Raw genomic sequence first — 144179 nt, 5'->3', positions numbered from 1 at the left:
CCAAGGTCTGTTTCACTGGGCTTACAAGTAGATCTGGGCATCTTTGTGAGTGGTAAAAGGTTGATATTAGAAAAAAGCCAGGAGATACAGTTGGGTAACATGCTATTTGGCAAAAGCAGAGGAGCTTCTGCTTAAACCCAATCTGATTGCTAACTGGTGCTAATCTGGTAAACTGCCAATCATAATACAAAAGGTCCTCAACTGGTCACATGGCCCATGCCTGCCCAATCATGGTACCCATTCAGCCACATAATTTGCCCAGGGGTGTGGAAATGGGTCCTGGAACTTTATGTAGAGACAAGAGAGAAGCTGTCTTTCCTTGAGGTAATAAATGGAGAAAATCTCAGAATTAAAGCTTAAGAAAAATTTCAGCGTGAATAATGGTTTTCAAATAAATCTCTTGCCTCTTGTTCTCATTTGAGATGATATATGAATTAATAATTCAAATCTGTTTCAAAGTAGTTAAGCCTGGTAAGAATTCCGTGCAGTTGATCACATTATATGCCTCAGAATGTATTTAGAAATGAACACAAACTCATCTGAATGAACTCTGAGCTCCACGAATAGATGTGGGAGAAAAAGACCCCCATGACTGAGAATCAGTTATTCTTTTCTGCAGTCAGTTGGGACAATGGAGTTTTGACTTCTATGGTGATGAATCACATTGATAGAAGTATTTGGGTCAGATGTAAACTACTGCCTATGTTCCATTCTTTGGAAGCTCTCAGCTTCTGAGAAGAGGGCAGAGTGGCTGAAGGACTGGGTTGTTGTGGATAATGACAGAGATCTGACAGGGAGATGCTTCTGAGTGAGTTCTCTGAAATCAGATTACCTGAATTTGACTGCCAGTTCTACCACATATTAGCTGTGTGACTTTGAGCAACCATACAACCTTCTCTATCACAATTCCACATCTGTAAAACACAGTGATTACCCAACAAAATAGTAACTTACTGACCTGTTTTGGAGATTAAATAAAACTTTTTTGTGCTTAAGAAAATGTCTAGTATTTAATAAATGCTCAATAAATATGAACTGCTGCCTTTTCTCCTTCCCTCTACTCATGCTTGACATCTTCTTGATCTTCATTCCCCTGTTATTGGTTTTTTTTTTTTTTAGAATTATGTAGATCTTGTATTTCAGCACTTAATACAGTTACAGCTCTGGATGTTAATTCAAAAGTGATTTTTGAAACAACCAAACATCCCTTATTACATTATGCCTTAATATCAAAGATGAAGTTTAAACAAACTTTGCTCTTATTTTCTTTTTTTTAAAGCTACAAACATTTCATTTTATTTTTTTTTAATTTTTATTTTTGGTTGTTCAAAACATTACATAGTTCTTGACATATCATATTTCACACTTTAATTCAAGTGGGTTATGAACTCCCATTTTTATCCCGTATACAGATTGCTGAATCACACCAGTTAAACATCCACTGTTTTACATATTGCCATACTAGTGTCTGTTGTATTCTGCTTCCTTTCCCTATTATTGTTTATAGTAGTTGAATATAATAGTTCCATCAGTTTACATCCCATCAGGAAAGAACTGATATATTTAACTGGGATTTTTAACAAGAACTATACCTTTTATTTGGTATTATTTTAGATTTACAGGAAAGTTGCAGAGATACTGCAGTGGATTTCCTTATACCCATTTCCTGTTTCTGTTTCCCCTAATTACTATGGTACACTTGGAAAATCTAAGAAACCAGCATTGGTGCATCACTGTGGCAAGCAGAATTCCAAGATGATGCCCAGGAGTGAAGGGCCCTGGTGTACACACACTTTCTCCTGGTTATCCAATCAAACTGTAATGTAGGTGTTGATGGGAAGGGACTTTGTGAATGTCAAGAAGATCCTTGTTCAACTGACCTTAAGATGGGGAAATTATCAGAGTGGACCTGGCCTAACCAAGGGAGACCTTTTAGTCTTGGTCTTTATATCAGAGGCAGGGGAGTCAGAGAGATGCAGTACCTGAGAGGGATTTGGCAAGAGTGAAATTCCCTTATCTAACTTTAAGGTGGAAGGTGCCCTGAAGCAAGACTCTGAGGGCAGTCTCCAGTTCTGGGAGATCTGCTGTTGGCAGCCAACAAGGAAACCAAAACCTCTTTCCTGCAACTGCAGAAAAATGGACTCCAAGGAGCTTGGAGTGTGTTCTTCCCCAGGCCTCTGGAGGGAGCACAGTTGCCTAATATCCGGATTTTAGCTGAGCAAGGCAAAGGGCAGAGAACTTGGTTGCAATGTGCCTGGACTTCAGACCTGTAGAACTGTGGGCTAGAAAAAGCCTGGTAACTTCTTATGTAGTGATAGAGAACTAAAGCAATCACGTTTCATTGCACTGCAGACTTCATTCAGATTTTACCTTTGTTTTCCTCATGAATGTGCCTTTCTGTTGTAAGTTACAGTTCAAGATATAACAACATATTAAGGTATCATGTGTTAGGTTCCTGAGTCTATGACAGTTTCTCAAACACCTTTTTTATGACCTTGGAATTTTGAAAGGTACTGTCTTGAATATGTCTGATTAATTTTCTCAAGATTAGTGGAAAATTTCTAAGAAATTTGTTAGAAACTGCCCAGGTATCCTCCAGAGGGGACATCGTATCATTTTCCATTCCTAGCAGCAATGTCCATCTTCACAAGGTTGAATCTGGTCAACCTTTGCCGTCATGCTGGAATCCTCAGCAAAATTCTAACTTTTACATTTCCTGTAAGACTAATTATTTTGAACATATGTTCACATACTTACTAACATATGTGTATCTTTTGTGAAGTGTCTATTCAAATATTCACCCATTCAAAAATTATATCATCTTCTTATTAACTCTTCATTGTTTTAAAAAAATGTATTCTGAAGGAGTACAAGTGGCCAACAATGATAAAATGTCCAACATTTTTAGCCCTCAGGGAAATGCAAATCAAAACTATGAGATTCCATCTCACTCTGGTCATGTTTATCATGTTGTCTGTGTGTCTACCCATCTAACTGTATGGATCTGCGTTAGTGGAGTTCCTACCCTGTGGACTTATAGTGTCCCTGAAGTTTCTAGTACCTCACTGTTGGGGGAGAGAGTTAATAACAACAACCAATGCAAATTATAACCAGAAATGATGTAATCTGCTATTGCCTGCAATAAAAAGAGTAAGGCTTTACAATTTTGAAGGGTGACCTGGGAGAGAACTGAAGTGAGGTAGGAGGTGATAATTATGAGAGAGGAGGAGAGAAAATAGAAGGAACACATTAAAGGAAGAGTGAAAGTGAGAACAATAGAAATTGGCTATTAGCAGAAGAAAAGAAAGAGAATCAAGAGAAACATAAAGGTGAGAGAAAAAGATATAAACTAAAAACTTTAAAAAAATAAAATTTAAAGAATACAAAACAAAATGAAATGGACTCATTAAGCCTCCTAGTTCTCAAAATACTGATCCATGAAAAATAACTGCCTTCAAAAAATGCTGGAAATGAGAATGAAGAGACAAATATGAATTTCTGTAAGTGTCCATGAACTATCAGGTCACAATTGAACAGAGAAAATAAAAAGAAAAAATAATCTTCATGAAAAGCTAAAGAATTGTTTTCATTGGATTCAAGGGATTCTTGGGTTCCCTTCTCAGCAATGTTAGTTGGAGTAGGTGCAGTGTGCAAGGAAATCCTGCAGGTGGAGCTCCTGGAGGCAGGGCTTAGGCTTAGGTAGGCTCCAGGCTCTTTGCTGAATGCTAATTGGCCTAGAGATTTTCAATCAGTCTACCTCCAGCACCCAGTACTTGCTAGTCCACACTGGAAGACAGCACCCCAGGGTACTCCCTGGGGTTCCACTAGTGTGGTGGAGGAGCCAATCCTAAGTCCCTCTGTCACCTGAAGACCCCACATTTTCTGGACTCTTGGGTTCAGTCTCCAAACTCAATCTCTCCCACTTCTAAATTTTCGAATTCAGGCCAGGTGCATCTCTCCCAGCCAGCGGGTCCTGCAAGCAACGGGATTAGAGGGATGGGGAGAGCCTGGTGAGTCCCCCCCCCCCCCCCAGTATTCCCCTGTGGAAACCTCTCTCCCTGTTTGATTTTCTCTGGTCACTTAGCACACTCTATGTCATGCAGTGTGGGTGTACCAGGTCTGTATTTAGGACTAAGCCTGGGCTTGTTTCCCAGCTGCTGGCTTCCGAGCTGGAGCTGCAAAATATTTTCTTTCTTGGGTCCTCTGCACACAGCTGGGACAGATGTGGCTTCTTTCCTGTACAAGGATACTGTGTTGCAAATCTTTCAGATTAGTCTGGCAATGTTTTTCATCTCTGAATTCTCTGAATCCAGGCATGCCTCAGGCCTCCTAAAAATGTGGGTTCCTTTAATTTTCTCATCCCTCTACTTTGTTCATGGGGGTACCACTCTGGCTGGTGGTGCTGGTGGAGGTGGCAGTGGTGGAGGTGCTGGAGATTTCTTCCTTATTATATGCAACCTCCCAAGTCCCTAATCTGCTTTGAATGTCCAGAATTAATTTCCCACCGTTTTTTCACCCACCTTGCTGAGAAGCTGCCTAACTGCTTTCTTGGTTTCATGCCATGCAGTGTCCCAGAAAGTGACCTCTATTCTGTCCTCTTAAAATCCTCCTGAGCAAGAATTCCTTGTGAGATACATGCAGTACATTTTTATGATGTTTTTTTGAAAGGCAGTTTTAAATTTTGATGAGATCCAATTCATTAACTTTTTATTTTATGGTTTTTATTTTGTTAAATCTAAGAAAACTTTGCCAATTTCAATTATGCCATGATCTGCATTTTTTGTAGAGTTTTTATGGTTTCAGGTTTGTATTTAGTCCTATGATTGATTTATTCTGAATTGTTTTTTGAGTGTGTGTGTGAAATAACTGTTGGAATTACCTGTTTTTCATATATTCATTTTTTTTGGCATGATCAATTGCAAAAACTCCTTACCCTATTGGGTTAATTACCTTGGACACTTTGTGGGATGTAAATACGTGGGCCTATTTCTGGATTGTCTAATTTCCTTGTAATCTTTATGATTATTTGAACTCCCCATGATCCCTGATAATGGTCCTTGTGCTGAAGTTTGTCTTAATCAATGTATCCACTCAAGTTTCCATTGATTAGGATTGGCATAGTTTTTATTTTTTTATGTTTTTATTTTTGACTTTAATGTGTCATTACTTTGAAAATCAATTTTAAAATACACAGCTTATACTTGGATGTAGTGATCTCTCCATGGAGAACAGATGGTTCAAATCTACTCAAAATCAGTCAGCTGCTGTGACTGGTGAAGCTGCACACTCCAGGACAGTAAGAAGGGCTGGTACTTGATGAATGAGACTTTCTCTGGAGCTCAGGACAGGCTCATTATCGGGCTTGAGGGAGCCAGGAAGGGTGAACTGGTTTTGGCTTTTATTGTGATTAGGATTGGTCCCAGAGTGAGGGTGTCTGAGACCCCTGGGCTTGCCTGGTTTGAACTTCCCATAGGTGCCATGGGAGGGAGCCCTAGGGCTTTCTTACCAGCCAGATGGGGCTCAAAGGAAAGGAAGGAGGGTGGAGTTTCACCCTGTTTGCAGTCAAACATCAAACACGGGGCCAGACTTTATTGCACTGGGCCCTGCTCTGTAATGCAGTCTGAGGAGATATCTTTTAAATGGTGTTTAGACCATTAACATTTGCCGTGGTCATTGTGGTTGGGATTAAAGCTACCATATTGCCATATATTTCCTGCTAGTTTCAACTCTTTATTATTTGTCTTTTCCTGACTTCTTTCTGATTATTTTTAGTATTCCATTTCATCTCCCCTTTTGACATATTTATGGTTGCTTTAGAGTTTAAAATATGCATATATACAACAAATGTCACTATTATGTATAATTATAGTACACCAATGAAATGTTTATTTAGTTTAGTACAGGTTACCTTTAAATAGTATTACTCAAATAATTTTTAATGTGACCACCTTATGGCAGTGTGCTTCCATTTTAATCCCTGGGTCCTTGGTGCTATGTTAGCTATAGATTTTATTTTTATAATTCTTATAAATTCCATAGTATGTCACTATTATTTTTCTTTAAAGAGTTGATTATGTTTTAAAATTAATAAATGTCTTTTATGTTTACCCACGTATTTACTAATTTGGTCACTCTTCATTGTTTTGTGTAGATTTAAATTTCTATTTAGCTATTACTTTTTCTACTGTGTGAAGAAGTTTTAGGGGGAATTCACATAACTCTTGATCAGCAGTATGCAGGCAGCCTGGCTGTTCAGAGTAAATGTGGTGAACTCACAGGGCTATACCACCACAGGCTTCTTCTTCTTTTTCTTTTTCTTTCTTTCTTTTCTTTTCTTTTCTTTTTTTTTTTTTTGAGAGAGAGAGAGAGAATGAATTTTAATATTTCTTTTTTAGTTTTCGGCAGACACAACATCTTTGTTTTTGTATGTGGTGCTGAGGATTGAATCCGGGCCACACGCATGCCAGGCGAGTGTGCTACCGCTTGGGCCACATCCTCAACCCAACTACAGGCTTCTTATGTTGTTTGAGGCTCCAAATTCCTGAATGGAAACATAAAACAGAAATTCCATCATGAAGTTTAAACCTGTGCTCTTCAGTAGTGTAGCCACCAGCCCAATGTGCTATACTGTTTAAAACAAATTAAAATGAAGCATTCGGTTCCTGTGTTAGGTATCTATTGGTACCTAAATGTTGCTGTGAATGTAGCAGCTGAAAGTGATAGAGAGTTGTGACTTCATGTCTCCTGTGGGTCAGGATCTGAGTAACCTGGCTGCAAGCTTCTGGCTTAGGTGCCACAGTCTGGCTGGGCACAATTCAGGAGCCACTTGTCAAAAGAAACGAACTTTATTTTTAGAACCACACACGCCAAACAAAACAGTTGGGGGTCTGCTTGTGTGTTTCCACAGGGAGAACAGCAGCCGATTTGGATTCCAGAGAGATTAACTAAAGCGATTTCTACAGACCAAAAAGAAGATGATTTGGCTCAAATCCATAACAGCTGATATCCAGAACTCCAGTTTGGCTATTCTTACATCTGCGACAGAACCAGGATGCTTTTTTCAATATCTATTTTATTATTGCCCTTTCCCATATCATGAAGTTCTATTTTGTTTTTTGAGCTCATACAGACCTAGGTTAATGTTTTGCTGATCAGTTCTATTTTTTGACTATAGAGTTTTTAAATATTGCAATGGAGATTTCACCTGTAAAAAGTTATAAGGCCTTTACTATTATGTTATGTGTTGTATGTATTATATTATGTGTGCACACTTGTGTTTTGTGTTATATGTTTGAATGTACGTATGTCCATATATCATAAATGATGAGTGCTCACGAAAAAATGGATCCAAATATTTTTTTTTATTCATGTGATTTAAATGGTTTAATTCAAATTGGGTAAACAACTGTTGAAGATTGTTTTAATATGTGAACAAAAAAGGAGGTTAACAGATCTGTTTGTTTACTTTCACCTTTCCTTTTCATTATATTGAATAATTCTCTTCAAGATAATGTAAATTGTTAAGAAAATTGTTTTCTTTTAATGCCTTCTGGAATGTTACATAATTTTTTCTTTAGCCATTATTGCCAGAATTCCTATCTTCATCCAAGTGCCGGTGAAGACAAAGATAAAACCAATCTACAGCTTCTGCAATAGCCATCACTGAACTGCTTGCAGAACTTGCCTGGACTATGTATCACTTGTATGCATTGTGAACTCACCTGTATGCATTGTGAACTATCTGTTGGTGCAGCGACTTGTGGTAGTGTTGGGGTATTTTTGCTGATGATGTCATCAGTGGTACAATTTTTCCAAAAGAGGCGTCAATTGGCTTGGTGTATCTTCCTCCCTTCTGCTTGTCATGATCGTTCAGCTAAAATTTGGAGGCCAACAGAGGTGAGGCAATAAACCTCACTCCCCCCCCCCTGCTGATACCTCTCCACACGTGTGGCTGTATACTGGACCGGTAGTCAGTGACTGGTAAGATCCAATTACAATGGCACCAACCTAAGACAGGAGGCTGACACCCTGAGGTCAGCTCATCTGATGACGGGTAAGGACCATATGTACTATTGGACAACCTAAGGCAGGCACGGTCCATAAGCCACATGCTTGTTGTTTAAACAGAGAGGGGGAGATGCTGAGAGCCACAGCAGAAGGGGCCCCAGCAAACTTCCAGCTGCCGGCTGATGATTGGCTCACAGCGGCCCCAGCAATATCTAGCTGATTGGCTCCTCTGCGGTGATGCTCATTGGGCTGTTTCCCTGCCCTTTCAGACCACAGAGCTGCTCATTGGGGGACTTCTTTGGCTCCACCCACGTGACCCAGCCAATCGGCCTCAAGAGCAGGAGGACTGTGGGAGGTGGAGAGGCTTGTGTTGGGTGGGAGAGGCTTGTGGGAAGCCGGTGGTGGCAGTTGGGCTCTGAGGGTTTTTCCTGAGGAGCTGTTTTGTTTGCCATGTATGGTTCTAAAAATAAAGTTTGTTTCTTTTGACAAGTGGCTCCTTAATTGTGCCCAGCCAGACTGTGGCATTTGGTGGCCCATACAGGGATAGAACCCGTGACCTTGGCATTATCAGCACCAAACCCTGATGAATCCAAATTTAAAAAGTTTAGAGTAAAAAGGGTTATTTTAAGTTTATCTTTGGGGAATATACCCCTCCACACTTAGGGTCTCTCCCAAGGCAATGACAAACTGTCTTCAGGGCTGCTGTGACCTCAAGACTCCACCAGAGCTGGACAGTTCACTCCTGAGCCATTGTATTCCTGTCTTGAGATGTATCATCAACATTTTATTTTATTTTTTTCCTTTCATTTTTTAAAATTTTAATTTGTTATAGAGCACAATTTTTCATATCTCTGGTTGTACATATTAATTTTATTTTTTGTGGTGTTCTAGTTTATTTGCTCTAAGAAGAAATAGATACTGAAGTGTGTCAAAGGTTTCTTAAAGGAAATCATGACCAATAGAATGTTCGAAGGCACATCAGAGCTCATTGATTCAATTTCTTATCTAAACAATGAGAAACAGAAGCCAAGAAGACTAACAGTACACCAGGAAAGCTCCATAATTATGATAATACTATCCAATTTTCATCTTTGTTCGCATAACTGCCATTCTTTCTAGCCCTTAAGATTCCGGGACTTTCCTCTGTGTGTTCACTACTGAGTGAATACTCCGCTGGTTTGCTCTCCTCTGGCAGGTTAATGTAACAAGTAGTCTTGTTAGTTAAACTCATGCCAAATCTGCCCTGGACTCACTGAATTCACTCAGGACAGGATTTCTCCAGACCCATGTGGGTAATACTCAGAGGACACAGCTCAGTCTTTCAGTCCTGGAGGGCGTGGGAATGCATTCCCAGAGGGACCCTTGAGGCCAGGCTTTGTGTGCCCACCTCTGGTGACCTGGTCACACATCAGCCTCACCAAGCTGACCATCTGATATTGCTTACATTGGTCCCCTGAGCAGTAGGATTTTGGGTCAGTTGACAGGGCTTATGAGAAACCATAGAGTAAACATGTGTAAAATCAGGGAAGCCTGTGTGCGGTGGCTGTGGCAGAGCTGGATGCGGCTCAGGAATCCCATGGAGTGTGTGTGAGGATTGGGGGCAGGTGGAAGAAGAGGGAAAAGGGATCATTTTGGTCTCCCAGGGGGCCCTCTTCTTTTCCTACTCATGAATATCTGGTTCAAATGGTGAAAAACATCCAAACAGAGAATTTCATGGAGGTTATTATGGGATTTGTGGATTTAAAAAATCAGTATTATAAATACTGGTAATGTTGAGCTACATTTGCTACTCTAATGATTAGTGAAATTTAAATAATCATAAGATAATGTTAAAATAGTCAAGTCTGGGGCTGCAAAGGCCTGGGCATGCTGTTCTCTACTTCCAAAGGAAGAGCTTGGAGGACTCAACAGAGAGGTTTTGAACATTCTAAGACTCATGGATTCCTCAGGGTTGGGCTATCCCTATCAGCAGGGGGAGTAACTACCTGATAGGTTGTGTGTCAGCTGCTCATAGGGGTTTCTTCAGATGTTTAATGAGTACATGACTTGACTTCACAGCCATGATCCTTCTGCTCCGATCCCCATTAAGACTGGAGATAAGGGATGTGGCCCCTTTCCCTCCTCCTTTCTCCCCCAATACATCCATGGGAGCCCCTTGTTCCCCTTCAGACACAGCATGGCTCCTGGGCACTGAGTGTTCACCCCAACAGAGAGGTACCAGAATCCTTCCCAAGACTGGGAATTTCATGTGAGATTTTATTCTCTTTCTGAATGACCCTGCCAGTGACTCCTCTCCTGTTCCCAAGATATTTAGGAGATGAAAATTTCAGAGCTGTGTCCAGGGAGTTGGCTTCTGCTGTCCTGGGTGTCTGAGGGCACTATTTCCTAGACATGTAGTCAGTTGCTCTAAAAATGAGAATTTAGAGGGGAAGGCACTAAAGTCTGAGCTTCCCTGTGAACCCTTCCAGTCTTGATAGGCCCCACACTTGCCTCCGGGTACCTCGGAATACTGAGGCCGAGGTGTCACAGGAGGATGGTACCTAGTGGCCTCTCTGTCCCACAAGCATCGCATGCTCCTAGGTAAACAACCTTTCTCCTCACTGTTGTAATTAGCACACACATTTTCTTTAAGGGACCCATGGCAGGATTCGGGGGTGGGGTGGGTAGGTATTTATTATGTGTTGGGGAAATAGAATCAAAAACAGAATCTTCTCCCAACCCCCAAATCTTCCCCACGAAGGGAGTAGAGAAAGGAAACATTAAAGCAGAATGTAATGTGCATCACAGATAATGTGCTAAGAAATCACCAAGACAGAGGGAAGGGAAACCTCACCCTTTCATAGAGATGTGTTAGTCAGCATCACTGTGACCAAAATATCCAATACAAACAACTCAGAGGAGGAAAAGTTAATTTTGTCGCCCAGTTTCAGAGGTTTAGTCCATGGTTGATGGTTTCATTGCTTTAGGCCAAGGGAGGCAGAATGTCATGGCAGAGGCGTGGGGTGGAGGAATGTTGCTCACCTAAGCCCACCAGGAGGCAAAGAGAGAGGAAGGGGCAGGGGCCACAGGAAGATGCACCCTCCCGAGGGTCCTCCCAGTGACCCACCTCCCCCAGCCATGCCCCACCTGCCTATAGTGACTCCATTTAAAGGGTGAACTGATCAGGTCACAGCTCTCATTGTCTATTTTTTTTTCACTTCAGAATATTCCTGCAGTAACACAGGACTCAGGGGACATCTCACAGCCAAACCATAACAATAGTCATGAAGATACACAATAGATATTTGTTCTCAAGATTATTGCTTTAATAGTGAGTCCTCAAGTAAGAGCACTTTATGTCTCCATTCCTCACTCATGACTCATCCTGGATTCACCTGGCGACTGGGATGACCACCTGAGTTAGGGAATTGACTTCACCCAAAGGAAAAACAAGCTTCTATCTTTAGGATGGGGGTAGTTTGGAATCTGGAGTCAGGTACCCCTGAAGTCAGACTCAGTCTTTTCCTGGACATAGGGGCATTATCTTCTCTGATGCTTCCATTTCAAGAAAGTGGTTCCCAGGTCCTTAAGAAAGATATTCCTTGGCCATTAAACTCACAAAGGATCTGTTCAGTCTTCAAAAAGGTTTATCTACAATTTAAGAAGGAGGAGAATATTTAGAATTACAAAATTTCTAAGCAAATGCTCTTAAAAATATATGGTTATTTCAACATAGGGATTTGTCCTTACAAAGGGGACATTGACATGGGTTATCATTTGACAGCTCAGCCATTAGCCACAACCTGGTTATCTTAACTGTCATATTTCACACCAAAATTTATGTAAACAATGTGGGCATTATATATTTTCATTTTCTTATTTTTTTCAAGTCATTACATTGTTTTCTTTATCACTATTTAGTACCTTGAACTAGATTTACCAGTCTTTTGGAAATGGTAGTTGTCAAAACCACATACTGGAAATACCGTGTAATAGTGAGTCTTTGTAGTAACAATCTGGTATAATTACAAAGTATTCTGTTTTGTTTAATATGGGTCATATCTTATTCCAGTAGCAGTATTTTTATCATACTCTACATTCCTAGAGTCTTGGTATATATTAATATTTATTTCTATTTTTTCATTTTTTATGTGGTGCTGAGGATCGAACCCAGTGTCTCATGCATGCGAGGCAAGCACTCAACCACTAAGCCACTACCCCAGCCCCTTAATATTTATTTTTTAGTTGTAGTTGGACACAATACCTTTATTTTTATGTTTATTTTTATGTGATGCTGAAGATTGAACCCAGGGCCCCAGACTTGGTATATATTAATGCAAATAGGATATTACTTTCAAAGCCAGACCTTGATTTATAAGTAAAACTGAAGAATCAGAATCAGTTGACTTCTTAAAAATATAGATTTGATCAATATTTTGAATAGGAGATATATTTAAAATACAAAAGGTGAAAAGTGTTTATAGCTCAAAGTATCTCTGTCCCCAATGTCACCAAACCACTGGGGGTTTTCCCTTCCTCCCCAAAACACAAGGTCCAACTTCTTACATATTCCACCAGAGACAAACTACAGGTTTAGCTAAAATCATGTGCGCACAATTTATTATTTTTTTTCTAAAAAACCACAAATGGTACCACACTCTATACACTGACCTGCCCTTTTCCTTTTTACTGATTCATTGTCAGAGAATGTCAAAAATAGCAATAATATTGGATTTCTTTTTTACCCTTTGGATTCAATGCTTTCATTGTTTCCTATTTAAGTTGATTTTGGATTTGAAATTTAGATAGCTATATTTTATGTATCTAACATATTTTAATACGTTAAAGAATCAGTTGCATGGTGCAACATGATACCTATCAATCACACGTGGGTGTTGAGTTTGTGATATGTGGCTAGTGAGATGAAGAAACTGTACTTTTAATTTTGTTTAATGTTAATTTTAAATAGCTGCTGTGGCTAATAATTATTGTATTGTACAATGCAGGTCTTAGAAATTTCTCCCTGCAATCTGTTAATATGGCCAATTATATTAATATGTTTTTTTAAATGTGGACAGCTGGAATAAGCCCATTTTGTCATAAAGTAGAGCTCTAGCATTTTCCTGGGTTGAGAGTTTAGCTCAGAAGTAGAACACTTGGATTTGATTGATCCCCAGAACTGCAAAACAATAACAACACAACAAAAACCAAAACAACAACAAAAAACCCCCAAAAGAAAAGAAACAAACCCTTTCCAAAAGCTAACAACCAAATAATAAATAATTTTTCTTTGAGAATAAATGTATTTCTTTCAGAAATAGAAAATGAATATGTATAGAAGTTTATCTGCCTACCACTTTAGACTCAGCCTGCCTGAGCTTGTTTTGAATTTTTCTTTCTCTATGACTAATATATTTCTGACCTATTTCTTAGGTGTGGCGGATCACTTGTATTTTGTTGGAAAGAAAAAAAAGGAAAAGGAACAAATAATTTGAGCAGGTCATTCCTTTATTGCTAATTGAGTTAATAGAATCACAGAATTTAGAAATATAAGAAGGGTCCCAGATACCACCTCAATTGAAGGAAAAGTGGGTGTCTAGGTTGATGAGTTTGAAGAGAAAGTGTGATTTGCTTTGGTTCATCCAAGACAGGACAGAAGCAATCGTGTGCAGTTTAGAGGATGAGGTATGGATTGTTTTAATCTTCACATTGAATGTTTTGTTCTCCAAGGAAATTTTTATAAGGAAAAAAAAAAAGAAGAAAACTGGTTCATATGTGTGTGCAGAAAGAGAGAAAAAGAGAGGCTCCCACAACCATCGCATTCTTAGTGGGGACTCTGAGGCTGGAAAAGAAAATGAATATATAAAGGACAGGTTGTTTCCAGCCTCAGTTTACTGTTTTCTCTGTGACTTGTCTCATAAGAGAGACAGAGGCATCCTGCTTAAGGGGAAGAGACTCTGCCAAAGAAGAGGATGCTGTTGGTCTTATTTTGCTTGATGAAGAACAGGAAGGGGTGGTCACAATAGAAATTAACAGAGGGCATTGGGGCGGACGTTAGTCCAGCTACTACGCCCGTGGCGGCTGCAGCCTCGGTGCCCTCTTCATTCACTTCCACAAAGGACTTGTGCACAGCTTTGGACACTGAAAGGCCCTGTGTCCCTGTCATGCCCGAGAGGTCAGCCTTTTGTGGACAGAAGACGTCCTCCATCCCCATGGCTCTCAACATGGTCTTGAGGTCGTAGGTCTCTTCCACTTTGAATCGAGGCAGGTGCACATCTACATTAGTCATCTCCATGCTCCTTGGGCTGGTCCACTCCATTAACTTCTCAGCAGTGAGCTTGTCTTCAAGCTATAAAGATGGAAAAAAAAAAAAAAGAAAAAAAGAAACTGACTTGGTCGACTTTTGGACTCTAGCACACTTTAACAATGAATGGAATACGTGGGAAATTTTTAGTTTAGAAATAAATGCAACATACACAGTTGATCCAGTTAATTAGACATTATTCTAATAAGCAAAAACAGCAGGCCTGAACGTATATGTAGACTTATTTGATTATATGTGTTCACATGTACAAACATGTATGTAAAAATAGAATTACATTATTTTGAACCAAACGAACTTATATCACTACTTCTCATGCCATCCGTCTACTGTATGTGTCATTTTGTAGACTTTTTATTTTCTTGCACATATTATTTATTACATACTGCAGTTATAGTACATGACCTATTTTTACTCTTAGTTCTTGCTTGATATATTTTTAAACATTTCTCACATTGCTATGTATTTCTCTGGGTTTAATTGTTGCTTGTTGCCATCAAACTGATATTTAATGTGTATAGCTCTACTTAAATGATAATAAATTTAGCCTGTGTCAGGCTGTAAGCTAAACTATTTATAAAGAGGATATACTGGGGATTGAACCCAGGGGCACTTAAACATGGAGCTATATCACAGCCCTTTTTATTTTTTATTTTGACACAGGGTCTCACTAAATTGCTGAGGGTCTCACTAAGTTGTTGAGGTTGGCCTCAAACTTGTCATCCTTCTGTCTTGGCCTCCTGAGTTGCTGTTTACAGGTGTGTGCCACTGAATCATCGGATTCAGTGACTGAGTCATTGTTCCTTGTTTTGAACTTTTTATTATTCCAGGCATCTTGGCCTCAAAGTTTTTGTCTTGTTTCAACTTAAGCAGGTACCATGGGGGGAAAAATCAGGCAATAGAGGAAAAACGGTCAATGCGAGTATTACCTCCTGCAGGCCATCTGCTTCATTGGGCAGCAGCAGGACCATGCTCAGGTCATTGCCTTTGTATGGCATTTCCAGAATCTTGGCCTGCACATCCTCCAGGAAGGCAAAATTAAAATGCCCGCTTTTGGCCATCATCTGCACAGATTTGCTCAAATTCTACAATAAATTAAGACATCAAATAAATATCAAGTTAGACAAAAAGATAATATTAAGGAGATACCAAATACATCCCTCTCTTTTGGAGAAACAACTCAAGAAGTTTGAGAAATAAAGAGAGAAGTTACTATTTTTTTCAGGCATTCCTAACTAACTAAAATTATAATAAAACAAAACAATATCTGCTTGTTCAAGGCACTCTCTACTTTAGTGGTCCATCCCATCAGATAAGTCTAAATTTAACTTTCCACATGCAATACCTTATTCTGCCAGAACTTTGCTTCTGTGGTCAGTTCTTTTTTGAATTCCTCATCCCACCGCCCTTTGAAGTAGACTGCGTTCACCAGAACCAGTCTGGTGTTTTGGTCAATAGTTTTACTAGGAAATAGGTCCTTGATTTTTTCTGTAAGGGGAAAAAAGAAAAAGGTCATCATGTAAGTACAAATGGCTTTTGGATAGAATGCTATGCATAATTTCATGACTGGTCCTTATATTTATGTGCCACTGCTTTAGGGACTCTTGGACTGCCACCAGGTGGAGCCTTCTCATGGTGCCAGCCCTAGAGAGCAGGGATGGAGACACCAGCCTCTTCCTGTGACAGGAAAGGAGGTGAGACTGTCTAGGGGACATTGAGGAGCTGATTTTATCTGCTTGTCCAGCTTGACTCTTTCCTTCCTTCCTCTGCTCCTCCTCTTCTGTTTTCCCAAGGTGGGCCCCTTACGTGGAGAAACAGGGCCTGATTGTCCTCAAGGACAATGGCCTGAGCTCTGTACTCTGAGAGTCCCCTGCTGTCAGATGCTGCTCCCGGGGATTCCTTCTCCTCCTCAGTCTCCTGTACAACTGCTGCAAGGACGGCCTGTAGTAAGGGGTCCAACTAGTTGTGCACACAGTGGAGGCTTTGAGAAGCCTCTGCCCTGGGTGGAAGAGACCCTGGGGTAATCCCTGCAGGAGGGTTGGTGGAGGTGTGCTCCAGGCCGTTATAGGTCAAGGGGCAGGAAGCCTGGTGTCCAGATGGGCTGCCTGTTTCCAGATGAGTAAGAGGAAGGAAGTCTTTGGACTGTTTTCTTCTAAAGATTCATAATCAACACTTGGCTCTGACCTCAAGAAAATCTCAAAACGGGGCTGAGTGGGAATGTGGGTTCCACAAAGATAGTGTCGGCCGGGGGCCATGTGCAAGTAGCTTTGCAGCCATGTCTCCACCTAGTTGACCTCCTTCTCTTTTATCCCTGCTCCTCCTGGATCTGTCCACATTTATTGGGACCAAGTGCACTGCCTCCTCCATCCTCTCTGCAGATCCAATAACATCCCACCAGGACTCCCTACCATGTCACATCTGGGCTTCCTCACAGGGTGATCAAAAGGTTCCGCCATGAGTAGCCCTCCCATACTCTACCATTTGTTTGGCTTTCCACCCAGGAATTAATCTTCTTTCGACTTTCTTCTGCAGCATTTTTGAAATCAAGAGATTCCACAGTGGCTAGGTAAAATTTCTTAATCCCGTCCAAATATTCCTTTGAGAAGTGGAGGAAAAAAGAAGGAATTAAGAAAGATTCATGTGTCACCCCATTTAATTATTTACAATTAAAGTAAGCTGAACCCAGACCCTGACCAGAACCACTGTCTCTGCACATGCATATTTGTATACAGGCCCCATGAGGGCAAGTGGGCAAGGGGAGTGCAGGATTCCTTGAGGCTCAACACCCCCTGTCAAAACCCAGGGGAAGAAGAGGCTGTGGTTTGCAAAATTCAGTGCAAGTTAAAGGAGATGAATCACGTGGGAGACATCTCACCAGTGAGCTCTACCACTGCGTCTCTCATCTGGGTTTATATTCCCTGGTGCTTTCCTGCCCCCTCCAGGGCCCATCCCAGCCTGCCTGTTCCAGAAATACCCCCTTAGTCAGACATTTCCCACAAAAGGCGCTCTCTGTGACGCAGTCAGTGCCTGCTCATTAATGGCATCTCCTGACTTATCTTGCCCCTGACCCACACTTCATCTGGGCCTGGTCAGGGACCAGATGCTCCAGCAGTCAGAGCTGTGATAGAGCTGATCCCCTGGGGCCAGAGCTGCCCAGGAGTCAGCCAGAAGCCTGTGTCTGGCTTTCCCCCATTTGGCCATCCAGAGACCCAGGATGCAGACTCCAGGTGTGGAGAGCCAAGGGGAATTACCTGAAGAAACTGAAACTCCTTTTCTCCATAGACTCTGTTGGCGATCTTCAGGTTGTAGGCATCACTGGGTTTGTTTAATTCAGTCAGAAACTTTTGAATCTCCTGGTGCACATTTCCTGACTCTCCAGCCTTCAACATCCAAAAAAGATGCTCATTGAATTGCCCTGTTCACGTGTGTGCTCAACTCACTTGAAGTCACTTAGATCAGTACCAACACTTATGTCTATAATCTCAAAGATGACCTCTGGCTTATTCTCTGATATTTGCTGTATTTACCTCAAATACCCTGAAGAATTTACCTTACATTCAACTTCTTCCAGGAAATTCTTTGCTCCAGCCCTGATATATTCTGATGTGTTCTCTTCTGAACTACAGGGCACCATTGGGTATCCTCTCAGTCGTTTAAACAATTATGTTTATCTTTCCAGATAAACTTGGAGTTCCTTAAGGTGCAAACCTTATTTCACTTCTAACAGCCACCAAGCATATGGTCATGTTGAAGTTTGGATACTTTAAATCCTATGACATAAAGCCCTGCTGTAGCCCTTGGTGGGATCATCCTCTAAGACGTGTTGAGGGTGATCTGTCATGTGATGGTCATTGTCTGCATGTAAGCACACCTCGAGCCTGGTGCTCAGCTAAGAACAGCCCATAGGTCATCTGAATCTCAGTGTAACTGAGATGAAAATAAAAAAGCTGAGTGATTAAGTGGCCTAAGAGACAGACTGAGTAGCCAAGTTTTAAACTGAAGCCTATCTGAATTTGGAAATTTCTATTTACTAGCTAAGAGTTTTGTTCTGTCAAAGCCCTAAACAAATATATCTGCTAGCCATCATTTTCCAAAATATAGTTGAACTTGTGCTAATTCCTTTTCATTTTAATTAACTCAGTTATACTATGTTAGTAACATTATTGTGAGTGTGATCACTAGCTCACATTTATTATGACCTCTTATTTATAGTAGGCTGGGCCCTGTCGCCAACTTTTGCAGATATTGGGTCAGATTCTTTTTGGTTGACTGGGAAGAGGTCACTCTGACTCAGGGCAGTAGCGAATTGCTCATGATCACATTTGTGAAGAATGGAGCTGGTCTATGTGGTGTCCGACTTGAGTTCTTAAGTTCAATGCTGACCTTCTCTGAGTAAAACAAAAACTTGAAAGTAATAATTATGAAAATAAAATGTGGAATTTTTCCATATGTCCTAATCTCTTTCATCTAGGATTTTCCATTCCTCGGTTTATGTGAAATTCCCTGTTTAAAGTATGACCCTCTCAGATACTTCAGATACCTGGAGCTCTCCCAGGACCAGAATACTTACATGAGGGGCTGTGGGTTTCTTTGTTGCTTTTTCTGTGATTTCATTGAAATGAAGGACCTGGAAGAGACAGGACCTGGATCAAGACAACTTCATTTAAAAGATCTGTGAATTCAGAGTAGAGGAAAAGAGAACAAAACCCTCAAAAGAGAAGAGAATAAAGAAGCATAAAGACACTAAAAGCACCCAACCCCAGAACTTCAGGGTATGAATGTGTTCTTTGAGACAACACATAAAAGCTGGTTAATCTCCCGATACATTGAAGAATGTGCCTTCGTTCTTCATTGGGGAGACCTTTGGTGATGGGTCCCTTGGATTTGGTTTAGTCAGCCCTTCACTTCGTCTTCTCAGCTCTGGTTGATGGGCAGTGGTGGGGGTCATCAAGAGAGGGCAGCCTTGGGGAGGGGGTGACTCCCCAACACTCTGTGATCACACAGCCCTGGAAAGTCTGCTTGGCATCTTGTGTTACCCCCAGGTCCCCAGAGCTATGACCGTCCCTGTGTGTGAGCCAGCCCAGTGAAGAGGAAGGCTGGGCAGGTCCTGCGGGGCAGCTGAGGCCTACCTTCTCCATCTGCAGGGCAGTGTTCCCCCTGGCCCCTAGGTCGAGCATGGCCATTGCTGACAGGATGCTGACCGGGGAGTAGAAGACGTTGTCCCCATCCTTCCTCAGCTGCCGGAACAGGTCAAGGGTGAACTTGGTGTTGGCCACACTGAGTGAACTCATGGCGACTGGTTGGTCGGGAACTCCTAGGAAAGCAGTGGATCCAGCTCAGAAGGACTTTATTGTCATGAAATTTTCTTTAAAAATGACTTATCTGGGTTGTGGGATTCTGGTCATTAAGGTTTTTACCCTTTTTACCTTCCAAGCCTTCTGAATGCACGTGTTCCTCTTCTAATTAGAAGACTCAGGAAAGCACTATTGAAAAAGACTTTTGTGGACAAGTAATAGAACATCTTTATCTTTCCTGTGTCTTTCCCTTATCATTGGATGGCTAGGTTTGGGGGGAAAGGCTTTATTCCAAATGCCAGGACAAGGTTTTCTGAGGCCAACATGCAGCCAGGTTTCCAGAAGAAACTCTCTGACTTTTCTTTGAAGCTCTGAGGCTGACCACCTCCCTCCCCACACATGATTGTAAGCATGCATCAGTTTTCTGGGAAATATGTCTTTTTAAGTAAAGAGCAAATTAGGTCAAGGGGGTTTGTTAATTTTTTCCCCTGGCAGAACAAGTACAATATAATAAGACAAAGTACATGCATGATAGAAACCACGTCACTGTTTTGAGCCTCGATAGTAATTCCTGCTAAGCCGTAGTGGCTGGAAGCACTCACCTGTGTTCCTGAAGAAGCCGAGCTGGATGGGAGCTATGAGCCTTGATGTGGTGGACGGAAGATCCTGGGTATATAGTCCTCCTCCTGCAAACGCTGCCTCATCAATTCAGTTGTCTTTCAAGTAAATCAACTTCAGATTTCTCAATCAGCTTAGCCCACACTTCCTGAGCCTGACAACTTATGAGAAAAGACAGGTTAGGACAGTAACCTGTGTTTCCTTTTTCTTTTTGTGGGGACAGTTAAGAATCTGTAATCTTTGGCAATCATTGACTCATTTTGAATGCATGCAAAGGTGCTTTTCTAATACCAATGACGTTGTATTAGATATCCCAACTTCCTCATTGTCTTCAATTCCATCCTCTGTATATTTCCCCAACCTTAAAAAACAATCTTTTTTTTCTTTTGATGTTGAATTGTTTTTAAGGTACACTTTGGACACACAAACACCTACATTGTTTACTTATATTTGTGATTTTTCAATTCTGAAAGGCTCCACTCATCCTTTCTGTAGGAATCACTTTATATACCCAGGAAAATTGATCTTATTCGTGTGCAAACAGGCACTGGGGAGGTCTCTGCAGACTCGGGAACAGGGTCCTACCCTCATGCTCATTCCAGACCCTCATGCTCTGCCTTGTCCCTGGTTCTCCCTGTCTCTTCCCATGTCCCCTGCAGCCATCCTGACTTTTCTTATGCTTGAGGTCTGTGAGGACGGTTATTTGCCTTGCTACATTGACAAGCTGCCCACAGTAAGAAGGATCGAAACAAACAGAGGCTGTTTTAAACAGTAGTCTTCTAATTTCTCATATGCAGTCAAACAGAAAAATAACTTGTTTGGGGTGTCATGATGAGACTATAGCTCTGTCCCCCCTTCCCTACTTGACCCCCCCCCCCGGAAGTTAGCACACTGGCTTCACACTCATGGGCTGGATGCCAGGTGGAATACCTGTCAGAAATACCAGGTGGAGGTGTCCTTTGGATGCTGTTGTTATGTGCATTTTCCTCTGGAGCCTCGTCCTCTGCAGATGCGTGGGGTTCCTGCAAGCAGACTAACGTCGATGATGGCTGGCTTTTGTTGGGTCAGAAGGTATTTTCACTTACACCTTACAACTCAGTAAAGTAGGTCCATTTGCTATCCCCATTTCACGCCGAGAAACTGAGACAACTGTTGGACTAAGTTACGTAGCTAGTGAATTGCACAGGTGAGATTTGAAGGCAGGTAGTCTGGCTGAGGAACCGTATTCGTCCATCGTCCATTGCATATGAGCTAGGAGAGAATGGTGGGGGACATCCTGAGACCACCAGGAACATGGCATGTGGGGAAATGAGTGCTGATGGAAGAGATGATTTCCATTGAATGTGGAGCTCAGAGAGACAATAAATTCCTGCTCAATTGTGTTAATCCGTTTTTCATCCCTATAATTAAATATTTGACACAGGCTACTTATAGGCTAGGGGAGTTTCTATTGGCTTATAGTTCTAAAGATCCAAGCCCCAGGTAGGTTGGCACATTTGTTTGGGCCTCTGGAGAGGGCAGAACATCACTATAGGGACATGTGTTAGAGAAGATCACTCATCTTGTAAGTTGGGATGTAGAGAGAGGAAGAGACTGGGGTCCCACAGTCCCACTGAGAGCATGTCACCAACTGTCTAAGGAACTGCAGTAAAGGCCCACATGTTAAATCCCCGAAGCACCTCCCAATACCACCAGCTTGGGGGTCCAACATTTTATTTATGTACCTTTGAGGGCCATTCAACATCTGGATTATACACAATGATTCTTACCCAAAACTGCTCTATCAAGTTGGAATTCAGAAGAAATGAGAACTTTTGAGATAAAAAAGTTAGGGGGTAAAAGAAATAATGTTTTCACTGGACTGAACTCTGTGCCTGAGGGATGTATGAGGCTAGGGGTGAGCCATTGTCCCCCGTAGATCTGGCTAAATGACCACAGGGAAGGGGCTTCTTGTTCTGAGGAACCATTTCTCACAGACATATAATGCATAGACCATAAGACTCACCATCTTAGACTACAGTTCACTGATATTTTTAGTATGATCAAAAAGTGATGGAATCGTCATCACCATCTCATTCCACAATCCTTTCATCATCTCTTAATGAAAACCCGTTATTTCATTCTGGTTTGCAGGGTCTGAGCTCCCTCCTGCATCTACTGATTTGCCTGTTTCAAATGTTGCAAATAAATGGAAAGAGGCAATATTTGTCTTCTAGTGACTGACTTCTTCCACTTGGTATATTTTCAAGGTTCCTCCATGTTGTGGTATGGGTGAGTGCATCATTCCTTTTTATGACTGAACAATATTCCTTGGTATGAATAGACTATGTTTTCTTTATCCATTCATCATTGATGGGGATTTGGATTGTTTTTATTTTTTGGTTGTTATGAATAATGCAGCTCTGGTTGTTCATGGATACCTGTGTTTGGTGTAGCATGTCTTCATTTTTTTGGGGGGGATCTGTACACCTACAAGTGGAATCACTGGGTCATGTGGTAATTCTGCTTAAACATTTTGAGGAAATGCCAAGAGAAGCTTTTTTGGGTCTTTTTACCAATGTGTGTGAATCCCCGAGGAGGTTGTGAAATACAAATTCCCTGAGTTGAGTTGAGGCATGGTCTTATGGATTGTTGGTGAACTAAGGATTTGTCCAATGAAAGAAGCAAAAGAAATGATAAGATATGGAGATGAAGAATTCCACACATGAAGAATGTGGTCTCCTCGGCTGAGCCTTTACCATGGCTACAGCCACAAGACAGCAGTGGCCTTTCCTCTATGGAGCAGGAGGGGGTCACTCAGATTCCACAGGGAAACAGCATTATCTTCCCTGTGGGACAGAACAGGAAGCTCAGCCTGGAGGTGGAAAGGACGAGTAGAAAGACAACCTAAGACAGACCGAGGTTCCAGGTGGGCAATCTTTGGAAGATGACTTTAGACATAAGCTGAATGCTTTAGAGATGAGGGGTTTGTTATGAAGAGATTAACTTTGAAGAAATGTTACTAACTGATAATGTCTAGGAGATTGCTTAAATTGAGACAGAGCTGGGATTAGTTTAAATGAGAAATCATTCCATGCTTTTCTTCTGTTCCTGAGAAGTGCTCCTGGCATGGGACAGGATTGTCAAGAAGATGCATAAATCCTCAGGATGTTTTGAATGTAAACCCTTGCCAGTTTATGTTGTCGATATTAATAAAGCTATGCCAATTTCATTGGTTCTGGGAATCAAGTAATCAAATTAAATCTATAGGAATTTGTTCTTTCAGGAAGCATCCTGCTATTACCAATGCCTTTACAGGTTGGTGAAGAAGTATCTCCTAGATTTTCCAGTAACTTACCTCTTGGCACAGTGTGTGAAATATTCTCAGCATCGTTAAGTTGCCAATAAATCAGAGCAATCCTTTTATTACTTCCTTCTTCCCAAGGATGTGCCCAGGCCTGTCTTCAGGGAAGTAGTTAGTGGGGAAGATTCTCCAAGCATCAAGTTATAGAGTATGAGCCAGTTACTGTGTTTCCTAGGCTCTCCCTGCAGACATAGGTATAGATAGGTATGTGCTGAATAACTTCAGAGCAAGAGTGATTGGCTTTCCTTTTTAGTTTCCACAGAGGAAAAATAACCCCAGTAAGTTTAAAAAGAAGTTGGGCAAGGAGCCTCCTAGGTAAGCCCATCATGGAATGCAGACGGAACTGCACCATCTCCCCGTCCTCCTCTCTTCCTTCTCCAGCAACACCCAAGACACACTTGTCCTCTCTGTTTTCAAGCTAATCTCACCTTTTTCTTCACTGATCTCTTATGAGTCCCTCCCTGATCCTCTTGACACCCTTGATGTATTGCCGGCCATTCTAGAATGTCGCCTTCCTCTTTGTTTTCTCTGAGATGGATTTCCTCCCTGCCTGGATCTCCCTTCATCTTTTCTCATGAGTCCTGCTCACCCCACTGTCCATTCACCGTGCACACAGGAACTGCGGCCTTCTCTTGTACTCCCACGCCTGTTCTGACCACTGTCCTCTCCCTTTCAGGGTCCAGTCTTAATTTCCTGGCCATCAAGGACACACCATGGACCCCTTGCCATCCCCCATGTGCCTCCTTAACATTCACCCTGTGGTCTCTTGCCTTTCAACCCCCCTGCCTCCTGTAGTTCTATTTTTCACTTAACTGCTTTAACTACTCTGAGTGACTCCAAAGCTTTCACTTGATTGATGACCAATGGCATCTCACTCTTCTCTTCCTATGTGTACTTCTGTTTTCTACTTGAATTTCTTTTTTGGTGAATTGTCTTTCTTTTGCTCTTTTGTTCATGAGAATACTGGTATTTCCTTATGAATTTGAATATGCTTTTTATATAAATCAAATGTACCACACAGACCTATTGAGAATACTTTTTCCCAAAATAGCAGAATGTACATTTGTCTCAAATGAACATGGAATATCCTTGAGGATAGACCATATAAAATATCCTTGAGGATAGACCACAAAAAATTTTAATGAATAAAAAAACCCTTGAAATATCAATTATCTTTTCTGATCACAGAGGAATCAAATTAGAAATTAAAAGTAGAAAACAGGAAAACTCAAGAATATGTGGAAACTTAAACATATACTACAAAGCTATAATACTCAAACAGCATGGTGCTGGCATAAAACCAGACACATGGACCAGTGGAACAGAGTAGAAAACCCAGAGATAAACCCACATATTTACAGCCCACTGATCTTCAATAAAGGCAGCAAATATGTACATCAGAGAAAGGAAAGGCCCTTCAATACATAGTGCTGGGAAAACAATATCCATATGCAAAAGGAAGAGGCTAGATCCCTCTTTCTTACCATATACAAAGATCAACTCAAAACGGATGAAGGCCTTACATGTAAGACCCAGAAACTTCCAAATGTCCAGAGGGAAATATAGGGGAAGCGCTTTAGGTCATTGGTGTGAGCTATAAAACCCAAACACAGGCAAATGAAGCAAAAACTAACCAATGAGACTGTACCAAACCCCAAAGCTTCTGTATAGCCAAGGAATAAGAGATGAAGAGGAAAACCCACGGGAGAAAATATTGACAAACTATTCATCTGACAAAGAAGTAATTTTCAGGATATAAAAGGAACTCAACTTGACAGAAACAAAATAATCTCAAAATTAGATGAATGACCTGAATAGAGATGGCTTAAAAAAGGGTACATACCTGGCCAATAAATATATGAAAAAATGCCCACCCATACCCATCACTGGAGAAGTGCCAACCAAGACCCTGAGATAATGTTTTGTCACCATTAGAATGGCTATTAGCCCTGCATGGAAGTATAGAGGAAACTCATATTCTGTTGGTAGGACTGTCAATTAGTAGAGCCATTACAGAAAACGACATGGAAGTTCTTCAAAATATTAAAAATAGAGCTGCCGTATGTTCCAGCAATCCCACTACTGGGTGTATATCCACAGGAAATGAAGTCAGTAGGATAAAGTGAACCTACACTCACATATTTACTGTAGCATCATGCAGAATAGCCAGGATATGAGATCAATTGCCATCAGTAGATGAGTGAATAAGGAAAATAGGTAAATATATATACACAGGGAAGTGCTGAATGTGATCCTCTTATTTGCAATAACAAGAATAGAACTGGAGATTGTTATGCTAAGTGAAGTAAGTTACGTACTGAAAGACCAGTACTGCCAATCTCACTCATATGTAGAATCTAAAAAAGATGATCTCAAAAAAGTTGAGGGTAGAATCGTGGTTACCAGAGGCTGTGGGCGGAAGTGGGGAAAAGGGCTGGGGAAGTTGACCAATGGGTACCACGTTACAGTTAGATAGAGCAAGAAGCCCAGTGTGATACTATTGCACAGTACGGTGAGTAGAGGTAACAATAATGTATTTACATTTTGAAAAGAAGAAAGGAATTTTAAATTTTCACTATACAGAAAGAAATAAATGTTTGGGAGGATAAACATGCTTACCTGGTTCCACATCATGCGATATATACGTTTTATAAAACATTACATGATGTCACATTAACATGTACAACTTTTATGTTTTTATGAATCAATTAAAAAATATGTACTGCATAAGACAATATACCATATTGACTTAAAAAAGTCACAATGAGTACTCGTTAGGGTGGTTACTGTAAAAAGATTGAAATTTATAAGAAGAGTGATTATGTGAAGAAATTGGAAACTTGATGTAGGAATGTAAATTGATGCAACAGCTGTGGAAATCCACACAGTATTTCCTCAACATCTTAAACATAGAATTACAAAATTATCTAGCAATTCTGCTTTAAGATGTATACTCAAAGAATTTGAAAACCGAGATTTAAGTATATACGAGTACTAATATTCACAACAGCATTATTAACCAATGAGACTGTTCTCATTTCCACAATAGCCAAAAGGTGGAAATGACTCAAACATATATGTGTATTTTTTTTCAGTACTGGGAATTGAACCTGGGGTGGCTTAATGCTGAACTACATCCCTAATCCTTTTTAAAAAGTTTAATTTTGGGCAGGATCATGCTAAGTTGCCAAGGCTGGTCTTCAACTTGTGATCCTCCTGTCTTAGCCTCCTGGTTCTATGTGTGTATAATGAATGGGTATACAAGGTATTAAACACACACACACACACACACACACACACACACACACACACACACAGAGAGAGAGAGAGAGAGAGAGAGAGAGAGAGAGAGAGAGAGAGAGAGAGAGAGATTAGGTCTTAAAAAGGGATGTAATTTCTGATACAACTTAAAACAGGGATGAACCCAAAACATTGTGCTAAGTGAAATGAGCTGGAAACCAAAGGACAAATATTGATTAATTCTACTTATGTGAGGGATCTAGAATAGTAGAACTCAGAGGGACAGAAAGCAGAAGAGGGTCACCAAGGTTGGGGCCAGGAGAATGGCGAAACCTTGTGTAATGGATTTGGGGTTTCAGTATGCGATGAGGCAAAAGTTCTGCAGGTGGACATGGGTGATGGTGGCCCATGTAGTTAATGTAGCTGAATTTGTATAGCCAAAAAAACAGTTAAAAGGGGAAACTTTATGTTACGTGTATTACTATAATATAAGAAATTTTGGAAAAAAAATCCCTTTGTTGATTTATCAGAAGCCTCTGGCTAAGACCTTCTCTGTTCCTAACCGAATTTTATGAAACATTTTTCTTTGTTGAGCTCTCTTCCTGGAAATTCTGTCTTCATTCTCCTAAACACCCCTGGCTTCCTGTTCTCGGCTTGTCTCCACCACCACCCATCCCAGCCGACATGATTCCCCAGGCATTGGTCTTCCCTCCTTCATTCTCCACTGGTCCACACTGGTCTGGTCCCCTCTGGTGGCTTCAGTTGGAGGCTCCATAGTCTGTGTCTCCCAGCCTTGTCCCCTTCCCTTCCATTTCTCCCACCTGTAAGTTCTATTCCTTTCTCTGCCATCTTCTGCTCCTTTAGTAAATCTCTTCCCCTCTATTCATTTTGGATCAATCCTTAACATTTCAGATTGATACTTTACATTATGCCAACACATCCTCTGTGAAAAATTTATTCCATACCTTCTTATCTTATTAAAAAAGGTACCTTGTTTCCATCAACCGGCTCTTCCCAGTGATAGCCAGATTTCATGAGGCAGACAAATTGGTCTCTATTGGTTAAAAGTCTGTGTTCCAAAGAACAATACTGGTTCTACTAAAATGTTCACAGAGCCACACCTCAGAAGAGGTGGGGGCTAGGGTAACTTTTCTCTCTAGATTCACAGTATGATTCTATATGGTGAATTTTGCTTCTCTAAAAGTTATTTTTTTTAAAAAAATTACCGAAATACCAGATGCTTGCTATAGTAAGCTAAAACAATTTAAAATATATGTAGGACATCATCAATAGGTACAGCAAATATGTAATCAGCATATGAGAAGCGGAAGGGGAAAGAAAGTAGATGAAGTATTTAAAATTCTAATGACTGAGAAATTTGCAAAAATTATGATAGTTATCAAGCCATGTACCCATGGAGCCCAGGAAACACCAAACAATATTAAAAATAAAAATCAAAACAAGCCAGGTGCAGTGGTGCACACCTGTAATCCCAGTGGTTTGGGAGGCTGAAACAGGAGGATAATGACTTCAAAGCCAGCGTCAGCAACAGCAAGGCACTAAGCAACTCAGTGATGTCCCACAATTCTTGGATTTATTTTGTTCATTCTTCTTTTGCTTTTCATTTCCATTTCAGAAATTTCACTTAACTTCACACTCAAGGTTTTTTTTCCTCATTGTGTAGTCCACTTAACATCCACTAAGAAACATTTTAAGGTTTGTCACTAATTTTTCTTTTGCTTAGTATTTTCTTCTAATACTTTCTTGGATATGTCTTATCTTTGGTTTTAATACTTAGAGGCTTATTTTTTTAATGCTGTCTACTTTCAGTAACAACCATTAACACATTGATCATAGTAAATTTAATTTATTTATAATAATAACATCTGTGCCCTGAGTGTAGTTACAATGGTTGCTTAGCCTCTTTGGAATGTACTTCATGAATATTAGATATGTTTATCCCATAAAAGGAAAAGCAACAAATAGGATTTTGGTGTGAATATTTATCCAAATATCACTAGAATATTGGTTGTGCTTTATTTTTGCTGAAATAATAGTTACCAAAAACTGCACATTACTTTTTTTCCTCCTCTCTTTACTCTGTTTCTTAAGTACTTCCCCTAAGTACTTAAGTACTTCCTCTGACTTGCAACTCTCTGTGATTAAAAACTAGTGTTTAATTTCTATTGAGTATAAGAAAGTAGTTACTTTTCAAATGCAAAAATGTAGTTTTCTGAAGCTTTGAAACTTAGCTTTTAAGCAAAACCACTCAATATAGTAACATAGGGGGATACTCCTGCCTGATCATTTCTGCCTGAATTAGAACTCTGCCAGATGACACTCTTAGCTTTGAATCTCCCCACTGAGTCAACAAGATTTTGACACATCTACACTAAAGATTAAGGCTTTCATTGCACAATCTTTCTACATTCCCCCATTCCTTTCACAGAGATCTGATCTGAGTCATTTTTAGATGATAGTACATCCAATCCTACTTTTTTCCTTATTTAACTTTCATGGACCCTTATTCATCACTAATCTTCTCAAACTCCTAATTCCCTTTCAGTTTCTTCCTAGACTACACAGTTTAAAAACTAAATATGTTCAACTAATCATTGTCTTGAATTCTTGCTCAGTTATCACCATTTATCTTAGTTTCTCTGTATTCAAAATAGAGAATATAATAGTGTTTGTTTTATATAATTGTGATAATTAATATGATATATGTATTTAGGATATTGCATAACATATCAGTACTGTGAAATGTTGTTAATGCCATAGTATTGTTGTTGTTGTTGTTTTAATAATGTTTACTTAAATTTATGAACAAATATCACCACAGTCAAACTCAGATTTTTATTCTCATGGTTCCAAAGGTCCTCTATCTCATTTTATTTTATTTTGTTATAGTCTAATACAATATCAGCCAAAACTTAGGTATCAAAAATTCAGAGGTGTTAAAAACAAATACACAAAAAAATAAACAAAAATGATTATCTTTTCTTAAAAAAATATATATGTAGGAAAGTATGAGAGGAGAATTCTTTCCATTTCCTTGATGAATGATCATGGAAAAACACCCTTGTTCTCATTTATCACATTAAAGATGAAGCAGCAATAAAAATCCAACTTTCATGTTTAAAAATTATTAACCAAAATCTAAATATATTTACTATGTGTTTTCCATCTTACACCAACAACAAGTGTAGTTTAATTCAAGCCTGATGCACTCTCTGAACACTTGGAATAAAATTGTCAAGAGACACAAGAATATTCCATATCTTAAGTTTACCTACACAGTTTTAGTGCAGAGGAGAATAACATGGTTGTTAATACAAGCCTTTTGAATATAAAAAGTATATTAAATTAGGAGAAAATTCTTTGGGGGAAGTGGAGTGGAAATATAATTTCAAGGTAAAAAGGAATGAGGTAAAATATCCAGCTGTTTAAGAGGTTTGTCATCTGTTTTTTAATATGGTGGGTGTCACATGGTCATACTCTGCTGGATGCATGTAACTGTTTTATTTTGAAACCACAGCCTTTACAATTTGGCAGAAATAATGTTTTTTGAAATTATTTGGAGTATGGACAAAATTTTAGGTGTCATCTTAGAAATTTGCAAGGAGCATATCCTTTAACAAACAACAGCTACAGGTGTTGTTGAGCAGAGGATTGGAGATCACCTTCCAGCAGTCAGCCTCTCCTTGGTGATGCTGGGAACTTGTAACTGCCACATGTTTCAGGCCCTGGGACCAGTCACAGTGTGGCTGGGGCTGCTGCAGACACCTAACAGCACAAGACTTTCTGGCAAGAAAAGAAGTTTTGGTTTTTCCTCTTTTAGGCAAGAGTAAGGATGACAAGTTCCCTCCACACACCTGCCAGGGAAACACCCTGGGGTTCTTCAGAGAGGCAGGATCCCTGGAGAGAGCATGATGTCATGCATTGATGGGTGGGGGTGGGTGATGCCATTTCATCTGATTGTGCAAAGGGACCTGGCCTTAATTTATACCCATCAAAGTCTGATGTTTATTGTTCTCACAACTGTGTTTCTAAATCTTTAAAATTTAATTTAATTTTTTCAATTCCCTTTTATATTTACCTAAATGGTTTTACACACTTTCTTTCCTCTCAAATTCTCTACTGATTCCATAATTTCATGACTTGAGTTGATGCCTTTGCCTCCTAGTTCATTAAAAAAAAATAAATTCAGGACTTTGAATCCTTAGCTACAGACTTCACATCTAGTCACTCTTCTTTCTTCTTTCTATTCTATTGTTCCCATCTTCCATTTCTCAGCCACACTTCACCAGTTATAAACCTTTCTAAATGGGTCTCCTTGTCTCTAGTGGAGTCTTTCCCTGGCCTAAATTGGAAGATTCTTCTAATCTCAGACAAAACATTGCTTATAGCCACTCTGTCCCAACGTGGTTCTCTGTTGTTCAAGATTTGAAGGAGTCTAGACTCTTCATCTCTGCCCTCTGGCTTTTTTTCTCAAACATGTAGTGGTCCTGTTTTTCCTTACATTCACCAAGGGATTTCTGATGAAGGTTCTTCCTGTGTTAACTGCAAATATTCATGGATTCTTGAGGACAGAGTCAATACCATTTCATGATAATACCAAGACATCATTTGCCTTTCAACTCTTATGATTTGTGCTGAAGGTGTGTGAGGGGCCGACGGCTCTGCTGATTTATTACACAGGAAGTGTTGGCTCCCAACTGGACAAGCTGTTGTTGTGGACAGGACAGGAAAATGGCACTTTCTACTTCTGAGTGTCCTTGAAGGAGCAGTAAATCTGAGCTTTATTAAAGCTCCACTTTTGTGTATACATTTTTTAATACTTTGTGTGATGAAATGAAAGATGGACATACAGAACCTTTTTATAACTTTGAAATATAGATGTGCAGGAAGTTGCCGAAACCTGTAGAAGGAGGTTCTCTGTTCTCTTCCGCCAGTTTTCCCCCAAATAGTAACATTTTGCATAACTACAGCATAAGTAGAGAAGCCAGGCATTGGTGCTGGTGCAAGTCAAATGACTCTTGGGAAGAAGAGAGGATACTTCTTATTCAGAATTAAAAGATGAATAGGAATTCGGTAAGTGGTAAGTCTGGGAGGGAGGTGCCTCACAGAGAAGGAAGAAAAGATGAAAGTTGTTGTTAGAGAAAAATAGATAATTCTGTTTTGTTAAAGAAAATGATTCCAATTTGTTAGAGCAAAAACAAGCAAACAAAATACAGTAAGAGACACTCAAGTAGAAGAGGAGATTGAAAGATTGGAAAGGAAAAATTGCCCAGTGACAAAGACCTCCTGAGCCATGATGGAAAAAGCCTGAGGGTTTTTATATGTGTTTTGCTTTGTTTTTGTTTTTATGCTGAGGTCCTGGGAGGTACTGAAGCGTTTTAAGCAGCAGGCAGCATGAATGGATTTATATTTCAGAATGATAACTGTGGATTTTTTGAAGATTGAAGGATTAACAGCAAGAAGCCCATTAGGAAGGTTTGTAGTAATCTAGGCCAAGAAATTTGAAAGAAATATGATAGATGGAAAGATGGATAAGAAGAGAAATTCCAGAAATATTTAAGAAGGAAAAGTTTCAGGTCTTGGTTATTGACAGAGGTGGTAGAAGAAAGAGAGGAATTTGATGATCACAAATTTCTGACTTAGGTGTCAGGATTTAATGATGGCACCATTTTTGCACACTCAGGTGGGAATATTTGTATTTGGCTTTCCAGGACACGTCAAAGGTGCAGATGGCTGGTTTTACAGGTAGAGTCTGGTGATGTAATCTGATTTGGGTGTTGCTCATTCAGGAAGTTGTTAAAATAACGTGAATGGTGGAGGGAGGGCATGATATAATAATGGTGGGGGGGAAGGATAGAAACTTGGAGGAAGTCAGTGGTGGAAAGAGGAAAAGGAGCTGGAGTAGTTCACTGGGAAAAGTGAGAAGGGATGGGATACCAGGAGGGAGGGACCCACATGTGAAATGGAAGACGTGTCCAGCGCAGTGGTGCCAGGCACTGTGGCCCAGGATTCCTTCACACTCCTCAGAATTAAGGGTCTTGAAGAACTTTTGTTTTTGTGCGTTTCTCTAATGATATTCACTGTATTAGAAATTTAAGCCAAAAAAACCCCTCCTTAAATATATAAATAATATCTTAGCATTAAAGTAACAATGCAACCATTGCATGTTAATATAAATTTTTCATTCACGAACCTGTTTTCCAATTACCCCCACCCCAAATATTGGTAAAAGAGGCATTCAAATTTTCATTTTTACAAATCTCTTTCAAGTCTGACAGTATAACTGATGTCTACCTAGATTTATATATCTACACACATATTTACTCTATTACTGTATGTTGTTTAGATCAAAGTACGTGAAGAAACTCTGGTCTCACACAGACATGTGTAATTGGAAAATATTTATAGGCAATTAACTGTGATATTGCATTTTGATACTACACCAAACCTCAAAACTGTTGGAACTGAGAAACTGCATCAAACTGGAGCCCCTTAAAGGGCAACCACAAGTGATGAAATGTTGAATTAGGAAAATAATTTAACTACATTGAAAAGAGATTTAAAGGAAGCATAACTATGTTGAAGTTCTGAATAACAGTAATAATCAATAGCAAATTATTACTATTGACCTGCTATTCTCTATGGTTGAATTTATATTAGTGGATTAATTTGAGAATCACATTGCTTAGAAACTGATATAAAAAAAACGTGGAATGAAAATGCCTAGAGTTTGTGGGAAAAGAAAGCACAAAGCTGCCCTGGGCAGGGGGAACTGGTCTGCACAGAATTCTCCCTTGATGATGAGCTTACAAATCTAAAATAACTAAACCCTTGAGTGGCAATTTCCTTAGGCTATGAAATGTTGAATTAAGAAACAGAACAAACAAAAAAATCAGTGAACAAAACAGACATAAGAGTCCACTCTCCAACAACTTCAGATAATCATATTTTTTTAAGATAATCAATAGAATTAGAGTTAATAAAATTTTGATTATGTAAGATTTATTTATTAAATACATAAAACATTATTGATGCCATGATTAAATAGTCATGATTGAAACTACAAGGAACCCCAAATCCTGGATAGCAGGGTGCATAGAGATGGATGTTCATGAAAGAGAGGACTGAAGGAAAGAGGGAAGAGGAAGGTCAGCAGAAGGTAGCAGAACCTATTCACTGCTCTCCCTTATGAAAACCGGCAATGGTTGAGGGCAAAGGTGCTTAGTTGCATGAAACTTCATATCTTTTACCCAGTAGATGGTCCAATCCAGAGTAGAGGTAAGTCAAGATAATCTATATCCCATAGCCAGATAATTTCTGGGGCTTGTCCTTCTCATCCTCTTTTTAAAGCTATTGAATCCAGAGGAAATGCATTTTCTCGAAGAAAAATCTTTAAGCCAAAAGATTGAAAGGATGGCCTAGGATAGTATAAGTTCATAGAATCTGAGTGTCCTGAAATTGTCCTGATCCTTTGAGTGACAGGCAGGAAGAAGTTTTTCAGTTACTTCATTTGAAATTTTCTAACAGCAGAAAGGGTTTAGGTTTGGGTGCAAGAAAAGCCAAAGATCAAATGTTCTCTGTGATAAGTGGATTCTGATCCATAATGGGGGGGCAATGGGAAAAATGGAGGAATTTTGATGGGGCAAAGGGACGGAGGGGTTGGGAGAGGGTATGGGGGTAGGAAAGATGTACAATCAGGACGTTGGCATTGATACAGCCTAGCAACCTTATTTAATTTTATGTGTATTCATGCGCATGCATGTGTAGTGTGTATACGTTTCATTCTCTGCAAAAATTCATCAAGAACAGGTTTGAATATCCATCAGGATGTGAAAACAGAACAGTTTTTTTACACCACCATAAGGGTACTTTATATTTCCTTATAACGACTCTTCTCTTCTTCTGCTTCCCACTGTCCCTAACCTCTGGCATCCATTAGTCTGTTTTCTATTTCTATGATTTTCCATGTCATCAATGTTATATAAATTGATGGATGGATCATTCCATATGTGACCTTTCAGGTCAGGCATTTTCACCAAGCATTGTTCCCCCAAGGTTCATCTCAACTGTTGCAGGTACCAGTAATCTTTTCCTTTTATCACTTCATAATACTCCATGTGCAGAGGCAGAAAAACTCCATCTTCATCTAATTAGGGTCCTGGTTGGGTCTGAGAATCAAATTGACATAGATAGATGAACAGGAGAAAAGCAAATGCATTTATCTACTGCAAGCTTTACCAGGAGGGCAGCCCTCATAGAGAAGCCACGACTCAAAGAAGCAGGTGGAGGTAGTTACTAATATGTCACATTGAGCAAAAAATGGTAGGTTGCAAAGAAGTTAAAAGAAAAAAATAAAAACAAAAACAAAACCCCAAAACCTGCAGAGGCTTAACAGAGTTGTTTTAACAGGATCTGTACAGAGTTCCTTTGGTTGCGGTGTCTCACCCTTGAGGTCAAGGATGCTATTGCTTTTTCCACAGGGCATCTGTCTTTTACATGAGAATTTCATCTTCTGCTTTTAAGAAAGAGCATGAGGGTCAGAGTGATCTTTTTGTTCCTGCTCTTTTTCAAGTACCATTAATGTAAAAGTCGATATGCCAGAGTGGTATACTTTTAGCTCCTTCCCATAGTCTTCCTTGCTGGTGCTGCCTGGCTACCTAGTACCTCTCCAAGGAGGAGTTGAGTCTCAGGAGAAGCAAGCAAGCGCATCCCTGGCTGGTTATTATTTGCAGAGCTACCAATGGCTCCCATGCCAGGGGCTCACCTGTGTTGTCAGAGGGGCTCCTGCTCCATTAGCAGAGGAGGGAGGAGCGAGCCTACCTGGATTGAGTTCTTTTGTAGGGAGGGCAGGGTGTGGGTGCCTCCTTCTGGTGGGTGAGAGGATATAAGAAGCTCTGCTGCTGGGTGGTTCCTCCAGGGCAGGGGGCACAAGCCAGCTGGCTTTTTCTCAGCAGAGTGTGCCCTTGGCTGATACTTGTGTGATTTCTGGGTCTCATATTTGTACTTAGCATCAGGATTGGGGAGAAAGAAGTCCACCCCATCTTGTCTCTCTTTCACTTTCAAGTATTAAATATACAACAACATAAGAAGTTTTCTTTGCTTTTTTTGGGTGTTAAAGTTTTAAATGAGAAAAAATACCCTCAAAATTTCCTACAGGGCTTATTTGGTTGGACACAGGCAACTGTTGACAGAAAGAAGATTCAGATACCAAGGTAAGAGACCAAGTGGGTCTGGTGTGGAGACCAGGTATGAGCTGGCTCCAGGCTTAGCTCAGTCCCTAACCAACATTTAGTTAACCCTAAGTTTCCAGTTCTTCCTTCTGTAAGATGAGTAGTCTTCCCTAAATGAACTTTGGACTCCTTCAGCAAACTAGAATCCATTCTTTTTCCAATTTGCCAAGTGAGAAGGATAGGCCTGGATTCCTCCAGAAATTTCTCTTAGCAGTCAAGGCAATTAGGGTTGGGGAAGATGGGAAGGAGAGACTGGATTGGGTACATCTGTGTGCACTAGAACCGCAATTGTATCATTTACTCATTAATAACTTATTTATTTGTTCATTGTCACTAACGAATTACACACTTACTCAGTGCCAGTATTGCATCCTGCAAAAGAGTAAGAACAACCAATAAGACAGATTCACCCTTGGTGCTTCTAAGCCATTTTTTCAGCAATATCTGCCAATACATTCCCATTAAATAACGTAAATAAGTAACTTGAGAGGCCAAGGCATTGAATGTATTTAGGCTCAATAGGTAAGACATTGGCTTTGACTCTGTGAAGCTGCTCAGGAAATGTGGCACCATATTTCAACACCATGAATCCCGAGGCCTTGGCACTCCTTGGCCTCCTTGAGCAAGCTCCAGTTAATCTGAAAGCTTTTGTTCTCTAATAACTTGTGCAAACATGAGCTACAAATGCCCTTGTCTTGTCTCTGTTCATTGTGCTGTGTAAATGGAAGAAGAAATTCTAGCTTGTCTCCTCCTTGGGAAGCAATTCGGAAGGCAACAGATCAATCTTCCAACACTGTGCCTGGGACAGTTACAGAATCTTGCAGTTCAACACTTTGTAGACTTTTGCTTGGTTAAGAGCACAGTGTCTCCTTTCAGAGGCTCTGGGCCTGGTTCTGCTGTGAGAAGCAGGTAATCAGACAGCCCTTGGTTACAGAACCAAAGGACTCGAAGGCAAAATAAGCAGTAAACATGAATTCAATTAGAGCGAACACTTCAAGGAGGGAAAATATACTGTGAAGAATGATCTAGCAAAACAACAGCAGCTGAAGTTCTTCAGGGGGTCTGGCCAGCCATGGCCCTGCATGGGGTCAGCTGTAGGCCTGAGAGAAGGGGCCAAACAGGACAGAGAAGGGACATCAGAAAGGGTTGCATGCAACCTCCTTGACGTGCCACTGAGGAAAACCAGGCTGGGAGGATTCCCCAAGACTGTCCCGGGGGAGGGAGTAGTGAGGTCTGAGGTGAGCCAGACAGTGGAGGGACATGGACTCCACTCCCAGATCCCTGCTGGGGCCTGTGGTCTGCTTCTCCTTTTCTCCTTCCTTTGGCTCCGGCATCTTCCTTTCCTGCTTGTCCCTCCTCACCCTCCCCACACCCCACGCCTCTTTATCCTCCACTTGGCACCCGCCATGTTGGTTCTAGCACCTTCCCCTCTTCTTTCCTTGGCATCCTATTTTTCTGTCCTCATCTGGATTAAATCAATACTCTGTCCTAAATCTTGTTTTATAGGTTGATATATTAAATACTTTATATTTATCTCTCTAAAATAAAAGAGCCCATTAATTAAATTACAGTACGTCTCTGTGTCACTGAAACTGGGATTTGAATTCTGCCCCTCAAAAGAACCTATTTTTCCCTACTCAGGACTCTCCCTCTTCCTTCTTTCCATTTTTCTTTCTCTTCTTTCCTTCCTTCCACCGTTCCCCTCTCTCTATTTCTTTCTCTGTTCTCCGGTTAGGACTCTGTTGTATACACAAATCTCAAGTAACAGAAACTCGTCCTGCTATTTCCTGCTCTCCGCCCACTGGGTACACAGAAGAAGAGCTCAAACCACACCAGCACCTTTCTCTGGATAGGCCTTTATTTGACAGGCTGAATTCTGCCTCCCTCCCCATCCCACTAACACAGACACTGTGGAAGGCGGTCTTCAGGAGCATGGGAACAGAGAGTGGTGTGAGAATAGGAAGGAGGTAATGAATTTTTGAAAGACTGAGAAACTCAGGAAGCAAATTAGCCCTAATAAATTGAACCAGCGAGAGTGTTTTAAACTCTGGGTCAGTGGCCTTCAGAGGAGGGGCTTACTAGGGCTCACAGGAAGATCAGAGAGGCATGGTTTGGGCACTCCGGACTTTCCATTTCAGTCCAGACCCAGCCTCCCACTGTTCAAGCCAAGATGTGGACAAAAAGCAGCTGAGCAGAGACTGTACAGAAGCTTCAGGGTTTGAAGGTGGCAGGAGTGTTTCCTGGGATATTGGCAGCTGTGGGGAAAGAGCTCAGCTTCAGCACATTTGATATAGATGCTGTATCAAAAATCCAAACTGCAGATGGAGATTTAGAATTTTCTGTATTCATGAGTAATAATGTTTCTCTAGTACTCACTTTATAATTTATTCATTTTTGTAACAACAGCATCAAGCGTCTTCTGGACCCATAGGAAAGCAGGATTTGCAAAGTTGGCATAAGCTCAGTTGGTCCTTCCCAGCCCAGCTCACCAATTCCCACATGATCTCTACAGAAAAGAGCCCCTGGCAGGGACTTATTGAATTCCCCCACTGTATGCACCATGCTAGACCAGTACCCATTATGTAGGAGGTGCTCAGTAAGTGTTGGTAGAACACCCAGCTAAGGCTTTGGATGAGTTCCTAGTGAGGAAGAATTAGAAATGGTCACTATACCTATCACTCTTCCTTTGTTGTGAAGAGTTTGGTTCACCCACTAACCATGCTTGTTCCTCAGGGTGGGATCAGCTAATCCTTGACTTCCAAGTTGAAGGATTGTATAAGTACTTATCTGAACTGAGTGCACCCCTCCTGGTGCCTACAGCTGAGATCCTGATAGAACAGTGAAACGCAGTCAGCATGCCTTCACCAGCAGGACTGCCTTCTGCAGAATCACACTTTCCATTTCATAGACCTGGACATTACAGGGAGAAGAAGGAAAATAAAGTATTATCTTTTCTTGAACAGCTTTTAATTTACTTGGTGTAAATTATAGGTGTTGTGCCCTTGAAGGGGAAATGGGAACCCTGGCCCTTCTTCTACCTTTGGTTTCTGGCTGTCATGACGTGAGCAGGTTGCTCTACTGCATGCCTTCTGCCATGATATACTGCCTCACCAGAGGTCAAAAGCATCAGGGCCTACTGATTATGGACTAGAATCTCTGGGCTATGAGCCAAAGTGAACATTTCTTCTTTTAAAGTTGATTATCTCAGATATTTTGTTATAGTAACAGAAAGCTGACCAACACATTCTTTATAAAAAAAAAAAAAACATCACAAAACAAAGCGTGTTTAACACAACAACCATTTTATTCACTTCCAATTCTGTGGGTCAGGAATTCAGGCATCACAGTGGGAGGGCCTTGTTTCTGTTCCATATGATATCTAATGAGGTTGGGAAGTCCAAGAAGACTCCTTCACTCACATGTCTGGGCCATGGATCTCTCTGTTAGCACGGTTGTTTCTATTGCCAGGCCTCATCCTTTCTACTGGACACCCCCATGTGGTCTCTTCACATCTCTTCCCATATCTCTCCAGGAAGGTAGTGGAGTGGGGTGTTTACATAGTGGCTATAGGCTCCAAAGAGCATGAGTTGAAGTCATTAGGTTTACTTAAAACGTAGGGCTGAAACAAGTTCATCATCATCATTTTTTAAATTAGTAGATTATTTTTGATAGTTGTTTTAGATTTATAGAAAAATGGAGCAGAAAAAACACAGGCAGCTGCCCTATACTCTGTCTCCCACTCACCACCATATCTGCTCCTTTTAACAAGATCTTGTATTAATGTGGTACTTTTGTTACATTTGATGGACCAACATGGATATAACATTAATTAATTCCATAGTTTACATTAGGTTTCTCTCTTTGTATTGCAGTTTTATGTGCTTTAACAAATGCACAACATCATGTATTCACCATTACAGTGTCACAGAGAAAACTCCCATGGCTTCAAAAGTCCCCTGTACTCCACCTGTCCAACCCTTCCCAATCCCCTTCCATTCCCCGAGGTCCTGGAAACCACTTGTCTTTTACTGGCTCCATAGTTTTGTCCTGCATGTAGCTTTCTCAGAGTGACTTTATTTAACAGGATACATTTTAGATTCTTCTATGTCTTTTCATAGTTTGGCAGCTCACTGATTTTAGTGCTGATTAATATTCCACTGTGGGGATTTCTCACAGTTTGTTTATCTGTCTGCAAATTAAAGGACATTTTCAGTGCTTCCAATTATTGACCATGATGAAAAATCTTCCGTAAACATGTGTGTGCAGGTGTTTGTATGCACATAAGTTTTCTCTTCATTTAGGTAAATAACTTGGGAATATGATTTCTGGGTTGAATGATAAGACTGTATTTAGTTTTGTTATGAAGTTTCTAAACTGTCCTCCAAAGTGACAGAACCAGTGTGAATTCCTGGCACAGTGACTGAGAGTTCTTGTTGCTCCATATGCTCAGCAGCATTTGACATAGTCAGTGCTTTGAATTTTAGCCATTCTACTAGATGGGTATCTTATCATTATCTTAATTTGCAATTACCTCGTGATGTATGATGCTAAGTATCTTTTAATGTGCTTATTTGCCACTTATATATTTTCTTTGGTAGAGTGTGCAGACTTTTTGCCCACTTTTTAATTGAGTTGTTTGTTTTCTTATTATTGAGTTTTAAGAGTTCTTTGTATATGTTGGCTACAAATCCTTTATTACATGAGTGTTTTGCAAATATTTTTTTTCCTAGTCTGTGGGATCACCTGCTTGTTCTCTTAACAGTGTCTTTTGTAGCATAGAAGTTTCTGATTCTTATTAAGCCTACCATCATTTTTTTTCCTTTCTTAGATCATGCTTTTGATGTTGAGTCTAAAAACCTCATCATGAAACCAGAAGTTGCATGGATTTTCTCCTAGGTTTTCTCTAGAAATTTTACAACTTTGCATTTTAAGTTAAGACTACGATTAATTTTGAGTAATTTATATTTAAAATATAAGGTTAGTGTGTAGAATGATTTTTTTGGTATGTAGCATAATTTGTTAAGAAGAATATCCATTCTCCATTTGAGCTGCCTCTGTTCCTTTGTTAAAGATCTGTGGACTCTACTGGTGTAGATCTACTTCTGGGCTCCTTTTTCTACCCATTGATTCATTTGCCCTTTCTCTCATCAATAATATATTATATGGATTACTATATCTGTACGGTCAATTGTAAAGTTGAGTGTCAGTTCTCTACCAAAAAAGACTAATATTTTCCTTTAATATTGGTTATTTTGGGTCTTTTGTTTTTCCATACAAATTTTAGAATCAGATTGCATATATACACAATGTAATTTTCTGGAATTTTGTTGTGTATGTATTGAATCTGTAGATCAAACTGGAAAGAACTAACATTTGAATATCATTGACTATTTTTAACTAAGAACATGAAATATCTCTCCATTTATTTGATCATTTTTGAGTCCTCTCATCACAATTTTGCAGTATTCCTTGTCTTTGCTTGATTTACACATATTTTTGGTGCTAATATAAACAGTTCTATATTTTAAATTTTGAATTCCATGTGTTCATTTTTTTGGTATATAAGAAAGCAATGAATTTTGCATATTAATAAAACTTGATTTTTAGCATATTTTAATACTAAAACCAGTCAACAGGGGAGGAGACTACACAAAGTGTGAATATTGAGAAGTTCTTTGGGGACCACCAATATAAGAGGCCACCATGGAAAAATGGAGAAACTTGACTGGGCAAAGGGGAGGTAGGGGAGTAAAGGGGTATGGGTACAGGAAAGATGGTGGAATGAGATGAACATCATTACCCTAGGTACATGTATGACTGCACATATCCAATTGTGTACAATGAATCAAAATGCATTCTGCTGCATTACATACCTAATTAGATTAAATAAATAAATTAATTAAAACTTAAAAAGAGGCCACTATGTCAGAAAAGTAATTTATATGCATGAAACTATTATAGAACCACAGGAACCTACTTCTATTCATGGCTGTGGTGATGAGGAAGTCCTACAAGAAATATTGGAAGTCATCTTTAGTGTGGGCAGAGGGAGGTGTTGTAAAGTTCATAAAGCTCCTTGAAGGTGTCATTAAGGTGTGGTAACTTTCTCTTAGTTTATAAACTCTGCCCACCCCCAAACTATTATTATAGTATTTAAAAAACAACTGTAAGCTTAACACCACTTGAAAATGGCTTTTAAAATAATTAATTTGAAAAGGAAGACTACAGTAGAACGATTGGTCAACTTCATTTCAAGACTTATTTACAGACGTCATCAAGACCGTGGTGTTGGCAGAATGAAGCAGAATGGAAAACGCAGAATAGAGCCATAGAAAGATGCTCAGCAGATTAGTGACAGAGGTACAAAAGCAACTCATGGAGGAAGGATGGCCTTTCTAACCCATGGGGCTGGAGGAGTCGGAATCTATAGGAAAATAAGCAAATGGTGTTCCCTAAAACTCAATGCACCAACAAACACCGGCAACAGTGAAAACTTCATCCAAACTTCACACCTCATTCACGCTGAACTCAAAATGGACCACAGACTTAGGTGCAAATATACAACTATCAAACTTTCATCAACAAAAAGATAGGAAAAGATCTTTGGGAACTAAGGCTAGGCAAAGAATTCTTAGGCTTGACACTGAAAACCAGAGGGATGGAAGAAAAAATTGATAAATTGGACCACACCAAAATTAAAAGCCTTTTCTATGTAGAAGACCTTGTGCAGAAGATAAAACTACAGGGTATCTGACAAAGGACAAGTCATAAAGAATATTGAAAGTCTTCTAAAATATCAACATCATGAAATAATTCAATTAGCAAATGGCTCAAAAGTCATGAAGAGACATTTCAGCAAAGAAGTTGTGAAAAATAGCAAATAATCAGATGAAAAATTTCATTATCTATTAGGGATTCAAACGAAAACTACAGTTAGCTATCCCTACTCACCCATCAAAATGGCAAAAATTTAAGCATAGTGACAGTCCCAAAAGCTAGGCAAGGATGTGAACTGTGTCACTTGCTCATTAGTGGTGGAATACAAAATGGTACAGGTATTCTTAGAAAAGGATTTGGCAGTTTCTTAAAAAAATTCAATGACCATATGACCCATCTTCATTTGTAAGACCCACAAAGTGTAGACAACCTAGATATCATTCAGTCAGAAAATGGTTAAATATACTGTGCTCTATCCATACTATGGGATAACACTCAGACATAAAAAGGGATGCAATTATATATGAAGCAACCTGGATGCATTTCCAGAAAATCATGGTCAGGGTAAAAGAAGCCAAACCCCAGAGGTTACATACAGCACAATTCTATTTATTTGACATTATTGAAATGACAAAGTTAAAAGAATGGAAACCAGATTGATTCAGATTGATTAGTGGATGCCAGGCTCTAAGAAGTTAGGGTGGAGGAGTGGGAGTGGCTACCAGAGGGTGGAAGAGGAAATATTTTGTCTCTTGACATTGTTAATGTCAATATCCTGGTTGAGAGTTGTAAAATAACTTTATGAGATGCTACCCTTCAGAAACACACAGGATCAGTGTATTATGTCTTATAAACCTATGAGTGAATCCACAATTATCTTAAAATAAAAAGCTTGATTTAAAATAGAACACTATTGTTGATGTATGATTTATATATAGTGAAGTGCTCAAACATGTCAGGTCATTCTGGACCCAGAGAAGCCATACTACTGTCAAGAAATGAGGCATTTCTGTTGTTCCAGAAAGTTTCTTTTCATCCTTTCTTAGCCAATCCTCCCCAAAGATAACTATTCATGAATTTTGTTATTTTATGATGGTTTTGCTAAAAAGTTTGTGTCTTTTTTTGTAACTCAGTGTGATGCATTTGAGCTTCATCTGTACTGTGTGTGTTTGTGTTTTGTTCTTTTTTGAGGCTGAGTAGTGCTTCACCACATGGTGCAATGTGGTTTCTTCATGGGTTTTCCTCTTGGTGGGCACCCAGTGTGTGGCTCTTACGTTTAGAGTTCTACTGATGTTCTTCTAAAAGACTTATAGTGGGCATACTTTCAATTGTCTTAGAAAAGTACTTTGGAGGTATTTCTAGATCTTAGGGTAAATACATATCAAACCTTGTAGGAGAGTTCTGCTTGCTCCACACCCATGTCAGTTTGGGTTGGTCACTGTGTTACTGGCTTATTCTCATGGGTGTGATGTTATGTGTCCCTGTGGTTTTAGTTCAGGGTACTCTAATGACTAATGGCATTGAGCACTCTGTGTGCTTATTGGCCATCCACGTGTTCTTCAGTGAATTTCCTGTACAAGATATTTGCCTATTTCTGTATCTGTAACTTTTTGAGTCGCATTTTTTTGTGTATATTCTGCACACAAATACCATTTTAAAATCTGCATTGTGAATATCTTCTTGCAGTCTATGGCTTGTTTACTTCTTAAAATTTTTTTTTTAGATGTTGATGGACCTTTATTTTATTCATTTATTTATATGCACATGCTAGGCAAGTGCTCTACCACTGAGCCACAACCCCAGCCCCTTGTTTACTTCTTAATCGTGTTTATTGATGAACTTTGCAGCCTTTTTTTGTGCTTAGTTCTCTCTCAGTTTATCTTTTAGTAGGAGATTCCTCTTGACTTGCCTGAGAAAAATTTCCAAGTGTAAAGACAAGGTAGGGAGGTCCACGTGAGACTGGAAGCATCCACCCCTCAGGGACATAGAAAGGTTCCTTATTGTTAAAGGGCTCTCTCTCTCTCCATTCTGGAAAATATAACAATGACATTGATGATTATTTTTCTTGGATATGTGCCTTACACGTTTTCTTTCTTTTTTTTTTTCACATATAGTTCTTTGTCAAAGGCTTGTCTGACTGAATGGAAAGTGCTCTAGGTATTTAAAAAATTATTAGTTTTATATCATATGACTTACTTTAAAAGAATTGCCTTATGCATGGGAAAGTAAAAGTAGAAGTGTTTCATTGAGAAAGTCCTGTTTTTAATTTAATTTAATTTATTTCATGTCTTGCCAGTAAATGATGAAACTTTTGCAAAAAATGGAGGTGGGTTGTGGAGATCACATTCCAAGGATCTGGAGTCCTGAGAGCTGTTGACTTTGCAAGCCACAGCAAAATACCCTTGAAAGTGTCGTTCTCACTTTAAATTACTAATAAAGTGTGGCTCCAGCCCACAGACCCGTGGAGCCCTCCTGGACAGATGGGGACGAAAGCCAATAGAGAACTGCTTTCCCTGTGTTCCCCCTGGGTGGAAAGCAAGGTTCCTTGGAAGGTCTGAGGGCCCAGGTGCCAGAGCCTAACTTAAGCACAATCATGGCAGTAGCCGTCCCTCTTTCCCTGATCCACCTCTTTCTCTCCTACTTCTATTCCATATGATCTTGTTCCAAATACATGACCCGAATGTAAGACTCTGTCTATGGCTCTTCTTCCAAGGAATCCAGGTTAGGACCTTAGGGGAGGAGGAGTGAATGGGAGGGTGAACAGAGGCAAGAGTGCTGGGCCAACGTACATCCTCCCACCTGGGAAGAAGTGAGAGCCTCTCCAATAGGGACAGCAGAGACACGATCCTGACCAGGGACACAGAGTTTCTTTAATCAGCCTGATACTTACGTAGAAAGAAAGTTAAGAAATTTATTCTCTTCTTATGGGATTTCAGGAAAGATGAGAACAAAATCAGGAGGTAGAGGATCAGTTTTCAACATAGGATTCCAACCTCCCCAACCATGGATGCCCCAGTGGGATTGGGGGATTGGCTCATGTCAGAAAATACTTCCTCTCAACACAAAGAGGGACTGGAAGGTGGTGAACCACTTTCAGTTCGATATGGTTGCTCATGTACAATTATTTTTATGAGAACCTGGGGGCTCAGTGGGTCTTAGTTCCATAATTTTAGATCAAAGTTTCTGGTTCTTGTGTTTTGTAGAATGGTTGAGTTTTGACTGAGGGCAGACATATTGCATGTTGAGAAAGAAGAGAAAACTCTGTGCCATATGGACTTTCTCTCATCACAAATAGTGCAGTCGGCCCTCACAGCTTAAGGCTGGGGTGGTGTCCTTCTGGGTCAGCTGGATTGTGGACAGACTGGCCAGGGGGAATGGGGCTTTACTTCTGATGCTGCTTCTGCCTGTTGTATGCCCCAAAGAGATCTCATCTGCAACTCTCACCCCACCCCTCATCAGTAGTTTTTCTCCCCCAGTTCTGCAATCTCAGCCTGTGGATAGTAGAGGCTTGTTCTACCTGCCAAGGTTTTAAATGGAAACCACCGAACAACTCCGGGTGAACACACTCTTGTGTTCTTTTTAATGGGACAGGATTTGCCTGCTGGTGGGTTTCCGAAGTGCCACATGAAAGCATATATATGCTCCATGCAGAAAAGCCCAGGAGATCTTGGGATCAATGTGCCTCAGGCTGGGAAGCATTTGTCATAATTGGAATCTTTCCTGTTGAGTAGCTTTGTGTCATGTACAGGGACACTGGCAATCCCTGGAATTCTCAGTATGGCATTGCCAACGTGATGTGCTGATGTGGTTCTCTTTAGAAAGAGCGTATTTTTCTTGCATCAGGGCTGGGTTTGTCAACGTTTCCCTATTAGTAAAGCAGAAAGAGGGTCAGAACTTCCAGCTTCTCCAGAGCCCAGCCATCCCTCACAGTGGCTCTCAGGCCCTTTACAAGCACTTCCTGTTAGGGCTGGGCTTTGTGCCCAGCAGGTGGGGAGTTGAGTCACTAAGGACACAAATGGAAAGGGAGGAGCCAAAAAGTGAAGGCTTGCATTTCCTTGAGGGACACAGCTCCAGTCCAGCCTGCCAAGCTGTCCACTTCACCATCAGAAAGCAGCAAAGGTAAGGAGAAGTATTTCTGTCATTTATCCTGGTTGAGCTTATTCTCAAAGGGGAACCAATAAAAGCAATGTAAGGCCCTTTGACATGTGAGCCAAATGAGGGGGAAGCTTATATTTTAATAAGTGTGGCTTCTGTTGATTCCTTTATGAATCCATGAACACATTGGAATATCATTGATAATGTGCATTTTAAAAATTTTGAGGCGGGCTCACTTGATTTCAAATCTCTGATTTGTTGAGTAAAATGAAACTCCGTGGATATTTTCTACTTAATAACAATCCTTATTTGAAACAGAGCTAGTCATGCATGGCTGTGTGTCCTGTAGGATGAAGCCTCTCTTGGTTCCTTGAAGGATCTCATCTCCACTCCGTTGGCCTTATTAATCACCATGTGTTAGAAAGAATTTCTTTATTTTGCTTGTTCTGTGTTTTTTTTTCTTATGGCTATAAAATCAGTCTGTTAATATGTGTATTTTTGCACATGGGCATAAAAGTCTGAGGGTTTATGTTTGTGTGATGTGGTGTGCATTTGGAAATTTCGATTAGTTCTAAGACTGAGCAAAACTTTAGAGAGTTTGAAGGACAGAGAGTGAGAGAAAAGGATTTGCTCTGACTTCTGGACACTAAAAAAGCTGTCACAAGACAAGAGTCCTGTGAGTGGCTGCCTTCTGGGTTTTATGAGGCTGATGTCTTAGGAACATTTGGAGATGTTTCTCCCCTAGAACTAGCCTAGACCCTCTGTCCCCAGCAGTCCTTCAGTGTCAGTATCACCTGGTGAGATAGGTTCCTTCCTCACATTTCCTGGAGAGCTGGGTCTCTTTTGGAAACCTCCCTTGTAACCCAGAAAGTCTCCAGCACCTGCCTTTCCCTAACTCTCTCCCATAGCAGCTTCCTGAGGTCACGTTCCTTTTGCTTGGCAGAGGAGTTTCTTACCCCCAGAAGCAGACAAAAAGGTGCAAAGGAGTTTTCTATAATTCATTCCATGTCTGGGGATTCAGGTCGAAGCTCGTCAACGTTTAGGACACTCCCAGCTTTCTCTCCCCACCTGAGTGGGACCTTCTCAGGGGTCCATTCAACTCTGATAAAACTCCATGTGCCTTGGGACTTCTGTTAACTGTGGGCTTCCTCTTCCATGGAACTGACTAGGTAATACAGATCAGTCTAGAAGCTGTGGAATATTCAGAATGTTGATTTCTCTAACTGACGTGGATTTGGGGGTGAATGTGAGAACACTGATAATTTCTTGGGAATATTTTCCCTGCCCTCAGGGAATGGTCAGTCCTGTGAGGAAGAGCCCAATGAGCCCAAATCTGCCTGGTACATGTGAAGACAATAAGTCTAATGCATAAGCTCAGTGGAATATAAGGCTGACACTGGGACTCTGTGTGAAAGATTTCTAATGCTAAAAGGTAGAATTTTGCAAAATGAAGAGGAACCATAGACGCCCTCCATGCTACACTGATGACAGTTAAAACTCCATCTTGACAATAAGCCTGCTAAGTACCAAAGTTCATAGACTAATTCTAGTTATATATTTCCAATGATTTTTTAGAAAAACTTGAACCTAAAATCTTCCCTTTTTTGTACTGTGAGCTGAACTCTTGAAGATTCGTAAGATCTGTGAAGTAAGGAAAAATAATAATACATTCATTAACTATAAAGTTAGCCTATTAATGCTCTAAGTCTTACACAAAATTTCTTCATTTTTCTTGCAAGACACTGTCATTGATAGAAATAGTAAACAGTGCAATAAAATCATCATTTTATCTCAAAGAACCACTTTTCTTACTAGCATATGGTAGCAGGTGGGAGAAACATAGATTTGAGAACAGATGGACCCCTGTTGGGATCCTCACTCTTTGACTGACCGCACATGACCCCTGCAAGCCCTTGCTGTCTTCTCTGAACTGCAGAAACATGGCTCACCCCACAAGACTTAAGACTCCGAATGGTACACGTGTAGTACTTGGGCCATTGCAAACTGAGTGATTCAGTTGTTTCCTTTACAAAGAAATTCTTGAATAGGCGTGTCCTTGGGTGTGTATGAGGATGTTCATCACAGCACTCTTTGTGATGGTGTAAAGCAAGAGGCCATTTAGGTGTCTGTGCCTGGGAGTGGACAGACAGAAATGGGCAGGAAGCACAGGAAGGCAGCAGTCAGCAGTCACAGATTATGTTCCCAGAGTCACGCGGACGCATCTTAAAACATAGTACTAAGTGAGAAGCCATTTCACAGAAGCTCATTTATGAGAATTAAAAGGGAATAAACTAAGAAAATTGCTATTTTGTAAGAACACATATAATAAAAGGATATGATTTAAACAAAAGCAATGTCTATGGGGTGGAGGGGAAGGAGAATGAAGTAGGCCGAAGGCAATAATCTAAGGAGAGAATGGCCTTTGTAGCTCAATGATGGCTTGTGACGGGAGAGAGGAGTGAGATTACTAGAGCCTTCTGCACTTGCAGTTATAAAAAAGATAGACAGCAGACAGACAGACTAATAAAAGTGTTGGACATACCCTAGTATGTGTATGTCCAGCAGTGTAGTGGTGTATTTCAAAGTCTAGTACTATATTCCAAAGCCTTTTCTTAGGTAATAACAGGGCTTCAATAACATGTGTGGACAAGCTCTTTTACAGTAATGCTATGACATAAATTTAAGAAAAATAAGTGTACATTTACTTGTATATTTGAACTTGCCTTCAAGAACAAGATTCTACTAGCTAACTCCATTCACTGTGATGCAGAATATAGTATGAAGAATGTCCAGCTTTGACAGTCTTCATTATTGGGTGAACATTCATTGCCCAAATCACTAAACAAAGTCAAGGACACTGACATCATTATGCACATCACAGAGAACTATATTGAAATTAATTTGAACGACAGAATCCTACTAAAAGAATAGAATTGCATTTTAGTGAAATAAGACTAGCAAAGTCCTCTGTTATACCTTAAAAACAAAACAAAAACAAAACCCCAAAACATCAAGAGCAAAGAAAAGTATAATCCAGATTTGGAGTAGAATAACTGCTGGGCCCTATTATACTCTGCTTGGTAGTCTGACAACTGGAATGTGCAATATCCGCTCCTTAATGATAATTTTAGGGCAACCGGTTTTGATTACAGGGATGTGCGAGCATCATTTCTACCTTACACATGCCATGGGTCGTTATTTTGGAAGTCCAAAAGTGACACACTGTTTTTGGGGCTCACTCTGTCTGACATAAATTTAAGAGAGCCCCTGCTCTCTTCTCCCTCCCCAGGTCTGAAGGCTGGGCTCTGTTAGCTGTGTTTGACAATCAGGGCACTGCAGCACTGTTTTGGTAAGACGCATGCCACAAATACCTGAATCAGTGACAAGTTCACATTCCAGAGAACACACCTCCTGTGAGCTCAGCTCAGATTTGCACTGACCCAAGACAAGTTAGTACCTAGAATAGACATGCACAGGTGGGGACCAACACGGGTCATTTGTCATAATGTCCAAGGGAATGTAGGCCTAGACTCAGGTTCTATAAAAGAAGGCAAAGCTGTAACCTAGAAGGTCAAAGGTAAAAGAGTGAGATATTTTCAGGTTCCCCAGAGACTAAATAAGAAAATATGTAGCTGACCAGGAAAGCGTGAATGTGGGGGAGGGCTCATTGGCCTTAGTGAAAGGTGCCTAAAGAAATTCCTAAGGTGAGTTGGGATGCTTCAGCTGCCAGTGCCAAGACACCCAACTAAAATGGTTTATTTAAAAACAAGGAAAAGCTTTCATGTGACGTGACAAGAAGTCCCATGTTTGGGCAGGGCCCAGGTTGCTCATCATCCTGGATGATGTGTCATTGAGGACTCAAGGTTTTTCCATCTTTTCTCTCTGAGATGCTGGGCATCCTCTTGGCTGGCTATCTCATGGTAGCAAAACAGCTGCTACAATAGTAGTTGCATGTACATGACATGACTCTGAGAAGAGGGCAAAAGCTGGTGTCCTCCTGTGGGTCTCCTCTTATCGGAGAGAAGGCTTTCCCTGAAGCCCTCCAGCAACTGTTGCAATAGTTTTTATTGGCAAAAAATTACAGCCTTTCTGAGTCTTAAACCAGTCACTGACCTGAGAGACAGATGTCTCAGTCGGGTTAGGCCAACCAAGGCTTGCTCCTGGGGGCTGAGGAGGGTGGAACCTTCTCTGCAGGTGTGACCTTATAGAATCTGAAGGAAAGCAGGTTCTCAGCACAGAAGGAAAGTGGGAGGGGATGGCTGAAGAGTGGGCAATCCACATTTTTTTAAAGCTGTCTAGGGAAGAATTTAAGGTATTTAGAAAGAAGAAATACCCATCCAAGGAAGGGAGCATGGGAGAGAATTCCAGTGGTGGCCTGCGGAGCAATCTGAGGGTGGGAGGTGGGGAGACCACTGAGAAGAGAACCCCAGGAAGTCATTCAGAAGGTCCGAGAGGAAGGGGAGGGGAGGGAGCATCCTGGACTGAACTTCTGGTCTGAACTTCTGTCTAGCTGCATGGGGGCCCGCCACACCATGAGTTGTCTGGTCTCTCCTAAATGGGGCTTGCGGAGCGCCCAAGGACTCGTCCTGCCTGCCTCCCACCACTGTTTTGACTGCCCATTTCATGTTTTTGTAACATAGCATTCTCTTGGGTGTCTGAGTCCCTGTTCACGCCGTTCCTTCTGTGGGGAGCTCTTTTCTGACACGCACACATCTGGGTGAGTCTGATTTCGTTCTTCAAGAGGCAGCGGGCACCTCGCCCCCTCCAGGTCTGTCCTACCTCTCAGGTTGTGCCCCTGCCTCCTGCTCCCTCAGCATCACTGTGTAGCATCACATTGACCAGACTGAAATCCCCTCCTGTGCTTCTTTCACAGGTGCTTATCCTGTGGCTGCTGCCAGCGTTGGTCCAGGTGCTGGAAGAAAGCAAAAGGGCAGTGCTTGGGCTGTGGCTCAGGGGCAGGGTGCTTGCCTAGCATGTGTGAGGCACTGGGCTCCATCCTCAGCACCGCTTAAAAGTAAACAAATAAAGGCGTTCTGTCCATTTACAACTACACAAGAAAAAAAAAAAAAGCATAAGGGCAAAACCTAGCCCTTGCTCTAATAAAGGTGACACCCTGGAGGAAGTGGGTCCAACAATAAACACATACATACTCAGTCAGTCCAGTGACATGTAACAAGTGGCAGAAGAAAATGAACATTGGGGCTCTGGTGGAGAGATGGTGGCTGCCTTCTCAAACTGAATGAGTGATCAGGGATTCTTACTAATGAGAACATGTCACCCAGAAGGAATGGAAGGAGGTGACATGGCTCATGCAGGGTGAACTGGTGGGAGAGTGGTAGGGGATGAGGTCTGGGAGGGAGCTGGGGCCAGCCTGGAGAGCCTTGCTTTCCATGGTAATGATTTTGGTTTCTTCCCTGAGAGGAGGGAAAACACAGGGCTTTTGGGTAGGGGAGAGCATCTTTTAAAAATATCACTCTAGTTTCTGTAGAACATACCATGGAGAGGGTAAAGAGGGACGTAGGCAGCTGGGTGACTGTTTCAGTACTCCAGGAGAGAGTGGAAGGTACCTTTGACCAGGGTGGTAACTGAAGAGTGTGAGAAGTGGGCAGAGGGTGGATATTTTTGAAGCTGAAGAAACAGGATATTTTCATAGATGGACTGTGAATGAGAAAACATTTAAGGGTGATTTGTTGAGAGCCACAGCCGAAGGGGCCCCAGCAAACTTCCAGCTGATTGGCTCACAGCAGCCCCAGCAAACTTCCAGCTTATTGGCTCACTGTGGCCCCAGCAAACTTCCAGCTGCCAGCTGATTGGCTCCTCTGTGGTGATGCTCATTGGGCTGTTTCCCCGCCCATTCAGACCACGGAGCTGCTCATTGGGGGATTCTTTTGGCTCCGCCCATGCGGCCCAGCCAATAGGCCTCAAGAGTGGGAAGAGTGGGGTTGAGAGGTTCCCTGGAAGCTGGTGGTGGCAGTTGGGCTCTGAGGGAATTCCTGAAGAGCTCCTGTGGTGCAGCCTGTGTTCTAAAAATAATGTCATAGTCTGGCTAGCACAATTCAGGAGCCACTTGTCAAGCAGAAATGAACTTTATTTTTAGAACACGCTGTACCACATGAGCTCTTCAGGAATTCCCTCAGAGCCCAACTGCCACCAGCAGCTTCCAGGGAGCCTCAAGCCCCACTCTTCTGGCTCATTGGCTGGGACGCATGGGCGGAGCCAAAAGAATCCCCCAATGAGCAGCTCCGTGGTCTGAATGGGCGGGGAAACAGCCCAATGAGCATCACCACAGAGGAGCCAATCAGCTGGCAGCTGGAAGTTTGCTGGGGCCACAGTGAGCCAATAAGCTGGAAGTTTGCTGGGGCTGCTGTATGCCAATCCCTGGAAGTTTGCTGGGGCTGCTGTACGCCAATCCCTGGAAGTTTGCTGGGGCCCCTTCCGCTGTTGCTCTCAACAGGTGATCCTAAGCTCTTTAGCCTGAACAAGTAGAGAAGTGAAGGTGCTATTTACCAGAGGAGAGGCTGGGGAGGGGGTGTTCATTTCTGCACCTTAGGTTTGAGAGACCTATTAGCTACAGAGCGGAGTTTGAGTGTGTGGCTGGCTGGATGGTCTGGAATTCAGGGGCAGCGTAAATGCAGGGGCTCAGAGCATATCAACCTCATGCAAGGCCCGGGCTGGATGAGGTCAACTTGGATCTGAGCGTGAATGCAGGAGAGGCCCAAGATCTGAAGTCTGATCCATCATGCATGGAGGTTGAACGTGGAAGGAGGTCCTACAGAAGACAGAGGAGGCGGGGTGGGACCAGGAGAGAGGGTCAGCTGAAAGTCAGGGCCAGGAAGCACCAGGCTCCTGAACAACAAGACTTTCGGGGACAGAAATGATTCTTTTTTTTTTTTTTTTGAGAGAGAGAGAGAGAGAATTTTAATATTTATTTTCTTTTAGTTATCGGCTGACACAACATCTTTGTTTGTGTGTGGTGCTGAGGATCAAACCCAGGCCGCATGCATGCCAGGCGAGCGCGCTACTGCTTGAGACACATCCCCAGCTCCCAGAAATGATTCTTGATCACTGTTATTTCTGTAACTCCCTACAATTAGCTCCATTAGTCTTGGTGTAGTGAATAGAATAAACTCTTCCTTCCCAGCATGCTCGATTCCTAAGGTAACACATTTACCACCAGGTCATCTTTTCTATCTCAGCATTCCTCTTCATTCCTCAATGGCCACTAACATGGTCATGAGCCCAGGATTGGGGCTCTGATCACCTTCCTATGGTGTGGCCCACTTTACAGTGTTGCCGCACTTTCCTGGAGGAGTACAGGGAGTGAGGTCCATCAGGGAAATAAAAACGTATGACTATCTCACAATGAATCCCACTATTATGTGCAACTATAATGGACCAGTGAAAATATGTGCAGAGAATTTTGTCTAACACTACATTATTATCAGATAATTTGTGCAAGCATGACTGAGACGGAGGCATTTCCCTCCTATGAGGCTGCAAAATTGTCAGTCTAGTGGGACAATATCTTGTTTGGCTGAGTTTGTTTAGTTAAAGAATTTTTCTGCACGAATTCCAGGCTGAGGTGTTTCCTAAAGCGTGGAAATCAAGCACAAAAGAATCCAATTCCCCATGCTCTTTTGCTCCTGAACAATCATAGATCTTTTTTTTTTGGTAAGAGTGAAAAGACTTATTCAACTGTGAAGAATAGAAACAGAACTCTTGCAGGGACAAGTGGGGGCCAAGAAGGGATTGCCCTATAGTTCATTCTTCCATGTTCACAAGAGATGGTGAGATAGTGTTGAGCCATTGGCTGGAGGATAGTAGATCTAGTCATTGGAATCTAAAATGAAGTGAATTCCTCCTTCTAGCATTTGCTACTTTTTCAGAGGCTGAGACAGGACGTATACGTTTTCCTGAAGCCGTGAGATCAGACGCCTACATTCATGACATGTATAACCTGAACTCTGGGTACCATCAAGTGATGTTCTGAGATTATTTTCTCCTTCCTGTTCTCAGGCAGAGCTTGGTGTCAGAATGGGCTCCCTCAGCACAGCAAACGTTGAATTTTGTCTTGATGTGTTCAAGGAGCTGAGCAGTAACAACGTAGGAGACAATGTCTTCTTTTCTCCACTGAGTCTGCTCTCTGCGCTAAGCATGCTCCTCCTTGGTGCCAGAGGGAACAGCGCAGACCAAATAGAAAAGGTAAGGAACCCATGGGCAGTTTCCCCTGAGCCTCGCACTGTCCACGTGTCCCTTCCCTCCCTGTCCTCTCTGCTCCACCATATGACTTCTATCTTTATGCAGAAAGAACTGCCAAAACACACTTGGGCAGATCATGTTCTTAAAAAGGGAAAATGGCTTATGTAACAGGATACACTGTCATGCAAATAGTGTGATCCATGCATCAGATGGTCTCTTCCTTATTGTCAGGGGTGCGTTTAGATAGCTTTGTGTCACCATGACCAAAATACCTGACAAGAACAGCTTAGAGGAGGACATGTTTATTGTGGGCTTGTGGTTTCAGAGTTTCAGTCCATAATCAGCTGACTCCAGCTCTGGGCCTGAGGTGGGGTAGAAGATCCCTGCAGAAGAGCTCAGCACAGGGAAGTGGCTCAGCTCAGGGCAGCCAGGAAGCAGAGAGAGAAGGAGGCACCAGGACAAAATAGAAACCCCAAAGGCACGCCCCCAGTGACCTGCTTCCTCTCGTCACACCCTACCTGCCTACAGTTACCACCCAGGTCAGCAGTCCCTTCTAATTATTAATCCACCAAATGGATTAATCCACTGATTAGGTTACACTCTCATTTCGCCTCTGAATATTCCTGCGTGGCTTAACCCGTGAGCTTTTGGGGGAAACTCATATCCCAACACAAGTGGCGTCACAAATAAGTCTCTGTGGTTTACTCTAGGAATTCCTACTTTCAGTGATTTAAGTGTGATAGAGAACATATGTACTTTTCTTATAGAGGAAGACGTCCTTTTCTTATAGAATTTTAAACAATTTGGTGAAACTTACTGCATATTAGAAATTAGTTAAGTTTTAAAAAATATTCGTTACTACATTTCTTCATCACAGCTCCATGTAGCAGTTGGGCAGTGTTATCCCCATTTTACAGACAGGGAAACAGACTTGGAAGGAACGGTGACTTTTAGGTTTCATAGGCTAATAATGGTGATTTCCATATATATATATAATTTCTGTAAAGCACCTAGAGAAGAATATCACTTAATAACTCTTAAGACACTTGCCTGTCTTACTGTTGTCCTCATATCTTACTATTGTCTGTGCTGGGAAAATGCAACGCTTTGCCTTGCCCCAGATGGGCACCATCCTAGTTAAATGAGCCAAGAAGAATAGGAGAGGGAAGTCAAGAAGAGTGCCTAAGAGCTCAGTCCCTGGAGCCTCATGGACAGTGGTTTGGAGCAATGCCTTGACCTTTTGGCCTCAGTTTCCCTTGTATAAAATGGGGACAGTAGAATCTACTCATAAAGTTGTTGGGAGGGTTAAATAACATATGTAAAGACGACCCAGGACTTCAGATGAGACATGGCATCCTTAAAATCTGGCTGTCACTATCAGTCTTTCCCTGAAGTGAAAGAACAAACACAGCTCTCAACTTTTGTGGACTCTTTTACTTTTGATACTGATTGATCCCGTTTCCCTTTTCCAGGTGCTTCACTACAATCATATTGCAGAATTCTTGAAATCAGAGTTCAGGGACTCAGCTGAGGTATGGTGACGTCATTGCTGAGCTGTCAACTGCACCTTCACATCAGAGCCCCAGAGAGGATAGTCCAGGGCTGGAGAGCATCACTGTCTCCTTGATCCCTCCTTCACTGTTTCTGATAACCTCTGTAGCCTATTTAACACTATGATAATGACAGTGATGACATTACTGTCATTACTAATGATATTAGCAATATTAGTCAGAGCCCCCAGATTTGACGATTGCCTTCGTTCTCACACACTTCTGTTCTGTGCTTCTTGTTGCGTCTGCCAGCCTTATCTATGCAGGGTTAGAATTTTTCTGCTACTGAGGAAATTGAGAAAGGACCCTGACGCTTTGCCATGTAACTACAGACTGGGTCTGAGGTTGTCCCACCCACATGCTTTGGGACAATGGTCCTTAGTTCTTTCTAATAGGAGCATCGTTTTGACATCAAAATTATATAGGAGTCCCACATGAAAGTCGTTATTTGGTACTGCTTGAGAATATACATAAATGCATATAGATTCACTGAAATTTTGCTTCAAAGTACCTAACTTATTATCAGGAGACCAAAGCCATGGCTTGGGACTCATTGCTTCAGGGAATATAGGCCTCAACCCTGCAGGTCGGTAAGTTCTTAGCCACCTTTCAAATCATCAAAGCTGTAAGCTTATCAGAATTCCACCACTGAGGGACAAATGAGGGTGTTGGAACTGTCCAGTAAAGGACCAAAGTGTTTCATTAAGAAGCACATAGAAAACTGAGACCACAAAAAGAGTGTGGCAGAGAAAAAAATTGAGTCTATAAGTTTAAGAGCAGTCACAAAACTTGGATTATGTATCTGAACATATCACTAAGATCTCTTTATTCATGGAAACTCCAACTTTTGAATTAAACCATTAGAGCCTAGTGCATACAATTCTCCACACAGTCTGCAAACAAAGTCACAGCTTGGTGAGACTATGGCGCTAAAGGAGACTTAAAAAAAATTAAAAAAAAATTTAAAAAAAAAACACTTTAAACCTTATATTCCCTGCCCTGTTCATCAGAGGCAGACACCTTGCTCTCAGGTACTGTTTCCATGTTATTTATGACACTCCAATGGCAAGAAATCCTGCCACTTGACAAATCACTCTGTTTATTTCTATCAGTGCAGTCAAGCGGGAAGGCTGCATTCCGAGTTTGGACAGCTCCTCTCTCAAATCAACCAGTCGGGCACTAACTACACCCTCAGCATCGCCAACCGACTCTATGGGACAAAGGCAATGGAATTCCATCAGGTGAGCCCATCTGGCACCTTCTGAATTTCATACAATGAAATCTATAAGGGATTATTTTTTAAAAAGGCATTGGCATTTAATTTTAAGAGATTGAATTTGAGCTGACCTAGGGTTACAGAGACACGATTTTATCAAAACTCTCATTAGAGTTGTGAAACATCAAATAAAAATTCTTTACCATAGAAAAATCTCTAAAGCTGTCCAAGAACCAAGGTAAGAGATGAAGCACAAACCAGCATGGCTCCAGAATGCCAGCATAGAGCAGGTTTTGGAGTGAGGAGTCAGTTAAGGGAAGGCTAGTGTCTATGCAGAGGCTGTATCCTTGGATAGTATGTTACATGTGAACAAAATAGTGAATGCCTTTAGATATTGTTCATGACATTTTACATAAGTTTTTAAAATGTCAATAGTCTACTTTAGATATTATTAATTTTATATAGGATGATTTGTGAAGAAATTCACACACACACACACACACACACACACACACACACACACATGCACACACGCATGCACGCACCCTGTGGGAAGCCTTCTGGTAGACGTCAGACAAGGAAGTCATGTGACCACTCTGGTTATTGATTTTCTCATCTATAATATGACAGCAATCACATAATCACTCCTGTTTCTTTACTTTGAAGCAATAAGTGGAGGGATGGTGTGAGATGCAATATCATTTTTGTTTTGAGTGTTTTCAAACCAAGAAAGCTGATGATATGACAGAAGCAACAACAAAACATTTCTGAACATATTTTGGGGGAAAGTTTTTGGATTTTTTAAAAGTGTATTTGTTTTATTAAAAGTAAGTACCAGGACTGGGGTTGTGGCTTAGTGGTAGAGCACTCTCCTAGCATGTGTGAGGCTCTGGGTTTGATCCTCAGCACCACATAAAAATATATAAGTAAAATATAAATATTGTATCCAACTACAACTTAAAAATTTTTTTAAAAAGTAAGTACCAGCCCAGTGTAGTGGCACAGGCCTGTACTCTCAGCTCTCTGGAAGCCTGAGGCAGGAGGATTGAAAGTTTGGGGCCAGCCTAGGCAACTTAGTGAGATCCTGTTTCAAAACAAACAAATAAGTAAGTAAATAAACAAGGGTCGAGGATATAACTTAGTAGAAGAGTGCCTCTGAGTTTCAATCTCCAGTACCACCCAAATAAGTAAATAATAAAATAAAAAGAAGCACATATGGATTTTGCTTTCTGTCAAACTCGTATCCACGAACTGCCTTCATCTCTGTTGGGACTTTTGAATGTGTTTGTTTTCTTTGTCCTTTTTTCCTGTCATTCGGTTGTACTTTCTTTTTTAGCAATATTTAAGCTGTTCTGAGAAACTCTACCAAGCCGGCCTGCAGACTGTTGATTTTGAACAGTCCACAGAAGAAGCGAGAAACACCATTAATGCTTGGGTTGAAAATAAAACTAATGGTAAGGATGAGTCACTTATGTGTCCACAGACTTTATCTGTGCTGTGTTGATACACTTCCTGGGTCAACGTGCTAACAGGGAGGCTGAGCGGGTCCAGGACTGGAGAGATAGATCAGCAATGAAGCACCGGGGCCGTGTTCAAAGGACTCCTGACAATCATCTGCCCCATGGCTCTGAGAATGAGAGTGAATGTCATCTCCACTTTAGAGAAATGTTTTAAATTCTGCAGTTTATTTATTTAAAATCAATATTTAAATATTTATTTAAAATCAAATCTCCCTTTTGCAATTTAAAAACCCCTACCTATTGTTAAATATTACTTTAAATTTAAAGTGGCACATTACATATTTGATGCAAAGATTTGTTCATTTCTTCTATTTAAAATATTTAAATATTGAAACCAGCCTTCTGGGTAGCTGAGATTACAGGCCTGTGCCATCACATCTGGCTTATACCAGAGATTGATTAATATCTAAATAATTAAATATTATTAACTAAATAATAATAATAATTTAATTAAATACTATTTTTTATTAACTAAAATAATTAAATAAATTAACTAACTAAATATTAGCTAAGGAAAGACTTAAGGATACACAAAGGTAGTGAGAATATATAACGCACCCTTGCTCACTATCCCTCAACTGACTGCTGATCACCAGTGAGCAGCCTTACTGCTCTGTACTGTCATCCTGTTCCCTCCACTTCTTTCATATGATTTTGGAGTAAATCCTAGAAGTCACTATTTTTTCTATACTTATATTATTTTTTTCTCTAAAAAAAGTAGACTTTAATATGACTACAACACTATTATCAAATCTGCAAAATTGAAAATAATCGTTTAATATTAATAGATATTTGGTGAGTTTTCATGTTTCCCCAGTCGCTTTTTTTTTTGTCTAAATCAGGATCCAAGCAACATTTACACATTGCAGTTGGTCATTATGTCCCCTAAATACTGATTTTTTAAAAAATATACATACTTGATAAAGGCTGAGAAAAGAGGATCTCGAGTTTGAGACCGGCCTTAGCAACTTAATGAGGCCCTTGGCAACTCAATGAGGCATCAGCAACTTACTGAGACACTGTCTGAAAATAAAAAATGCAATTGGTTGGAAATATGGCTCAGTAGTAAAGTAACCCTGGGTTAAATCCCCAGTACCAAAAAAATCAAAAAACCAAACAACAAAAATTCTCCCACACAGTTATAGAGAAGTAAACTACTGTATGTATGCTGTTTGATAAATTCTCACAAGGTGAACACACCCATTGCCACACCAGGTCAGGAAAATAAAACATTAGCTACTAGGAAGGGCACTGCCAAGAACACTGCAGGTCCCCTCCCCAAAGCTAACCCCACTTCCTCCTGGTGTTGACTTCTCCCATTTCTATTACACAGAAGTTCTGCCTGTTTTTACAGTTCATGCAGTTGGGACCACAAATATGTGTTTAGCTGTTTTAGTCAATATTTAGCTTGTGGTTCTATGCTGCATGCCTTATTAATATTCATCAATGTGTATTTCATCCTCTGAATATCCCAAGTATATTTATTCATTCTATTGTTAATGAACATTTGGGATATTTTTAGTTTGAGCAATTATAATTATAATTATATTAGCAATTATAAGTAGCACCCCTAAATGAATTTTGGTATATATCTTTTTGTATGCGTATGTATGCAGTGTGGTTGGGTACACACCTTGAAATGAAATTGCTGTTTGTGAGGTAAGCACACACTTGATTTTAGATAGTGCCAAGCATTTTTATTAATTAGTTGCATCAATTTACTTGCATAAGCAATAAATGGGAATTTTATTTGTTACTGGTCCATGCCCAAACTTAGCATTATGAGTCATATTAATTTTAGCCACTCTATTTATTTTTATATTAATTTGTATTTCTCTTATGAATTATATGGTCAAACACTTTTTCATTTGCTTTACATTTTCTTTTGTGAAGTGCTACTATATTATGTAAAGATGATTTGTCTACTTTTTTTTCTTATAAAATTTTAAGAGTTCCTTACACATACAGAATACATATATTATGAATGACTTCCAGCATTTTGTACCTGTCTTTCCTAATGATGCTTTAGATGAGTGGAATTCCTAATTTCAAAGGAATAAAATGTATCAATCTTTTCCTTTACAATTGGTGCCCTTGGGTTCTGTTAAAGAAATCTTTGCTTACTCCTATTTCATGAAAATATTTTCATATTACAACTTCCAGAAGCTTTATGGTAGTTTAACTAGATTTAAGGTTCATTTAAAAAATCATTGCCCTCTACATGGACATCTAATTAGCATAGCACCATTTGTTAAGAAGAAAATTCTTTCCTGATTACACTACAATGTAAGCTTCATCACAAATTAGAGGCCCATGTGAGTTTGCTCCTGGTCTCCATTCTGTTCCATTTGTCCATGTGCTTATTCTCATGATCATGCCATGATTGTGGCAGCTCCATAATGAGTCCTCAGGGCTGGACGGGGAAGTTCTCCGGCCCTGCAGGTCCTCTTCTAGGGTTGCCTCTGCTAAACTCTATCCTTTGCATTTCCATTTGCATTTTAAAATTAGCTTGTCATCTTTTATCCGCTATACCACTTGGAATTTTAATAGAAATCACTTTGAATCTATAGAGTTGGGGAGAAAAGGTATCTTTTTTCAGCCTCCAACCTATGACCATGACATTTACCTTATCTAAGTTCTTTCAGTAACATTTTGCATTTCTCTATCTTGCAATCTTGTGCCTCCTTTGATAAATTGCTTCTAAATATTTGAGAAGTTTGTTGAACTTTAGCTCAGGTCAATTATTATTTGAAGTGTTATTCTTTTAATAAGAAGTTATATTTAGATACTATAATCTGGGTATGAGTGTTCATTGCTAATGATTTGGTCAGACTTTCTAAGTGAACATAACTAAGGAGTATTTACTTTTTTATAAAAATGAAACATCATCTCTTACATGTGTTATTTATTATAATTCAGATTCATGGGATTTTTACTTTAGATAAATCCCCCCTTGTATACCCATTTCTCTTATCTCATGTCAAAAATACCTTTTTATAAAGTCACTGATATTTTTGCACACTCTCTTCATTCTACAATACACACAGTTTCCAAATGACAGTACTAATCAAAACAAACAAAAAGCAATAGCTTAAGATTAAAAAAATTCAGTTCTTTTTGTCCTTGAGTTTAATCCCCCTAAAGGTGTGTAGTGGAATTACCTGTTGAAATAATCCTCTGTGTGGTTATGCCATTGACTCATGATACTATTAGTTCCTGAAGTCTTGAAAGTTAGGCAATCCCTGATGTGAGAAGAAATTGAATCTGAATAATAAATTAAAATTAGGATAAAATGACACCAGATTAATTAAAATAAATTAAAATTAGGATCAAATGACACCAGATTACAGTTAGAGCTAAATTTACTTGTAGAGAGCATGTCAGCAACATAAAATTCTTCTCTGAGCATAGGGCCATGCTTTCCAACATATGTGTATCCCATTTCATCTCTTAATAGTGAAGAGCTCTCAACAATACCTTCTTTGTTGATGGACTCACAGATCTTATTCACCTTTTGTTATAGGTGACCAGATTAAAATATGTATCTATCCAGTTTTTCTTATTAAGTTAGAAAATGTTTATACATTTTTCGATTTTTTAATTTACTTAGCACATAGTGCAAAATGTGTTTTATCTCATGTACCCACTCTGATCTGCTGATAGTGGCTGCTCAGGAACCCTGAATTGAGAAAGAACCTGAGCAAAAGTCTATAATTGAAATGCTAACTTCAGGACAGTAGGGGTATTTTTCTGTTTAGTTTAGTGTCATAGCCTTTGTTTGGTTTTAGTGTACAGAACAGTGCTTGGCACATGCAAATCAGTTAAAGCTTGTTTAGAATGAAGTGGATAAGGTTCTCTGCCATGAGTATATGCATTAGGGAGCTAAATGTGGATTTATTTAGAATATTATTGCTATCATGCATTCATATGTTTGTTTATCCAGTTATTCAGAAATACATTTTGAGCATTTCAGTTTAGATATTTTTATCATATGCTAGTTATTGTGTTAGGTCCAGAAGTTTAATGCGAATTAAAGTCTTTGTCACTTGGATTCTTAGGTTCTTAGATATATCTATGTTTCATACTGTATGATAGATTGTATTCCAGAAAGGTTTCATAGATTGCAATGCACTGAAATTCCCTAAGATGGCATCACGTTCAATTTTGATCAGTATATTTCCAAAGCAAGCAATTCCTCATAGCTTTTTATAAGTTCTCGATTTTCAAATATGCATTTATTTCAAATTCTGTTGTATATTTGTGATATACTAATTCTAGCACATTGTTAAGAATGAGTGGTTCTTTTTAAATACTTAGCTGTTTGCATGTAGTGAGGTTCTGGTAAATATAAAGGATGCTAAATAGTAAAAACAAGACACAATACATTATTAAAGAATTTTCTGAGTAAGCAGTAATATATAATAATGCATTGGGTATAACTAGATGCAGGAAAAATTGACCCATCACTGAGGTACTAGCTACTCCCTGGACACTATCTTTTGATTAGAAATAGCAAAACCTTCAGTATTCATTAAAATAAACTTCCTTTGACAGGAGTCTATGGCCAGATGAAAAAGTTCTGCTGCTATCTCACGTGTACAATAAGCTTAAGTAATAGATGCACATTTCTTGTAACTATTCAACTTTATTATCAGCAAGTTCAAATCCAAATACAATTATCTTTTTTTCTTTCGCTACAAGGAAAAATTAAAAACCTCTTTGGAAAGGGCTCAATTGACCCTTCCTCTGTAATGGTCCTGGTGAGCGCCATATATTTCAAAGGACAATGGCAAAATAAATTTCAGGAAAGAGAGACTGTTAAAACCCCCTTTCAGCTAAGTGAGGTAAGTGTTTTATTTTCAGACTGATGGCAAATTTTGGAGAATGTGATAATCATTTAAGGACAACTGAGAAAGATTTAGTGAACATACTGGGCTAAGTTTCTGTCACTGCTTTTTCTATAAACTTTTATGTTTTCCTTGTTAAGTGACAATACCTTTCTCTGGGGTACCTAACAAGCGTTTAGACACTGAGAGTCCCTGGAATGGAAGACACCTATTAATTTCCTAATATTTTATTTGGACATTCTTTGAACATACTGAGATTACTTTCTCTAACAGCACAATAAAATTACCTGTGCTGTTTTTCTTCTAGAGAATCCCTCTAAGAGGATTAAAAAAGAAATTGACATTATGATTTCATTTTCCCAGATTAGTAGAAACTGGGTTGATTTTCAGTAGACTCGAGTCATCTATGGGCATTAGAACTACTCATCTCTAACTATGACTTATTTTAAAATAAAAATAATCAAATAAACTGTGCACATAAAAGTAATAAAAGGATATACCTGGTGTTTACATGCCAATCCTGCCTTTGAAGTGTTAATGTAGATATATTCATGATACACAAGGAAAGCAGCATACATACATACCTATTCACATATGTAACTGTACCTTCTAGTTACAGTCTTTTCTTTTAATAGGATAAAAGTGTCATTGTGGAAATGATGTATCAAACTGGAACATTTAATTTTGCCTCCATCAAGAATCCACTGATGCAGGTCCTTGAGCTGCCCTACGCCGGCAACAAACTGAGCATGATCATCCTGCTTCCAGTGGGTACAGCTAACCTAGAACAGGTAACACACAAGAGCACCTGCCTGCAGCTAGAGCAAGAGCGCCCCCACACACACCCTCCTGCACTCACCCTGTATCCCATGATGCTTTACAGCCAGTCACTGATTCATGATCTGGGCTCAGCCCCATCACCCCAGGAGCTTGGACAGGAAGGGTGCAATGACCTTAATCCTCGGGTAGGACAAGCTATTCTTAAGTAAAAAGGTACATGGGGCAGAGTGACACACTGTACAAATACACACACACTTATGAATCTTTTGACACTTGGGAGACGTGATGTTTTCAGTCCACAGAAATCCAATTAAGCTGTCTTACAACCGGGGAAATTACTACAGTATTTCTAATTCAATTATAGGATCCTGTTTTTAACATTCCTTGTTTTGTGGGGAAATTAGTGCTATGGCCTTGAAGAAGAGGTCATGGTGGTGGTAGGAGTTTGGGTCCAACCCTTGTCCCTAGCTGCAGCCAAAGGTGCCCTGCACAGGGGGGCCTTGGAATGACCACACCTCCTCCCCCAATCTGACTGGGACAGCTCCTTAGGAAGACAGTTGAAGCTTTGGGGGCCTGCAGAAGCTCATGGTCAGTCAGCGAGTGTGGGCTTAGGGTAAAAACAGTGTGGCCCAGGTGGGGGCAGAGGGCAGGGAGGGTTCCCGAAACACATGGGCTGGGGTGTGTGCTTTCAGTTTGAGAAGTGAGACATGAGATAGGCACAAGTCCACAGGGGACAGTCGTGAGACAAGCACAAACGTGGCTCTGGGAACAGGTGGACCTACAAGTATGGCCAATTCAGAAAGAAACAGAATCCAGGGCCTGTGGTCAGCTGGGATGGAAGATATTTGGAGGCACATAGCAGTTTGGAAGCAGTTTAGATTCTGCAGAAAGTCCTGTGGGAGTAGAAAGGGTCTAAATTAGAATAGGAAGCTCAGAGAAGGTTTCTGGAGGATAATCTCAGGGTGGGCCTTGCCAGATGAGCAGAAGATGAACAGGCAAGGTAAGGGGACCCTGCGTGCTCCAGGCAGAGCAGAGAACATGAGCAAATGCCTTAGAAGTGTGAGGGTTTGCCAGGCTGGGTGTTGTACACCTGTAATCCCAGTGCCTCAGGAGGCTGAAGTAGGAGGATCACAAGTTCAAAGCCAGCCTCAGCAACCTAACAAGGCCCTAAGTAACTTTGTGAGACCCTTTCTCAAAATAAAAATATATAAAAAGGGGCTGGGGATGAGGCTTAGTGTTTAATTGCTTCTGGGTTCAATCCCCAGTACCCCCTATTGCCCACCCCACCAGAGAAAAAAGTGTGAGGGTTTTTGTCATGAGATCATGGTAACTTGGATTAAGGCAGAAAAAGAAAAAGTAAAGGGATACTTCAGGATAAAAACTACCTGTACTTTATGAAAGATTTTACATGATTAGGGCAGGAAGTGATGAAAATGCTTTGAACTCTTGACTAGGAAAATGGGATGTGACACTTTGGTAGCTCGGCCCTGCAGGAGGGCTGGCTAGAGGGTCTCAAGTGCCCAAAGGGAGACATTCCAAGGGTCGACAGAAAGTGATAAAACTGGATAGAGAATGAGAATTCAGGGTTGCTGAGTCTTCTTCTGGAAGCCTGAGCAGATGTGGAAGGTGAAGTGGTTGGTAGTCGCATGAAGGGTGTCAGGTTAGCACCTGAGTTCAGTTTTAGGAGCAACCCAACAAAAAATAAGGGACAGGAGGAGATGAAAGCTGTCCCAGTGGAACAAGAACAAGGGGACCTGGCATCTTAAAAGCCAAATGAAAACCAAGTTCCTAACGAAGAGTGTGATCAACTACTTCCCATGTGCAGACTGAGAAGAAGTGGTTGAACTCATCCAGGAAGCAGACACACAGGGACTTCAGGAACAACCCAGAGAGAACTCTAGGTGAAGCCTAATGCCCAGGGGATCGAGGGTGCACACAGGAAACTGCAGGATGAAATACAGACCCGAGGTAGACCAAAGGGAAGTGAGGTTAAACGCAAGACTGTTTCCAGAGAGGCAGCACATGAGCATGCTCTCCAGGTAGAGAAGAAAGCAATGAAATCGAACCATTCCTATTGAGAATTTATTTTTAAAAAAATGTATTTAATGGAAAGCCTGCATGTTTGGCTCAGGTGGGCTCATCTGTACTTTTTCTCTCAGATAGAAAAGGAGCTGAATGGCAGGACGTTCCAGGAGTGGACCAGCTCTGCTAACATGATGGAAAGAGACGTGGAAGTTCACATCCCCCGATTCAAGCTTGAAATCAAGTATGAGCTGAACACCCTGCTCAAATCCCTAGGGATGACTGACATCTTCAACCAGGCCAAAGCTGATCTCTCTGGGATGTCACCAGACAGACGCCTCTACTTATCCAAAGTCATCCACAAGTCCTATGTGGATGTCAACGAAGAGGGCACGGAGGCAGCGGCAGCCTCTGGGGAAAGCATTGCTGTGAAAAGACTCCCCATCCGAGATCAGTTTGTGGCAAATCGTCCCTTCCTGTTCTTCATAAAGGAAGTTTGTACCAATATGATTCTCTTCGGGGGCAAGCTTGCCTCTCCATAAATAGAGGGGCTGGATGAGGCTCAGGGACACAGAGGAGGTGTCGGGGCAAACAGGTGACTGCATCTGCACCTCACATTCCTCTGTGTCTCAGTTTGCTATTCTGTAAAATAGGTCTAGGATCTTTTCTAGCTCATTCCTGAGTTGGCGAAACTAAGGCTGTGGTCACCATGGAAGAAAAAACATTTACACAAAAGTTTTCTAGCTTTTTTTTGTTGTTGCTGTTGTTTGAATCTTTGGAGCCTTGTGTGAGTACTACCCAGGTGACATGATCAGTCAATGAGAAAACAGTTAAAGGCTTAGATTCTCTTGACTTGTGTATACTGGTAAGATTGTGAATAAGTGACTGCTCTGCCTTTAGAAAAATAGTTTAAGGGCTTCTACTTTGGATGGATTTTTAAATGTTATAATTTTCCTTGCTGTTTAAAGATAACATTGTAAGTTTCAGTTCAGAATTCTGTATTGACCATAATAAATGCATGAAATGCCTTAAGCTCTTTGAAGACTTATAAGCAGCAATTAAATAACTTATAAAGGGAGATTGTGAATAAGGCCAACTCTAAGTTAGTGAATATTTTATTGGAATTTTTGGCTAAATCACTGTTAGGTACCAAATTGGGTGACATAGTTCTTCCTTTGAAAAAGTCATTCCATGAGTAAGAATTCAGAAGAGCAAAAGACAGATACCAATCAGGTAGTTTGACTTTGGAGAAAGCCTCCACATTTTGTGCCCAAGATAACATGGAGCAAGGATCAGATGATATCAGCTGAAATACACTCACAGGGTTTAATGTGGAACAGGGGGAGACAAGAATCACTAGTGACCCATGTAGAAAAGATGGATTCTTGGCATCTGCTTTTCACCTTAAACATCCTGAAGAGACGGTGATGAAGTCTGCCAGGGAATGCTGAGTCCTTCTGGGTGGTACCTGGCACGAGCTGGGCAGGAGTGCAGAGGTACCACCTGCACCAGTGCTGGGCTTGGGATCTCACTTGTCCCCAAAGCCCCTGTGTTTCAGGTCTGGTCCTTGGCTGCTGGTGCTGGAAGGAAGTTAGGTCAGTGGGGTGTACCTTGAAGGGGGGTACTGGGACTCCAGCTCCTTCCTCCTTCTCTCTCTGCCTCCTGGCCACTGTGAGGTAGGTAGCTTCCTCCGCTGTGTGCTCCTCCCCACCATGATGGTCTGTCCCACAGGCCCCAAGGCAATAGGGCCAAGCAATCATGGACTGAAACCTCTGAAACCATGAGCCAAAATAAATGTTTCCTCCCTTTAAGTTGATTTTCTCAGGCATTTTGATATAGCAACAGAAAGCTGACTAATGCAACCAGTTGTCCTGCAAGTAATGAGGACAGAGCTATGTGATACTCAGTTTCCTCCAACAGTTAAAGAGACTCAGTGTGGTCCACCAACGGGTGGGAAATTCATACAGAGAATTCTTCTGAGGTAATTTATGGAGAGGCCTTCAAAGGTACTGATGTGGATGCTAGTGATGAGAATAGGACTTGGAGAGACTGTGACTTGAGAGCTGAGGTGAGAGGGAGCTGGAGGACTTCTGAGACAGGAGTTTGTAAGGAGACTTTGGATTTAGGATCCCCCAGAAAAACACCACCAATATGATATATTCTGGAGAATTCTGAGTTAATATAGGGACCATACAAACTCTTGCCAATGTATATATCTCCACATCAGTATCTCTTTACACCCACACATACATACACACACACATACGCACACACGCACACACATACACTTTCCCATCCCTGATGTACATATCCATAGAGACTTAAGGAAGGTGGTTCATGCAATCTTGTACCTGGAGTCTGAAGCCAGACAGGAGGCAGAAGTTCCTCCTCCTCAGGGAACTTCCGTCTCTTTTCCTTTAAGGCCTTGAACTGATGGCATGGAGTTTCCATACCTGGGGGGTGGGTAGTCTGCTTTACTCAAAGTGCACTGTTTTCAATGTTCATTTCATTTAGAAAATGCCTTCAGACCAACGTCCTGATGAGTTGGAACACATACCTGGGAACTGGGGCCTGGGCAAGTCCATCCATAAAATTGACCCTCAGTGCTGAGGAGGAGATGAATGCAAACTGTTTTCACTCTTTGTAAGAGCTAATAGAAATGTGCCTTTAGCAGTGTAAATAATATGAAAACCTAGCAGGCTCATGAAATTTAATCACAAAAGCAGCCATGTGTTTGTCTTCCATTACCCCTATAAAAACTGCCTTGTGGGAGAGCACCCCGGAGCCAGCAGGGAACTCCTGTGGGTCTCATGATTTTCTGGTCAAACTTGAACTCCAGCAATTCTGGTTGCTTCAAGTCACAGCCACCCGTCATTAATTTAAAATATTTAGGCCTAGGCATTAGTCCAAACTCTTACTATTCCAGGAGTGGGTGCAACATCATTGACCTCACCCAGGGAATTGTTAGAAGTGCAGCATCTGGTCCACCCCAGACTTGTGTCTTCACAAGACCCCCAGGTGAACAGTGTACACCCTGCACTGTGAGAAGCCCGGAACCCTCCTGCCAACCTGATTTAATAGTGCATCTCATCCCTCCTCCCAGCAGGGAAGTGCCAGGAGAAGTCTGTGATCTGCGAGTCAGGGTGACCTCCTCTCCTTCCACCTCTCTCACCCGCCTGCTTTCTTCTCTCTTCTCTCTCCCTCTCTCCCCCTTTGGTGCTGGGAGTTGAACCCAGGTTCTCTGCATGTAAACTTGCATTCTCCTAAGGAGGGGTCAGGAGAGATGCTACACGATGGGACAGTTCTGATTTTCAAGCTGAGTCACACTCTTGCCAGGAGTAGCTGTGGTGGGTTCTCTGGACTGAGGCCACTCTTTTCCCTCTGGGAGACACCTCTTTTCTGCTAATTAGCAGCAGCCCCTCCACCCAAAGTGACACATCCCTCTACCCTACTGATTAAGTTCCCTTGCCTTTTTCAACAGGGTTCTTTTCTCCTATTTAAGCTTTATTGAATTTTTTGGGGGGATTACTGGTTAAAAATTTCTATCAGATTTGTAGAATGTCCAGTCATTATTTCTTCAAATACATGTGTGTGCGTCCGCATGTGTGTGTGTGAGCGCGCGTGAGCGTGAGCGTGCGTACACACACACACACATATATATATATAAAAATTTTTTTCTTTAAATATTTTACCGGCAACAGAGCCTGATCCTGCTGAAGTGTGGTTTGGGGGATTTGTTAGGTGGAACTAGATTAGCTCTTCGTTGAGGACAGAGGTCACCACCTGTAGTCTAGGGGCTGAGTGTAGCCTGTGATCTAGTTTTGCATGCCCAGTGGGCACCACTGGAGAGGGACAGGGCTGTGAGCCACTGATACCCAGCTGGCATTCCCCCTGCTCAGTTCTCTCTCCAGCACCTGCTTCCCTCAAGAACTCACTGTGCAGTGGAGTCTTTGTAGAGTCAGAGCCTCACTTGAGACAGCAAGAATCCTCAAGAAGAGAGAAAATCTGTGGATTTCTGGGCTGAAAAACAGCTGAGTGGCCACCCCCCGCTGGCTTGCCACCTGCATGCCAGCCTCCCCAGCCTCCCACCTTGGGCCAGTCATTCTTCACCCCCAAAACGTCTCCAGATGGAGAAAACTGGGCCCAGAGTGTGTCACCTCTCAGGACGGCCAATCCGAAGCTGACCAGAGGGCCAAGGTAAGAGTTTATGAAAGTATTTTTGTCTTATGGCCTGAACCATATTGACCATCTAGCTCTTCACTGAAAGGTTCTGGACCTCCATTTTAAGGCTAAAACAGCTCGACTCCTTAGATACATTCTTTTAAAAGTCTTTATTGAGTGTCTCGGTTGAATGCTTGTTCATGTCCCCTCTAGCTGGTTAGAATCCCGATATTTTTAGGATCTTTTCACCTTCTGGAATCTCCTTTTGCCTACAGTCTTCTGGTGGCTATTCTCTGCTGGTGGAGCCTCCTGGATATGCAATTTAAGATTTGGTCAAAGGCTCAAGGAAACCTACCCACTTAGTCCAGCCCTCAAGAGCTCCAGGTGCAGCTCCCTCCTCTCCAGCGCCTGCCTCAAAGTCTAGTCCAATGGCCTGAACTCTAACCCACAGTCCTCTGCTCAGCAAGATGGCAGTTCTCTGCATGGGTTTCACTTCCAGAGAGCCCGGGAGCCCCTGGAGGGAGTCCTTCTCCCAGGGATCTCAGCCTTGTGATGTCTGTGCCCACTGGCTGAAACCATCGCCTCCCACCCTCTGCCCAGTTTCCCAGGTGTCTTACCATAGCAGGGTATGTCCCCCACTTGCTACTCCCCAAGGGCCAGAACCAGATCTAGAATGTCTGTACAGTGACCCCAGGCTGCCATTCCCGCCAGAGTCTATATCCCCCAGAAATCTTGCTCCTTCCCAGATGCCCTCTGCTCTCCTCTGGTTTCTCAGGCCAAATCTCTCAAGAGCAGGGGACACATAGCGGGTCCTCTTGGCAGGCCTAAAGAAGCACTCCTGAGACTTGGGGTGAGAAGGGGTCCCACTCATCAAGGAAAATGGGGGTGCTCTGAAAGCCTCTCTTCACAGTAGCCCTCTTCACAAATCCCCTTCTTAATGTCCATTCTTTTAATATTTTTATATCTACAGTACCAATCCGGGCATTCAGGAGTCTACACCATCTTGAAGGGGGTGTTACCTACCTTTGGGCTAATGCCTCCATTGGAAGGCAGCTCCTAATTGTCTTGGTGCTTCAGCTGAGCTTAATTTGGCATCCTACTCTACTTGCCATCTGGTTGCATATTTCTGTTTACTTTAGGGGCAGCAAGTATCAAAATTGGCAGTAATAACTGAACCTTGTGCTGACCAAAATCTCTGATTGGAAACTATTTGTGTCTTGATGAACTAAATCTATGAAATTAATGCAGTTTGGTGGATTAAAGTCTTTCAATACATGGAAGAAAATTGATGGAAGCAGAAAAATACAAAAATCACTCATATGTCTAGATGCCACTGTGGCCTCAGGTCATGCCAAAATGAGAAAATGAAGACTCCTAAGTGCCTTCACTTGTATTAAGTTGAAAGGAAGTTGAAAAAGATTCAGGTGTGTCACACAATATTGGAAGAACAACAACAACAACAAAAGGGTACCTAATTTAAAAACTTCCTATAAAATAATGAGATGGTGTGACTTTAAAAGACAAATGGACCAATGGAACAGAAGAGAGAGCTTAGAAACAGACCCACACAAATAAAGTTAACTGATCTTTGATAAAGAAGCAAGGGGAATTGCAAAAGGACAGTCTTTCAGAGGGGAACAGATAGATGGCCAACATCTCAAAAAGGGGTCCTTCTTTCTGCCCAGGAATCCAAGCCACCCTAAAACTTACAATCTCAGATAATTTGGGTGAGAAGAGGTCCCACATGTACTCAGAAGTATATTTATAGAATGCAAAACCCCTGATAGATCTAGTCCATATGGGCTCCGGAATTAGACAAAGACAAAATGCTCAGATGGTTTATTTAAGGGGATAGGTCAAAGGCAGGGATAAGGTTTCAAGGGCGGAGTCTTGCTTTGTGATGTCTTGCAGTCAGCAGGTTGATTGACATCTTGGCAGGTTACACCCATCTCTGGTGCTGTGTGGGCCATGGCAGAGCGGGAAAGATTCACATTGTCCCTGGGCAATTGACCAGAGGAAATGTCCACTGGCCATTCCCAGGCACCAGATGTCTCTATCCATGAGGCTTCCATGTGCGGTGACCCACGTGCAACCCATGGACGGCTTGTGACAACAGTCTTTTCAACAAACAGTGTAGAATAACTGGATATCATGTCTTCAAATTTCAAAAGAAATGAATCTAGACACCGACTCAAAATGGAGCATAAACCCAAGTATAAAACGCAAAACTGTCTAACTCCTAGAAGATAACAGAGGAAGACACCTAGGTGACCTTGCATTTGGCAATTACTTTTCTGATATGACATTACAGATATAATATATGTAAGAAAAAAAAGTGTGAGTTGAACTGTAGTAAAATAAACAATTTCTCCATAAAAACACCATTAAGAAAAAAACAAGCCAAAGAGTGAAAGAAAAATATTTATGAAACATATATCTGATAAAGGATTGATATCTGCAGTATTGAAAAAATTCTTAAAATTCAACAATAGGAGGGTAAACAATAATTGAAAAATGGGGAGAAGATACAGACACCTTACCAAAGAAGATTCAGGGATGGCAAATAAGGTAGTGAAAATATGTTCAACCTCAAATGTCATTAGGTAATTGCAAGTTAAAATTACTATGCATCAGGTAGAATGGCTGAAATCCAAATCACTGGCAACACAAAATGCTGGTGAGGAGGTGGAGCACCAGGAAGGCTAATTCTACCTAGTGGGAATCCAACTTGGCATTTTGGAAGACAGTTTCGGTAGTCATAACTCAACACACTGCTTCTAAAAATTCCAAATCCTTGTGCTCCTTGGCAATTACCCAAGTGAATTGGAACTTATGTCCATGCAAAGACCTTTACATGTTTATAACATGTTTATTCATTATTTCTAAAATTGGGAGCAGCCAAGATATTCTTCAACAGCTGAATGGATAATAAAAACATTAGTATATCCATATAATGGAATATTATTTAACAATAAAAATAAATAAATGAAAAGTCATGGAGAAGCTTAACCATATATTTCCAAATAAAAGAAGCCACTGTGAAATGCTACATACAGTATGATTACAATTTATGTTATTTTGGGAAAGTAAAAACTATAAAAACAGTAAAAAAAAATCTGTGGTTTCCAAGGGTCTGGGGAGAGGAAAGAAGGAATAATAGGTGGAGTGAAACTATTCTGGATGATCTAATGGAGAATACACACCATTTTACATTTGCTAAAACCCACAGGATATACAACAAAGATTAAATATTAATGTAAACTATGGGAGTAAGGTAATAATAATGTAAGCTAATAATAATGTAAGCTAATGATAATATTGGCTCATTGATTGTAACAAATGTATTCCATTATGGCAACATTTTAATAATAATATACTAAGGGAGTATATCAGAATTCTGCTCATTTTTTTCTTTTTTGTAAATCTAAAACTGCTTGGAAAAATTGAAGGCCACTAAGTAAAGAAAACTCTAAAAGAAGCTGAGAAGGAAGTAGGTCTCCTTGACCTGGATTTCAAAAAGCAAATAAAAATCTCTTCTTTCTTAGATGTTCTTGAGTAGTGTTTTATGTTAATTTCTTTTGGTAGTTGAGAGTTCTTCTGAGTTTATCAATGTCCTTCTCTTCTTTTAGAACAAACACTGAGCCTCCAAGTCTGTGTTTAGTTCAAATGCCATCGTGACTCAGGAAAATTACTGCTTTCCTAAAAGCACCCATGTCCACGCCCTTAATGGCCAGGGAAGCGTGGTATTCCTCCGGGGCAGTGGTAGAATCCACCCAGTTTCTGAGTCATGGTGCATTGATGCAGCGGAGAAGGGGCAGAGGGCATAAAAGGGCAACTTTTCCAGGTTAACTTGCTGTAAATTAAAAAGTAAACTGAAAAAACATGTCCCCATTTTGCCGTGGTCCAGGTCGAGGCTGGCGTGTGTGCACTGGCCGGGAGTGGAGTCTTTTCACTAAGTGCTTCTCTGTCTCTCTGTCTCTTCCTCAGAAATTCTCAGGAGCAGAATGGAAGGCAGAAGTGAAGATATGGAGAACACTCTCCAGGGGAAACCTAAACCCCTGCATTTGTGGAATCCAGTGCTTCCCCACATGTTGTCCCTGGGTTCACAGGTGACGGTGGCTGGTACGTTTGCCTCAGTCCTCATTCACTCCTGCTGTTTTGGTGTCATGATCAGTAGCTTCCCATTCCACTCTCAGAGTGCCTTGATTTAGGTGAGAAATTACATGGCCACCGGACCTTAATGCTACTGGATATTATGTCATGGTCAATGGTCATCCTATTCAGGTCTCTGGTGACAGCAGCTCCTGACATCCTACCACAACCCATCTCGGCTCCAGTGGCCCCTGGATTCCTTTGACTCTCTTGCCTCTATCGTCTTCCTCTGGGACCATAGTGTCTGAGGGGAAGCTTCCTCTCCTGTCCTTTCCAACAATGGCACTTGTTTTTGTTGTCTTTGTGTCAATAGAGACTATAGAAATCAATGAGGCACGAGGTCCAACCTCCACAAGACTCAAAGAGGCACCCACATCTCCCTCCAGCTACAGATTTATAGCTCCAATGAGAAAAACTTTATGAGATCTTGACATTTCGTTATTCGTTGGTGCCCTGATTCATTTCTTCAACAAATCTTTCTTGAGCACCTATTAAGTTCTACATACCTTGTCGAGGCATAGAGACATACACTGAAAAATACAAAGCTTCAGATCTTGTCTTTATGGGCTCATGTTTATTTCAGCAGAGAGGCTAGATTTTAGAATAGTAATTAAAGTGTGGATGGTTGTTATGGGGATTCTTATGAGTGGGGTCTTCTTAGGGGAATTCCCCCCTACCCCCTGCCCCAGCCAGCACAAGAAGCAAGGGCTTTCTTCTGAGGAAAGTAAGTTGGTCAGATTTGTGTTCCACAAAGGTGACTTTGATTTCCAAATGGCCGTATTTATGATGAGAACGATCCATTTTAAGCTACAGGAAGTAAACAGCACTTTCTATACTAGTCATCACTTTGGCAGAACTGGAGTAGTTTAAAGGCTGTAATAACATGCCTGTTTGTGATTTATTTTGGTTAAATGTAGATAGCATCTCTGGCAATTTGGGTGTCATAGGGATGGGCACCATTCAGAGCTTAATTGGATGGTGGAATTGTCCAGTAATGTGGACATGAGTCAGTGTTGACCACAACACCCATGAATTGACCATACCAAGAATTCCTCAGTCTGGCCCGTGAGCATCTTTGATCATCAGTGTTGAAAAGTCCCTTGTTAGCAGAATACAACAGACACTAGTATGGCAGTATGTATAAACAATGTGATCCTGCAATCTGTACATGTGGGAATAATAAGAATTCATACCCCATTTGAAACAAATGTATGACATATGATATGTCAAGATCAATGTAATGTTTTGAGCAACTAATAAATTTCTGATGTTATTAAAAAAAAGAAAAGAAAAGTCCCTTGTTAAGAAGTAATAAGGGCATTGAACTGACATTTATTAGACTGGCATTGGCAGGATTTCCAGCTTCTATATGTCAGCTGCTGATTTATTTTTGTAAATATTGCTTTAATTACATCTTTCTATGACCTTGCATGGCACATGTCTTCCAGACCACATCAAACTAATAGTTTGATTTTTGGGGTTAGATCTCTCAGATAAATGTGATCCTTTGTAATCCCACTCTTGCCTCCCCCCAGGCTCCCAAACCTTCAATGGGACTCACCACCCTTCTCCTTGGGCTTGGTCCCAGTTGGATCTACGCCAAGGACCCTGGTACCCACGGAGTAGTGATGAAGACTGTGACTCTACCATCACACCCAGGAAGGTACCATCCTCTGTCGGTGCCAGATCCAGGACTGCCTCGGTCTCTTATCAGTCTCCTGTCCTGAAGGGCTGTTCCTGCCCACAGGGCCGGAGGACGTGGTGTGGTCAGTCACGTCTGTGCTCACAAAGCTGGGGGGTGAAGACTCTGGCCATCAGTTGGTTGAATCCCCCCTTCCTCCCAACCTGGCTGCCTTGTGCTGCTAGTCTTGTTCAGAGATAGTGCAGAGGCTATCAGAACTCCTCCAAGAAGCTCTTCCTCCCTGGCATTGGGGCTCAAGTGTGGGTTGGGGCATGACCCTAGGACACAAGTGGTGTGCTTGAAGTCACCCTTTATCTCTGAGCCTGAGCCCTGGTCCTCTGGTGATAGAGCAGTGCTCTCTAGATTTTGAGCTGGGGTCCTCTTTGACTTAGCTCTCACCTCCCTATTTCACAAGCCAAAAAAATTCTGCATCCAGCAAACATGCAATTGCCCGGGAGATGTCCTAGTGAGAAGCACATCACTCTCTATGAATGTTTTCCTTTCTTTAAGTCCTGTCCCTACCCAGTGGTTTAACCTATGGGAAATTTAGCCCCTTCCCCAAGTGGAGAAGTGAAGCACCCCTTTCCTTTTTCCTCCAAAGAAACTTCCATTCTCCGACTTTCACAGTCAAATCCTCACCATCTTCTCCAATGCCCGACCCTCAGCTTTGTGCTCAGGTCCACCAGACCAGGCCTCTTGGCTTCTCCTGAGTGGTGCCCTAGTGTCTTCTCCACAGCACGGGTGATGCCTGTTATTGGCTAATGTCTGCACTGGGCCTTCAGACCAACTCAGCAGTGGGAAGGTCCCATTCAACATGACGGCATCTACCTTTTATTATGGGATGAAGTTAGAGTTGGACTTATCTGGGGTGGAATTGAGGAGGGTTTGGTCTGAAAGCAAGACTGGGAACGCAGAGGTTTTAATGGCCTCTGAGACTGTGGACAGCCTAGAATGTACCTACAAACCTGTTTGCTTGACTCTTGCAAGCTGAGTGGGATGGTCCCTTTTAAAGACCTTTATCTCCTCATTATGAGGATGAGTCCAGGGGAAAGGGGCCTGGGGAGAAGACAGGCAAGAGCACTGTCCTGCTGTGGCTTGGGCTGATGACAAGAGCAGCAATGCCCTTAGCTCCAGGGCCAGAAGTCCTCATAAAAAGCCACTGTACTGTCCTTGGTGCAGGTGGCCGCAGAGTAGATACTTAGGAAGTAAGCCCCCCAGCAGCAGGTAGAAAGACGTGAGAAAATGAACCTTTGCCAAAGAGGTGTGACTGCTGCTCAATAGGAGACCATAGCAAGTAATTTACATTGTAGCTGAAGCTTTTCATTATTGTCAAGGCTGAAGAAAGCCAGGAAAACGTGGATTCAGAAATATGCAGAAATGGTCAGCAATGCATTGCTACACTAAGGGCTACATAAGAGAATCTGATAAAATAATAATATCCAATGGTGGTAATGACTGATGTTTATTGAGGTCCTACTGTCTGTCTGCCATGTGTTAATGCTTTCCTGTCTTTTGTTCTGCAAAGAGCCCAATGAGGTAGGTGATAGGATCAACACCATTTTCAAGTATGGAAAATGGGGGCTCAGAGAGATTTTAAGGAATTCACCTCAGGACACACACACAGTGAGTGGAAAAGCCAAAATCTTACTTCAGGTCTTGTTTCAGTTACTATGGCTGCCTATCAAATAACCCTCAAATCCAGTGGCTGAAAGCAACAACATTCATTTAATTTTTCTCGGCCTTTTGTGCAGGGCTTGGTCTTTCAGGGTATCCCATGGGAGAGCAGTTAGGTGGTTCAGGAGCTGGAAGGTGAGGGTGAATGGGGAGTCTCCATGCAGTCTCAGGACCTCTCCATCTGGCTCCTCTTCATGGCTCCTCTGGGATTCCTAAAGCGCTTCAGGTCATTGGATTTCTCACCTGGTAACATGGCCTTCAGCTGATGAGGTAGAAATTTCAAAGCCTTAATGACCTTGCTTGAGAAATCATACTGTCCCAATCCCACCACATTCTCTTGGTTAACAACAAAGCCAAAGCCTGCTTAGATTCAACGGGAGGGGAGTCAGACACCGCCTTCCCAGGGCAGGATTTCAGAAGACCATGCAGGATGGTGACTTGTGTTGGGATAGGTCCCTTGAGTCCACACCTAGGTGCATTGCCACCAGGCGACACTGCTTCCCTGAAGCAGCACTGGGGCTTTGGCCTTGCACGGGGCTTTATAGCTTCCATATCTTAGTATTGTTTTTTAAAGAAAATAAGAGATGGATTAACTGTATAACCAAAAATTTTAATTTATAGTTCATTAAAATATTTTATTCAATATTCACGAGTCAGAAAAAAAATATTTTCCAAATTCATGTTTACTGTTTTGGGTTTGGACAAGATAGTCCAGGCAGGTGCAGGAATTTGATGAAGGAGAGAACTTGGTCAGGGAAGGGTTGGTGGAGGGGCAGGACTTAGCTGACTTGGAAGCATTACATAGGATTAAGATGCAGCAGGACACCATCAGGAAGGCCACCAACCTAAATGGGGGGCTTCTGTAGGGAAGGAGAAGGAAAGGAGCTACAGAGACACAGGCTGGTCACAACTTATCTTATGCCATCATGGTCCCTTGAGGTCATTGAGTCATAAGTCATCACTAGACACAAATCACCTAAAATCCAAACAACAAAAATAGACATAAAAATTGCAAGATTTGTCCAAGGAGTTAATACTGTAATCGGTCTGCCACTCCAGAGTTCTCATCTCTTTGCACTTGGTAGACAGACCAGCCTGTGTACTCACTTGGATTCCAAATATAGAAACTTGGACTTTACTTGATGGCAGTAGAAAGTATTTGACATTTTTGTTTAAAAAGGTAACGCTATGGAACTCATACGTGCTGTCAGGTTAAAATCCACAGGAAGGTTTTTGAGCTATGGATGGCAGCTTACTGTCCCATCACTAGGTGGCAGACTTGATTGGTAAGGAGAGAAAGGTGTGGCAGATGGCATGGTGTTGACTTTGTAAATCTTCAATCGTCCTGTTAAACTCGTTCATGGCCAACTTTGAGCCGGCACTACAAATCTCTATTAAATTTCTACATGATGTTTATTTGGGCTTGAATTTCATAGCTCTGTTTCTTTATTTATTCGATGTATCCCAAATCTTTTAAAGGAATCAGATTGTAGGGGATTTGGCTTCTTTATTCACAAGTCCCTCTAGAACAATATCTGTCTCATAGTACAAACTCAGAATGATTCAAACTATTATTTATTTAAAGTATTCACATTCTTAATGTTTAAAACTTGTTTTATTGTGAAGAAATTTAATCTTACAGAGAAGTTTTTGACTCATAATATCTGTCAAATATATACTTATAATATATGAATATATTCATATATATGTCATTATAATGTATATATTGCATAATGATCAAATCAAGATAATTAGCATGTCTGTGGCCTTAAATATTCATCATTTCTTTGTGGTGAGAACATCCAAAAGTCTCCCTTCTAGCTAGTTTGAGATGTGTGATACTTGATTGTTAAATAGATCATCCTACTGTGGAGAACTAATTCCACCTGTCTAACCTGAACTTTGTACCTGTTATGGTATGTTCAGTACCATGGGGATTTTTAAAAATAGCACAGCTTGTTTCTGTGCTCAGGAAAAAATTTTGTTGAAGGAACTAATGAGGGACAGTATAAAATTATATATTAACAAGTGGAAAATTGAGTAAAAGCACATGATCAAGGTCTATTATCAAGTCATAAATCAATGTGAGCTTGTGGTAATATGGAAGGTGATGGAAATTGTGACTTGAGGTGGCCCTTGAGCAATAGGTAATATATAGATAGAGGGATATCATGGGTGGAGTGCACACACATCCTGGATTTTCCAGGACAATCTCAACCTATTATTATAGTAATAGCTACATTCATGACGTGATTACTGTATACTCACTGCTTTACATGTTAATTATAATCATCTCAACCATAAAGTTACCGAAATTCTCCCCATCTTTCAAACAAGCAAAGCAGGACAGAGGTGAAACAGCTTGCGGAAGATCCCATAGGCACAAGGGGGAAAATTGGAATTTGAACCCAGGTTTTGTGACTCCAAAGTTTTTAGCAGGGCACCACATGCTGACATCTAAAGCACCCTGAGGCTTGGCTCAGAATCTCTGGTTTCTCTGTGTAGGTGGGCTCAGCATTTCCCCTGAGCTGCACATTGCCACCTGTTATTGGTAAAGTTTATCATAAGGTCAGGGACTTGAGTCACTTCATTTTCCAAGGACACCATTTGTAGTTTAGATAAGACTGCCCTGAAGTGGGTAAAACCCAGCATCCAACCTTAGTCCTGGGTGGGGGGAGGACCAGGCTGTCTGAGTTCTGTACCTGGTGCTCGTCCTCTCCTGGCTGTGGCTTGCTCCTTGTCCATCCTATCCCCATGTTCTGCTCTTCGGCTCTTGTCCCTGACTCTTAACCTGCACCCTGCCCATGGCCAGGTACACACAGTCTAGGTGGGGATGCATATGGAGAGTCTTTAGATGCTTTGCTTCTCTGGTTCGCTGGGTTATTTCCTCATGATCAGAGGGAGGATAGGTAGAATGACACTGTGGCACTGCTCTGAGCTTCCTGCTGAGCAGAACAGAAGAGCCCATGGCGCCCCTCCTTGGCGTCCCTTCCATGAACATGAGTTTCTTCTTAGTGCATCTGGGAGGGAGGAGGGACTTGGTTCTCTGTAGCCTGCTGCTGTTCTTGTTGCCAACCTCTCCCTTGGGAGATGAGCCAATGGGAAGCCTGGGGAATCTTTCCTAGCCTTGGCACAAGAGTCCTGGGAGGAGTAAGAGTCTGAGGAGGAAGGAGGCAGGAGGAGCTGGAGCCCAGCAGTGCAGGAGGTGAGTGGCATTCTTACACACCCTGGGTTATTCCAGGCTTCTGAGTATGCTCAGACTCCCTAGAGAGATGAGCAGCGCCTGGTGCTCAAGGCTCTGCCTGTTGTGGGGCTTCACCTTCTGCCAAAGTAGCAGCTTCACTTCTATCAGCTACACTCCTGGCAGTCACATGCCACTGCTTGGTGAATGACAGCCTCATGCTCTCCCTTAAATCCATCTTCAGCCCCCTATCTAATATCTAGCTCCTACAGGGTTGTTGTGGAGTGATCTTTAGGGTTAGAGAGACAGTGGATGGGGATGTCAATCTCATTGGCCAATACAGGAAAATTGGCTATTCTTCATGTCATCAGCAAAAAGCTGTACAGATCCTGAAGTTGATAAAATAGCCTGCACAAGGAATATATTTAGTATCCAAATATCAGTGCCTGGATTTTCTATCTCTGGGAGTCACAGCAAAATTGAAAAACTATGTGTGAACGAATGAATGATGATTTGTGAGCTAGTCTTTCTGCTTCTTTGTTTTTTTTAAGCAAATGATTCAAAACCTGGGTGACAGTTGCACACCAATCCCAGGTCTAGAAATTACAGTACAATAATGATAATTCTTCCAAATTTCAGCTAGTTGTTGGACACTCCTTGTTAATTATATTTTACTCTTTGTCAATGAAGTTTAACAACTTAAATAATAGTGAGAGATTTGGATTTTATCTTCTATTTTAGTAGTTAATAACAGGCATTTTGGAGAATTTGATGGACTTATTCAGGGCCAGGAGTCCTCCAGAAAACACAGCGGGCGGGTTCAGTTGAGCTCTGGAAAATTTCTGTACTGACTGTGGTTATATTCTCTGACAGTGATTTGTAGCTTTCACATCTTTGCTAGTATTTTTATACACAATAAAAATCAACTGAAGGGAGCTGCTCATAGGGAGAAAAAGCACTATTTATATTTGTTAGGCTCTAACATTTGTGGTGGTTAGAACAAATATGTTAGCAGCAGGAAATCTCACATTTAATTATAATTGTATCTGGAAGATATTGACCTAAATTCTGTGACAGAATTTTCATGCTAACGTTGAGTAGAGACATTCACATTTATATGAGAGATAAATAAAATCCCACTGATTTCTCTATAGAGGTTTTGTACAACTATTCTGGAAGTTTTTCTTGAGAAGAAATGTAAAGTCTTCCATCTGAAGAGTGCTTTTAGAAATTGATAAGCAGTAGAAACAGGAAGCAGTAAATTTCACATCAGGGTGACTGAGCAGTTTCATTCATATTTAGTAAGTGAAGGCTGGGTTTGGGTTTGAGTTTGTTTCAAAATAAATACAGATTTCCTAATTTATTCTTTGGGAATAAATAAATTAAACAATTAAAATAAATTTGGGATTCTATTTTCCTCTCTGCATGTGGTTGTGTTGCCACGAGTATGTTAACTAGAATACTGGTAAAGAGATTAAAGCTTCCTGAGTGATCTTGGATGGGTACAAGTCCCATAGCCCCTAGATTTTCCTTGAAGGAGTAAGACATGCTGGTCAGGAATAACACTGGTCATCCCTCCACCTGGTCCTCCCTCTAGCCTTCCCACTCCTCTCCTTCCTCCTGCATTATAAGATGGACTTATAATATCATTATTCTGCCACCTTGTTCAGCTCCCACAGGACTTCACAAATATTTCTACCATCACAGTCCTCACGCTGTGGTCTACTTTTCAAACTCACTTCTAGATCATGGGGGTACTCCTGGGGGCAGGGGCAAGGACGGTGTCTTAACACTTTCTTGTTGCCCAGCGGTGCTTAAGTGAACTGAGGTGTTAGAAGTTTTAGAATTTTTTAATTTTTAGAAGCATTTAATTCGGACCATCATCAGAAACTTTGATGAGTTTATTGTCCTATTTCTTCTGAAATAAGGAATGCTTTCTTTTTGTCTCATTTCTTCCTTCTTTTCAAATGTTCTTTTCCTGTGAGAAGTCAAGAAAAATTTGGGCGTTGAAGGTGGCATAAAGAGGGGCAAAAACTAGAAAAGTGAGAACAGCCCTAATTTCCTCTTATGGAGGAGCTAGTGAGGGTAGCTACATTTAATCAATTGTATCTTGAAGAACTTTAAAAATAACTGTTTGACTATCAGCAAGAATTAAACCACTTTACGAATGAAAAGAACCAAGTTCTGTATGAGGCCATTACATTGAGTCATTAACTAATATGTTGATATCTATCATGAACAGTGAAAACAAGTACTAATAACATTTATGTTATTACTATAAGTCAGCCCTCTGTATCCTCAGCTCTCACATCTGTGGATTCAACTGACTGGGGATCAAAAATATTTAAAGAAAAAAATTTTGTCTGGTTCGAGGATCACAAGATCAAAGCCATACTGGGCAATTTGGTGAGATTCTGTCTCAAAATAAAAAATAAGGACTGGGAATGTGGCTTAGTGGTAGAGCACTCTGGGTTTCAACCCCTAGTACTAGGGGAAAAAATCTGTGCTGAAAACACGTAGTGACATTTTTTTCTTGTCCTTATTCTCTAAATAGTACTATATAGTAACTATTTGCATAGCATTTATGTTGCATTAGATATTAGAAGCAATCTAGAGATTCCAAATACAAAGGAGAATGTGTAAGGTTATGTGCAAATGCTATACTGTTTTATAGAAGGGGCCTGTGCATCCTCAGATTTTGGTGCCTGTGGGAAGTGCTTCTCCATGGATACTGAAGGATAATGATAGATTTAGGGTTAATACATGAACCAACTTTTGAGTTTAAAAGTAGGATGCACACAGTTATGTAACAAGAACATGCCTTAGGAGATACAAACAAAAGGCAGAAATACTTTTCCTTCCACATGTTGTTACTTGTTTCAGTCCCAAATCCTGCAGTCTACTGTGCACCAGGTTCCATAAAACCATTACACCATGTGGGTGTGTGAGAGGTTTGTGCAAACTGGTTTGGAATGGACTTCCTGTAGTGGTATAGTGACTTGTCATTCCTGTGCATGGGATGTACAGCACAGTGAGGAGCCTATTCCCAGACCCTCCCGCAGGACCCAGCAGGGGGAGGAGTGAGCCCTCTGCCTGGACCCAGGAGCCTGGCCTGGTGTCTTGGTAAAGTCCTTTTAAAGCCATGCACATTAATTGTTCCCTGGCACAGTGGTCTGGGTCTCCACTCAATCCAGGTAGAAATTAGGGTGGAGACAAGTGAAACTATTGCCTCCACACTTGAGTTACTGGAAGAGGTTCCTTGAGATTTGAGGCATCTATAATTATCTAAGGTAGGCAGGCCTGGTTCTGTTTTCCTCCCAAGAACCCTCACTCCTGCAGGGATTTTGGGCAGGACTGGCAAACTCTGGCTTTCTGTCCAAACCTATCTTGACATTTGATTTCATAAATAAAGTTTTAATGGAATACAGCCGTGTCTTATTTGTTTCCTTGCTTTCTACATTCGCTTTCATGTTATTATTGAAAACTTGAGTTGTAACAGGTGGCCAAATATAACCCACCAAGTCCAATATTTATTACTTGGTCTCCTGTAGTAAAAGCTTGCAGGCCTCCACTCTCAGGAGTTCCTGCCAAGACATGCTCTGTAAGATCCCCCATGATCCCTTCATCTTTCATTCAGCCGTAAGCGCTGGGCACCATGCTAAGCCAATCACAGAGGAGCTCCCCTTCACGTTCAAACTCTCAGCTTGCTTTTCGGGCAAGTTTTAGTTTCCAAGAGATCACTTCCTGTGTGCGTGTTCATCCCTAACCTACTCCCCCAACTACAAGCATCTTCATCAAGAGGGTGTGTTGTCCTTGTATTTTAATGAGCATTTCTTCACGCCCGGTGTGTGACTGTCTCAGTGCCATGTTCTCATGGGACCTGGCTTCTCTCTCTGTGTCTCTGTCTCTATCTTCTCTTTCTCTCTCACCCACACACACACACCCACACACAGACACACACACTGCAGGGTGAAAGACAGTGTTCCAGACCACGTGGGCATTACTGGTTCTTGCCTATGAAGTGAAGGCTGGGGAAGCGATGCCCACTTTCATCCTGGCAGAGGCAGGAGCTCACCAGAGAGCACTTGGGCTTCTCTGAGCCCACATGCGTTTTCTTCTTCCACAACTGAATTTTTGAAATCTTGTTTTATTTTATTCTTTACCTAGTTTCTCTTCTTCTTCTTTCTGTCCCTCCTGCTCTGTCTTTTCTATCTGGCCAGTGGCTCCCTCTCTCCTTCCCCTGCACCAACATGAACAGCTCCTGCTCCCTTCCTGCCCCGCCAGGCTGGGCCAGTTCCCACTTACCTGTCAGGTCCATGTTTCTGAGGGAAGCAGTTCCTGATCCCTCTGGTGCCCAACAACTTTAAGTGTTGTTCAAACAACTTCCCTTCTGGTAACTCTCATGCTACCTTGTAACTGCTCGAAATTTGTCTCCCTTAGCAGATGTGTGCCCAGGTAGGGCGGGAACTGGATCATTATTATCCCTAGTATCCCCACGTTATGGGCAAGCAGGCTCAGTACCTCCTAGGCCAGGGCTGAACAGACACTCAACCAATGAGCGGTTGAATGAATCTACCGAATGAAGGCAGGGAGAAAGGCCTCCAGATGAAGAGATTTGAATGGGTGAATTTATTAAAATAAATTCTACTGTAGTTGATATTCTTTGATTTCATGTATAATGCCAAAAAGTTCATGAATTTTTTCCCTCTGAAATAAAATAGAGATATTATTCTCTAATCTCTGGCCACATAGCCTTTGTGTGCTGATTCAAAACTCTCCTGAGATGTTCCACTAAAACAAACTCCTATTGAGATGGTTGTGTTTTAGGTGCTAGGAGACACCAGGACCTCTTGGCTATGCATTTGGGCTGAAAGGAATTGGGAGATTATGTATGTTAAGGAACTTAGTTTCACGGCAAGCTGCCTGTGCCCAGGGTTCAATTTGCCTTATATTCCTGGCATGATTTTGAACGGTATCTTCCAGCTGTCTCAGCCAGTTCTGGAAGCAGTTGGTGTGTGCAATTAGCTTTGATTTCCCAGCAGACCAATGTCAACCGAGGAAGTGTAATTTCTCCATCATGGAATTTCATTTTGATTTTTATACTGTTTTAATTGAATAATTGTACATTTACCTATTAGAATATTTATTCTGAAGTTAAAATATAACCGTTTATCGGCTTCAGCTAACTCAACATGGAACAAGACACTTCGCTATTCTGGGTCTGAGATTCTCACCAATGAAAGGACACACCATTCAGTCTCTTTTTGTCTCTGTGATTTCATTTATGGGAGAACTGGTTTCAGTGGCTAATCTGTGCTAGGATAAAGAATGCTGTAGTGACCCAGGGAACATGTGTATCATCCTGGTGGAGCTCAGAGTCTAGACTGGGTCTGAGCATCCAGCAAATACACTGTTTTATAAGGTTGCACTCTTCTAAGTGCTGGGAGGGAGGGCTTCTGAGCTAGGAGCAGGGGCCTGACATTTATGTCACAATTCCAGGTTTCATTGCTGTGAGAAGTCTCTGGGAAGGAAAAGAGCTTGGTCCTTTAGAAAAACCAAGAAACCCATATAATGGAAGCTCAGGGAGCACATTTCTTTCTTAGGGCCAAGTTGATGGCTTAAAGCAACACATGTCTAATATGCTCTATATACTGTGGGTGAAGGGGATGAGCATTGCGAAGCCCAACACTCCTTCTGAGGGCCCTCTGAAGCACTTGCTGGATTTGTTGTCTCTTCTAGTCTCTGTTGACTGCAGACATGATTGATGGCTGACATGTCATGTAGTCTCTGCCTCTGTCCTTACGTGCCTGCTCCCCTGTGTCTGTGTCTGAAACCACATGTTTTCTTCTGAGGGACCAATCCGTTATTGCATGTAGGTCCCACTTGGATGTTTTGAGATGATCTCAACTCAAGATCCTTAATTAAATCTGCAAAGATCCTATTTCCGAATACAGTCACATTCACAGGTGTTGGACTTATCTTTTGAGGGGAAATAATTCAACCCACTACAGGAGTGAGGAGGATAGGTTTTGAGAAGAGGCTGACAGTGGGAAAGATCAAGAACACAGGAAAGGGAAGGAGTCTCAAAAGGGGACTGAGGGGATCCACGTTAGGTTTGAAAGCATCACTGTCGGTGACATCAGAGAAGGGACACAGAGTGAGGCCAGTGAGACGCCTATTGCAGGAGTCCAGGTGAAAGATTTAGTGGCTCAAACAAAGGTCTGTCAGGAAGAATGGTGGGGAGGGGACAGCCCTGACCTGCACTGTGCAGGAGGAATCAGAAGCACTTGTCACTGGATTGCCTGAGGATGGAGGAGTGTTAAAGGTCACTCAGATTTCACACTTGAAAAACTGGGTGAGGGAAGGGCCATTTCCTGAGATGGGGAAGGATGGAGAGGAAGAGCAGGTTTGGGAGGAACATTCCAAATGCATGTTTTAATGTGAAGTGTTCAGCAGGCCTTGCGTATAGGAGTCCCAGGAGGGTTAGATGGGAGAGTCCTCAGTGTACTGCTTGGGAGGCATGAGAGTGGGTGAGATCTGTAGTGAGAGTCAGAAGCAAAGAGGGGTGGATATTTGGAACACAAAGTGAACAGGATGAGCCAACCAGGAGACTGCCAGGCCATGGCCTGAGCTTCGACAGACTTGCATCTGCCTCAGTAGAAACACCTGTGGGCGGTGGGCCTGAGTTATGTCCTCACATTTGAGACTCACTTGTTCTGTGATTTTGAGCCTTCAGTTTCTCTGCAGCAAAGTGCTTTGAAACAATTGCTTTTAAAAATAGGTGATTATGATCGGGTTTTTAAATCTTTGCCTTTTCATGCACAAATGTTTACAGGGATAAGAATCATTCAACGTAATGACATATCTTGCTGTGTTCGGCAATACATTATGGTTTTATTGTCATTTCTTAGTTACCCTTGCACCCATAAAAACAGCAGAGAGTTGTGGATTAGGATGTAGATGAGATTATTTTGAGGTTTGGCCATCTTCCTATTTTTTAGATTCATCAAGAAAAGAAGGAAATTTCTGCCATTTAGTCTGGTGTTAAACATATCCCGTCACCTTGGGACTTGAAGGGATTGGGGTTAGACCAGGAAGATGGAAGAAAATCCTGCTCCAGAGTCTGGGCACCTTCTCTAATATTCCACGGGCTCTGCCTTTCATTATCAAAATGTGCGCATGACTTTTCTGAGTTATTTCAGAATATTTTTGAAAATGAGTATCTCTATGTTGCAGCTTTGCATTTCAAATTTTCCTGCCACTTTTTTTTGAGAGAGAGAGAGAGAGAGAGAATTTTAATTTCTATTTAGTTTTTAGCTTTCGGCAGACACAACATCTTTGTTTGTATGTGGTGCTGAGGATTGAACCCGGGCCGCACGCATGCCAGGCAAGCACGCTATTGCTTGAGCCACATCCCCAGCCCCTGCCACTTTTTTTTTTTTTGAATAAGCATAAATGGTATACTAACAAATGAAACCAATTAACTACAACTTCCAGAAAGTAATTTTGCCACAATAATAAATTGTTCTATTATGTTTTTGTTGTTACTAGTTGAATATTTTAAAAATCTCCATCTAAAATGATTTCATATTTAAGCTAGTCTAAATATTTTAATACTTAAAAAATCAGCAAGTAATATCCTTTAAATTTATGAGAAGATCTAAAAATGGATTTCTTTTATTTAAAACTAATCCAAGATCTAAAAATGAATTTCTTTTATTTAAAACTAATCCTGATAAACTCATGGCCAGGAGTTATATTTGGTAGTGTTCAAATTCATCAGATATTTGATCTAAAGGATGACTACTAGACCAACACTTAAGTAATTGATGTGAAGGAATATAAAGCATTTGTGAAAAGCACTTTAAACAATAGGAACACAGAGAAGGAGTATAAGAGCTAAGGAGCTATAACATAGATGACTTTTTCTGAGGCTTTCAATTTGAATTTAGCAAAGCAGAAATTACTGGCCACTGGGCAAAGAATATTGTAGTTATTTTTCTTTGATTAAAATTATGTCTTTGGAATATGTACCATTACATTATTTTACTAAGTGAAGGACTAAGTTTTGTTTTAAATCCTAACATCCCACCATACTCTGCTTTGAGAATTCCATGACTTGGGAACATGTTCCAGGCTAAGGAACGCAGGAAAGAACAAGTTTGACCTGTGTTACTAAGTGGGTCACTATAAAGAATTGCGTTACAATACAATTGTAATTGTGCTGTATTTCCCAAGTTATGAAAACAGAAACTGGGCATGCCATTTACATGGCATAAGCTAAATACAAGACAGGCCCTAGAGTGAAACTTACCCAGCTTTCAGGGGGTAACAAATAAATTCCTGCAAGAGATGGATTCTTGCAAGGCATGACCAATATGTTACACTTGGGAGAATTTTTCTCAACTACTTGCAGCTTTGTTTGCCCAGGCAGAGTAGGTGGGATGATGGGGTCAGCTTGGTAACGCAGGAAGCCACTGTGTCTCCACCTGTCTGCACCCCTTCCCCAGGTTCTCCATGTGTAGGGGCTTCAAAGACAAATATGCTTCTGACTGATTCATAGTCAAGTAAACATTGAGTGACTAAATGGTTAGTCCCTTTCTCAAAGGACATCAGATTTCTGCTCCCCATCTATTTCCACATCCTTTATGGCTGCTCCCTCTCCTCCCAGGCTTCTGAGTGAAATGTCCCCAGGAAACTGCTTCCTAACCTTTCAGGATGGGCGGTTCCAGAGCGAGTATAGTCTCTTCTCCTTAAGAAACATGACACTCAATGTATTTTTAAAAGCATAGGGAGTAATAATCTTATCCTTTTTTCATAATGAGATGTTTTTCTTGAAAGAATTTTAAAACTTCTGGGGAAAAATTAGAATAAAAATAGTCAAAATATTTTGAAAGTTATGAGCCTATCAAATATTGAATACTTTAGTTATTAAGCCTACGAGCAAATGAATGGACTGATGAATGGAACATTTGGAGCTCAGACGTAGACTGTGATTTAGGTAAAATTTATCTTGTGGTGAATGGATATCTATCATTGTGATTATTATTATTAAATATACATATTCCCCTTATACCAAAGAATGACAATGTGCAAGAAAGCAAAATAAACTATCAGAGAGATGAGTAATTAGGCTTCAGATCACAAAGCAGGGGAGGAGTTTTTAAAAGGTAAGAGTTATGGAAGAAATCATATTTTGAGCTGCCCACAATTTTAAATAGTATTCATATAAAAATTATAGCCAGAAAAATTAAAAGGCAAACCACACATTGAAGAATTTATTTCTGACAAATAAATTTTCACTACCCTTAACTTTGTAAAGATTTAGTGCAAATTAATAAACTAAGTACTAATTTCCCTGTGGAAAATCAGAAGAAAGAGGAAATATAAATGACTAGAAAAAATATCTAACTCTTGTTGGACACTTTCTCATCCATCTTCCACCTCCCTCTTCTGAGTGAACTCTACCTGTTGACCTTTGATCGTGCTCCAGAGCTGCCTATGTCAGACACCCAGCATGGAGCCCTTCACCCTGCACGGTGCCAGGCAGCACCGTCTCTGTGCTCTGCATTGCAGCCAAGCTTTAGAAGCAGTGGCTCAACACCTGTTTTCTTCCCATCTTCAACTTTCACCAACCTTTCACCTTCTACAAAATGGTACCAACATAACACCATTGTAGCAAAATTGTGGTGTGAAGCTCATCACTTACTTCTATGATGTCAAACTCATTGACATCTCTGTTTCTGTTACCAGTCCTTCAGCAGCAGCCTCCCCAGAGCATGGCTGGTCACTCCATCTTATGCCCAGCCTTTCTTTTCTGAAACTTAGGGAAAGCACAGTCCCCAGGTTTCCTCATTTCCTGGATTCTTCTTTGAGTCTCCTGTGGTAGATCCATATTCCCTTGTCCAACTCCAAATGTCTGGCTGCCTCTGTGCTCAGTGCTGAGCCCTCTCCTCTCTCTATAGGTGATCTAGGCTGTTCTCAGGGCCTTTGGGACCCAATTCACGTGACCACCTCAGCATGCTCTTCTGAGTTTCACAGCCATAGTCCAACTCTGTGAACTGCTGGCAAGCACCTCAGACTTGAGTCCCCAAATCTCAGTGTTCTCTACAAAATCCCTCACCTGAACACTGCGAACACTTGTTTCACTACTAAAGCCATCTTCTTTCCTCCACTTTCCTCCCTTCCCATATTAAATTCCCTCCAGTTAGGCTGAAGATTATCCTTCCAAGAACCTGTTCTCTAGGGAGCTGCTAGACTATGAAATAAGTAGAAAGTAGAATAAGGAGGGGCTGGGGATATAGCTCAGTTGGTAGAGTGCCGGCCTTGCATGCACGGAACCCTGGGTTCAATCCCTAGCGCCACAATAAATAAATAAATAATTAGAAAGTAGGGTAAGGAAAAACCATCCCCAAACATCTTTTTAGTACTTAGCTTTTAAGGAGCTCCCTTTCCATCTGGAATAAATTGCAAATTCCTCTGGATAGCCTATGAGCCTCCACCTAGCCTGAGCCTTGCTTTCTCATCCTTCCTTGTCCCATGCCACACGTCTCCTAGATGCGGCTTCTCCCTGGAATGCTCCCTTCCTTCCCTTCTGCTCATCATGACTCCTACCTCCTCATACAGTCCAGCTCTACTCTTGGGTAGAGTTTAGATCCCGACATAGGTGTTCCTTAGGAAAACCCCCCTCATCTATACAGTCTCAGCAAATGCCTCCTATCCCATTATTCTCTTCTATTCTTTTCCTTCTGAACATTTATTACAGGGTGTGTTTCATGTTAGAATTAGTTTGGCAAATTTCAAACACCTGAGAAACAATCTTTCTTCTCTCATGTAATTAGAAGTTCACAGTTAGAGAGGTGGTTGCTGGCACCGGGGCAGGTGGTTTAAAGCTATTAGGACAGATGTCTCTGTGATTCCTTTGTTCTTTCCCTCAGAATTGTCCTCAAATCACAGGGAGACTGTTCTACTTAGCATCATACATTACAGGCAAGAAAAGGAAGAGAGAGCAAAAAATAAAATGGGCACAGAACAATGAAGTCATTTGCCTTCTACAAGAGTTTTCTGGAAGCCCCTCCCAAACGTTTCTGCTTTAATAACTATTGGCCAGAATCTAGATATATGTTCTATCCCTGTCTACAAGAGAGGTAGGAAATAGGTTTTTAAAACTGGTCACAATGATCTTTCCCATCAAAATTAGTTATCTTTAGAAAGAAAATTAGGAAGAATGTATCCTGGGCAAGCAATTAGCATCCTTGGCCACAGCATACATGTTGGTTTATTAAATGTGTTTTTCTATTAGACCTTCAGCTCCTTGAATCACATTTTATGAAGCCTCAGGTGGGAATCATATTTTATTTTTCAAGAAACATATACCCAGGATCTAGTAAGCTCAATAAATCATGGAACAAATCCACTTGCTGTTAACATGGTGTGGTGTTCCTGGACACACCGGGTGCAGGATGCTGTATGGAGGTGCCCAGGTTCCGTGGGAGGTAATCTTCTGCTCATGCTGGAGTGGACCCTACCGTAGCTCACGCTGCCAGGCTTTTCTTCTGAAATTATCACCTCTTTCTCCTACATCCTCAGAGATTATTCCAAGGAGCAAGCCATGATTTAATATCTTCTGACTGGAAAGTACACATCTGACCATGCTCTGATTCCTTCATCAGAACTTCTGGAGAGAGCCATGTGGCACTCCATCCTCCCCAGTGCACTCTTCAGCCTGTAGTCCCCGTAGCCCCCAGGCACAGGTTTTGTTAAAGTCACAGTAGCTCCCCCATGGTGGGCTCCCTGGTCTCTCCTCTGTTTCCAGGAGACCCTCCTCTCAGCATCATCGGTGTCAGCTGACAACCCCTGCCTCACACACCTTCTCCTTTGGCTCCTGGGGCTTCTGGTCCCTCTTTCCCGGTCACTTCCTTGCAGTATCTTCTACTGGCTTTGCCTCTTTACGTCTTCTAGGCTGCAGCCCTCCGGGGCCCCCTGCTCTCTGCCATGTCTCTCTTCCTACGTGATCGTATTTAATGCCCTGGTTGGCAACGATCTGCATGGTGATTGCTGCGTTCACAGCTCCAGCCCTGATCACTTACCTGGACTCTGTATAACTCTTACCTGGCAAAGCGTCTAGATAGATCATAGGTGACTCTAGGTTGACATCATCAAAAGAGAACTTTCGCTTCTCTCTCAGTTTCCTCCTCAGTACCACCCAAGGCATCTACCTTGTTACTCAATCCAAAGAAACGTGAGATATTGTCTACTCTGACTTTACCTTCCACATCCAATCCATGAGCAAGGGCTGCTAAACCTACCTCAGGCACTGAGTACTGCTTTCCCTTCTCCGATGCTCAAAGCCATGCTTATCCACCTCCTGTCCAGGTATCTCAGCCTCTCAGCTGTTCTCTTTGCCATTCTTGATTTCTATGGTCTATTCTTCACATAGTGGCCAGGTATTATTTGCTTTTCTTTTAAAGCTTCTAACTATTTTAAAATTTTAAAATTACAGAAATTTACAAAGAGAGGGCAGAGAGCTGTTGTGTATTCCTCACCTATATTCTCCTAATGCTAATGTCTTATGTGACCATAATGCAATAAATCACACCAGAAAAATAGCATTGTGTGATCCTGTTAACTAAACTGAAGTCTAAATTTCAGTTTTTTCCTACAGCAGAATTCCACCCAGATGCCCACATTGCAGTTAGTTGTCTTATCCTCCTTGTTTTCCTTCAGTCTGACATTTCCTTCATCCTCTCTTTTCTGAAAAAAAAAAAAAGCTATTGATCAGTTATTTATACTACCCCTTCCCCAGTTGGGCTTAGCTGATGTTTTGTTGTGGTTGGAAAGAGATTACCCATTTGGGGAAAGAATATTCTGGCAATGGTATTGTGTGCATCAAATCATAGGGTTCATGATGCCAGTATTTTTTATTAGTGGGGTATTAATCTTGACCACTTGCTTATGATAGTGTCTTCAGGTTTCACTACTATAAATGATTTTTCTTCCTTCTCTTTTTCTTTCTTTCTTTCTTTTTATTTTTCTTTCTTTCTTTTTTAAATTAACTTTGCAGTCAATAATTGCCTGTATGAGGGAGATATTTGAGACTATCCTAGTATTTAGCTTCTCCTCAAAATTTTGCCCACTACTTTTTGTATATATCATGGATTTTACCTGCAAGAATTTTTAGGTATTTGATTATTATTATGCTATTTTAGTTTTGGCAATTTTATGTTTTCCTCTATTTTACATTTCTTAATTAGGACCTCTCTGTGAAAGAGAGCTGTCATTCATTTATTCATTCATTTATTTTAAATTCATTTATCTAATTATGTCAGTACAAACTCAAGGACATTTATTTTATTCTATCCAGTATATAAAACAATGTTATAGATACAATATATTACAGATATAGAAGGGCAGATGTGTAGATTGATGGATAGGTGAATTTGATTAAATTTTTCTATATATTAAGATGATTCGTATTTAAACAAAAATTTCTAAGTATAGCTCTTTTTTTTTTTCATATTCTCACTTTCCATAGGTCTGTATTCTACATCCTCATTAGCACTTATTATTGTCAGTATTTTTAATTTTAGATATTTTGATAGGTCTGTGGTTTTGATTTGCATTTCACTAATGGCTAAAGAAGTTGGGAACCTCATCTGCTTCTTTGCCATATCTATGAGTCCTCTTTGGCAAGGTGTTAATATTTCCCAACAACATGTACATTTGCCATCTCTCCTCAACATCTTTTATTGTATTATTTTATTTATTTATGTCAGCGGAATGCATTACAATTCTTATTACACATATAGAGCATATTTTTTCATATCTCTGGTTGTATACACAGTATATTCACACCAATTTGTGTCTTCACACCTGTTCTTTGGATAATAATGATCATCACATTCCACCATCATTAATAACCCAATGCCCCCTCCCTTCCCCTCCCACCCCTCTGCCCTATCTAGAGTTCATCTATTCCTCCCATGCTCCCTCTCTCTACCGCACTATGAATCAGCCTCCTTATATCAAAGAAAATATTCGGCATTTGGATTTTGGGGATTGGCTAACTTCACTTAGCATCATCTTCTCTAACTCCATCTATTTACCTGCAAATGCCATGATTTTATTCTCATCTCCTCAACATCTTACACAGAGCACATCTTTCAAATATTAACTTAGTTCAGTGTATCTTTTTATTTTATGGGTCTTGATTTTGGGGTCATGTTATAAAATTCTCGTTGTTCAGGTCATGGAAATATTCTGTCAGGTTTTCTTTAAAAATTTTATAGTTTTATGTCTTATATTTTAGGCTTACATCTATGATCCATTTCTTTTTTAAATTTTTGTATATTATGTGAAGTTTTTTTTCCTGTATGTATACATAACTGTTTCAAGACCATTTTGTTGAAAAGACAATACTTCCTACATGAAACTGTCTTTGCACACTTGTTAAAAACAGATTGACCATACTTTTGTGGGTTTACTTCCATGCTTCAGTCTGTTACAGGGATTTATGTATCAATACCATACCGTCTAGATTATTAAATCTTGAAATTGGATATTATGATTCCTCCAAATCTATTATTAAACATGATTTTAGTCATTCTGTTTCATTTTCTATTTCATTTAAATTTTAGAATTATCTTGTCTCTGTGGATGAAAACCTCCGCTAGAATATTCATAGTAATTATGTTAAAACCTAGAGAAATTTGGGGAGAATTGAAATCTTACTGTGTTGGATCTTCCAATCTACAAACATGGTGTGTTCTCTATTTATTTAAGTCATGCTCTTTTCTTTTTCAGAGTTTCATGGTTTTTATCATATAGATCTTGTATCTATTTTGTTAAACATATACACACACCCCTTTTTTTTGCATTGAAAATGCTTTTGTGTTTTTAATTTTAGTTTCCATTTGTTTATTCTATTTCATGGAAATGCAATTGGTTCTTTTGTCTGTGGACCTTGTGTCCTGCATCCCTATCAAACTCCATTCCTTATGAGTTGTAGAAGCCTTCTGCAAGACTTGTTGGAATTAATTCATACATGCATAATCATGTTTTCTGTGGGTTTTGGTACAATTTTACTTACAACCCATCATGTCCTTGACTTCTGGCCCTATGTTGAATGAGCTTGAGGGTTCCAGCAGCTCAGCCATGACAGCCCCACCACAGGGTCACTTGGAGACAGTGTGAGAACAGAGAAAGTAGGGAGAAAATATTTCAGAGGGATTTCCCTCTCACTGTCAGCATGATTTGGAGCTCTCTTTGCTATTCAAGCCAAAACAACAGGGTTTTTCCTGGATCATACTCTGTTCCACAGTGCTATGTTCAGGATGGTATTAAGGGTGTGTGTGTGTGGGGGGGGGTCAAACAAACAACAACAACAACAAAACCCCTCTTCATTGACTTTATTGTGCTTAGAATTCTGGTCTTCTCTGGTTTAGCATTTTTAAGCATCTGTCTATGCATTCTTCCCAGATTTTGTAGGAGAGTCTCTGGGAGATAAAGGGAGGATTGTGTTTACTCAATCTCCTTTTCTCCAGGTTATTAATATAATGACTCATACTGATTCACTTCCCAATACTTATCAGTCTCACATTACTGATATGAGCCTTTCTTGGTTGTGATGTATTATTCTCTACATTGCTGAGGCTGGCTTTGAACTTGTGATCCTCCTTGCAATGCTATCTTAATGCCCAGTGGCCAATCTGGAGCTATCCAGAGAAGGATGTGGACAATCTCAAAGATTTTTATTTATTGGTTCTGCTCAGTTTTACAAATGAATTGAGCAAGGAAGAGCAAAGGACTTCATATACAAACTTAAATGGCAGAACAGAAGTTCATTGGATTAGACAAAGAGGAATGAAGGGAAGGGAGAAGGGATGAGGACAGTAAAGGCAGTAGAATAAATCAGACATAACTTTCCTTTGCTTATGTATGAACACATGACCAGTGTAACTCCACTTTATGTACAATCATGAGAATGGGATCCTTATCGGAATGTGTTGTACTCCATGAATGTATAATATGTCAAAATGCACTATACTGTCATGTTTATATTAAAAAACCAACAAACAAAAAACTTACACGATCCTTTCCCTCTATTTCTTACCTCTCTGTGATTTGCCTTAAACTCTGTAGTCAGGAGGGGCAGATTTTAATTTATTCTGAAAGTGGAAGATTATAGATAGAAGTTTTTAAGCTACCATTGTTAAGGACAAGAAAAGTAGAAGATTATAGATAACTAAGTACATCATTTACATTGAACTTTACCACTGGAATTGATCAAAATAATGCTTAATGAATCTGAAAGTTCAGAATATTTATTCTTCATGAAAGATAATAGTATTCAGATATAATGATAGTATAATTCAGCAGATCAAATGGAACTATTTATCACTTTCTTCAGGATGTTAAGAAATTACAATTGGATCTTATTTGGGAAACTCCTGCATTAGTCTGTTCTATGAACACTTATATGTGCCTCATCACATTGTAATGGTCATAACCAATAGAAAATGAATACTAAATTTCCAAAAATTGAATCATTAATGTTGCTTCTTAATGACATTTTCTGTTTTAATTCTTCTACTTCTATGATGTTAGCATTCATTTTTCTGTTGTTTGTGACTATAACAATGTAACGAGGCACATATAAGTGGAAGCCAAGGAGGTCTTGGTATTTGGAATTCTGGTGAGAAAAGATGAATGGTTGCCTGCACTTAAGTGTCTGAGAAGAACAATATATCATGGTATTTACTGCCACATGAAAGGTAAGATTATTCATTTCACAAGTAGAAGAAAAGAAGACGGGGCGGGGGGAAGTAGAGCAAAAGGAGAATGGAGTCAATATTTACATGTAAACAAGACACATAGACTTATTGAATATTTTGTGCCCTTCCCACAGTAAAGCAACAAAGAATATACCAAGAAATAAAAATAGACCTAACAAGCAATCCCTTAGAATGAATTACCTTAGTTACAGCACACAATTAAAGCCTGGGACTTGCTACTACAAGATTTTATTCAAATAGATAACTTAGATAGATTGGAAGGATTAGATATGGTAAACACAGTTTATTTAAAATTTCAATGCATGAAATTTGGAACAAACAAACAAAATATAAAACAAACAAATAAAACACAAATGGCACCAGCTTCCAGATTGGAAGCTGAAATTGGCTGAACTATTTTAGGATGTGCAGGGAATTTTCCTTAGTTTGGAAATACTACCACACCCAGCACCCACTGGCGTACCCTTTCCATCAGTATTCCATTACTGGAGTATTTTTGTATTTCAAACAGAATCCACATCTTCCTCTTCTAATGCCTCATGTAATCTTAAATTTCTCCCTAGTGCTGGCCTCAAATGTCTCTCAAGTGGAAGCTGCTCATCTCCCTTGTGTTCCTTAACTCAGCCAAGAGAAAGTGAGAGCTTCCTTCTGGCTCTCCATCATCATTTTCAGTTTTTTAAGAATCATCTTTTCCTGCCCTTCTTCCTTTAAATCTATAAACATCTACATCAATTCCTTTTTTCCAACTTTGTTGTGACTATCTGCCCAACTCTTAAACTATCCCCTAAAAAGTCTTTGACGATGATTATATCTTACTGACTTTTGTATAGTCCACATTCCTCTTAAACGTGCTTAATGTCTTGTATTCTAGTGCATTGATGTCCAAAACCTTATATTCCATCAAGCCTTTTGGTTTCCTTTCTGTTCATCCTGTGAAGATTTACAGTGCTCATCAGTTACAATAGTTTGAAGTGGGAGCCCCATGGGTTGATGTCCATGGTCCTGAAACAATCTCTGTACTCTGGAACAGTTTACTCTTTATTATGCTGTGTCTAATCTGAACTTCATGGTCCAGCATTTCAACTACACTCTCACTATCACATCTTCTTTCATAGTCCACAGACAACCATCCATTTTCTCTGCCCTGTTCTTGGGCTGCCAACTTTTACTGCAGCAAAATCACATCACTGTGTTACTTGGATCCCAGAAGTATTTAATTCCTAGTCATGATTAGTTGACTAGTCAGTCTAAGTTTTTTTAGACTTTGAATCCTTATTATGGTTATCCTTCAGGAATTTCTCAAGGGTTCTTCCTTATCTGTTTTTTCTTCTTTTTGTTTTTATCCATTGTCTAGGAGTCTCACCCATGGTTTTAACCATCTATATGTTAAAGACCCATTCATATCACTAAGCACTTATTTCATAGACTTGAATTTCACAGACTTGAATTTTCAACTAGATGTCTATGGGCAACTTAAATTTGCTGTATTCTAAGCTGATCAAATGATTCCCCCTCCCTCCATCATACACATTCCGCCTGATGGATTTTCTCTCCCTGTTAATGATATCATCATCCAGCCAGCCAGCAGAGTCTGAAGTGCTTACACCCCTCAGCACGAGGTTACTAGTATTTGCTGTCTACACACAAAGCTCATGCACATTGACTCCCATGGGCTTTTACTCATTCTGTTTTCTTCCTGAAATGCTTCTCATCTTCATTTCCCAACATCCAGGTCAGATGACAATTCATTAAGATTCCCACTTCTAATTGATGATTTCTTCCTCAGTGATTACACTTTCTTGGCTTTCTTTTCTAATACTTACCCTGGATCATGACATTAATGCAATATCTTTTATTCATTAGCTATAATATACATGAGGGAAGAAAGAGAAGGAAGTCTTGGTTTCTGGCCTGAATAAGTTTGCTTTCCAATACCTAGAGTATAACTTTACCATGATGAGTATCCAAGTGTTGAATTTGAGCTTTTGTTTTTTCAATCTTAAAAATATGAAAAAAAATCATTTAAGTAGCTGTAAAACTACTATGAATAAAAACTTTCTAAGATTGGCAGTCACAATATCAAAGATATATGGAAAAATCCTCTCTTTTCTTGTGAAGTTAGCCTGAGGATGACTATGAGAAGGCTGTACCTTCTCCTAACTCTGTATAATATGACTCTCAGTTTGGGAGAATGACTTTGGATCCAGATAGAGCACTTTGCCTTATAATCAAGACAGACTTGTATTGGAAAAAGTGATTATTCTGTATTCATATGTACTTAAAAGAGAAAGTACGGATAGTGGTTTATTTGGAAATAATATCAAAATATAATTCAGATAATTTTAAAGAGAGAATACAGTGGTAAGAATAGAGAAAATTAAAGCATATTTGAGTCATGTGATGATTTGATTATCTCCCTAAGCGCCCACTTGTAACAATTAATTTTAACTGAGACAAGGAACCACAGAAAAGGATGTTTATGTGTGGGTAACTATGGGTACAGTGGGTGAATGAAAAGCACAGAAAAAAATGTCTGTTATTCGTCTGGTCACAAAGATAAGCATCAACCAAAGGAACTGTTTGGAAGACAAGTTCCAGAAGACCCAAGTACAATAAGCATCTCTGCTAGGTGCCTGGCAACAAAGTGTAGTAAGAGTGAGGTAGGGCCCTTCTCAGTTCTTCATATGACCACGCAGTTGTGCTGCCCTGCTAAGTAGGCACCCATGAGGGCATGAAGAGATCACTGGTGCTTCCCAGAGACTAAGAAAATGGATGCGCAACCAGAGGGGACACAGAAAATCACGGGAGACCCACGTGGTAGCTGAAGTTGATGGGCAGACTTGTTTCCTTGGGGCCTTCAAACACTATCGTAGGCTTCAGCCCTGGGTAAGTAAGTGAGGACAGGAGACAGTAAAACTCAAGTTAATACAATTCAGTGTGACATCATTGGTACTGTGAGCTGGAAAGGCCTATAGGAATTTGGGTTATCATTGTACGGCCAGGGAGAATTGACATGACCTACCAGTTCCCACGCCTGTTTCCTTCTGGGACTTAAGTCATTTGGGGATTGGCTAGTTGTAAATAAACTGTTGCACATGGTAGTGGGAGGAATTTATGAGTTAAAGTGGAGAAGAAAACAATGGTGAGTAGACCTTTAATTATGGTGGACTCTGAGTAATCCCAGGAGGATTATCTAGTTCGTGTGTCATTTGGGTCCCTTGCTCATAACTTGCCAACAATTTCATGACCTGAAAGTACTTTACCTCTACAATAGATAGAGAATAGGAAGTGAGGTTAAAAGTATTTTGGTTCACTCTACCCAGTTATCAAGAGAGTGAGAATACAGAAAATAGGAGATCCATTTGTATGCTTATATTTTCCATATCAACAACTTCTCCATCAGAAAGCAATGGCTAAATCAAAAATTAGTTTCAGAAATGATCTGTTATTCCTCTCTACTCACAAGCCATCACAGAGGTGAACAGTAACTGCTCTATTTGATTATGGAAAATCTACCAAGACTTCCTTCTACATGGGAAGGAGTAAAAGTAGACAAAATTGACAGCCATGCAACAGTAATTCGATGGTACCTTCTAATTCCAACAGTTTTTCACTACACAGGAATAGTCATTTTGGTGCACATTGTACTTTGGAAAAAATTCAGCTGGAAAAACCAGGATTGTAAACCTTTTGTGCACAGCAGGTGGAGGTGGGAACAATACACAGTGTGACACTGTGATGCTGAAGCCAGGACTGGGATGTGCTGCTGCCCCCTGTGCGACATGTTCTGATGGGAAAGGTATGAACCACCCATGGCTCCAATCTACCTTTCCCTGTATCCAGCCACTCTTCATGGGGCAAAACCACCTCAGTGAACCCAAGACTGCATTACTGTAGGGAGGAGCTGGGTGGTGCAGATGTGGCTTTCCATTGCCAGGTCATAAGGGTGTAGGAGAAGCTGGCAGGGAGACAAGAATGAACTAACACCCCGAGTTTCAGCTGCTGTCTGAAGCTGCTGAGTTCAGGTAGGCATCTGGAGAGGCCAAATGAGATAACTAACACAACAGATGCATCTCTGGAAAATTCCAATCCAAGGCCAACTGGAGAGAAGGAGGAGCAAGAAAGGATGGAAAACAGAACAAACAGAAACACTTAGGGGTCCGGAGGAGTGATAAGAAGTATGTTGTATAAATTTTATTTAAGCTCATTATTTCAGGCAAATTTGCACAAGATGGGGTGAAAAAAATGGGTTACAAGAGATCAATGACAAATTGCAATACAAATGAATACCAAAAACACAGAGTTGTAGCTCTTGTGCTTTAGTCTTTTGATGTCCATTTAATCAACTGATGCACCCTCTTCCAGAGTGCTATGTTTTCAGACAGGCTAATAAGTACTGTGGATCCTTGATTTGTTTGCATGGTTACAGTAAAACTACTGTCACTATAGAGAATAGAGATTGGAAAACTACCTATTCAAATCTGATCACATACAAGCTGAATGAACCACATAATGACTGCCTTAGTCAGATGCTATTTTGAAACCTGGTGGAAAGCTAAATGTGTGTAAGTTTCTTTAGGGTCAGGGCTGTGCTCTGAGTCACAGAGAAACAATCTCATAAATGAGGTTCAAACATCAATAAGCAGGTGCCTGGACTGGGTGCAGACTGCACTTACGGAAAGGCTTTAAAACCTGATTCTAAGATTTTTATAATAAAATTTTGTTTAGTTATCCTTACTTTGGTTCATTAAATAATGGTAAATCAGTCTGTCAGCCCTTCTTTGCCTCCCAAGGGCATGTGGAAAACATTTAGGACCAAATAGTCCACAGCAGTGTGGAAACGTTTTGGGAGTGAGACTTTAGACAGAAAGAGTATCAGATCTCATCACTGCTTCTGTGTATCAGGATACTGGTGTGAATACATTGTTGATATGCAAATGTTCTGTTCAGGGCTGCTGTTGTAGGTGACCCAGGTTCACTACTGGATCTGGAGAACTGTATAGATGGCCGATGATCCTGCACAGAGGCCTGAAATCTCTTTAGATTGCTTTATAGACAGGATTCCTCTTCTGGTGGGCCAGCCTGCATCACAACTAGCAAATCAGCTTGATTTGGGGATGGTAGGAGAGAGTACTGATTCCTGGTCTTTGCTATAAACCAGTCTTGCCAGCATTTAATTCTTACTTGTTTGTTCTTGGTTCAGGATCCCATCCCATCTTCCATCAAAATTTGCTCTCAGGATCAGATAAATGATCAGTTATAGTCAATGTGCCATGGTCTTATCTCTGAAGACTTTGATGTCTTTATTTCCTTATGAATTTGAAATTTACAAAATATAACTCATTTACATAAAGGTGTACTCAATATGTACATGCAATGTAACGGAACATTGCCAGGACCCCTAAAGCCCCTTTTTGTATTCCATAACCTAAAGAACCTCTCCTGCACTAGAGGGAACTATGGCGATCACCCCTTTGGCATGTCTTATCCACTCAAAGAAGCATTCTTAAAAATACACTTTTGCTTGGCTTGATCTTTTCATAATGGATTCATGCTGTGTGCATTCTTTGGGGGATGATTTATTTGGTTTCTTTTTCTTTTTTGATTCATTTGGTTTCTAAAATTGACTTCTGACAGTAGAATGGGAGCCCAAGTCTCCTATCATGAAAATATCAGGCATTGGTGAGCAGATGATGGAAAATTTGGTGGCAGAAATGCCTTCTGGTGAGAGTTGACCCGATGTGTCATGATTGGGTGCATCAGATAAGCAGGTCTTGTGAGAGTTCTGGAAACAGTACCTGAAGGAAGAAGGTGGGTCTCCATGAATGTTCGACCAAGACTGAGGGAGTTCCAGGATGCCAAGTTCAGGATGTCCCAGGAAATCTGGGACAAGCTGGTGACCCTCACTCTTTCCTCCACAATCATTGTCCACGCAGTTCAGTTACTTCTCCCTGCTGTTAGCTCTGAGCTTTCACTCCCAGCCACCCAATCCTACCTAGTCCTCCTATGATTAAAGTCCTTAGTAGAGGTCATTGCATTATTTTCCTGAAAGGGACAGAAGTACCATATCAGAGGGATATTAGGGGCAAACCCCAGACTTTGGCAAGAAAAATACTGCATGAGAGTGGCAGAAGTGACCAAGTTCTTTTAATGTTGCATAGTAATGATATATGATATACTATAGCAAGGGCAAAGTGGTGGTAGAGAAGAGGTAGAAAGAGGAATTAACACTGTTGAGGGTCTGTCCTACAATTGCCCTGTTGATTATCATGAATATTGATCTAAATTCTTGTTTTGTGAATGAAAAAATTGAGCACAGAGAAATTAAGTTACTTCCAGATCACACAGTTAGAGTTGCCAAGTTAAGATTTAATCCTAGATCTAGTAACTTGTTCATATTTTACTTCTAGTTTACATATGAACTAAGTGATGAGAAGTCCACATGAGATCACAAAACTTACCATGTCAATCAACAATCTCTGCTGGTCCTTTACCTCCCACTTGGCTTTCCACTTAGTAGGAACAACACGCTCAAATGCTTTTAAGGCTACTTCTCGCATCTTCTTCTGAATGTCTAAATAGCAAACTAATGTTGACTTTTTGTGCTTTGACTTTTGAAGACTATCTATAAACTTACATTCATGGAAAGATAATAAACTACTTCAAAACTTTGTTCCACCTCACCCTTTAAAATCTCCTCTTAATTTCCCTGAGAAACACATCATAAGTTTCGTTTAGTCCAAAATTCAACTTTTAAATTATTACAATGAAGAGAATTTTATCCACAGTGTACCAGGAGCTGAATGTGATGGTGCACATCTGTAATCCCAGTGACCTAGGAGTCTGAGGCAGGAGGATGGCAAATTTCAGGTCAGCTTCGTCAACTTAGCATGACTAGTCTCAAAATAAACAACAAAACAGACTAGGGAAGAAGCTTGTGGTAAAGCATCCCTGAATTCAATCCCCAGTAATGCCTCTGCCAAAATCAAGTGCACTGCGATATATGCTTCAGAATATAATCTGTTTTTTTTTCTGGAGTTAATCATGATCATATTTTCTCATTTTTTGGTGTGGTTACTTTTCTATTCTCTTATCCCTAATGTAGTACTCTTCTGATGGAGGCAGCTATTTCCCCCATGTGTTCAATATATTCAAACACATCTAGCTGCCTGATTCAATATTCACCCTAGAAAGCTTCAGATGATTGAGATATTCAATTTTAACAATAAATCATTCAATTAAAATGAAGACTGTGGGCAAATGCTTGTAGGAATAATGTATAAGGTAATGTCAGACACTAAGGACAATATTACTCCTCGCAAAGAGGTCAATTCACTTACCCCCAAAATGCAGTATTCCCCAATTCCAACAGAGGTATCATATATAAGTATCATATGTATCATATGATACATATATACCATATATATCATATGTATCACTTGATACACATATGATATACATATATATGATATACATATATATGATATACCATATAGATATACATATATATATATAATATATACATATGTATTTAATTAAAATGTGATTGATCTGAATTCTTGTTTTATGGTAAATGAAAAAATGCACATGTTGTTCTCCAGATCTTTGCTTTTTTCAAATCTCTCATATTGCACTGTGTTCTTTTGTAATAGTGAACTTGCAGCTTCCAGAATATGAATCTCAAAGGAGGGGCTTTGTTGTATCTCTTGTTCTATACAAAAACTGGAGGGGGAAGGAGTAAAAAAAATGGGGTAGGGAGGAAGAGCATAAGAAGAAGATTACCACTAAATAGGGAAGAGAGGTGGGAGGGAATGGGAGGGAGAAGGGGAGTTGCACAGAAGATGGAAGGAGACCCCCTTAGTTATACAGAATACATGTATGATGGTGTGAGGGAAAAAAAAAAGAAATGTGTCACATGAGATTGGGTAGAGAGAGGTGATGGGAGGGGAGGGGAGGGGAAGGCAGATAGGAAGGGCAGCAGAATAAAATAGACACTAGTATTGCTGTATGTATATAGGTGACTGTATGACCAATGTGATTCTGAAACTTGTACACTTGGAAAAATGAGAAATTGCACCCCATTTAATTAAAATGTATGATATGTCAAGATCATTGTATTGTCATGAGCAACTAATAAAAAATAAAATAAAATAAATAGCAATAACAAAAATCAGTGACTGAATTCCCAGCTGGGCCTAGAGTACGGATAACTACATGTCCTATACAAAAATACCATGTGATGTTGAGTATCAAATTAAATACAATTTCATACCAAAAGTTCATTTGTTGAAAATTTCTGTTTTGACTATTTTGAATAGGAGCTGTAGCTAATACTCTACAAACTTCTTTTAGTTCATTCCACAAAGGGCCTGAACATAATTTCTTTTTAATAGCATTATTTAAACCTATCATGGTCATCACAAAAGCAAGCAGGGAGTGTCTGAGTCAGAGGCTTTATATTTCAAAGTTGTGCAGGGAAGTCTTTCAGACTCGCCCAACCAGCTCCCAACCTCCTCTATGAAGACAGTAAGGTAAATATTTCCAAAGTCTACCCTTAAATCTGGCTGTGTAGAGAGGATGGGAGGGAGGGAGAGAGGGAGAGAGAGAGATTGGAGAAATGAGTGAATCTTGGCTGCTTCTTGGTATCTGAGACACTGAACTCATCAAACTCTCAAACCATCTCATCTGTTCACTTCTCTCCTTCACGGCCTGTTGGTGCCTGGTTTTCAGTGGTGACATGGAGGGGATCAGCTCCAGTGGAGAACTTTGTCCCATCTCTAAATGGATAAATAGGGAATTAAGTACGATCCAGATTCTATATTTCCAGTGTTCTTACTTAAGGCACTACGTGTTGGAATGTACGGATTTTTGAGAATAGTGTTGAACTGTGTTTTAATAGTGTAACGAGTTACTCATTTGATGAGACATTGATCAAAATTTGAATCTGTGGAAAGACTTGAAATACTTTTGTAGAGTAGTAACTGTTTTTCTAGCATCGTCTTTGACTTATTTATAAGAATTAAAAACTCAGCGTGTTTAATAGTTATTCATTACCTTCTGATATGTATATTTTAGTTTAATAAATATGAAGGCTTCTTTTCAATAAGGCACCATGAACTAGGATTAATTTTCTGTGTATGGCCAAAATTATCCTAAGGTTAGATCATGTTTTTTAACAAGCATTTAATGCAGATAATTGATCAATTAGATAAACAATAAGTCTAGGTCCAAGAAATATTGTCATTATAATTTCATGCTTTATTGAATTTATTTTGTGACTGTTTTTTTTTGCTTTATTTTAAAAATCATTTTTCTTTTTTTTAAAAATTAGACTTTTAAAACAAAGCTTCAGTATTATTTTAACACCAATAGCAACTTGACTATATGTATGAAAGGTAAAAGTTCTTGGATTGAAATATACTGTATATAATCAAGTAAGTCTCAGTCTGCTATAGGGTTTGAGGACCTCAAGTCTGAAGTTTGGGAAGAAGAACTTTCATGAGTATTGGCTAATTTGCATTAACTTGAAAGTTCTAAATTAATTACCTAGTTGAATATTAAGCCAAAGTATTTACACAAGAAACATCAAAATGTGCTTTGTTTTGGAGAAGAAAAGCTAGTCTTTTAAAGCCACGTTTTCTTATGATTTGAAAGGAATCTCCTTACTGCTCTCTCTGCACAGTGGCATTCGGGGGAATGTCACACTGGCATCTTCTGCAGCTTTAATGTAATTTATATTCTTTTCAGTAGTCTTGGTTATTTAACTGCCATCCAAGTCATTTGGTACTTCTTTGAGGCTTTCAGAATTTAGTTTTTTTTTTTTAACTCATGCTTTAATTAATTGTTTTTAAGTTGCTGTGAAAGTAATTAAGGGAGGAAGGAAAATCACAGTTCTGGCCTCATGCCAATTTTGATTCTTCCATCCCTGATGGACACTTGGAGCATAGAGCCTTAGTTCAGCCTTAAATAAAATTATCTGTTAGCCATTGAGACTCAGACTTGATCTCAGATGAAGAGCAAAGAATCTTGCTTTCATTTCTAAAAACTAGTGCATCTGCATTTAAAAAAAGATAATAAAAGCAATTATGGGAAGAACATTTTTGGAATTTATTTTCAGCATTTGTGAACATGTCTGTACAAAGGTGTTTAAGTACATCCTGTTTAGTGCTACCTGTCACTCTAAAAGTTATTTCTTGAGAATTTATAATTGTCTAGGAATGTCTTGGCTCTTGTTTTCTGGTAATTATTTTTTAATCTAGTATGATCTCTCTGCCATAAGATTAACTTAGCCAAGAAAATTATGTACTCTGTTTCTTGAATGAACTAATTCCTGTGTTGCTTTTCTTCTCTTTGGTATGACAGTTTTGTGGCAAGTTACCAGGATGACTGAAAAATTCAAACTTGAATATCTGTGGTTATTGCTTAGAGAGTAATTGAAAAATAATGTTGAAAAATAGGAAAATACATTTCTTCTCCAAGGAATAAAGTAGTACTTTGCAAAGCAACCAGAAAAACTGGGGCTTGAGCAAGGAAAAATGCATTTTGGGATATGGTACCAGGTAGCTTGCAGACCCCCATGGGACTGTGCAAGCAGGTCCCCATACAGGGCCATTAAAATCTTTCAGGTCTTATTTTAAAGGATCTTACCCACATTATTTCAATGTGTTGAAATAGACCCACAATCCTCTACCAAACCTAATTTTCACAGTCAATATTTGGAAGAGATTATTGGGCTTTTGCCCTGGATGTTACTTTCTAAGAGTGATCCATTTCATTTAGTGCTGTCTCTGATTTTCAGCAATCAGCATGAAGTCTCGGGAACTCTTTTGAAGGGAGAGAATTTAGCATACCTTCCCCCACCCTGCCCCCGGAAAGAAATGAGATTCTTATGCCTACTTACTTTAATATAAAAATCATTGTTTCATTTTCATAGACTTAATTGCATATTTGTTAATGTCAGTCTTATTTGTTTCATATTTAAGAAGCAATACTCCTATTTCAGGTCTAAAATATGATTAGAATCCCTGATTGTTTGGGGGCCTTAAGCCCTACCAGTGCCCCTCACTGTGCCTCCAACTTTCAGTTTTCTCAGCGTCAGTGACAGAGCCACAGTTCCTCACCCTGGAGTACTTGCATTAGAGATGGAATCAATTTAATATTTTTCTGTATAATTTTTATTTTATTTTTTAACTCTTTGGTGGTAGTGGGGAGATTAAACCGAGGGCCTCATGCGTTCTAGGAGAGCACTCTACCACTGAACTGCTCCCAGCCCTGGATAACTTTTAGAAGATGTAGATGATCTTTCTTAGAATAAAGGGCATGTGGGATATAAATGATGTTCTTACCTTATGATCCTGGAGTGCATCTGAGGAATGGGATGTACAATGAATGGCAAACAGCTGAACTTGACCCTAAGAAACCATTATTTATGGCCTCTTGCCTCGACAATGTTCTCTGAGCTTGGTATTCTAAAAGCATATGGTATGAATTCCTCAGGAATGCTCTTTCCAGAAAAATCTCATTTGTTGTCTTTTAGGACTGATTAGGTTGTTGCTCTTTAACCAGTTTTGATTTCTTGACTGTCTACTACTAGTATAGGTATTGTTAAGTAAAAAAAAAAAAACAACTCAAGGTCTCAATTGATAAAAATAAAACAAAATACTCTCACTTGTAACTTTAAAGGCATTATTTATGAATGCAACCAAGTCAACACAATGGCAAATCTAGAACACTTCATTTTTCAAATGCCATTTATCTCCTCCTTTTTTTCCTCCCACACCATACTTTCCCCCATCAGATACCAGCTATTATGATGTTCCCCTCTTATTGGGTAGAAGATAGATAAATGTATGAAGTTCTGTTGAGCACAGCTAAGCTAGATCCTGAAAACAGATCATCTCATGAGGTATGATGCATCTTAGAAGCTCAGAGAAATGAAGGACTTGACCAAGGACACACAACTTCAAACAGCAAGATTGAGAGTAGGACTGGGCCTCCTAAGGTTTATGAGTCTTAGAAATGTCACTAGATGTAATATCATGGCATATTCAAAGGGAATAATTAGGAGCATCCATGCAAGTTCATTTAGTCTGAGACAACCAGAACTGTGGTATTAAGATTATTGAGCTGTGGAAAAATTCTTCAAAGAAATACCAACATAGATTCCTGAAAATGTCACGGGGGGTGTCAGTCTTCTGCGTTTTAAGAAACAACACTTTCCAGAATTTAAAGATATCTGATTTTCATTCTCTGTTCTAAATTTGCTACTGCAGACCTGGTTTTCTACTGAGTGATAGATCTGTGTGTTGGAACATTTTTATGTCCATGATAAATACTATAGTAACCACATAATTCGATGAGAATCAGAAAATTGTCTTAAAAGAATAGATGCACTTATGGGACTAAAAATGTGTAATATTTTAAATTAAGGTGGTCCTGAAAAAAATTTGTAACAAATGATTGCTCTAACAATGTGTATTGGAGGCCATAGTAGAGAGAAGGGATAAGGAAGTGATGTATTAACCTTCAAATTTTAACTCCATTAAGTTGCAGGTGTTTTAGAAAGCAAAGGCTATAGCACCTTGGCTAGACTATGGAATAATGTAATGTTTAGTTCAAACAGAACTTTTGCTCTATTTCAGTAGAAGCTGGGTGATGTGAGAAATTGTGATTCCCTGAATGCATCTGCTTGGGACTTGAAACCAGAGGCTACTTAAAAGGATAGAAATGCTCAGGCAGCTCAAGGCTACTTGAGGGTAGAAATGTCCCCTCAAGGAGAATCAAGAATATTACCTGTATAAGACAATAGGAGACCACAGGTAGAAATGCTGCACTGAAGAATATCAATGTGAGAAAAATTAGTGTATCATAATATTTTTGCCTGAGGATAGAGTGGTAGAGTATTGACAACAAGAATGTTGAGCCAAAGGAAATTTTGCTCTCTGTTATAAGCTTTTAGATTATTGCATTTAAGTCCGAAGAGATGAAGCTTTGAATTTAAACAACAAATGTATACAAAAATCTCAATGGTCGTAGAAAATGATCTCTGAACTAACTGAAATTCTGTTGTCTCCTAGGCTGCACTCCCTTTCACAATGGCCTCCCTTGCTGCAGCAAATGCAGAATTTGGCTTTGACCTCTTCAAAGAGATGGACAACAGTCAGGGAAATGAAAATGTGTTCTTGTCCTTTCTGAGCATCTTCACTGCCCTGAGCCTGGTCCGTTTGGGTGCTCAAGGAGATTGTGCACGGCAAATTGATAAGGTCAGTCTCAGCTTTTGTAATTAATCACGGGGACAAATTGTTTGCCTCGAGAGAATATTTCACTCTGGTGAAATATTTCACAGTGATGCCCATATCAGTGGACGGCATTGGGAGAGTACAGGGTGTCACGTCCTCACACGTCTCCAGGATCCCTCTGCAGGTTGTAGCATTCATTTTTTTAGGTGCTGTGGAGTGAACCCAGGGCCTTGTGAACACCAAGCAAGAACTTTGCCCTGGAGCTATACCCCTGCCCGCTTCAGGCCCCAACTTTGTTTTTGAGCCGGGAGACAGCAAGAATACTCCTAGAACCACACCTCTGATACTTTTCATTCTCCCTTCACATAATTACTGGGTTCTTTTTAGAAAGTAATGAGTAAAGGCTTAAAATTCTGAAGAGGAGACATAAATTATGACATAAATTAGCATCAAATTATGCTTTATAATTATATTTATATGAATTTACAAAGCATTTGTAGTTTAATCAAGACATTATTAAGCAAAAACCAAATATAGTTCCCACTGTGAGAAATATAGTTCTCATGTTTCTCCCTGAACTGTTTCAAAGATCATGAAACTGGACCCTCTTATTCCTGTCCCCTCATTTTTAAGAGAGAAAGGTACAAAGGGACTACTCATGTTCAAGGTTGGTAGATGCAAATTGGAGAGACTTTCTCCCCCTTTCCTTTTTCAACTGTGATGATTGACAGCAATGACTTCCAGTTGCAACATTTCCTTTTCATTTTGGGCGTACTGAGACGAAAACTTCATTTATTTTCTTCTTCTTTTTTTATTTATATATAATAGTGGAATGCATCATAAAATTCTTATTACATATATATAGAGAGAGCACAATTTTTCATATCTCTGGTTGCATACATAGTGTTTTCACACCAATTCCTGTCTTCATACATGTACTTTGGATAACAATGATCATCATATTCAACCATCATTAATTATCCAATGCCCCCTCCCTTCCCCTCCAACCCCCTGCCCTTTATAGAGTTTGTCTATCCCTCCCAAGCTCCATCTCCCTATCTCACTATGAATCAGCCTCCTTATATCAAAGAAAACATTCGGCATAAGAAACAATCTGTGAGGTGAATAGAGAGCTTACATTTTGGGAGCAAAAATATTTATTTTCTACAGATGTCACAAAGCCACAAGAATGAAACAATTATAATGACACAGTCCAAGTTATACAGATTCATGTTTTTATTTCCTCCCTTGATGTAGCAAAAAACAAACAATTCCATGGAGGAGTTAGGTCCTTGTTTGAACCTTCTTGTCCTAATGATAGGTTGCCAACTCTATTGGAGTCACAGTCAGATGACATTGACTATAAAACAAAGGAAGGGTTGTTTAAGAACCCAGAGTCCTTAAACATATTCTACCCCTAATATTTCTATCCATTGAAAAAAGATGATAACCATATTTTTTAAGGCATTGAAAATCCATGTATCTGGCCAAGGCAAAATGGGAAAGGAGACTGGTATTCTTCATGCTCCACAACAGCAGAGCTAGGAGATAAGGGACCCCAGGGGATACGAGAACTCCAGACTGCCATTGTGATGTCTGCAGAGACTTGACTTCTGAATTTCTTTCTTTCTTTGTGGCACTGGGGATTGAACCCAGGGCCTTGTGCATTAGAGGTAAGCACTCTACCAAGTGAGCTATATCCCCAGCCCACTTACTTCTGAATTTTAAGTGACTAATTTGTGTATCAAGTTCGCCTTCTCATATTATCATTCTAGATTAAGATGAAGTAGAAATTAAGGTAGGTTCAGAATCTCTGTAGCCTATTAAGACTAAGGTGGACAATCATAGCCTTTTTAAGTTTTCATACCTCTTTCTGAGTGGTTCCACTTTCCTCCTGGTCAATAAGGTGATATTGTTTATTAGGTGTCTGATGTCTTTTAGTTGAAAACCTTCCCAGAGAGACTGGCTGGTTTAGTTGGTCTCGTACAAAATTTATTTACCTCAGCATCAGAATGGTCCTCCCTACCCCAAATCTACCCTCTCAAACTAGAGATGTGGTCAAACAAAGCACATATGACCACATTAAGAAAACCCACACCTTTTTTTTTTTTTTACAGAAACATGACCAAGATTCCAGCAGTTATAAACTGGTGCAGCAGGACATATCCACCTTTGCCTAGCAGTTATTTAGACCTTTCCTACAGTTGGTTGGAGGGACAGAAGTGGAATGAGTCCATGGCTGCCCCTGGGTTTGGTCCGTCCATGCCTGGGGGTGGCACATGTTCATTCTGCCTCAATAATTCCATGACTTGTTACCCCAGGTACAGTACATTTTATCACTTCCTAGTAGAGTGACCCTTTGCATTCAGATCTCATAGCCTGGAGGACCCAGGGAAAACTCAAACAAACCCCAAAGGAAATCACACTTGGGCGTAGTAGCCACTATTAGAAAAAATGGGTTATAATATGAGCCACATTGAAAAAGGAAATCTAAAATTGCCTAATTTCAAGTAATGGCAGGATCTTAAATTTTATCTCTCAAGTCCTGATTGAGTTTTATATCTTATATTTCCTAGATATTCAATGACTCTTTTTGACTTTTATATCTATATAATTAATCCTATTCCTGCCTCCCAATTGATGAAATTTTCCATTTTTTTATTTTATTCTTTTCAATATTTCCCAGGTTGAATCATGAAGTAATCATTAACTTTCTCCTCAGAATGCACAAACAAAAATAATTAAGCACTTCTAATTTTGCAGCCGCTGAATTGACTCTTCCAGTTTATGTTTTCTTGATGAATAATCTGTTTTACCACATAAGTCAGGCTATGTACTTTTACTTCCTGCCATACATATCCAGCCAACTAACCCATCAACACAACCACCACCAACAAAGTCTCCACTCCTTATTTTATTTCACTACTATCTTTTTTTTTTTAAAAAGTTAACTTTTTATTTTTTTATTTATAAAGTGAATTAATTTTAATTAACAAATAAAAACTGTTGTTTTGGTTGATGCATACCTGTGGAAAGATTAAATCAAGCCAGTTAACATATTCATCTCCTCACCAACCTATTGTTATTATTGTGCTGTTGTTCACCAGGTCTTTTCTTGTTCAGTGATGAAATACAGGCTAGAAATCTGACCCACTTTACTGTTACCCATGTGTCAGTACTGTCCCCTCTGTGGTCTCTGAATGAGCTGTTTGGCACCTCCAAGGGGGCAATAATTGAGAGTTAAACCGTCCTGTTAGAAGTTCATGATGGTGAAGACCCTGTGCTGGGACATGGTCCTGCTGCACCTGCTGGGAGGGGAGGCAGACAGGTGGAAGGCCCATGTTAGTGGCCTCTGCTGCCTCCTCCCACAGGTTGGTCTCTGCCTCTCTAGTATTTGTGGATGTGTCTGAGTTGATTTTGTTAAAGATCAACAGCATTTATTCCCTAAAACAAAGGAATGGGAAGACCAGACAAGAGGATCTTTCTGGGCTGGGGATGAGGCTACTGATTGCTCCTTCAAACCCCACACTGACTTTTTCTGGAATCTGGAAAAAATTACCTGGGTCACTGTGACTAGGAAGTCCTTCCCGGGTTTCAAACGCAGTCCTTTCTAAAATCATCTTGTGTGTTGATATGTCAGGATCTTGTCAACTTTGCATACCCTTTTCTTTTCAAAGATGACTTGAAATATTATTCCAATTATTGTTGTGGGTATTAACTCTTTACGTAAATTTATAAAAGGCTGGTAGATCATTTACTTCTTTTGACCTTCTTTATAAAAGACTGCCATTTTGAGTGTACCAAGTTTTTTTTTTTTGATCCTCTACCTAATTATATTCTTCAGATGATATTTTTCTACTTTTTACCTCTTTTTAAAATAACTTTATTTCACTTATTTATCCTTATGTGGTGCTGAGGATCAAACCCAGGGTCTCAAACATGTGAGGCGAACGCTCTACCATTGAGCCAAAACCCCAGCCCTACTTTTTCCTCTTAGTAATGTGGAAACATCACAGATTTCCAGCTCCAGGAACTAATACCATGATGGCCACAAGGCAGGCTAACAATGATGTTTTAGGACATTTCCTAAGGGAAACCCTTTTCTATTTGAAGGACAAAAATTCATTGTTCTTTGAGAATTTTGGATCACTAATCCTAACTTGTGAGTAAAATTTCCTGGGGTGGAGGGGAATGAGGAACTATCAAATCAGTAAACCATTTTCAACATATAAGCTATTATGAGGGGAATCCTTGCCTTTACTCAACAGTATATTAAAATTTAAATTCATTGTTTCATGTGGCCACCAGTATGTTTTAGAAAGCTTTTGTTTTGTTTTGTTTTATTTTGCTTTTGCCAAAAGAGGCAGGAAAGCTCTTATTTTTGCTGGACTTCAAATTATGATGTGATTTTCTTTTCTCTGAGTCAGATAATGAACATTTCGGAACCCCAAGATCTCCAAAAATTCATATATTCAGCATCCATTAAAAAAGTTCATAAATCTTTTGAGTGTACCTGGATACCTCTCTGCTCTTACATTTAAAGGGAATCCAGGGAATTTTTGTTTACTGAAAAGCTCAGTGGATGTGCTGTGCTGCTCTCCTTTGAAGTGACTGGCCAGCCTCTTAAACTTGATGATTGACAGCGAGAGCAGCCAATTGTGTTCTTCCTTTCTGTATAGGCAGTGAGGGTGAGTTATTCTTTTATTTAGTAGAAATGTTGGAAAGAAGTAAGATTCTCATAATATAGTGAAAGTTTAAGATTAAAATGATATCTTACATATTTTCTTCATCATAACACACATACACATACACGTTTTCTTGTGGACTTGTGGTTTTCAGTTCTGCAGTCTCACAATGACAGATTACCAAACCTACAGATTTATGAAGGAAGCTTTTTCCTTCATAAAGTACTGGTGTTGCTGTGCACTGCCAGCCCAGAACTGTCCAAGGGCCTCTGGCACATGGTCACTTAAGGTTCTAGTTCAAAATTTTGAGTCTTATTGCAGATGAACATGTGATATTAATCACTCACAGTTGGAACAAAATCCACTTGCAAAGAATTAATGCTGTGGGGGCAGGAAACATGGTGGAATGAGATGAACATCATTACCTAGGTACATGTATGACTGCACATATGGTGTGATGGTACATCATGTACAACCAGAGAAATGAAAGGTTGTGCTGCAATTGTGTACAATGAGTCAAAATGCATTCTGCTGTCATATATACCATATTGGAATAAATATATTATAAAAAATAATTAATGCTTGTCAAAACTATACCTTAATGCAGCAGTGATGTTTATACTTACTAGTGTAAGTAAGGAAGTTTGTAAATTGAAAAAAAAATTAAGCTTTCTAGTTCTATTTTATCATGAATATAACATATTTTTTAAAAACAATAAACTCATTTAATATATAAACTCATTTTACATTTGACAAACCTCTGTAAGCATAATCTTGATAGAGTCTGAAAAGTTCTCTTCTTTTGTCTGAAGGCACCATAGTGTGACCTTGAGTCAAGCTTCCACAATGGCCCAGAGGGCAGGGCTGCTGGGGGAGGTGACAGCAGTGATGGTGGGTTTTATTGAAAACAGTTTTGACTGTTCTCTGTGCAGAGAATAGATGAGGAAACGCTCTATCAGACTGAAATATTCTTTTCATAATCAAAATCATACCTGATACACAAAATGTAGCTTTAAAATTTAGTCAATACAAGTGACTACCTTAACTAAATTTGTTAGCAAAAACCTGAGTTTCTGTGCTGGAATCTATTGGATAAAGTAAGGCATGTATTCACACAATGCTGAGTTTTGTATTACTAGTAACTTGAAAATTAGGGGAAGTTCCACATATTGAGACTTCTGTAAGATTGGGGGCAGGAAGAAAGGGAAGAGAGAAAGTCCTTCAAGTGTTCAAATGGGAAGGACACAGTGTTTTAGGACCTGGCCAATAAAAGCAAAGATCAAGGTTTATTATAAAATGAAATTTCAAGAAATTTAGGGATAATAATCAGTAGGAAATGCTGATGGGTTATATGTTTCAAGAATTACTTAAAAATAAGTTGTGTGGGAATCTAGTAGGTAAAACAAATAAATGTTAAATGAACTCATGAGTGGATGACCTAATTTGTATTGGCTTAAATGCTAAAAGGATAACTGTAAGGTCATTTTAAAAAGAGGCTGAGTCATTCAACAGATCATAAAACAGTTCGCAGGTACCTTGAGTTATGTCGTAAGGACTTTGGCAGAATTAGTTGACTATATGGTAAACTGTTGGGTTCAGGTTCAAATGTTCTAATATGCTTTCTGTTCAGTGTAATGCTAGGCCCAGTAGGCAACATAGCGTTAGCACCCAGTGTGAATGCACCACCCATGAGCATATTTTTATGGGAGCCAGTCACTGTAGTGTTTTTGTGTATTAACACGAATTCCAAAATCCAGGTGAAGCTGAGAGAAGTCAGCATGTGGAGAAAGAGAAAAATGAAATAAAAAATAAAACTATAACGTGTTTCTCTCCTTCTCACTTCACTGGTGTTCATTTGGGGTCATGGGGAGCATCACTCTAGCATACTGGTGAACTTGGAATAGCAATTAGACACATGTACTGGAAAAGAAATACTTTTATCTATAAGGTCTCTTGTCAGCCATTTCCCTGGTAATCTCTGATTCTGACAACCACTCTCATTTGCTCTGTTTGTAGACCCTTTACTTTAACATAGGACGTGGAAACTCTTCCAACAACCAGGTAAAGACAATATGATCTTTTTAAAAAGAGAATGAGACTAATTTGAGAATTATTGTTTAATGAATATATTTTAATATGTTCTCTCTTTTTTTAAAACAATGAAGCCTGTTCCAGATCCCCAGATATTTCAAATAAAATTTTGACAATTTACTTGTTAATTATTAATTTACAAATATTTTACTTGTGTTTTGCCCAGATTTTGTTAAGTTCAAATGAATCTAAATTCTATGCCTTTCTCCTACGTTATCACAGTTAACATGTTGGTAAAATCAACTATTTGGTACACATGTTAAACAAACTGCTTTGTATGAACAGTTTTATTCTAAGTCCATTTCAGTAAATTTTCAAATTTGATAACAGACATTATTATGAGGAAGGGTGAAACACTGGATATGTATATGGCATCACTTGCTGCTTTTATAGCATCATTTTGAGTTCTTTTATAGTATAATGCACATGTTTTATTTCACAGGTACTTACGATTATGCATATACCTAAAGTTCAAGAATAAATTTTTAAACAACTTTTTTAACACATCTTTTAATAGCAGCCAGGACTCCAGTATCAATTGAAAAGAGTTCTTTCTGATATAAATTCATCCCACAAGGATTATGAACTCAGCATTGCCAATGGTCTTTTTGCAGAAAAAATATTTGACATTCATAAGGTAGGTGAAAACTGCTTATTTGAGAAGTTTAATTCCACTCTGGATCTGGAATATTGTTCAATTGTGTGTGTGTGTGTGTGAGTGAGAGAGAGAGAGAGAGAGAAGAAAGGCTTATGCCTTTCTACTTAGCCATACAAAAGTGATTTTTTTTTCCTTATGGCTAATCACATTGCCAAATATCTTCAAAATATCATCACTGTGTCCAGAGTTCAACTTTTCATGCTAGGAATCCACATATTCAGAGTCTCTGCACTGGTGGGCTCTAAGTAGAAGAGAACTTCTGCGTTGGCAGAGACTTTGAGCTGTATTTGGAGGGCGTTCAGCACATTTAGGGGAGTCCAGGGCCCATAGGAAGTGTCCATCAGTGTTCCTTTGCACTTTGGGTCTAGTGAGACATCGTTGGCATCCTTGGTGTGAGCTCTTCTCCTTTGTTCTCAGCCGTGCTTTTCACCTCTCCTTCCAGAATTTTCTTATATTACAGTGAGACTGTTTATAAACGAGTCCCTCTTGGGAGATATGAACAGATAAGACCAGCCATTGATAGAAGAGAAGCTCAAATCTAACACAGAGTTGGAAAAGGGGGTCACAGACTAGTTTTTTGTACTTCTGTATAATGTTGGTAATGGATGCATTCATCGTAGCATCCTGCTTACCCACAGGCCTGTTAGGCACAGAAGACTCTCTCCTGGTTGCTATGCCCAATCCATGCTCTGGTTGCTATGACTACCAGAAACTGCTTACTTGGTTTGGACAGTTAAGCAGATGTACTGCCTATAGTTTTTCTGTACATATTTTCTCTCCCTCTTAATTCTCCACTCCTCAGACTACTATCTATAAAACTCTGCCTCAGACATTGCTGGGCTAATCTCTGCCTTCATCTTTGCCAGCTCTCTCTGTTCCACCCAATCATTATTGTTTTCTCTGTTTGTCACCCACTCAAATTCTTTGCCCCTCCCAATAAAACTCCCAAATCTTTGGTCTCTGGCCAATTATGAAGCATCAGGTCACCTTCTGACTCTTCATAAAAAGATTTCTGCACAATTTTTTACTGGGTCTCTTTGTATGTTCAACATCTGATTTCTCTTTTGTTATATCCACTGCTGTCCCCATGAGTGACTACTAACTCCTTTAAACTGGGTGTTGATCTGTCTATCATGCTACTATTTTGGGGGGGTACTGGGGATTGAACACAGGGAAGTTCAACCACTTTGAATCACATCCCCAATGCTTTTTTGTACTTTATTTAGAGACAGGGTTTCAATGAGTTGCTTAGCACCTTGCTAAATTGCTGAGGCTGGCTTTGAGCTCACAATCCTCCTGCTTCAGCCTCCTGAGCCGCTAGAATTACAGTCATCTGCCACCATGCCTGGCTATCATGCTACTATTTATAGCAGATTTCCATGCTTTTTTCTGTACACATGGTGTGTAAAAAGTAATGCAAATGGGGGAGGTGGTGCATGCCTATAGTGCCATCTACTCAGAAGATTGAGGCAGGAGAATCACAAATTTGAGACCAATCTCAGCAACTTAATGAGACCCTGTCTCAAAATGAAAAATTAAAAAGGTCTGGGGATGTAGCTCAGTGGTAAAGCACCACAGGGTTCAACCGACAATACTGGGCAGGGAGGTGGTAAAGGGAAGCAATGCCATTAGTTATTCTAAAAAGTACTTTTTATTTTAAATGTAATGAATCACAACATTTTAATCATTTTTAAATCAGCAAAAACTTCAATAATTGCCAAGCTATTTAGATTTTGATCCATACTGCCTTTTCCACTCATAGAAGACTCAACTGTCATATCTGATATCTTCTTCTCCCTTTTGTTCCCAATCTGTTCTGAATATGACTTGGGCCACACTTCTATAAATGCCATTCCATGTTCCCTCAACTGCTGCCACTGTCTGGCTAACTTCAGTGTGGCTGTGGATTGGGACAACCACGCAAGTGGCTAGTCGGCCCTACTTGCTGGCTTCTGTTCCCTGATCCTCTCTCCTTACTGTTTTCATAGGCAGTCTCCTCTGTATCCATAGGATCCCAGGCTTCTTGTTCTTTCACTTTCACTCTACCTGTTCTTCAGCTGTTTTGATTGTTACTCAATCTCTTGACCCCTCCAATTTTTCTGAACATATTCACCATTATACCAAATTGCTCATGGATCCATTCCTTAACCACTCTCTTCCCGACTCCCTCCTTCTCCAGCAAACCTCCAAATTCATATCAATGCCACAAATTTCCTCAGCAAGTGTTCCTGGGAAAACCTCAAAGTATGCGGTTGTCACTACTGTGCCACAGTCTCCCATCCCAGCTAGACTCTTGGCAACCCTGTTGATGACCCTGGAACTTTCTCCTCTCATGATTTCTATAACATTAATTTCTCCCAGCTTTTCTACTTTCTCCTCTAGTCACTTCATCTCAATCTCTTCTGCTTATCATCTTTTCTCTAATCATCCTTAAAACTTAAATGTACTTTAGGGGTTTGACTTGGTCATCTTCCACTTTCAATCCACCTTCTTACACAGGGAGAGATGATCTATGAATACAGTATAGAGTTTCTGGAGGCTGTCCTCTGTGTTTTTACATCTCTCCACAGTCATGTGACAAGCTGTCACTTACTCCTTAATGCCAGGCTCAACTGTACCCCTGCCCCCATGTAAGTCCTCAAGTTGGCATCTGCAGGTTCCTAAACACAGCAAATCTCCTGATCCCGTACCTTCTGTCTCTCCGTGTTCTTTCTTAATGAGTGACCCATTGGGTATCAGGTTACCTCTGACTCCTCTTGTGTTCCTAACCTTTGTAGTGCTTCTTTCTACTTAAAAAAACAAAACAAAACACTTATTGAAAATACTTTCAAAGTAACAGAAAAATTTCAGGTCTTAGAGAAAAGCAAAAACAAAAACATTTTCCCTCTGAACCACCAGTGGTTAGGTTGATAAAGAGTTTACAAAGATAAATTTTTAATAGCTTGAGATAAAGTAAACTGGACACACAACACACCAAATTTTATGAAGGCGGTCATGGGAGGAAGGTTATAATAATAAATGCCTAAATCAGATAGGAAGAAAAGGCTAAAAAACCCCAAAACCCTCATACTATATCTCAATGAATTAGAGAAAGAGCAAACTAAGCCACAAATTAGCTGAAGGAAGGAAATAATAAACCCCAGAATAGATAAAAATGAAATAGATACTAGAAAACAACCAAAAAGATCAATGAAAACTAAGAGTTGGCTTTTTGATAGAAATAAACTAAACTGACAAACCTCTACTAGATTATTAAGGAAAAAGAGACACTGAGAAATTAAAAAGAAGATGTTGTAATTGATGCCACAGAAATATAAATGATCTTAAGAGACTGATATGAACAATTAGGTGCCAACAAATGAATGATCTAAAAGAAATGGATAAATTCCTGGAAAGATATAACCTAGGAAGACTAAATTATGAAGAAATAGAAAATCTGAGCAGAGCAATAATGAGTAAAGGGATTGAATTATAAATTAGGTGTATTCCATCAAAGAAAAGTCCAGGACCTGATGGTTTCAATGCTGAATTCTACCAAACTTTTAAAGAACTAATGCTAATCTTTCTGAAATTCTTCCAAAAGACATCGAAACAAAACAAAGGCCCACCAATACCCATTACATGGAGAAATTCTGTTTTACTCAGTCTGCTGATACAGATGTTAATCTTATCTGGAAGCATCTTCACAGATACATTCACAATAATGTTCGGTCAATTGTGTGAGCACCCCATGGCCCAGTCAAATTGACACATACAATTAACAATCACAGATAATATTAATGGCCCAGGTTTTTCCTTGAAAGAGAGGGATACTTCTTTCTCAGAGATAGAGATAGTAATCTAAAATGAACTTGACCACAGAGAAGTGGAATATAACATTGTTAGCTGATAGTTAGAGATGCAGAGGGGTTACATATCTGAAGAAAATGACTGGTTTATTGGAACAACTGAAGTAGAGAATAGGGGAGAGGGTCATTGAGGTGTGAGAGAAGAATTGACCAGCAGCATTATGACCTCAGATAGGACCAGGTAATGCTTGAGTTAGTTGTGAAGTCACTCATTATAGATGCTTTAAAACACCAAATTCTTGAGGTGGAATTGAGCTCTTGTAAATTACCATGAATTCTACTCTTTGTGTCATTTAAGTTTATGTCTACTTATGTCTACTTTTAAGGACATAAGCAATAGTCTTTGAAGAAGGTTAAGGACCTATAAAAGGTATAAATGCATATAGTGGCCTGTAGCTTTTCCAGGGTTTCCTGGGAGTGGTAAAGAATAGCCTCTATGTAATTCCCAGCCCTTCTTCTTGAGCAACCTCATTCCTTGCTGATATCTTGCACTTATCAACTTATCTAGGCAGTAGACTGACTCTTTAAAGCTGCTCTTTGTAACCAGTATCTGAGTGGATGGATGGGTGGATGGATGGATGAATTAATCAGTAGATGGAAAGAGCCCTATCCACGAATATTGTACACAAAGCTTGCATCATAGAGCTAATCTCATCCTGCAGGTAGATCATGAATAACCAGATAGTCCTTATTAGAATTGAAAATCCTATGTAATTTGTCAGTATACCCACTGGCAATACCTATAATTTGCATTAAATCTTTTCTCTTCCAATTATGCAAAAATTTTCCCAAAATGTGTGTGTATATATATATGTTAAATATATACACTCATTATTATATATATTAAATCATATACATATTACATGTGTATACATTAAATATAAATTATATATATATATATATATATATATATATATATATATACACACACACACACACACACATTTTGGGGAAAATTGTACTGATAAATTAGGTAATCATGCTTTTATTAAAACAAGTAATTCTGGGCATGTATTTTGTGCAAGACAACATGCTGGGTGGTAGGAGTATGATAATAAGCAGGTATATAGGGTCCTTATTTCATATTAAGGGCTCAAATGCAAGTAAGATGTATTATAATAGCTGTGATCAATGTCTGAAGAGATGGAAGTGCTCATTACTCTGATTTGATCATTACACATTGAATGCAAGTGTTATCACTATATCCCCCAATTAATATCTTTCCCAATTAAAAAAGAAAAGAAAAAGGAGGTAAAGTGACTATTATGAGACATAGAAGGGATTTTGGAAAGACATTTGTCAAAGAGAGGCAGTGACATTGGGAAAATGAGCAAGAAAACCAAGAGAAATGTGGGACATTCCAGGAAGAAGGAATGTTGTTCAAAGGCTTCAAGGGACAGAGGGCACACAGATGCCCTTTTGAGGGACTGTAAGGAGCTGGGTGTGGTGAGAGGGCAGAGGATGAAGGGGAACGTGACTAGCAGTGAGGCAAGTCAGGCACAGGTCAGAGTCTGGAGGGCTGAGTCCAAGGGCTTGGTTTTCTCTTATGTGCAATAATTAGCCTGGATGAGGCCAGTTAGGTAGCTGTTGGGGGTTTTTGATGAGGCAGCAGTGGGTAAACCAAAGGGGTGGGCCTCAGGCATATTCTCCATTTGCCTCTGCAATCTTTTGAGATGAAATGAAGTCCAAAGAGCAAGTCTGCTATACAAATTCAACTTCACGTTTACCAGACCCTCTCCAGCCATCTTGTTATGTATCCAGTTACATTTACTCATGTTTGAGGTGTGGGTGGGGTTGTGAATAAAGCAGTAGAAATCATGATACAGGTTCAAAGATACATTTCTCATGTACTTAGTGGTGATTTGTAACTACAAGCTCTGTGTTCTTATTTATAGAACTACATTGCATGTGCTAAAAAATTATACGATGCCAAAGTAGAACGGGTGGACTTTACAAATGATGTAGAAGATACCAGAAAAAAGATTAATAAATGGATTGAAAATGAGACGCATGGTGAGTGCAATGTCTTAATTTTCTACAAGATGTGTCAGTTATATGTGAACATTGAGGACTGTCAACGTTAAAGGTAGGAGTTTCTGGCATATAAGGAATGGCTCCTGTCAATACAAAGTCATGGTTACTGTTCTTTAAAACTTCCTTAATATTTTTCTGCAATATGGTTTTGAGTAACCTTAATATTTTGAATGCTTTCTACTTTTCAGAAATCTTGGTTAGTGTAATATCTCTTTTGACTGGAAAATAAATTTGAGACAAACATATTATTATGACCTTTTTATAAACCAACAATAACCTGATGTAATCTATGGAATCAATCTCAATCTTTCACTAGTTAGAGAACAAGAACTAAGATTTGTTTACAGCACTTTTCCATGACCACAACATAGCATTTCATTCTAATAGTGCACCCCTTGTTAGGGTTGGGTTATTTTCATACCTGACTGATCCTTCTTGGTCTGGATTTTATTAAAGTGATAATGTTCTACTGTCACAGAAATATATCTTCATGTCATTGCTTTCTCTAAAGGATGTACAGTTTATCTTTCCTTTAAAAATTTGCTTTATTGGGCTGGAGATGTGGCTCAGCGGTAGCGCGCTCGCCTGGCATGCGTGCGGCCCGGGTTCGATCCTCAGCACCTCATACCAACAAAGATGTTGTGTCCGCCGAGAATTAAAAAAAAAAATAAATATTAAAAATTCTCTCTCTCTCTCTCCTCTCTCACTCTCTCTTTAAAAAAAAATTTTGCTTTATTTATCAAAATAACATATTTGACAAAGGAGTTATCTTCCAGAAAAAGTACAACTCTTTATTGGTAAATCTTTTTCACAACTAAAAATTAAATTCTATTTAATGTTTTGGTTTATTGCAAAACAAATTAGGAAATTTAGCATCATTTGTTAATCAACCGATTTTAAAGATAGTAGTTATTTCTTTACTTAAGAATTGATTTGTACTCTGAGCATTAAAACTGTATTTATTGAGTCTCTTTGCTTCAGAAATGTGAGACATATAAATTCAACACTCTTAAAGCAAAGGTTTAGCAGCATATAGTTAATCCTGGGAATAAGAATACAACGTCTCAATTTCCTTTTTGTTTGTTCATTCATCATTATATCAGTAGTGAATTACTTTGGTTCTTAGCTAGCACAAGTGAATAATAAATATAGAGGAACTATGTAATTGTTACATTTCCAATAACTGAATGGAATTCTGTGTAGTATTAAATATGTAAAGGTATCACATTGATAGTATCCTTTCCCCTTTGTCTCAGTTATGTATTTCTCTGACTTTCTCATACAAATGTGTATGTGATTATCATTTGTATAAGCATATGTCCTCAACACTTATTTGGGAAAGAAACTTCATACCCTTGCCAACACTCTAAACAACCCACCCGAGTCTTACTGCCCCTCTCTCTTCACAACACCAGAGCCATCTGTTTGAGAAGTAGATCTCATCCATCGTGACCTGCTTTTCCTTGTCGCTCAGTGAAATCTGAATGCCCCCATCATCTTCAGGACAATCCAGAATTCTTACCAGACCTTCCTTCAACCTTTCCAGCTTCTCCTTCTCCCTGACACATAGGAATGAATTAGGGTTTCTCCAAATACAATTCCCCTCCAGGATTCCATATCTTTGAATAAGCAGTCTTGCCTTATGGAAGCTCCCCTTGTCCCCTTAAAGTGCCTTCAGCTCAAGCAGACAGCCCTTTCCATGGTGATGAATCCTAACCTGCACCCCTGTAGCTCACGGATCCCACCTGTGTGCGACTGGAATGTCCCAATTGCTTGGTCTGGTTGTTAAATTCCCTGTGTTTAAACTACGGGCTGGAGGGTGGCATGGGCTATGACTTTCATGGTTTCAATTCAAGTACCCAGAATAGTGGATGGCATCTAGCAAAAATTTTATTAATGAGGAATGAGGAAAGAATAAGCCCTTTCAGCTGAATGAAGTTATTTATACTTGGAGTGCTGCAGTAGCCCAGGTGGCCCTATCAGTGCAGTAAAGGCCATTTGGTGCCTATGAACAGGGGCTCTGGGAATTGTCATCCCAGGTAGGAAATCCTATTGCCATTGCTTTCTTGTGGTGTGACTTTATATTAGTTCCTTAATCTCTCAGTGTCCCAGTTTTCTAACAGAAAGCAAATAATAATAATGCCTGCCTCATAGAAATTTTAGAAATATTCAACCAATATTGCACTTGAAGCATTTAGAAAGTGCTAGATCCATTAATTACCTATAGGTTATTACTAATAATCTTGGTTATCAGTGTAATTATTACTTGGTTGGAGAAAAACTTCATGCCTATTAATGATCTTTGAAAGCAGTTTTTACATTCACATTAAGAATTATTTTTTTCCCTCAATTTATTTTTTAAAAGGCAAAATAAAGAAGGTGTTTAGCGATGGCAGCATCAGCTCCTCTGCGGTCATGGTGCTGATAAATGCCGTGTACTTCAAGGGCCAGTGGGAGTCGGCCTTCACCAAGAATGAGACCTTAAATTGCCGGTTCAACTCTCCCAAGGTTTGTGCATCTTCTGCATTACACGGGAGGCTTTCCCCCATTATTATTTCTTTGCAGGAAATTGTGGTATTTACACAGGCAAATGGTCTGCTTTCCATTTCTTCTGCATTACCAAGCAATGCTTTATAAAGCAAATGCTAGTACAGGTTACAAAACACACTGAAGGGATCTTTGTAAACTGATATATCTTTAGACATATTCCATATTGAAACAAGTATTAAAGTATGAATTTATTTTAAGATATTCTAATTGGAAGACTATGGAAAAGGAAACACAACAAAAGTGCATGTTATTTTATGTGTTTTTAAAGTGTGGGCTCCAATACTCATTTATCATCAATAATTTTCCTGAGTCAAAGAAAGGATATATTTCTTTTTATAAAGGATAAAGTTATATTTAGTAAACTTATGCCTCTCCAAATATACCTATTTCTTTAAATAGTTATTTTTCTTTTTTTTTAACATAAAGCATCTTATTACAAAGCTTAAACATAGACGCTTGGTTCAGCATTTAGTATGTAATAGTATAGCGGAAACATCAGAAGCCTTGGAATCACCCATGTTGGGGTCCCTGCCTAGCTTTCCTGAAGCTGTGTTGGCCGAGGCAAGTGGACTGTGGTGGACCACCTCTTCCTAGGCAAAACAAAGTGATTTGTTTAGTTGATTTTCAAGATTCTTTTCAATCACTCAGCCTTTTATGTTGAAGCAGAGAAACTCAGATTTAACTCTTAAATTTAGTTTTATTCTCCAAGTGGTATTTTGGTATTTCTCTTTGGTATAGTCTGTCTGCACCTTCTTCCATTGGAAGTTATGGACCCAGAATTGCTGGGAGCTGATAGCAATTAAAGACATAATGATAGCAATTAAAGTGAATGAGTCAGGAGGAGGGAAGTAAAAGGTGATCTAAGCAGGCGCTGTGTGCAGGTATGGTAACTCCAGGGAGACTCAGGAGAGACACCAGTGCAGAGCAGAACTGGGACTAGACTGCACCCTGAGTTGGCTGCCTGGACTGCAGGCCAGGCCTGCTGTGTGTCCCCGACCTGGGGTCCTAAGTCAGAGCCTAGTGGAGCAAATTCATGGTGTGTGTGTCTCTATGAGAAGAAAGAGTTTGGCACAGATATATTTTGAAAATTGCATATGACAAAATAATAAATATAATAAATCCTAACAAAATACAGCTCTGTCTTCTAAAGATATTACCTGGATAATAGTAATATGAAGCACACTAGGGCATATTAGAACTTCAGTGACCGAGTTTCCCACTCTTTCCTCAGACTTTTCCCCAGTTGATGGTATAGTTCTATAGTAAATTGCATTTGTTTCCTCCTTTCCAACAGTTAAGGCAAAGCACAAAACATTCCTGTCTCCTGGATTTTTTTTTTTTGCTTCTAATACAGTTTTGCTTTTTAAAGTATATATATATATATATATATATATATATATATATAGAGAGAGAGAGAGAGAGAGAGAGAGAGAGAGAGAGAGAGAGAGAGAGAGAGAGACTGTGTGTTCCATCATGGACTAGGCTATGGAATCTTGATTAATGGCATTAATGTTGGTTGCACCAAATTAAAAATTGGTGAAATCAACCCTTTAGCATGTGTAATTCTTTCCCTGCCCCAGTATGGAAAATATAATGTTATGGTATGAAATCCTTGTCCCACTTATACCAAGCTCAATTATTTTGACCTGACTTCACTGCTTATATGTGTCCTTTCTAAGGATCAGACTGTAAGTCAAAAGGAGCAAATTTCCCGAGGGAGAAGAATCTTTGGTTCAAGGACAGAGAAATGACCTCCCCATGTAAAACCATTTGTCCTGAAAGGAGGTATTGTAAGAAATGTTGACAAGTTTGCAGATTATAATATCATTAGCAAAAAGACAGTCCATTACATCTCTCTGGTGTTCCTAAATCTATAAACAGCATCTTTGAAACAATAGCTATTGTGCTTCTTCAAGTGAACTTAAGGGATACTATCAAATCTTTTGCAGGAATTTTTAATTTTCCAAGACTTCATCTTTAAACTGTGTAATTTTGATAATACTAGTCCGTAGTTTATTCTGGCAAGAGAGAACATCCATAGCATTCATTTTCACTGTATTGCTATTTAGTAATTATCCATTGCCTGTTAGACTTTTCAGTTGTAACAGTAAGTGCAAAGCCAAGTTCTAGCTGCTAATACATTAGCTGACACAGTCCTCATAATCCAGTGCAGCAAGGCTTCTTGCCATCTCCATCATGTAGGTGTGGAAATGGAGATACAGGTAAGAAGTAGCTTACCCAGGTCATACAGTTGAGGCCAGAGGGTAAACTCAAAGCCTGTGCTTTTACAACTAGGATGTGCCCCAATAAAAGCAGCCTGTGAGAAAAAGTCTACAGCTTTGACCGACAAGTATAATATTTTTCATATGCACTCAACCAGTAAGTAAAGTAAGTGGGATTATGAATTACTTTTTGTGACTTGACTTGCAGTGTCCTGGGAAGCCAGTTGCCATGATGCATCAAGAGCGGAAGTTCAACTTGTCGACTATTCGGGATCCATCCATGCAGGTTCTCCAGCTCCAGTATCATGGTGGCATAAGCATGTACATTCTGCTGCCTGAGAACGACCTATCTCAAGTAAGTGACTTGTCACTTCCACTCCTGGGGAATATTAAGACCTTTAGGAAACTCTTGGTTGTGTTTTTATCCATCAATTTTAAGATTTCAGGTTAGGATGTTAGATACTTACCTATTTATTTGACAAATATTTAAGGAGTACCTACGAATGTGCCAAACACCATTACAGATGATGAGACTGAAATATCTCAGTTTATCACAACAGTGGTTGAATAGCTATAAACTTTGGACACTCTCAGATCTAGCCATGGAGTTCAAAACACATGAGCTTAGGTCTTTTTAACTCTTGGTTATGAAGAGTATTTAATGTTATGAAATTTTTGTTTGGCCAACCACCTTCAGTTGGCAGGAAATACTGGCATCAGGAGCCTTTGGGAATGAAAATGTATAGCATCAGACTGTGCTGCTGTGTCTCTGGTGCCAAGCGGTGATTAGGGATGTCACAGGAGAAACAGACCAGCACAGTGCAGGAACAGACGGTGGTGGCTGAGCAAACCAGGTGCTGTCATGTCACTCTATCTCAGATCCTGCTTTTCTTCCAGCCCTTCTTCCATTTATCCTCCGCCTGAACTTGGCTCTTTCTGTTTGTGACCTGCCATCCCAGAGGCCTTGGTTGGTCACCTCTCCCTTCCCTGCTCTCTCAATAAAAATAAATCATCGACACCATTAATTGAGTACCTCCTACATTGCAGGCCATGTGCTCTGCATTTCATTTCTACTATTTCATTTGATTCTAACAGCAACTGTGAGAATGGGAAAAGAGGCTCATGGAATTTAATTTGTCTGACAGCTGCATATGTGCAAATATATATATATATGTGTGTGTGTGCGTGTGTGTGTGTGTGTGTGTGCGCGCGCGCGCGTATGTCAACTACAGTAAAAAGTTACAAATGCAATTTAAAATATTGGCTATGTTTTGATCTGGAAAACAAGGAAAGTTCATTGTAGAATAATTGGAAAGTAGGAACAGTGTAGAAAACCCATGCGTCCATTCTCCAGTCCATCTTTTTCCTATGATTCAAAAACAAAACTTTATAGCTTTGGAAATTCAGTTTCTACATAGAAGACCCCTGAATTATTGTAATGACTTTCTTTAGTTTTTTTTTAATCTTAATATCCTTTTTAGTAAGGAACCACAGAGAAAAATGAAGATTAAAATCTAAAACATGATAATATAAAATAGTGGTACTCAGATTAATTGAACAATTCACTTGATAATCTTCATAACAATTATATTTTACCACACATAATTGTTTTACCTTAAAATATTGGCATTAGTGCAGAAAGTAGCCCATATAAAACAAAAATTGGCAGAAGAAAAAATTTGTTCTTGTACTTATTGTCTGAGATTTTTCCTATAATGATTTACCTAATAAAATGTGAATTAGATTCATAAAAATTCTCACACTACAAAAGCTCAAATACTTATATTTCTGCATAATCAGATAATGATAGGGAAGTGGGCACTTAGTAAGCTGAGAAAAAAAATTCAGTTTAGAATAAAAAATCATTATAGATTAGCCACAAACTGGAAAATTTATACACAGAAATTTCAAATGTACTAAACTTGATTATATGAATTCAATGTTCTTAATAAAAATATAAGTGAAGCTTAATGTATATGAAAAGGTATGTAAAGATTTCAGTGAATCTAAATTTGAAAAGAATGCCCGTATATGAGATTTCTAAACAATGTTCATGAAAAATCTCCCCATTCTAAATCTGGAAGAATCTATCATCAATTCTCAGTATCCAAGAGTGGGCAAAATCAATTTGTGAGTTGTCGTTTGGGGCAGCAATGGCATTGGAGGGAAGGGTGGGCTCCTGGTTGTGTAACTGAGGTTGTACACTGTGCACCCCGGGCACACCTCCTATGTCCCTTGAGATTCCATCTTCTCATGTGTTGGCCAAGAGAGTTATTGGATCCAGACCTCCCTGGGGGTGTGGATATTGGTCACCAAGCTCCCAGGGCTGCAGCTCTAGATCTTTTTATTCAAGCCACCTTGGTTTTCATTGATTTACTCCTGTAAGTTGTGCAGACATTATTATTTTCTGTCTTTTGTGAAAGGTAAATGATTAGAAAACTCTGGTTTAAATGACTGCTGAGCTCTTGTTTCAATTGGATCCTTCATCCAGCCATATTTCACTTTGGCTGTATCTGTTCCTATGTGGGCAGAGAAGAGAGAAGACTGGAAGTGCTTGCAAGTCAGGGCCTCATCATAGTGGAGAAATTAAACATGGGGTTTATTTTTTAAAAAGTACTTGAACTATCATTTAAATCACATTTCCTTTCCAGGCTCCTCCAGTTCCCATTCATATACCTAAATACACAAATTCAAGAGGGGGTAATAATGGAAAACCGTTTGTCTTGGCAGCTATTGCATCATATTTTCTGAACCATAAGATTCTAAATGACACTTACAATATTCCTACAGGTTGAGAACAAACTGTCCTTTCGGAATCTAATGAAGTGGACCAATCCAAGAAAAATGACCTCTCAGTATGTGGAGGTGTTTCTTCCGAAGTTCAAGATAGAGAAGAACTATGAAATGAAAGGGCATTTGAGCTCCCTGGGGCTGAAGGATATCTTTGATGAGTCCAGAGCTGATCTCTCTGGAATAGCTTCAGGAGGTCGCCTCTATATATCAAAGCTAATGCACAAGTCCTACATAGAGGTCACCGAGGAGGGCTCGGAGGCAACTGCTGCCACAGGAAATAACATTGTGGAAAAGCAGCTTCCTGACTCGACGGTGTTTAGAGCTGATCACCCCTTCCTGTTTGTCATCAGGAAGAATGACATCATCTTATTTGGTGGCAAAGTTGCTTGCCCTTGAATACCTATTGGTTCCTAGTATAATCGTCCCTCTGACATCAATGATAATGCCCTCTGTAAATAGATTTGCTGAGTTGGAATCGTGTGGTGCTTTAACTTTATTTCTTCCTAACATGGGCCAGCAGATAATTTTGGTGACCCAACCCCTCTCAGATGCCTGGTTGGTTGTCTTGATCCCTGAGCTTAGCCTTTCTACTTCCATCTGGTCCCTGGTTTCTGATTTCATGGGCTTTCCACCCACACTCATTTCTGCCATTCTCCTCTATAGCCTATCTGGGGATGATGGAGCTTGCTTACAGGCAGTGAGGAGGTAGGAGCAGCACTAGGAATCCTTTTTGAAACTCTAGACACTGCAGATTTTCTAGCTTGGTTCTGAATGATCTGGGAACTAAGCCTGGTGCTTTCTAGAAATCAGTGTGAAGGAAAGCTTCCTGGCTGACCTTAGAAGACATGAAAGCTGACTTTAATGCATTTGATTTTCTCTCGGTGTCTAGTCTATATGCTAAAAAACTGTGGAATTGGGATTGGGGATCAAAAAAATATTTCATTAATGATTTTAAGTTGTCACCTTTGGGCTTTCCTTAATAGACTTAATATGTATGTACATAGTTTTTCAGATATTAAGCACCTTCACCTGTTGGTTCATATGTTGTAAAGTTCACACGTTTTCCCTTTATTTATCAAAATAAAGAAAATACCACATCTGTATAGTGTGATTGTTTTCCTCTAACCAGTTGTGACACTATCAGAACTTTCTTTTTTTTTTTCCTAGCCCAAACAAAAATTCTATGAAAGGAAAAAAAAAAGTTTTTTTTTTTGTAAAATAAGTCTGATTTGGTTAATTTCACTAATTTATGACACATAAAGTCACTTTCACAATTCTACAGACTGATGAGCTAATCATAAGTACTAGTATTTAAATTCATGAGAAAATGATTCATAAATATGACTATAAGCCGTATGTTTTTAGAGCTGATCACCCCTTCCTGTTTGTCATCAGGAAGAGTGACATCATCTTATTTGATGGCAAAGCTGCTTGCCCTTGAATATCCAATTGGTTTCTAGTATAATCGTGCCTGTGACATCAAAGATATGCCCTATGTAAATACATAAAGTGACTTCACAAATAGATTAATAATGAGTTGAACCCAGTAGACCAGGCTGAACTTATTTAACAGCTGATAGATAAGGCCAGCTGATTGCATTGTGTTTTTACTGCATAATACTGTCACCTGATTAGAAACTAATAAATCAGAGTAGCCTGCTGCACAGCACTGTGGTGCTCAGTGCCAGGCCTGGCAGATACTTGAGTTTCAACAGATGTTGTGGAATCCATGAATATGGCCTAAATGTGACATGAGATCCTTGTTCTGACTTTTCGACATGTTCGGTCTGTGTTTGTGTACACGTGTATTTGCATATGTGTGTGTATGTGTGAGGCTAGATTATAAAGCCTTAGAGGGAAGAGAAGAGCATATGGAAAGGATGGATTCCACATTTTCAATAAACACATTTCCTTATGGCTCCAAGAAGGAAACAAAATCAAACAGATTGCAAATGCAGACTCTGGTTGGCCGGATAGCAGGCTCGATTGCCAGTACTCCTCCCAGCTCCACCAGGGGCTCCTTGGAAACTCTGCGCTCTGCTGCTCACAAGCGAAGGCTGTGTAAAGGCCTGAGCTCTGAGGCGGGCAATGAGCAGGGTGGATCTGTTTCTGCAACGGGAAGAAGTGATTTTCACTGGTTTTTCAAAGCAGAGGGGAAACATCCCCCCATCACCTTCACCACCATCATCTTCACCATCCTAAGACAGGTTCACAGACCCAGTCCCAATTGTCATCATACTCCTGTAAAGTGGAAATTATTATAATTGTGATTGTTGTTCCCGCTTTATAAGAAAAATGAAGGTCAGAGCAGTTGGCAACTGCCCCAATTCATGTGTGCTGTTTTCCTCAGAACACGCAGCTTGAATTTCATTCCAAGTCTTGCCTGTGCCTGGGCTGAGCTCAGAGTCCTCTCTCATGCCCCAGCACCTCACTCCTCCCTTGGCATGTGCCTATGACGGACAAGCGCCTCTGATGACCTCAGGCTTTCCTGGGACACTACACCTCTTACAAGTTTGATGGAGTCCATAATTACTTTGTGTTCTTTGGGTCATTTGCAATTTAGGTGATTTCACTTGGCTAGGTATTATTTATAATAACAAACTTTCTGAGACTTTATATAATAATGGTGATAACAGTAATAAATTTAATAATAAGATCTCTGAATTATTAACTCTTTGAGAGAAGGGACAGTTATCTTAAGTTTCCTTTATAATTCCTCTCTAGCATATTCTATAGTCCTAATGACTGAAGATTCTACTCATTGATGTTTCTAGAAATGTATCCACTTATTTTAGGTTTTCCAGTTTATTGGAATATAGGTTTTCAAAATAGTCCCTAATAATCCCATGGATTTCTGTGATATCTGTGGTGATCTTTCCTTTTTCATCTCAAAATTTATTAATTTAGGTCTTCCTCTTTTTTTTTGAGTGTTTTTCCTTCTGGGCTAAGGGTTTTTCAATTTATTTTCAAAGAACCAATTCTTCATTTCATTTATCCTTTGTATTTTTTTATTCTCTATTAACTTCAGCTTTGAAATTAGTTTGCTCTTGTTTTTCATGTATCTCAAAATGAATCATTTGCTTATTTAGGATATTTCTGGTTTCCTTCCTTCCCTCCTCCCTTTCTTTCTTTCCTTTCTTTCTTTTTTCCTTTCTCTTGTTTTGTAAACCAGAGTTTGAATGCAGGCGTGCTTACCCACTGAGCAACATCCCCAGCCCTTTTTATTTTTATGTTTTAAATTTTGTGACAGGGTCTCACTAAGTTGCTTGGGCCCTCAGTAAGCTGTTGAGGCTGGCTTTGATCTTGTGGCCTTCCTCAGCCTCCTGAGCTGTTGGGATTACAGGTGTGCACCACTGTGCCCGGCTCCTAGATTCCTTTTATAAGCACTCATAACTATAAACTTTCTTCTTAGTGTACCAGAGGTTCTAATACCTTATGTCACTATGATCATTTGATTCTAAGTATTTTTTAGTTTTTTCCTTGCTTTTGACCACCCATTCATTACTTCAAATTGCATTGTTCAATGCTTTGTGTTTATATAGTTTGGTGTTGGTTTCTGATTTAATTTCATCATGATCAAATAAAATGCAAGGAATTGCATTGATTTTTCTATATTTGCTAGGAGTTGCTTTGCAACCAAAAATATGGTCTATTCTGAAGAAAGTTTTCATTAGCTACTGGAAAGAAAATTAATTAATCTTTTGTTGCGTGAAATATTCTATAGACATCCGTGAAGTCCATTTGATTTATAATATTAAGTCTAAAGAGTTATTCCACCTATCAACATTGAGTGAATTCGACATGCCTCTATTGGTGAGAGGCATGTCGAATTCACTCAGTATTATTCTAATGGGGTCTGTCTGAGTCTTTGAGCAGTGTTGGTTTTATATAATTAGGTGGACTGACATTTGGGGTATAAATATTTATTATCATTATATCTTCTTGTTTGATTGTACACTTTACTAGTAAAAAAATGACTTTTGTCCCTTCTGATTAATTTTGGTTTGAAGTCTGCTTTGTTGAGTATGGAATAGATACTCGTGTTTTATTTCTGGGCTCTATTTGCATGGTATATCAATTTCTCTCACTTTCAGCCTGTGGTTGTTCTGCCCCTAAGGTGAGTCTCTTGCAAACACCATATAGTTGAATCTGTTTTTAATCCATTCTTCCAGCCTATGTCTTTGAGAGTTGAAGTCAATAAATTCAAAGTTATCAGTTATCAGAGAGAGAGAGATGTTTATTAGTCCTGATATTTTGTTTTATTTCTAATGTTTATTTGGTCCTGTTTCTCATTTGCTTAGATACTCTTCAAATAAGATCTGTCCATTTGTGGGCTCTGGAGTTTGTTTTTGATTTCTTCTATGTGTATTATTTTTTTAACATATTTTCTATAGTGTCAGCTTCATAGAAATTGTTTAAGTTTCTGCTTATCTTTGAAGTTTTAATTTTTTTTGATTCTAAAAGATTACTTTGCTGAATATAGCAATATTGGTTGAAAGTTATTTTCTTCCAGGGCTTGAAATTCATCATTTCAAGCACTAATGGATTTCAGAGTTTGTGCTGAGAAATCAGACATGATTCTGATTTTCTTGCCTCTAAATGTGACCTGACATTTTTCCTCTTGAAGTTTTAAAAATTCTATCATTTTTCTGTATGTTAATTATGATTATATATTCAATTATATGAATTAAATTATAATGTGTTGTGGAAAGGATCTTTTTGACCTTGTCTGTTTGGGATTCTGAATGTTCCTGTATTTGGATGTCATTTCATTCTCAAGATTTGGAAATTTCTCTGTTGTTATTTCCCTAAAGAGGTTATCCATGCCATTAGCCTACATTTTATAATTTTCTTCAATTTTACCTATTCTCAAATTTGTTCTCTTAATTTTATCTTAGAGTTCTTGTATATTTTGGTCATTGTTACTTATTTCATTTTCTTTAATACTGTCTGTTCAAGATTGGCTACATTGTCTTCCAACTCTAAGATTCTGTCTTTACCCTGGTATAGTCTATTAAACAGACTTTCAACTGAACAATTTATTTGATTTATTTGGTTTTTCATTTCCAAGATTTTTTTTGGTTCTTTTTCAATATTGATATTTCCTTATTGATTTTCTCATGCATATCCTATACTGACTTCCCTAATTTATTTGGTTGTTTTTCTGTATTTCTTGGAATTCGTTGATCATTTTATAATAATTCTTTATTTGGTATTTAATACACTTATGTATCTTTGGAATCCATTGCTGGTGAACTTTAGTAGGTGTTGTGTTACCTTGTTTTTTTCATATTTCTTGTATTACTTTGTTGTGTTTTATGCTGGGGGCCTTTTTAGGGCACAGTCTTCTCCTGACAAAGTGTTCTGGAATATCAGGGTATTGTGAACTTTTAAGTATATTTCCAAATAAGTTTGTAGTACAGTTTACCTGCTAGTTCGTTGATGATGATTAGTGTGTTTGATACAGTGTGCATTATGTCATAGCTTGAGGATCCTTACTTTCCTGTAGGTCTCAAAATTGTGAGGTATTTCTTGTAGATTTGGCAATTGTGTTGTATACAGAAGGGTATATGTGGTACACTCTCTGTGTTTGCTTTTCTTTACATAAAACCTCTGTATATTCTAGCAGGTATGGGCATGAAATAGATTGAGACCCCTTGTAGGAATCCATAGACTTTGTATTAACTATATGCTTTTGTTGTAGGAGTGGATGCCCACGTGTGAGATCTGAGGGCCCCACTTACCCATTTCTACTTGGGGACTAGTCATTTATTTGGGGGGTTTTCTCTTACATTCTTTGTATTAAAGTATTATTGAAGTTTTAGCATGATTAGTTTGTGTGTGGGGCAAAGTGCATGGACTCTTGGCTGGATTTAGCTCATCAGCAAAACCTGAAGTGTTCCAGTAGATTCCTACCACCTCGAAAAAAATGTGGAAATAATATCAACAACTTCAGAAAATAATGTACATGATTAAAGTAAATACCTGGTGCTCACTCTGATATTGACAACACTGATTACCCCAAAACATAATTGGTGGGATCAGCAATTGCCAACAGCTAAAACAAAAAATTTTCATGAATTATATCTGACATTAAAGTAAACAACAGATATAAATGCTGCCATCTACAGTACTAATATCTATTAAAGCATGAATTATGATGGCAGGATTATATAAACCTAACAGTTCTAAAAGATGATAATACTATTTATTAAAAGAAAATAAAATGTGATAGGAAGGTAAAATGAAGTTCAAAATATTCAAAATATAAACAGAGAGAATGCATAGAAGATATTATAAATGACAGCTATAAATGAGGATGACAAATAAATTAAAGAAACAAAATAAGTAGGGGGGAGAGAGGGAGAGAAGGAGAGAGTGAGAGAGGGAGGGAGAGAGAGAGTGTGAATGCAAGAGAATTGGCTATTGGAGAGGAAAGATGAGAAAAAAATAAAAGAGACAAACAAAAACAAAGTAAACAAATTAAAAACTCTAAATCTCAAAAGGCAAAACAAAGAAAAATAACATTAAAATGCTAAAAATGAGAAAAAGAAATAAACACACACACACACACACACACACACACACACACACATAAAGTATGAACCAATCAGTACAGCAAGAAACCATCCCTCAATAAATAAATATATAAAAAGAAAAATTCATCATAAAAAATAAAAAATTGTATCCGTGGCTGTGGTCAAAACTATCCATGAGGATGGTTGGTTAGTCCTGTGGGCCTTACTGTTCTTCCCATTTCTTGTTGGGTATGAACCCCTTAGGGAAAGTACGGGATGGAGGTTGTTAAACTCTTCTTTTAGTGCTGCTCACAGAGCTGCCAGCTGAAGTGTCCTGAATGAAACTGATTGACATCAGCTTGTGTTCTCACTAGCATGAGGCAGTATGGAGTGGGAAGTACTGTGGGTTGGAGTTTTGTCCAGACAGACCAGATCAATGCATTCCCAGGGTGGGGCTGCTGCAGGGTTCTAAGTGGGAAGTTCAGGGGCTGAGGCTTAGGTCTAATTAGGCCTTGGGGACTTTCTTGAGTGATATTTGCTCTGGGGAAATTAGATCAATGCATCCCCAAGTTTGGGCAGAGGATGATTCCTGATGGAAGTTTGGATCTCAGGAAACTCCCAAGAATTTTACGCATAGAACAAGGGAGCCAACCCTCCACACACTCCATTGCTCATGAGTACACCCTTGCCGGGTTCCATCCCTGAGTGTTTTCACACCCACCTATTCAATGCCCAATCCTCTTCAGCTGGGCTTGTGAGAGACCAGCTCAGAGGCTCAAAGGGAAAGTGAGTTGAATGCCCCTCCATATCTCCACCTTGCATCCCCTGGGTACAAGCTTCTCTGTGCCTGTTTCATTCATTCTGCGAGGAACACCCTTGGCCACGTGACAGGTGCTTACTGGGACAATGTGGCCACATTTTCTATGATTTCTTGGGCTTCCACAGAAGCAAGCTGTAGCATGGCCTCAGCTCCAAGCCTCAGCTCTCTGCTTGCCAGTTAAGAAACAGCACTTTTCAAACTCCAGTTCACTGTCCAGGCTCTGCATCCCGTAAATTCAGGCTGCTTTCTGTTTCACAGGCTTTTCCATTCCAAATGTGTCCCTTGTGTTTCCCTCTGTGTATCATCCCTTCCCTTTCCGGTGAACTGGAGTCACTGCTGCTGCAGCCAACTTGGCTCCAACTCGCTTTTTTTTTTTTTCTTGTCTTTCATGCAATGCAGGCAACTTTCCGAGTCTCTAAGAGTCTCTGACACTAACTTTCAGTGAATTCTCTCTTTCACCCATATCACTGAGAAGTGGTGTTCCTGCTGCTTGAATCCCAATTCATGGAGCAACTGGAAATGCAGCCTTCCTCTAATCCGCCATCTTGAATCTTCAAAGGTGTGGTAGTTTAAGGAACAGAGGGTAAAACGAAAGCAAAGATTCTCAGGGAATCCAGATGAAATTAATTAAGTCAACCAGGATATTTGCTATCAACATACAGATAAATATTTCTGCTAGTGGATTGAACAAAAGCATACAAAATTATCCTGCATATAAATTTCCTGTGTGTACCGAACAATTCCAGGGAACGAATCCTTGCTAGTCTATGTACTGTGTTAAATGACTTACCTATTGCTTCATTTCTCCTTTTGTAAAAAATTAGTCAACTAGGCTATATCAGTGTTTTTCAACTATGGAATGGTATCTCTTAATGGGTTATACAAACAATTTAGTGAATTTCTATCAGTATTTATTTAAGAAATGGGTCTCTGAGCCTTTTACTTCTGTGTTGACTTGAAGAGTTGTAGCTTTCCAATCAAGTGATATAATTTCCAATTCCTATGAATATCAACGAGGCAGCCACACAAATTGCTTAAGGTGGCTCTCCCTTGTGTAGGAGTTTTTAAAGCTGTTTTACTGGAACCACACCCCTGGCTGGGATGTTTCCTGCTGGGAGTTTGGATATTGGCATAACATGACATAAAATAAATATTCCAGAAGCAAGGAGTATGAGTTTCCTATTAATATTCTCACCAAACCCTGCAACCACACACTTTCCTTAAACAATTTTTATTTATTTATTTACTTGTTTAATTTGTGGTACTGGGGATGGTACTCAGGGGTGCTCTATCACTGAGTTATATCCTCACTTTTTATTTTATTTTATTTTTATTTTGAGAAAAGGTCACACTAAGTTTCCCAGCCTGTCCTTGAACTTGTGATCCTTCTGTCTCAGCTTCCTGAGTTGCTGGGATTACAGGTGTGCAGGACAACACCTGGCACTTTTGTGTACTTTTGCAAGACTTGGTGAGGTCAAATGGGTATTGGGCTCAAAACTATTACATTGCCCTCTTTGTCATTAGCCTGACCTAGTGAGCTAAAGTGAGCTAAGAGTAACAGCAATAGTAACACTGTTCACTGCTACCCTTGACGACCCACTATAGACAGGGACTGTCCTGGGAACTCTACAAACATGGCTTCATTTCACCAGCACACTAGTTCTTAAAGAAGCTGGTATTTAACCACCATCACAGAAGAGTAAACAAAGGCCAGGAGAACTTAAGATACTGGTCCCAAAGTTAGAGTGTGGCAGAGCTGAAAATGCTTTTGATTCCAATATCTACATTGTTTTTGCTTCCAACAAGCCCCTCATGGAGCATTCAGACTGGTAGGTAGAAGTGGTGCTTGCCTTAATTTGAAGTAAAGGTCTAAATGATGGAATTTCGGCCTGTTGGTGGTGGTATTGGTGTCTGTGTGTTCTGTTCCCCAGGTGCAGGAGTGGGCTAAGTGCAGCAAATGCACAGTTCTGTTTTGATACCTTCTAAGAAATGAGCGATGATCGTTGTCTATGGTCTGAGAAGCACTTCTTTTCTCCCTTAGCTCTCCTATATGCACTAGCTGTGGTGTTCTTTGGGGCCAGAGGTGACAGTGCATCTCAGATGGAAAAGGTACATCACAAGTACACTTACATCCATGTCTAGAAGACAATCAAGTGATGATTGCAGTTTCATTACAGAGCTTTCATAGGCACCCAACTCTGTGAACGTGAGAGGATGCCTACTTTCATGGAAGGGTTTCTAGAAAATCACCTTCTTTATAAAGAGATATAAGAGGTAAGGGTTCCCATAGTTCTGTCCTGAGGATCAGGGAAAGAAGGGACATAGCAGAACACTGAGCAGATAGACGCACTCAGTGAGGTCAACCTGACCATGGGAATTAGAAGTCTTACTCCACCCAACCCTATGCATTCTTAACTTCCCAGAGCCTTCTTTCCATAGGTCAGCATCCCAAAATGCTTTCCAAATTCAGGAACTTTTAGCATCCTACCGATTGTTTCTATGTGTCCTATTTGCTCAAAACACACTGCTGTGCTAAGTGAACTAAATGTAATATTTTAAGATACAAATAGATAACTTGCTCAAGATTGTGCTAAATTGACTCTTGTGCATAGCAGATGCCTCCAGCACCCAACACTCATGGAGCCTTTCAAAAGCTGTTTTGATTGTTGACTGTTGAATAAATAAATGACTATGGATCACATAAAGGGCTTTAAAAAAAAAACAAGTCCTCTTCCCTCAAGGAGTTTATAATCCAGGGGAAGAATTTGTATTCTACACAATTGCATTTTCAAGGGAATCACGAGTGCTTTAACTTAACTGAGAACTGCAAATGAGTGCAAGAAGTTTTTTTTTTTCTTTTCTTTTTTTTTTTTAAGTAGGGATCTTTCAACATTGTCCATCTCCCTGCTTAGGTGAGAGGGAATGATTAACAAATGGAACAAAGTTTCTCCTGATTAATTTGGAATTAATTTAAAAGGCTAGAATTTAAAATTTTTAAGCATGAGAAAAAATTAAATGTAAAAGCTCCTGTGTTCTATTTGCTTCTTTGTCCATGCATTGTGAGAGTAGCTTCCAAGTGACGTACCTGGAGTAGGTGTTTCATAAACACACACTTGTGGAGATGGAGATGTAGTGGGAACATGGAAGCTGTGGGAATCTCTACAAGTTGTTTTGGGATGTGGCTGGGGTGGAGGCACTCCTCCTTCACCCCCTCTCTTCAACGTGAGAGAGCATCTGGTGGCTCCATCTACCCATGTGCCTGCTTCAGGTTGTGCACCCAGGGAGATGGCATGTCCCATAGGGCTGCAGACACAAGGCAGGCAGTGAGAGTTTGGACTGGAAATAATTCTTTGTCTCACTGACAGCCAAGCAACCTTAGTTATAGGAGAGCCAAAAAATTCAACAATTACCTTCATTGCTTTCCACATACAATGGAGATAGATCCTTGTATTTTCATCTTGTTAATGCATGTCTTCAAAGACTGAACAGAATGCTGAGAGTTCCAGGTTGAATCATTGTTTTTTCTTTTGATTGTTGTGGTTATAACGAAGGAAGTGACACCAAGAGTAGCATTCATGCCATCCCTAGATTATGAAGCTCTAGGACCTCTTGTGTTACAGAAGACCATTAGACAATCTCAGAAATAGAAAAACTCATGCAATTCAAACCGTCCATGCTTGAATCTCCACTGTAGCTCAGCAGGCAAGAGTTTGTTCAGCTTGTCTGAAGTTCTTCAAAAAGGCAGAACTTAAGGTCACAAAGGAGCCCATTAATAAGCATCCAGACAATTCTAAATGTTAAAAAGTTCTTCCTTGACTTGAGCTGAAATCTACCTTTTAATAATCATTGCTCCATTATAATTTTTCTCTTCATAAAATACGCATGCACAAAAAATAGTTCTTCCATTTTTTTAAAGAAAGTATTTTTCTTTAGTTGTTGATGGAGACAATGACTTTCTTTTATTTATTTATTTTTATGTGGTGTTGAGGACCAAATCCAGTGTCTTACACATGCTAGGTGAGCACTCAACCACTGAGCCACAACCCCAACCTACCTTCTTCCATTTTTTTATTAATCAAG

General features: G+C 39.9%; 3 protein-coding genes across 4 annotated transcripts; 2 read left to right on the top strand and 1 right to left on the bottom strand.

The window, feature by feature from the left end:
• Positions 1–13473: 13473 nt before the first annotated feature.
• Positions 13474–20373, bottom strand: LOC101972849 (serpin B4). Its single transcript, XM_005323005.3, has 8 exons — positions 20205–20373; positions 19438–19622; positions 18879–18935; positions 17560–17688; positions 16787–16904; positions 15654–15796; positions 15238–15393; positions 13474–14335 (listed from the first exon to the last, which is right to left on the bottom strand). The coding sequence occupies exons 2-8, from the start codon at positions 19597–19599 to the stop codon at positions 13928–13930; spliced, it is 1173 nt and encodes a 390-aa protein (XP_005323062.2). The 5' UTR covers positions 19600–19622; positions 20205–20373; the 3' UTR covers positions 13474–13927.
• A 26366-nt stretch (positions 20374–46739) lies between these two features.
• Positions 46740–68032, top strand: Serpinb11 (serpin family B member 11). Its single transcript, XM_005323004.4, has 8 exons — positions 46740–46890; positions 54883–55068; positions 56538–56597; positions 57728–57856; positions 59168–59285; positions 64053–64195; positions 64834–64989; positions 67138–68032. Exons 2-8 carry the CDS (start codon positions 54901–54903, stop codon positions 67540–67542), a joined length of 1179 nt encoding a protein of 392 aa, XP_005323061.1. The 5' UTR covers positions 46740–46890; positions 54883–54900; the 3' UTR covers positions 67543–68032.
• A 13699-nt stretch (positions 68033–81731) lies between these two features.
• Serpinb7 (serpin family B member 7) lies at positions 81732–133864 on the top strand. Of its 2 annotated transcripts, none has more exons than XM_078029913.1 (8): positions 81732–81873; positions 111719–111904; positions 118582–118626; positions 119174–119293; positions 125058–125175; positions 127562–127704; positions 130177–130323; positions 132759–133864. In XM_078029913.1, exons 2-8 carry the CDS (start codon positions 111737–111739, stop codon positions 133155–133157), a joined length of 1140 nt encoding a protein of 379 aa, XP_077886039.1. In that variant the 5' UTR covers positions 81732–81873; positions 111719–111736; the 3' UTR covers positions 133158–133864. The 2 variants fall into 2 exon arrangements, with proteins under 2 accessions (XP_077886039.1, XP_077886038.1); XM_078029912.1 differs by lacking the exon at positions 81732–81873 and adding an exon at positions 102424–102441 and having other exon boundaries at positions 119177–119293.
• The last annotated feature ends 10315 nt before the right edge of the window (positions 133865–144179 follow it).

This window comes from Ictidomys tridecemlineatus, chromosome 13 (genome assembly GCF_052094955.1).
Source record: "Ictidomys tridecemlineatus isolate mIctTri1 chromosome 13, mIctTri1.hap1, whole genome shotgun sequence".
In the NCBI taxonomy this organism is placed as follows: domain Eukaryota; kingdom Metazoa; phylum Chordata; class Mammalia; order Rodentia; family Sciuridae; genus Ictidomys; species Ictidomys tridecemlineatus.
This window is presented reverse-complemented; position numbering and strand designations above follow the sequence as displayed.

Coding starts and splice junctions, on each gene's coding strand:
- Serpinb7 (XM_078029912.1), top strand. Junction 125,176..127,561: donor GATTGAAAATGAGACGCATG/GTGAGTGCAATG, acceptor ATTTTTTAAAAG/GCAAAATAAAGAAGGTGTTT. Junction 127,705..130,176: donor GCCGGTTCAACTCTCCCAAG/GTTTGTGCATCT, acceptor CTTGACTTGCAG/TGTCCTGGGAAGCCAGTTGC.
- Serpinb11 (XM_005323004.4), top strand. CDS start 54,901: ATGGGCTCCCTCAGCACAGCAAACGTTGAATTTTGTCTTGATGTGTTC. Junction 55,069..56,537: donor GCGCAGACCAAATAGAAAAG/GTAAGGAACCCA, acceptor TCCCTTTTCCAG/GTGCTTCACTACAATCATAT. Junction 64,990..67,137: donor GTACAGCTAACCTAGAACAG/GTAACACACAAG, acceptor TTTTTCTCTCAG/ATAGAAAAGGAGCTGAATGG.
- LOC101972849 (XM_005323005.3), bottom strand. CDS start 19,599: ATGAGTTCACTCAGTGTGGCCAACACCAAGTTCACCCTTGACCTGTTC. Junction 16,905..17,559: donor AGGAGTTTCAGTTTCTTCAG/GTAATTCCCCTT, acceptor CACTTCTCAAAG/GAATATTTGGACGGGATTAA. Junction 14,336..15,237: donor AAGCAGATGGCCTGCAGGAG/GTAATACTCGCA, acceptor CCATCTTTATAG/CTTGAAGACAAGCTCACTGC.